We start from the raw sequence: 113,867 nt of genomic DNA, 5'->3' as shown, positions 1-113,867 counted from the left end.
TCTTTTATGAGTGCTGCCGTCAGAATGGCTTGGAAGGCTTGGAGCTGCAGCTGGACTTAAGGCATGGCCATGGGCCCACCCCAGGGGCTCATATTTTCTCAGTCTTTCCATTTTTCATTGTAAATTGGTTTTTATTGTGCAAATAATATAGTGATAAGAACGGAAACCCCAAAAATAAGAGAACGGGGAAGGAACACCTGCTCACAGGTTATCTTTTTCCATTTCTCCTTGCCCTTTCCTGCTGATGTCTGTTCGTGTGAATGTGTGGGTTTTGTTTTGGTTTGGGTTTTTCTGGCTGCTTTCATCGCTGATACAATTACATATTCTATTTTTTATTGCTCAGAACTGTATCGTACAGCTTTTTCCATTTTGCTACTTATTGCCAACTCCTGGTGTCCACACAGGCTTGGCCCAGTTTCCCCAAGACTGAAGAAAGATGCCTGGGGCATGAATAAGGGATGCCCCATACATAACATTATCATCATCGACAACTGGCATCATGGTGCAGAGGAAAAATATTGACTGCCGTGTCATCACATAGAAATTGACTGCAGTCTCAAAGCCAGGTGGCCTGAGCAGATCACGGCATCTCTCTGAGCCTCAGGTCCTTGCCTGAAAAATAAGGATTGTATTTAAAACCACCTCAAAGGACTGCTGGGAGCATGTAATGGGATACCAAAAGGGAAATGCCCAATCAATGGTAGCTCCCCTTCCTGAACGTTTGCTGGGGCTGACCTAGGGTCCACTCTGCTTTCACCCTTCCTCTCTTGACCTCATTGGACCTTCTCCCCTTCCCTGAGCCCACCAGGCCTCCTGCACTAGCCCATCTAAACTCTGACAGACATACCGTATTTCTTATGCATTGGACGAATACACCATCTTTTACTTAAGCATTCTCCTTTGATGGGAACATTGGTTGTTTTCCAATTTTTCACTGTTTCCATAATTATGCAACAAACACCTTAATGAATATTGCCCACTTGATCCTTTATAAAAAGTGATCCGTTGGGAACAATCCCCAGGAATCAGGATCACTAGGACAGAGGTTAGAGTCATTTTAATGGTTTCTTTTTTTTTTTTTTTTAATTTTTTTTTAACGTTTATTTATTTTTGAGACAGAGAGAGACAGAGCATGAATGGGGGAGGGTCAGAGAGAGGGAGACACAGAATCTGAAACAGGCTCCAGGTTCTGAGCCATCAGCCCAGAGCCCGACGCGGGGCTCGAACTCACGGACCGCGAGATCGTGACCTGAGGTGAAGTCGGACACTTAACCGACTGAGCCACCCAGGCGCCCCTCATTTTAATGGTTTCTGATACGCATTTCCAAATGATTTTTCAGAAGGTTTGTACCTATTATTTTGCCACCAACTCGAGGGAGAGGACCACTTGGACTACATTATAGGCTGTTGGGCTCTTCAAAAACTGTTGGTCTTGCTTTATTTCCCACTATTTTCTCCCCCAACATCTCTCCCATACTGCAGCTACACGGGACAACTCATTATTTTCACCCCCAAAATTATGTCCCCGTGCCTTTGTGCCTTTGTACTTTCTATTATTCTCTATCACCCTGGCCAGAGAATATTCTTCCCTTAACATGCCCTCTCACCATAGAGCTCACCCTTTATGGAACTGGGAGCTTTCATACTATCTTCAAGACCCAGCTTAAATACCCCTTTGTCCGTGAACTAATTCCAATTCTCCCACGCAGAGTTAGTCACTCCTGCTGGAGGGACCTTTGGCATCCAAGTGCTCACCAAGAAAGTCATTCTCTAACCCCAGCTACATGCCCAAATCTGTATGGTTCTCTCTCTCCCCCTCTTTCACTCTCTGCACCAGGCAGTTACCGACTTACACGAATTGATAATCTAATCATACTGCTGGATCCACTTATCTCTCTCTCATTGCCATCACCATTGGCCATAACCTCTCATCAGGATTCCTGCAATAGTCTCCTAAAATAAAATAATAATAATAAAAGAGTAATATGTACATGGTTCAAAAGTCAAAATTTCTTGGACCGTCTGGGTAGCTCAGTTGATTAAGTGTCTGACTTTGGCTCAGGTCATGATCTCACGGCTCATGAGTTTGAGCCCCACGTTGGGCTCTGTGCTGACAGCTCGGAGCCTGGAGCAGGCTTGAGATTCTGTGTCTTCCTCTCTGCCCCTCCCCCGCTCACACCCTGTCTCTCTCTCTCTCTCTCTCTCTCTCAAAAATAAACTTAAAAAAATTAAAATAATAAAGAAGTCAAAATTTCTCCAAGGCTTGTAAGTAGATTCCTGTCCCATCCGTCCCCACCCCAAGCCCTGCTCCTCACACTCAACTAGCCACTTTCACTTCTTCCAGCTTTTGGTATTTATTTTCATTCTCCAAATAATCCTCCAACAGCCTATACTGCCGTTTTGTGATTTTTTTTAAGTTTATTTATTTTAAGAGAAAGAGAGAGAGAGCGTGAGCAGGGGAGCGGCAGAGAGAGAAGAGAGAGAATCCCAAGCAGGCTCTGTGCTGTCAGTGAGGCATCCAACATGGGGCTCTATCCCACAAACCGTGAGATCATGACCTGAGTTGAAACCAAGAGTCAGACACTCAACTGACTGAGCCACCCAGGAGTCCCTGTTTTGTGATTTTTAAGTTCAGACATTACCTACTGACTTTGAGAAATGGAAGATTTCTCTAATACGACCTCCCTGCCCCATCTTCTGATATAATTGTGTCAGTTTGGGGTTAAATCATTATATGGTGCTTACATATTATGACCAGAAGTACCATTAAAAATATTTGCCCACTTCCAGGGCTGTTGTTTCTCCTGGTGAGGTCAGAGCCTGCTGGGGGAAGGCAGAACACTTGGGGAAGGGGCTGATGTGGGGGAGGTGATGCAGGCCAGCCATTGGCTGGAAGCCTGGTGTCTCTGGATGGTTCCCATATAGGGCTGGCTCCCTGGGCCCAGGGAGGTATAGCAAGCAAGGCTGAGGTCAACCTTTGGGGGAGCCAAAGGCAATGCCCAGGAGGGGCTGGAGGCTGCTGGTTGGCACAAGTACTAACTGATCCAAAGAGATGCTGGCCTTTCCAGCAGGTTTCTGGAGCCCCTGGCTATGCCATATATTGTCTCTTTAGTTGCTCGATCCTGGGAAGGTTCAGGAAGTTCTAAGCTGGGGAGCTAGGGCAATTGGAACTGTAGCAATGGGGTACTCAGGGAGCTTGGGGGTAGTTACTATTTATTAACCAGTATAGAAAAATGACAACAACCCATAAAGTCTAATATAACTAATACAGCCCTGTTGGTCCTGATTATGACTATGTAAATATCATTCACGGCCAGGTAATGTAGGGCTTGGTGATTATATTTCCATTTTTGTTAACATTTTAGTTTTTCCTAGAGTTTCCTCATTGTTTTCTTTTGCTTAGTTTCAATGTACTTATCACTAAATCATCTCCCAAACTCTTTGATAGAATAATATGATCACCAAAGCCATCAAATAATCTCTTAATTCCAGCTTTATCTCAGGCACTGTGCTAAGCACTGGGGACTCAACCGTGAACAAGATAAGACATGGTCCCTGCTTCCATTGAGTTTATAGTCTAGCAAGGGATCAGATATAAGTAATTATAGCTGCTTTAAGTGTCACAATGGGAGAAGAATGGATTCTAACTCTCATCCAGTTAGAGACAGGAAAGATCAGACCTGAAAACTTGATGGAAACTATTCACTCAGGCAGCATACATTTACTGAAGTTTTCTTACATGCCAGGACATGTTCTAAATTCTGAGAACACAGCACCAAACAATACAGACAAGGCCTCTCCCTTCCTTGAGCTTACATTCTAGTGAGGCAAGACAGATACTAAACACAGAAGATACTTTTCAACAGAAACAAGACCTATAAAACAAACAGGGTGGCTTGATGGGGAATGACTAGGGCAGGAGGTCAGGGAGATTAAGATATTTTAGGCAGATTGACAAGGTCACCAAACATCTCTCTGAGAAGGTGACATCTGATCTGATATCTATAGTCAACTATGTGAAAAGCAAGGAAAGACATGTTCCAGGCAGAGGGAACAGTATCTGCAAGATTGGAGGAGGAGAAAGAGCGTAAGGTTTCAGAGCAGAATTGAAAGGAGTTCCATACTGGGGGCGCCTGGGTGGCTCAGTTCGTTAAGCATCCAACTTTGGCTCAGGTCGTGATCTCACAATTCATGGGTTCAAGCCCCACATGGGGCTCTGTGCTGACAGCTCAGAGCCTGGAGCCTGCTTTGGACTCTGTGTCTCTGTCTCTCTCCCTTTCCCCACTCACGCTCTGTCCCTGTCTCTCAAAAATAAATAAATATTAAAAAAAAAAGAAAAAGAAAGTAGTTCCGTATGGCTGGAACATACAGGGCAAGGGACAGTTGCTAGAAATAAGAGAATGGATGTAAGCTACAGAGTGGGAGCCCTACCACCCTTAATAATATTATTGTTGATAAAAATCCCCACTCTTCAGTAATTTGTCTATCTTAAGATACATTCCCACATTCTTTGCTCTCTGTAGTATTATAGGACATACGGAAACTTGAAAATTACATTTTTAAAGACTCTTTTGCCAGATGGAAAGTGTGGCAGGAGACTGAAGGATGTGTGGTGGGAAGAAGCTGTTGTTTTGTCTTGCTTTTTGGTGGTGTGTCCAACAGCAGCACCAAGCACAGGCTCTTGGGCTCCTTCTCAGAAGTAGCACCCCTAACAGATCAGTACCTACTGTGGGCTGGCCTTTACCCAGGGTAGCAGCACCTTTGTAACCTCCTTTTTTGTCTTCTAACTCTTCTAAGCCTTTTTTTTCTTGGGCTACTCCCATCTGCCCAACATCTCTGTAAACAATTGTCTGATTTAAATCCCTTTCTTCTTGAAATGATCCAGAGTAGGGGGCACCTGGGTCACTCAGTCAGTTGAGCGTCCGACTCTTGATCTCCGCTCAGGTCATGATCTCACGGTTCCTGAGATCGAGCCCTGCATTGGGCTCTGTGCTGAGTGTGGAGCCTGCTTGGTATTCTCTCTCTCTGCCCCCTCTCCTCCCCCTCTCCTCTTTCAGAATAAATAAATAAACTTAAAAAAAAAAAAAAAGAGAAAGATCTAGAGTAGTGCTGTCCTATAGAATGTTCTGTGATGACAGAAATGTCCTAACATGCTGGCCAAAACAGTGCCTTCTAACCATATGTGGCTACTGAGCTCTCGAAATGTGGCTAGTGTGACTAAGGAACTGACTTTTTAATTATGTTTAATTTTAATAATTTAAATGTAAATAGCCACGTGTGGTTAACGGCTACTGTACCGAACAGTACATATCTAAAATTATCTGTTTTTCATATCACGGGACACTGACTGATACAGTAGTTGATATGGAAAGTAACTGTGGGAAACTGATCCTCAAAGAGAGAACCCTAGGACCGTTATATGACCTGATTGCCTGGAATTCAGCAGCGACCTCACTGCCAGTAGAAAATAGGGTACTGTGTCAGGGAAGAGCCCCAACCTCATGGAAGATGGCAAAGAGTAACAGGACTCCAGGTTGGCTTGCCACACTCTATAGGTGCTGAAAGTAGACAACAAGATTCAGCAGACTGGAGAAAGACAGATTATTTCACAGCACCACCAACAACAGGGGCAACACCATGGTACGGCTGGTCTCCTAGCCCTCAAGTCCCATGGGGGCAATGCAACGGGCCCAGATGGCAGCTATGTAATGTGGTTACAACCCATGTAATGTGGTTGCACCATAGCTGAGGAATCCTGAGCCAAGGGCTCAGAACCTTTTATAACAAGCAGTCAACAGGCCAGTCTCCTTCTCCTGGGGAGTGAATAGTTATACACTAGTCATGCTGTGATCACCTTGACCTACTTGATTGTCTTTGAGAATAGTTATAGAAATGACTCCGGGTCAGAGCATGGGTAAGTCTTATAGTTTGGCACACTCAACAAGGGCACTTGGAGTCTCTGGTGGACTGCCTCTCCCAATAACTAGTAATCCATGGAATGCAACAGCAAAAGGCAAAAGAGTTACTTAGAAAGTATCACCTGTGGATGCCTGGGATGTTATGTTTATCAAAAAGCAAGTCTTTGGGGGATCAAGTTGCTGCTGAAATGGACTGTTATGGTAGGAAGTTTGACTACAAAGATTCTGAGAGGGATTGGCTGCTTCTGACTGCACTTGGAGGACTTATTGGAAGAAAATGACAAGTTCAGAATTCGAAACTCTCAAGTTCTATGCACAGTCCAAGAATCTGAGAGTTTCTACTATAGCTCTAAAATATTTTTTAAACCTATTATAGCTTCAGGACTAATATAATTGAACATCACACCCAAGCTTTGATACTGTTGCTGCAGAATTATAATGTTAGTAGGATTCACAAGTTCCTAAATTTCTTAGATGAAAGTTAAGGCATGAATGGGGAAAAATGGGACCCTGGAACTTGGAATAGAGACACTTGGTTTGACACAAACAGGAGAATCTGAATGCCTAAATCTTTGAGATGCAGACAAATAAAAGAAGCTTATGGGTCTTTTTTCTATCTACCTAATTTCTTGGGGAAACATGGAAGTATGATCAAGGTTTTTTTAAAAAAAAAACCTCACATACAGAATTGTGTGTGTGTGTGTGTGTGTGTGTGTGTGTGTGTGTTGACAGAGAAAGAGAGGGAGAGCAGAGAGCAAGCACATATGTGTGTAAAGGCACCTGTACCCAACTAAGCCCATTCGGCACCTCCATGTTTGAAGACAGAATATAAAAATTCAAAGCTCTTTCCAAGTCAAATGAATCTAGGGTCCCTATGTCCTCCAAATCACTTTGACTCCATGTCCAGCCCTGCCTGTTAGTATACTAAAGGCAGAGAAGGTCCATGTAGAAACACAAAATTCTCAATCATAAATCTGACAGCCTTAGATGCATTCATAGTCTCTTGCCAAGTCCAATTCCAATCTTCCTCTTGGGGGCCTACATTTCCCTCTACCATTTGTCCCACACTTTTATTGTTTGTTTATTGAAATGCTCCACTTGCTGGAAGTCTCCCAAAGAAGTAAGTCATCATGCCGTTTTGTTGTGATTGGGATTTGGGGGGTACAGAGGGAGGGATGGTGAATGATTCTGTGGTGCTGTTTGGAACTCCACACAACACCCATGGCAACTTCACTGGAAACGGCAGAACTTCCCTCCATTGATAAGACTTCAGTGTAGTGATAATGTTTTAACACTCTATATATCTGAAGCTAGAGCAGTGAATACATTGGGGGACCCTGCTCTCTACTCACGGTCTTATAATCTAGTGGTAAAGATAAAGTAAAAGACAGTTATAATCCAGCAACAACAGAAATGCAATGGAAGAAATAAGTGCTTTGGAAGTGCAGTGGAAGAAATAATGGGCTTCAGGATCAATTGAGCTATGGGTAAGCGGTAGAGAAAGAGAAGATACTTTCCTGAACCCATCCTGAAGGGTGAGGAGGGGTTTCCAGGCAAGGATGGGAGTGGGCCTGGCAGAGGAAGTAGCATGTTTAAAGGCTTGGCGGGGGGAGGTGGGGGGAGAGACAGTGTGGTCTGTACAGACACAATGGGTCATTCCAAGTGACCAGTGAACAGAACTCGAAGGGAAGGTGACTAAAGATGAGGCTGCAGAGGAGAGCAGGGCCACCTGTTCTGAAAGAGTTTCAAGTGCATGAATGGCATGGTCAACTTTCTTGATGAGAAATGTCATTCTGGAGGGTGACCTGGGGACAGAGAGATCAGTTAGGAGGCTTCTGCATCATTCCAAGAGATGTTGCGGGTCTAAAACAGGGTGACAATAGTAGGAAGAGAGGAGTATGTCACAATTTCAGGGTTATTTAAAAGGTAGAACGGACAGACCTTATTAGCCCATTAGACATGAGGAGGGAGAGAGATGGAAAGGTCAAGGGTGAGCTCAGCTTTATGGCATGGCTAGCTGGATGTGCTCCTAAGTATGGACCAATGAGAGGTTCAAGCATGTGCTCTAGGAACTCAGAGGCTAGAGAGACCACGGTGGGAAAGGATGTGGGAGGTATGGTCAGTGAGAGTCTCTGATTTCAGAGAAGATGTTAAATGAGCAGATTAAGAAAGAAAGAGGGGTCAGTGGAAGAGTACGGAGTTTTGGAACCAGAGATACATGGGTTCAAATCCCTGCTCTGTCACTAACTTGTTGTGTAATTTGGACCAAGTTCTTATCCTCTGAACCTCAGTATCATCATGTGTAAAGATTAGGATAAGGCTAATTTCTATTTCTTTGGGAAAAACTTAATTTGTAAAAGTGTTAGCATTGGATCTATGTTAATTACCACTGTCTTGTTCAAGTGCCTATGTACATGAATTCATCCTCTATAATCAACCAGCAAATAGTTGCTAGGTAACTACAAGAACACAGCCACCATTTACTGAGGGTCGCTCAATTTGATAAGCATTGTGCATAGTCATCATCTAATTGAATCCTTAATATAACTCTATGAAGTAGATATTATATTATCATCCCTACTTTACAGGTGAGGAAAATGATATTCAAAGAGAGATAAAGAGCTTTGCTTAAGGTCACACTACAAGTAAGTGGCAGAGCTCGATGGGAACCTGGATCTTACAAAGCGATAGTCCCAGGTGCTGTGGAGAAGGAAAAGAGGCTATAGATGGTTCATACCCATCAATCTCCCATCCTAAGCTGAGGACTCAAAGGCCAAGAAGTGACATCTTCTTTTGGATGAGTTGTTGGTCTTAGGCCATCAAATCCCTGCAGCAGGGGAGGTGAGATTGTGTCTAATGCCCTCTAGGGGCAAGAGCACCAGGAGAGTGGGCCCTCTAGCAGGAATCCTTGTCTTACTGGGTCTCCTGAAACCAAGGAACTATTGGGTGGTGGCAACTGTGTCCTGATGGATTATTAGGGTCTGGCAAATTGATACTCACAACCACAACTATAGAGCATTAAGTATGAACTGCTTCTAGTGCTCATGCTTTTGACCTTTTCAGGCTGAGGTTAATCTTAGGAAACTTTGGTCTTTGTTGAAGACCTCAAACTGCTGCCCAGTATTTTGGCAATAATCATTACAACTATAATAAATAGTCATCATTTACTAAGCACCTAAGACTTTACCTATGTCATTTCATTTCATTGTATAACCATCCAACAAATTAGATAATCCTATTCCAATTTTACAGATGAGGAAATTGGGGCTCTAAGAGATATGTGATTTGAGGAAGTTCACATAGCTAGTAAGAGTTAATAATAACAATAGCTAACATATATTTAATGCTTACTATGTGCTAGATTCCATGTTGCAGCAGACTCTGTTGGTTACACACTCAACAACCATCCCATCTTTCTGCTCACAGAATCCTAATTTTGTTCAGATACCCATCCCTCAAGAAAAAGGACTCTATCTCCAGTATGACTGTCCAAGACGATCATTGCAGTCTATTCTATTTTGTCTGTGATTGGATTAAATCACTTGTGACCCAGCTCCTGCAGGTTTATGGAGTTGGGCTTGCGAATCAGCTCCAGCCAAAGATGTGGGAGGGTCATCAGTGAGCATATGTAAAGTGAGGGAAGAGACAGTGTGTTCTGTGATAACACCAGGGAAATATTTTCTCATTGTTAAAAAAACACAAGAGAAAGTGTCTGGATGTGATGCCTGGAACTGTGGCAGCCATCTTAGGATCACGAGGAAAGCCAGCCTAGGAGAGCTTACAAGCTAAGGTTAGAAGAGCATAAAGACAGAATGAATTTAGGCACTTAATGAATTAACCAATCTTGAAACTTCCCTACTTCTGGACTTCTTGTTATATGAGATAATACATTTTCCTTATTATTTCAGATAATACATTTCCTTATATTAACAAATCAGTTCTTATTTGTTACTAACAGCTGAAGACATTCTAGCTGATACACATGCATTTTATTATTTAATTGTTTAAAAAAAATCAATGAGGATGGTGTTACTGTCCCTATTTTACATACTAGAAAGTGAACTCATCGAGAAGTTGGGTAATTTGTCTAAAGTCACAGAGACAGGAAATGGCAGAAAAGTATTTGAACCTAGTTCTGTGTAACTCCAAAGCCAAAGTTCTTACCCACATCATACTAAGCAAGGCAATGAAAATGGAAGCTAGTATGGCTGGTTCCAAAGATCATATCTTTCCTCCACAATTTTTTTTTTTTTGAGCGAGAGAGAGAGAAAACATGAGAGCAAGTGAGCGAGTGCAAGTGGGGGAGGGGCAGAAGGAGAGAGGGAGAGAATCCTAAGCAGGCTGCACACTCAGTACAGAGCCTGACACAGGGCTCGATATGAGATCATGCCCCTGAGATCACGACTTGAGCCAAAATCAAGAGTTGGACACTTAACCAACTGAGCCACTCAGGTGCCCCTCCACATTTCTGGAATGAAATTCTCAGAAACTGGACTCCATGACGTATGGCATTTAAAAAATGATGGCCTCCATTAGGATGAGGAGGGGCAGCCACAGGATGCACAGAAGGATTGTTGCAAGTGAGAGGGGCCCAGGCACATGGGTTGGTTTGACCTGGGTCCCTATTACTAGAGACTGGGGCTTCTCTAGGGCTTGAGAAGATCTGTTGAAATGGACAGTCTGGCTCCCGGTGAGACACAAAGCTGGTGCTTTTATACATGAAATCCCTCTCTTGGCCCAGGTGTTTATTTCCAGAGGGATGGACCTAATCACTGTCCAACTGCCCCAGTGGAAAATTACTTGGTACTAGCCCCTGGCAGGGATGTCAAGAAGAAATTCCTATCATCAAATTCAGGACTGAGAAAAATGACAGCTAAGATCCATTCCTTTGCTGAAGAGTCTAGGATTCCATGAGAGGTACCAGGAGGCTCTTTTCTGAATCTACAAATTCAATTCAATCTACGCAATCAATTCAAATAAGTATTTCTGAGTATATTACATGTACCAGGCCCTGTCTAGGACATGGTGATATAGAGGAACATACATAACCCCTGCCATCTAATCTCAGGGTTTTTTTTTTTAATTTTTTTTTAACGTTTATTTATTTTTGAGACAGAGACAGAGCATGAGCAGGGGAGGGGCAGAGAGAGAGGGAGACACAGAATCTGAAACAGGCTGCAGGCTCTGAGCGGTCAGCACAGAGCCCGATGCGGGGCTTGAACTCACGGGCTGTGAGATCATGACCTGAGCCGAAGTCGGACGCTTAACCGACCAAGCCACCCAGGCACCCCTCTAATCTCAGTTTAAGCAAGAAGGCTGAGGCATGGGACCATGTAATTAAAATAAGGAGACTATGCCCAGAGTTTAACAAGAAAAACAATGTGTGATAGGAACCTCAAGCAAGAAGAAGAGGTGATATGTGACTGGAACATTGAACATTGTTAGGAACAATGGAATATTAGGAACATTGAAGGTGGCCTTGAGATGAGATCTGTAGAATGGGTAGGCTTTGGGCAGGTGGAAATGATCAGGGAGGAAGGAAGAGAAGAACAAAGGCAAGAAAACTCTGTGTCTGCAGAGAAAGGCAAGTATCATTCTGGCTGGAGTATTTGGTGTTTATAGTGGGAGACAGGCCTAGAAAAAGCATTTAGGGGCTTCCTGGGAAAGGTCCAAAATGCCAGGGCAGGTGACTTGGTTTGAATTTGGTGGGAAATGAGGAGCCAATGGAAGCTTTTCATCAGAAATATAACATACTTAGCATTATGCTTTAATGTACGTGAATTCAGCAGGTAGGTACATGCAGAATCGATGTGGGAAAAGATGGGGAATGGGGATCCAATGTGAAGACTTCGGGGATCCCTTCTCCCCGATCACCTAGTGAAGGCACTGCTTTCTGACTAGCAGAGCCCAAATGTCTAGCATACTGCAAAAAAGGCAGCTTCAATGGCTTGCAAAGAAACTTACACCTCACTCTGAGGGCTCCTGCCTGGCTCGAGACTCCCGCATGTCATGGTGTACATAGCCAAGGCGCTGACAGAGCCAGAGGACAGGGATCAGTTACACGGAGGGGGGGTGGGGGGGTGGGAGGAGGTAAGACTGCCAGAGTCGAGCTGCAGAGAATCATCAGTGAAAACAAGAGACCCCAAAGGAGCCCAAGGCAGCCTCTTCTCACTCAGCTAGCTGCAAGGAGCTCAGACCTCGAAGCAGGATTTCTAGGCTCTGGGAAGGCTGGAGGCCTTAGCTACGGTGCAGTGCTATCTATCCTATGATGTGAGAACCAAGGGGGTTTCTAAAGTAACTCTCTTACTGAGAAGCTGGGCCAGTTCTGCACCATTACTGGGAGCACCTTGGTCTTTTGGCTCTGGATCTGGAAGGGAGGGTTGCACTACATTTTCTCCATGTTGTGACTGGCTGTGGAGAACTCCTGCCATTAGCTGCTCTGGGGACACGGACAAGCCCTTTTCTGAGTCCTCTCAATTTCTTTCTACTTGATTCATCACCTATTTGAGGCTCTGAGAGTCAGCGTTGGCGTCCCTTCGACAAACCAGACATGTGCATGTCTCCTACACCTTCTTTAAGACTAACGCCCCTGGCACATTCCTTCTTGATGGTCTGTGAACACTGCAAGGCTTTATGAAAAGTAAGGCGGCCCCATGAAGTCATCACTCTTTATGGAGCAAACCTTGCAGGTAACATAAATGAGTGAAGGGGACTAAGTTTAAGTGAAAGGTGCAGTCCTACAACAGATACATTTGTTTCTTCACGTCCACAAGAAACATGCTATTCCCAATTTTTGGAATGCATGCCTCTTGTGTCTAAACGCCACTTCCCCACTTTTCACAGAGACCCAGGTACCAAGAAATATTTCTCTCCTTAAAGAAAAACAAGAGTGTAAGTATGATGACAAAATAGTGTGGCGGAGACAAGTAAGTTACAAAGCACATATAGTGGGGCCCCTGATTGGCTCAGTTGGTGGCACGTGCAACTTTTGGTCTCGGAGTTGTGAGTTTAAGCCCCACATTGGACCTAGAGCTTACTTTATAAATAAATAAATAAATAAATAAATAAATAAATAAATAATCGATCCACTCTTTAAACAACAGCAAAAAGCACATATGGCATCTAACAAGGATGAAGAACTCTCAGCTCATAAGAGAGGGAGAGCTCAGTATGGCCAGATCTTCTGAGTTTTCAACAGAAATGGGAGATCCAGAATTTCACGTGAAAGCTCCTAACTTTACAATGTTGGCTCATTTCCCTCCACTTCCCAACTGTGCTTGCATACTTTTCCACCACCAACCCACCTGCAGCCTCCCGGACCCTGTCTCCCCTGTCTTCACACCTCTGCTTGGCTCTGTCTGCAAAACATGTCCTCCCTTTCTCTGCCTGGCAATCTCCTTTATTATTATTATTATTATTATTATTATTATTATTATTTTAATGTTTATTTATTTTTGAGAGCAAAGAGAGAGGGCGAGCATGAACGGGAGAGGGGCAGAGAGAGAGAAGGAGACACAGAATCCAAAGCAGGCTCCAGGCTCTGAGCTGTCAGCACAGAGCCCGACGTGGGGCTTCAACTCTCGAACCATGAGACCACGACCTAAGGGGAAGTTGGATGAACTGACTGAGCCACCCAGGTGCCCCCTGCCTGGGAATCTCTTAAACAATTTCTCAAACTCAGATCAATGTAGATTTCCTTGCCTTTGTAAGATTAGGTGCTCTTCCTCTCTACGCTCTCACAGTACCCTGAACATACTTCAACAGACCTCTTACCACACTGTCCTGGAACTGCTGGTTTCCTTGTCTTTTGTTCACCAGGCTGAGAACTCCCTGAGGGCAGGGACTTTCATGGTCTCTGACCTAAGACCCTCAGGGAGGAGGGTGGGAAATATGCCAAGAAAGGGAAAATAGTTTAATCAAAGGGAAAATAAAAATTCAAGCAAGATAGAGAGCCAGGGGCTCGAACATTTAAAGTAATAGGTCCAAGAGGTGATAGCAGATGATAAAGAGAAGACAAGCCCAAGACCCAGGAAGAAGGATGATTACAATAGGTTGGAAAGTGGAATGGTTTAAGATAGAAGCTATAGATGAGGTAAGGGTGTCTGGAGACTGTTTTTATAGAGGGTACTGAGCGTACCTCTATACAGAGGTGGGTCTCACTCCCGTAATGTCTTAGTATTGGGCTCCACCGTTAGCTTGATAGTCTGGGGAGTTTCTCTTCTCCATCTCAAGGATTCATCAGACTCAGCCAGCATCTATTGAGCATCTTATTCTGTGTCAGGCACTGTTAGATACCATAACTAGAAAACAGAATCAGATATGATCCCTGTGCTCAAGCTTGTAGTCTGGTGGAAGAAATGGATATATAAATAGATAATGACGAGAAAAGGCGTTAAAGGATACCACCGAGAGAAGCACAGGGGCTACAGTAGCACAGAGGAAGGACTCCTAATCCATTAAGGTCCGGAAATGGTGATTTACCTGAGGTCATACAGCTAGTTTGGAGCAGACCCAGGATTAGAACCTAGGCCTGTCAGACTTAAAAGCCCACTCGTTCTCCATTGTAGGAAATTGGGAGGAGACAGAAATGACTTCATGGCGATGGAGGAAATTTATGTGTGTCAGTTTGGTTAAGTTGCCAATTGCATGGTTGTAGGTTACAGTTGGTTTAAAAAGAAAGTTGCTTGAGATTTGGAAAGCAGAAGTGAATCAGCAGCCATTGATCACTGAAGTCATGGACAGACGTGGAGGGGCCAGCGGGTTCCAGCTTGTCTTCACTCTCCTCCACTCCACACCCAGCTCCTCCTAACTGCTAACTCTGCTGGCCAGTCGAAGCTTTAAGCCCACCACCAGCCATCCGGCTGTGGACTCACAGCCTTCTCCTGTAGGCTTCTCCCGTCGATTCCTCCTTCACAGCTCCGAATCAGCTGGTACGCTTGGCTTTTGGGATCGACTGGTTGGTGACTCCATTGAACGTCCCCCCTTTTCAGAGCTGCACTGCTCCAATCCCTCCCACGATTGTATAAATTCTAATTTCTATAATAAATCTCCTATCCCACAACCCCTAGCACCTCTGCTTCTTTAGTTGAATGCTGACTGATAGAGCGCGCTTTTCCCAAAGGTGAAAATAATTGAGTGGAGCGAAGAGACTGAGTTTAGAAATCTAGCTTCACTAGTATCTCCGTAACTCCAGTGCCCCCTTGCACTTAGTAGTTCAGTAAATATTCACTGAATTGAATTTTTAGGTTGCTTCCAGTTCTTTATTAGTACGTATATCACTGCAAAGATCAGTTTCTGGGGAAGAAGATTTTTTTTTAATTTTGTTTTTTTCTTCTTTTTAACTCTTTCCCTAAGATCGGTGTAAGATATGGAGTCATTTATGGCTCAGGTTCTTAAGTTCCTTCCCAGGACAATATCTGTTGTGTTGGCTACATGTGTTCTTCATCTCCTGGGGTACAATAGATTTTCCTCTGGCTTCGATTTCCCTCCCTCTCCTTCACCTTCTGTCCCTTGCAAAAACAGAGAAAAACCTCACTCTTGTGCATTTTCTCCAAAGAAAGTATTTCACACCCTAATCAAATCAGTGAAAAAAGATATATTGGGTTACCCTTATGGGAATACTCTTCTGGCTTGGCTGCGTTGGGAGTGGGGGAAACAAAGACATCTGGAAATGGAGGCTCTGCTCACTTGGACTGGACAGACAGCAATCAACTTTGAACCACTTAATTGCAGGGGAATTTCCTCCTTGCTACTTAGACCATTCAGCACTTGTTGGGAGAAGACATGTTACATGCTCACTTTGCCTCCTGGAAAGCTGGGTTAAATGTTGTTTCAATTAGACAACCACGTATGGAATGTCCGTCCTAAACTAGTCCCTATGCTAGTTTCTGGAGATACTGCTCTTGAGGTGTTTTCAGCCAGAGTGGGAAAGAAACACAATGAGTTATAGCACAAGTCAGCCCATAATAAGTGCTAGAAAAGAGGCATTAAGCAAAGCACTATGGGACAGAGGAGGTAGCAATTATACCTGAGGATAGAATTGGTGGTGGGGTGAGAGGAAGAAGTGTAAAAGAATGTATAGGCAGAGGGAGGCAACGTCTTTTAAGCACAGAGCTGGGTTTCACAGAGGAAGGTGGATGAATGGAAAGAGCTAACACTCAGTCACCGTCTATCCAGTGCTGGTCACTGAGCTAGGCCCTGTACTTATGTTATCACATTAACCTTTCCCCAAACCCATCTAGAGGAAACAGGTAACTTGCTCAAGAACTTGAAAGAGGTAGACTTGGGATTCAAACCCAGATCTTTTTAACATCCAGGAACATTCCATGCTCCCATCTGTGTGTGGAAAATTATTTTTAAAAGACATTTAAGATGGACTATAACGAATGACAGTTTTAATAAGCTTCAAAAAGCTGGGGTGTGGAAGAAGAGATGGCATAAAAGCATTCCGGACAGAGGAAGAATGGGAGGAGAACAGCCCCAGGGCAGGACATGAAGGTGCAAGGTTTGTCTGGGGAAGATTAGGCAATCTGGAGTGACTGTGGGAAGACACTGCCACATGGCCACACCGCTGTCTTCTCAGGTTCAACATGTCATTCAGTAATTTAGTCAACAGTGCTGGGAATTCAGAAATCAACCTCTGTCCTTGCTCTCAAGAAGTCTCCAATCAGTCTGGTGAGATTAAGTGCTTTCACCACAGACTGCCTTCTACACTTCAGTTCAGGATGTGTGTGTGTGTGTGTGTGTGTGTGTACGGGCACATACTCACACAAGCATCATTTGGACCATTTCCTTCCCACAATCGTTTCTCAACAAATACATTGCCCAGGCTCTCAGTAAGCATGCGTTCGTTTATTACCTCTGCCCTTAGCAAGGCTTGGATTTGAACTGCTGGCTTTGACGTGATAAATTTAAAGCTCATAGCATCACAGCAAGTACCCTTTCAACCCAAGAGAGACCTGGTCTTCTCTAGTTCTCTTAGAAAATAATGATTAATCCTAGGGTTACAAGGAAAAAATCTTCATTGGAACTGACAAGAAAGCATACACCTTCTACCATTTCTCTGCAGACTTCACAAGTGCTCAACACTTCTTGGAAGAGAATGTGGCTCCCAAGCCTTTCGTTCAGCTGGCTGGAGCAGAGTTTTAAAAAATGCATCTCATCTCTGGTGAATCACAGCAAAACGTCATAAACAGCTGGAAACTCTCTGAGGTGAAGACAAGTTGAATATTATGTTTGGATTTATAGCCCCCTCCCCCATGATAGTTGATTTCCATTTCCGACAGGGTTATTATTTCCATCTTTATGAAATATCTTGGATCTCACCTTGGATAATTACTGATTATCATCAGCTCCTCACCTGAGGTGCCTTAGCATTTGGGTGAACCTGAAAAGACTTTTTTTCCCCAAAAATGAACTAGGGAAAACTCAGTGTGTGAGATTGTGTCTTTATTTCTATTTTCATTTGCAATTCCCTTTGGTTTTCTAATGATCAAGTCATCAATCAGTGTCAAATCATACAGAGCACAGACAGTATTTTTGCCACTTGGGTTCCAACGTGGATTAAATGGCAACAACTTGTTTCATTAGGTCTGGTGCTCTCTCATGAGGTACTGTGGCAACCACAGACCCCAAAACTTTGAGGGTATATGTAAGATCTCAGCAGACATCTAAGGTTTTTAGCCAAAGGTATACATTATAATCTTCTGAAATTTGATAGAGCTAAGTTAGTCCAACAAGCACTTCTAGTTGAGCACCACTAAGAGTCTAACATCCCTCATTTCACTCCTTGAGGCCATTCTATGTGCCCCTTTATACTTCCAAGCTTTGCTTATTGCCTCTGCTGTGATACCCTTGATACTCCTGCCCCACTTCTCTGCCTGGTAATGCCTGTTCACTCCAGAGGCCAGTCCAAATGCTAACTCTGCTATGAACCCTTCTGTGATGACAACATTTTTCTCCTTGATCCATAGCATCTTCTTAAACACCTTTATGAATATCGTGTGTTATCATGTTCCCCTATGGTATATAGAGCTATCTGCATGTGTCTAACCTCCCCACTCAACTGTAAGCTCCAGGAGGATGATGGTGGAACCTTATGCATCTTCTTATCCCAAAGCCCGGCATGGGGCCCAACACTCATTCAAAGAATAAATGAGGAGGCTGACACCCAAAAGAAGCAGACCGTACACTGGTCCATTTAATTTAGCCAGATCTGGGCGTCCTCGGTATTTATTGACTAAGTTGCTTACAAAAAAAAGATACGCAAGCATGTGCAACGCAAGGAACTAAAGGGCCATAATGTTAGTTTTTAATATCCTTTTAAAAATATCACTTTCCCAGCAAGTGACAATAGCTGCTTTAATTTGAATTAGTAATGAAAGGCTGCATATCAACTTGAACTTGAGGATGTGTTTTCAGGAAAGCGGGCAAAAGTCCAAATCTTTTTATTTTTCAATTTTTAGACACAGAGATAGAGACAGAGGGAGAGAACAGGGGAGGGGGGGGAAGGGAGGGGGAGAGAGAGAGAGAGAGAGAGAATTTTAAGAATGTTCCATGCTCAGCGCAGAGCCCAATGCAGGGCTTGATCCCACAACCCTGGGATTGTGACCTGAGCCAAAACAGTCAGACGCTCAACCAACTGAGCCACCCAGGTACCCCCAAAATCCAAATCTTAATTGATTGGTTCAATCAGTATAGGAAATGTTAGCCTGAAAATCGTGAGACCTGCCCTTGGTTCCTGTGTGACTTTGTGTAAGTTACTTTGACTCTCTGGGTCTCAGATATCTCTGCTGTAAAATGGGAGATTAAACTGAATACCTCCGAGATTTCTTCTAACTCTAATGTTTTATGACCTTTACCAGAATCATTAGTCAACTGATGTAAAAGTTTATTTAGTTCTACTCCATAGTACTTATGAGAAGGGACTATTCTTAAGATACTAAGTTTTACAAAGTGAGTTAATAAATCATAACAATAATATAAATACCAAAAAGGAAACTTGAAAAATAAAGGAAAAAAAATCATCCATAGTTCTACCACTCTAGGGGTAGAACTTACTCTAGTAAGTTACTGTTTTGGCATGTTTTCTTCCAATTTTTTTTCATATTTATATATGTCCTTTTACATAAAGGTATGTATATACACATATGTATGTGATTTTTCCACTTATCATAAACATATTCCTTAATGTTAACTACTCGGAATTTTCATTTTTTTAAAAAGTTTTATTTATTAAGTGATCTCTACACCCAACATGGGGCTCAAACTCACAACCCTGAGATTTAGAGTCACATGCTTTACCAACTGATCCAGTCAGGTGCCCCTGTAATTTTCATTTTAAATTACATTTAGTCTGTGTAGATATGTGGGGTATGTAAATACTTTTCTATTGTAAGATGATTAGGTTGTCAATTTTTTGATAGCATTGAAATTAAAATTTCTGTAAATATAACTTTTCTCATATTTTAGATTATTCCCACAAATGGGAATCCTGTATCAAAGAGTATGAACATTTTTATGACTCACACAGTGCCCTGGCTTATTTTAGTAAGCATCTGATTTTGCTGTGTAACATTCTTTCACTGACCTCTGACAACAGTACCCTAATTTTCCTAAGGGAAGCCAAGCTCACCCCCACCCTCACTCCATGTACTTTGGAATAATTGACTTTACCACTCAGCTTCCTCCTTTCCAGAGAGTGACATGTGGATAAGGCAAATCAGGGCATTACATTCTCCTGGCCACAGTTTAGGGATGGGCACATGCCCCAGATGGAGACAACAGCAACAGGGTGAGACTTTTAATGAGATCGTCGGAAGAGATAGCATGTGCCTCTTTTCTGCTGGGGCTATAAGCAGGAAGGATGATATAAGCCTGGAACTGCTGGGAGCCAACACACAGAACATGAGAACGAAGGCAACACAGTAGAAAACAGCTGAGGGATGGAGAGATATTCTAGATTCAGTAATGCCTGTAGCCAGAACTACTCTAGGACTTAAAGTGAACCCCAAATTTTCATTATTCCTTAAACCATTTCATTCATCCATCCATCCATCCATCCATCCATCCATCCATGCCCACACACCCACACATTCCTAACTGGTACAAATAGGATTTTTAAAAATCCTTTTTACTGGCACTTTTTAAGTAATAAATTTTATTTTTTAGAGCACTTTTAGGTTCAAACTGTATAAAAAGTTCCCACATACCTCCAGTCCTACCCAGCCCCATGCCTCTCATATATGATCTATCAACATCCCACACCAGAGTAGTACATTTGTTACAAGTGATGAACCTACACTGATGTGTCATTATCACCTAATGTCTAAAGGTTACGTAAGTGTTCACCCCTGGTGGTGTACATTCTATGGGTTTTGACAAATGTATAATGATGTGTATCCACCATTACAGCACCTTTGTACTTTTTATTGAGGTATAAACTACATAAAGGATACAATCTTACACGTATAGCTTGATAAGCTTTTACTTAGGCCTATCTATTCATGTAACCCCTACCCAGATCAAGATCTAGAACATTCATAGTTCCACGGTTCCTACCTGCTCCAAGTAGTTGCTCCTCTAAAGTTATTTACTATCCAGACTTCTAGCACTATAGATTACTTTTGCTGCTTTTGAACTTTCTATAAATGGAATCTCACAGTTTGACTGCAGCCTCTTAGCCTCTTGGCAGCCTGATTCTGCTATCACAATGGGAAGAGACTGGGGGTTTGGGGAGGAAGGAATGAATATGTTTTGCCATGTGAGAGAGAGATGAATTGTGACTAGGAGTGACTACGGCAGATGATGTTTTTCAAAAATGACCACAGCAGTATTTCTGGTTCCATGTGTTCTTTCAGAACTCTACCACTCTTCTGTTAGGTTCCCCTTGAACCTGGGTGGGCTTGACTGTTCCAATCAAGAGTATTGCAGAAATAATGGCATGGCTTCCATAGTTTGATGACAAAAACTTCCAGTTTTCTTTTGTCTCTTTTCTCTCTAGTCACTTGCCTTGGAATCTGGCCACATGTTGTAAGGAAGCATAGGCCACATGGAGATGCCACACACTGATGTTTCTGCTGATAATCCCAGCAAAGATTCCAGGCAACATCAATTGCTGGTCATATGAATGAATGAGACCTCAGATGATTCCAGATTTTAGCCATCAAGCTGTCCCAGTGGACTCCAGAGGAGTAGAGATGAACTGTGTTCTTAAGCCCTACCAATTTGAAGATCTGTGAGCAAAAATAAATTGTATAAGCTATAGCAATGCTTTGTTATGCAACCACAAAAAACCAGAACTCTGTAATATCTGTGTGTTCCTGGGAAGAGTCTTGTGATATTTGACATTGCACAAATTATTTTTCTCTCTAGGCCCTGGTTTCCTCAGCTATGAAATGGACAATTACTATACCATGGGAATGTTGTGAAGTTTAAACGAGATAATGCACACAGGTGTTTTTTATAATGAAATTTCAATAAATGCTACCTAATATTATTTCAACTTACTTCCGTCAAGTTGTCCTAGATTTGCTGCTTTGTATAAATTCCTAAAACCTGATTTTGTACACACACACACACACACACACACACGGATAGGCACACTGCAACTTTACAGCTTCCACACTGCTCTCTCCCATCACTTATGTTGTAAGGATGCTCAAGCAGCCTTATAGGGAGGTCCACAGAGTAAGAAACAGACCTCTTCCCTCACTAACTTGCCAACCATGTGAACAAGCTACAGTAAAACCTTGGATTGTAAGTTGTTCTGCAAGTGTTCTGCAAGATGAGCAAACATTTCTAATAAATTTTAAGTTGATAAACAAGTGATGTCTTGCAATACGAGTAGTACATGACACTGAATGTCACATGCATCACATGATCACAACTGAGGCAATGATTCTTCTCTCTCTCTCTCTCTCTCTCTGCAGGATTGTGGGTTATCGTCTCCCATGCTTGGATGCTCAGTCTCAGGTCATGCTGTTTGGCAGAAATCAGTGATTTTTCAGAACGTTGGAAGGTGCCCACAACTGGTACTGGTGTATTTTTTGTCACTTCAAAGCACCTATGGACAGTCCTTTGCCTTTCTGTACACGAGTAAGCTTAAGAATGCTTCGCTTCATTCTAGGTCAGGCTGCCTGCAGATATAGACCCTTTCCTCTGCTGCCTTATTGCCAATTACATTATATGACAAGAGTTTATTAATATTTTACTGTAATCAACATCCAGGTGAGTGTATACAATGGCCCCCAGGCAGAAAAAGATTCCATTGAGCCAAGACATAGCAGTGATTCTGCCAGTGATACTGAAAGTCGTCCTACGCAATAATCCTCCTCTCTCGTCTCCCTGACACCAGCCACAAAGGTTTTCAAAGGTAAGTGCAGGTTTTTATTTTTCTTTATTATTTCGTTTTATATAACAGTATTGTAATCATTTTTATATGGATATTTTTCGGTTATAGAACGAATCATCCGAGTTTCCATTATTTCTTATGGGGGAAATTTGCTTAGATATACAAGCGCTTTGGATTAGAAGCACATTTCTGGAATGATTTATGCTCGCAAACCACGTTTTTACTGTACCTAGGAAGCTGATCCTTTAGCCCCAGTCTTCAGATGATAGCTGTCCTAGCTGACATCATGAATGCAACCTCTTATTAGAGATTCCAAGCCAGAATCAGCTAACTTGATTCCCACAGAAACTGCAACACCTGTATGAAATTAAAACAACAACAACCACAACCACCAAAACCTTATTTTGTTTTAAAGCCAAGGTTTGGGATAATTTCTTATGTACCAATAGTTAACTAATAGCTACATCAACATGGGGAGGATTATAGGGGAGAAATTGATCCAAGGTAGAGGGCTGTTTTAGGGTCTATGTGGAATGACAGAGACAGCTGAATGAACTTGGAAGTGCCAATGAGACAGAGTTTGAATGATCACAGGGCCCTGCGTAGAAAGAGAAGAAAATAGAGCTAGAGGAGGGAACAAACCTGGAACTGATAGACTGTAAACTGTAGATTTCACTGAAGTTGAAGAACAGGTTTGGTGAGGGTAAAGGAGTAAAAAAAACTCTGGAATAAAAGAAGGTCTTGTTTAGAGGTGGAATTACCTTAGTTACTGATTTCAGAGGTGGAATAGTTCTGGAGAACAAAGCACAGGATCAAAGAAATGGGTGGTTGAATGGCAGTGCTGGGGGAAGGTTTTTAAAATCTTTCTGGTGAGGACAAGGGCAGAAGGGACAACAGGGCAACACAAGCTGATGATAGCAGACTTAAAAAGCTTCTCCCTAAAAAAAAATCCCATCATCCCTAGAGAGATGGAATGACAGTTGAATGGAGTTTGCAGGGTTTGAAAGCCTCACTGCAAGGGTAGCCGGTCTGGAAGTTGGTAGTTACGAGGTGAGGAGAATACCATCCTTTCCTTCTGGTTCAAGATATTGAAGATGGGGATAGAAGGAAGAACTCCATTTGCAAGGGCTTCAAGAGAAACAGTTAACTTTAGGACAATATCAGATTTTTGGCAAGATAAACAAGTGATGGCAGTGCTCTAGGAAAATATTAGGTATGCAAGGAAATTTCTTTGCATTGGCATGGGTTTGCTTGTAAAAAAGCTGGAACTTTACTACTCTATTGGCAACTGGGAACCACTGCAAAGTCTTATACCGGCGACTGACATGGTGAGCTTTGAATTTTTGTAAGCTCACCCTGACAGCAGTGGCAGTATGATAGACATACTAGGCAAGGTGTGGAGAGGTGCTTTTGGAAGAACAGGGCTGGGAAAAAGTCCACTCCACACAGGTGATGAGGCCTCACCATCATCCCACTAAAACAATGGGGCCAGCTATTTAGGAAGTAGAGACTACAGCGTTTAATGGACAATGAGGGACAGGAGTTGTCAGTTGACGAGGCAGTGTCCAGATCTTTCACCTCCTTTCTGAGCTGTTCAAAGCACTTCTGATCTTCTGATAGATTATTTTGATGATAATGGTGAAATCCACCTTCTCCAATATAGCACTACAAAATTTGAATGGTGGATGGATGGTAGGCCCCTTGAAGAAGTTTGTTTCGAGAAACCTGCTTGGTCAATAGTGGAATAAAGTTTGAGACAGATATTGTACTCCAATACATCTCCCCAGACTAGAGGTAGTTATGTCTAGTAGGACAATAAGTCTTGGTTTTTCTTTTGTGGACTTGGAGGATGGCTCTCATTTTATTTATCACACATTTCGTGGACTCAAAGTGCAAAGTGCCTTAACTTGAAATCATGGCTCTGCTACTAACTAGTGTGTTGTCTTGGGGAAACTACTTAATGGTCTCTGTGCCTCAGTTTCTTCATCCGTAAAATGGTAATAGTATTCTCAAAAGGGTTTTGTGGAGACTAAACAAGTTAATGTATAAAACAGTATCTGGAACAGAGAAAGCCCTGGATAAGTATTAGCTATTATTTTTATGTGCTAGGTATTAGAGTGCAAAGATCTCTCCTTGAAGAGCCCATTGTCTAGTCAGAAAGATTTTCAAACAAATGACCATAAATCAAATGTTCTGAATTTTGTAATACAATGTGTAGAAGCAGAGGCAGGAATGCCTGTCTTAGAAGGAAAAGTCAGAGGCAGGATAAGCTTCTTGAGGGTGAAGTATGACTCTGACCCTTAAGGAAGAGAATTTAATATTGAGAATATTCGGGAATATGGAGCAATCAGAGACAATACAGGGAAGGCAGATTCTGGTCACAAAATACAAATATAGTTAGAAAGAAAGGGAGGATGTGTGGGGGATTGAGAGTTTGTTAGAAATACAGAATCCTAGGGGCGCCTGGGTGGCTCAGTCGGTTAAGCGTCCAACTTCGGCTCAGGTCATGATCTCACGGTCCGTGGGTTCGAGCCCCGTGTCGGGCTCTGTGCTGACAGCTCAGAGCCTGGAGCCTGTTTCAGATTCTGTGTCTCCTTCTCTCTGTGACCCTCCCCCGTTCATGCTCTGTCTCTGTCTCAAAAATAAATAAACATTAAAAAAAAAATTTTAAGAAATATAGAATCCTAGAACCTATCCAGAAACACTCAAGGAAAATTTGCATTTTAACAAGATCCTCAGGGGTTCCTACTGAACATGAAAGTTTGAGAACCACTAGTCTAGAGCATACACTGGAGCCAAGCTGCTTATGTTTAAGTCCTGGCTTCACCATTTATTTATCATGTGTGACTCCAGGCAAGCTATTTAACCTCCTTTCTCTGCCTCAGTTTTCTCATTTGTAATTAGACATAATAGTTTCTACCTCGTAAAATTTTAAAGCCTAAATGAATTAGTATGTGAGACGCTTACAGCAATACTTAACATTAAGTAAGCATAGGAGTAAGCTAGAATTCTTGACTTATATGCTACTTATTGTGGTCAGTGCCAGTTTTATAAGCAGCTTGGCTTTCCATTTCCACTCCATTACCTGTCACCTTGACATTTATTGTATAGAAGACACTTGGAAGTCAGAGGACCTGGGGTTAAAAAGCCCAGCTCCCTTCAATTCCTAGCTCTGTGAAATTGGGTGAGTTCTCCAATTTCTGTGTTTTCCTCATTCATAGTGTGTGTGTGGGGGGGGGGGTAAGGAAGATCTAAACTATATCTACCTCAGATACTATAAGGCTCAAATCAAAGAAAGTATGTTAAACAACAAAATATTTTAAAGTTTCTTTTACCATCTTTCCAAAAGTTAAGTCATTGACCTGAAAACAGGTGGCACCTAAATTTACGGGGAAATAGATGGAAGAGAACGCATTACAAGATAAGGGAGGGAGAAGAGGGCCTGGAGGTTATCTGTCCCACTTCATGACTTTCTGGAGGGGCAGGCTTGGGTTTCAACAATAACAATTTTCTGGGACCTTACAGAGTGTTTTTAGCTAATGAGTAAACAGTAGTAAGAAACTTAAATGCTGTTATTTATTTTCTCTTCCTAATCTACTGCTCCATTCAAGGATATGACCAGTCTCACACGTTTGCACAAAGGCTGGCAATCCACAAATAACTCTTCCCCACGTTGTGTATCACAATATCCCCATAGGGTGGTATCAACCCCATTTTACAAGAAAACTTTGTCAATACCAGAAAGCATATTAAAAACCCCCTTTGACTTGGGCATTTTTACCAGCTCCGAGATTTCCAAAAGTACACAATTTAGGAGGAAGGGCAATCACAACACTTGATTGACTCTTCAACAATACCAAGCACTGGTTTCGGTTTTATGGCCGCGAGTAATTACACACTGGGCCCCCTTTCTCATACGTGTAATAGGGGCAACAATACCTTCGTCCCACAATTGTTCTGTGATTAAATAAGAACAAAGGCTGAAGGATGAACCTACCACGTCGTAGGGCCTCTAACAAATACCTTCTCCTTCTTGCCTTTGACAGCTAAAGCACGAGATATCACTATCATTCCCACTTCACACGTGGAGAGAGACCCGAAGTGAAGAACGCTCGGGTTCCACTCCTCCACTGGCAACTCGGCAACCGCCAGCCTGGGCTCTGGCAATCGCAACGTCCGCTATGTCGGTTCTCGTAGCGTGGATTCTCTCTCCTTGACTCGCGTCTGGTGGGGGCTGTGGAGGCCGCTGACAATTGCTCCCATGACTCTGAGGAATCCGATCCTAATCCTCAACAGCGCTTCAGGGACAAAGCTGCTTTCCTACCGTCCCTAACCTCGCCTAGAGTAAAGGTCGCGGCAAAGCCCCAGCTCCAGCTACCGACGCCATCTTGGCCTCTACGTGTGACGCCACACGTAGCAGAGAGCGCAGCCGATTGGTTGGGAGACGGCAGCTGGAGGAGAGGCGCGCGAAGCCGGAGAAGGAGGGTATGGAGGTGAAGCCAGGGAAACTACAATCCCGGCCTTCCTTGCGCCTGCGACAGCATACCGACAGCGAAAGAGGAGGGAGTTGGGTCGGGACCACAACTCCCAGCACCTCCCGCGATGTCTCTTCTTTCCTTTCAAAACGCGGAGGAAAAGAGGGACTGGGAGAATGGAAGCCTTCTGGAGCCTGTTCTCCGAAAGGCGGGAAAGGCGAACTACACCTCCCGACTGGCAGCGCGCGGCTGCGCCTGCGCCCTGATGCCTGTCGCCATCTTGCCCCTTCTGAGGCACCGCAAACAAACCCAATTCCTGGTGTTCCCTAGTCTTGGCGGAGGAGCCTTTTAGATGAGCCCCGAAAGGCCGGGCAGGTGGGTGACTCTCGGACAGGGTGCCGGGAAGAGCTGGCAGGTTAGCCGGGCTGGAGGAGCGCCGGGCCAAGCATTTGGTCCCCGGCTTGGGGCGCCCAGCCCCATCCTCCGTTGTCTCCTAACGGGATCGTGGGGCTCCCTGAGGTGGGCTGAGGGGGACTTTGGCAGGCCTGGTGCTGGGATCCTGGGGGTCCAGCTCTGGGCACCTCCCGGTGAGTCTCGGTCGTCTGCCTGGCTGTCCGCACGCCTAGTTTCTCTCCGTTGTCCTCTCCGCTGAGGAGGGAGCGAGGCGCTGATGCCGACCGTGGCCCCTGACACCGGCTACTGGTCCTGAAGGGCTTGGGTAGTGGGCTTGACATTGGGGTTGGCGCTGAGCGGCACCGGTGAGGAGGGTGGGCGGGCTGCTCTTGTTGTGGTGCTGTGAGAGAGTGCGTGTTTGGGGAGGGGGCGGGGCGGGCTTGCCTCCTTGACACTTGAGTGGGGGAAGGATTACACGAGATCCCGGCTGCCGGAGCAGGCTCCCGCTACTGCTGCTTAGATTTCCAGTGCGCTGCGTCCCCGCGGTGGGGTGCGCTGGCGGGGACGCGTCGGGATGCCGTGACGTGGTGCTTGTTCGGGCGGTCGCCGGCCGCCTCCAAGATCCTGTCGGGAGGCGGGGACTGGCTTGTGGAGGGAGCGGATTCCTTTGGCTCTGCCCCTTCTTCCTCCTCTCCACCCCTTTTCTTTATGTCATCCTGCCGGCTGGGGCGCGCAGTCCAGTTCTCCTAGCTCTGGGTTGGTTCGTAGCTGAGAGGACTATGGGAAGTCGGGGGGGGGGGCGGTCAACTCCGGGCGCAGAGTTGGAGTTAGCAGCCCCAGTGCCTGGAACGGGATATAACAGTTATTACGGTTCGGTGCCTGACTCCTCAACTGGGGAGTGAACTCGCTCATTCATTCATTCATTCACTCACTCACTCACTCACTCACTCACTCACTCATTCATTCTGCTCTCCTCTGTCTTCATTCACCTACTTAACCAATATTTACAGTGGATCTGCTGTGTGCTAAGCAGGTATTGTTCAAGCCCTCAGCGCTAAGTTGTCTTTTTATCCTCTGAACCAGGCAATTCCCAGTACAAAGTAAATTCCTGACATCTGAAATTTTGGTAAATGATTGTCGAAGGACTACTGGGTGTAAATTCATCGTTCATTGTTCAGACTTGAGAAGACCGTTTTTGAAGTTCCATTAGCCCTTGTAACGAGCTGGCAGCTTTATGTATTTTCTCTCTTGTAAGTCTCGAATGAGAAAGCCAGCAGAAATCAAGTGACTTGCCCAAATCAAGTAGTAGCACCTATTTATTAAACAACATGCCAGCCACTGTGGTAAGAACTTCACATACTGTCCTTTAATCCTCATGACGAATTGGATGATAATACCTTTGTTTTCCAGATGGGGAAAACTTTTGCTCAGATAGGCCCCTTCACCCAGGATCGCACAGCCAGCGAGTTGAAGGCTAGAACTAGAACCTAGAGGTGTCTGACCCTAAAGCCTGTGCTCTTTCCACTGTCTTATGCCGGAATAATAAGCTCCGGAATGGCTGTTTAGTTCTTCATTTGTCAAAAGTTGAAAACTGTGGTGGTGAAATAGGATTGTTCTTACTGGTTTTACTTCTTAGGGTGTGGATCTCCAGGCAAGTGGCCTTTTGAATGTACTTTGTTAATTTGATTTTTGTTTTGTTTTGTTTTGTCTTGTTAGGGAAGACAAGCTCTTTGGGGCTACCAAAAAGAAGCAGCAATGCCTGTTGTGTGGCCAACCCTTTTGGATCTCAGCAGGGATGAATGCAAAAGGATTCTTCGAAAATTGGGTACGGTTTTCATTTTTGATGTTTTATGACTTTCTATGATACTTTTCTCTTTCTTTCTTTTTTTTTTTTTTGTCATGGCTGTTTGCCTGGATGTCCTATCTCATGCTGCGTTAGAAATTTTTTGGAGGTGCATTCCCCATCTTACTCGTTATTTCCCCAGTGCCTAGCATAGTGCTCTGTACTTAGTAGGTGCATGAACCATAATAATAAAAATAGTAGCTAAGAGTTCTCGAGGGGTACTGGGCTGTTGTGAGGTTTTTACTCTTTCAGCATCTCATTTAATCCTCACTCAAATGGAAAAGGTAGGCTTTTTTTTTTTTTTTTTTTTTTTTTTGTCTGTTTCCATTTTACAGATGACAGAACTGAAGCTTAGAGCCCAAGGTGATGCTGGAGTCAGGATTGTAACCCAGGGAATATGACTCCAATATCACTTTAGCATACTTTTAACTTTCATGAATATATGTGTGAATTACATACTGTTTCTAAATTCTAAGTAAATGTTAGCTATGCTGACTTCTCTAAATTATATTTTACTGTCAGTAATGAGACATTCTTTGTATTTATAATTAATTATTTTGAGCTTTTTTTCCTTTAGAGCAGCCTTTCTCAACTAGCATTTTAGGGAGAGAATTAAATACTAATGCTGAACCTAATCCATTGTATGTAATGAACTAACTTACGCATTTAGAATTGTAATCGTTATGTACCGTTCTTGGGAAAATTGAGAAAAAGAGTTACTCGAATTATTTTCTGTATTCTGTGGTTCAGATGAGGATCCTTGGCTGAGAACTGCCGCCTTAGCCTGTAAGGTCCAAGAAGGACCTTGTCGTCTTCTTTACCATTATCGTTGCAGGCTAGCACATAGTAGACGTTCATCAAATGAAAAAATTATTTGAAAAAAGAACATTAAATATTTGGAAGTGGATATGAGTTATTTGGATATCTGTAATTTTGAAGGGTAAAGTGTGGGCTTTGATTTCAGAGAGACCTGGGGTCTTTGTCTTGTCACTGATGACCCGCAAGATCAATTTATTTAATCTCCATCAATCTGTCGACATTTTTGTAAAAGAAGCATAATAATATCTGCCTCATAGATTTGTTATGTGGATTAGTTGTATATAAAAGGGGCCTATCACAGTGCTTGACATCTGAGGGTATAGTGTTTTAGAGCAGTTGCTTTCAGACGTTAATGTAGTTGCAGGTGAATCTTCAAAGGAAATTTTTGTTGGGAATTCCTATATGTAAATCTGAATCATAGCTGCCCTGGCGCTGCCTCCTAGTAACATTTACCCTTTTTATTTTTCCTCAGAGCACTACGAGGATTTCTCTTATTTTAAACTACCTTTTTGCATTGTATTTTAGCATGTTTAGAGAGTTTTTTGAGGCAATCATTCTTTTATCACATTTTTCCTTTAACCTTACATCCAACTTTTAGTACTAATTTGAGGATGATTTTCTACACACTTACATGCAATTGCTATAATTTGCTAGCTACCATTTATAAAGTTGGACTTGTATTAATTTCATAGCTAAAATAATTGCGGAGGAACAGATCCCAAGTATAGTAGACTGCTTTAGAGTTTTTGGGCTTTTGGGGCCTTGAGTCAAGAGATTATGTTTAAATATAAAAATGGTAACCTTTAAGTCTAAATTTATCTTTAACTTTAGCCGAGGCTGTGTGGGTACTGTTGCTAGAGAGCTGTTTCTGTACAAAAGAAAACAGCCTTCCTGCAGAGTAATGTCGTCTTCAATGACCCTTCACTTTGGGAGGTGAGCCTTGGTAGTGATTTGCAGAAAGACTTCCTCCCCACCCGTTGGCCTATTATCATAACAATGAAACCTTTGAATTGCCTTCAAATAGTAGCTCTAGGTCCAAAGTTTAGAGAAAGTACTGTATTTAGGAATTAACTTAAAATATTTTAAGAATTAGGTTTGTCCTTCCAAAAACAGTTATAAATCATATAACATAAAATGTTAAACATTGAGATTTTACTTAAATAAAAAGAAACTGGGATAGAGAATTTTTTTATGATACGTTGAACAGACCAATAATAGATAAATGCTTCCTTCCCTCCTTCTAGCCTGCTTTTCCTCTGCCTTATTTTTTTGAAAACCATTCCTGAGCTACAACTCCAACTTGGGGCTTTACGGACTATGTTGTTTATGACTGATTTGTTTAAATGGAATGGGTTGAGGACTTTATAAAAGTGGTTTGGCGAATCTTTTTGTTTTCTGTGGTGTTTGCATATATTTATGTATCATTAGAGTTAGCACTACAGTAGAATGGCACCAAAAATAATGCCAGAAATTCAACTAAGTTTGATATTTGTCAGGATCTGAGGATACCCATCAAAATGGAAATCAAATGTGAAGGAGGTTGGGAAGCCAGTGAAGGTTCTTTACAATGAGTGAATTTCTGGAGGAGGGAGGAAGTGCCTCGAATCGCGTACCTGTGATAACTGTTGTCTGAGTCCCAGTTTTGTGTGAGGTTGCCACCTCATACTTTTGTCTATGATTTTTTAGTTAGACTTGGAATGACACTTGAAATGTCAAAAATCTTTGCCACATTTCTTTAGTTAATTTCACTCTTTTTGAAGTAGTATCTTGATCACCATAAACTGCATAGGCCAAAAGTGAACTTTTTCTTTGTCCTCATGCCACCTCCTCTCTCTGATCTCTCCATTTCTTTGTATGGTATTGCCCTTCTAAATATCTTGCAGACTGTAAAACTTGGTTCCTTTCCTTCTGCTGTTATTTCCACATTCAGTCAATTACAGAGTCCTATCAAATAAAAGCATTTTAGCCTGGAATTAGAGGCTTAGTCTGGCCCCAGACTACTTTTCCATTTTTATCTTTCTTTATTCCTGTATCTGTATCTCTTGTTGGATTTTAATTGCCTTGAAGATAGGCACTTTGTTTTATTTATATAATCATTCTCATGGTACCTTGTAATAGTAGTCATGTGCAATTAATAGTTTGGTTTGAATTAATGACTGTCTGAGTACAGACATGTTTTTACTTTCCCTAGAGTAAAACTCTGAAAATGGTCACTGACTGTTATTGGAAGTTTGATGTCTATATGAGATATTATTGGCTTTTACTCTTCCTATTCCTTTTGCACATTTGCATTTTTTCTCCTCTGCTTGCTTAGAGCACACTTCTGATTAAAGCTTATGCTTCTAGATCAGATGATGTGTTTCCCCTCTGTGCTTTTACCACTGTATTATAAACTGTATCATAATTGTCTGATGACTTGTTTCACTGTAGCTTTATTCTAAGGTTAACTCCTTGAAGGTAGAATTTAGCATACTATCTGATATCTATAATAGGACTCAGTACTGATTTGTTGAATAAAATATTCCATAAATGAGGCATAAGCTTTTAGTATAGTGATTTCTTAGTTGGTTATCCCCAGTGCCTTTCTGAACTCTACTTTGGGTCATGATAAAAGCTGAAATACACGTTTCCTGTGACTAAGTATTTTCTTCACTTCTCCAGAATGGGAAAGCTTTTTCCTTCCAGAGAGATCCCATGAAACATCTACATAGTATTCAGCATAGATTGAATATACAGGGTGTTTACACATGGGATAATTCAGTTGGACCAGACATTTCTGTTTAATATAGTCAACTCACTTACTCTACTATATAAAGGTCTTTTTTTGATTGTCAGAACTATGAATAACATGAACTGAATGAGGCTATTAGTTTATTATTGGTGTAGTACTTAGGATGCAGATACGCATGCCTTTATTATTTGGGTGTCCGGCATTAGGAAGTAGCAAATACTAACTAGTAGCAACTTGAATTGAGTAAGAAGATAAATGTAGTTTGGACACTTATTTCCCATCATTCAGTTTTGCTCAGGTATACTCGTCTCATAGTTTAAGACAACTATATTATTATTATTTTTGATGCTATGGATGCTGGGGGTTTTTCTTTTATTTTGTGTGTGTGTGTTTATTTATTTTTGAGAGACAGAGAACAAGCGTGAGCAGGGGAGGGGTGAAGGTGGGGGACAAAGGATCTGAAGCAGGCTGTGCACTGACAGTAGAGAGAGCTCAATACAGGGCTTGAACTCACAAACTGCAAGATCATGACCTGAGCCAAAGTCGACACTTAACACACTTAACCGATTGAGTGAATTCTGAATTCTGTCATGTGGTTGTATTCAGCTGGTAGCTTAGATAGTTGACTGGGCTCAGCTGAGATGGCTGGGCCTGTCTCTCCATGTGGCTTTTCATCCTGGGCTTCTTTGCATCTTGGTTATCTCAAGGTAGCAAGGCCCTGTGGGCAAATGCGTATTGAGCTTCTGTTTGCATCAGGTATGCTGATGTTCCACTGGCCAAGGCAAGGCACATGCCAAGCCCAGAGTCAGTGTGGGAGGGGACTACACAAAGTAGTACAACTTCCATGGAGTGTGCTGGGAGGCAGGCATGGCTTATTGGGAGCCAATGAGGAGTTTTTGGTTGTATATCTTATTTTGTCTTTTTAAAAAAATTTTTTTTAACATTCAGTTTTTGAGAGAGTTAGAGAGACAGAGCATGAGCAGGGAAGGGACAGAGAGAGAGGGAGACAGAATCTGAAGCAGGCTCCAGGCTCTGAGCTGTCAGTACAGAGCCCGATGTGGGGCTCGAACTCACAAACCGTGAGATCATGACCCAAGCCGAAGTCGGATGCTCAACCGAGCCACCCAGGTGCCCCATATATTTTTTTTTTTTTTCATGTTTGTTTATTTTTGAGAGAGGGAGAGAGAGATAGAGCAGGGGAGGGGCAGAGAGAGAAGGGAGACATAGAATCTGAAGCAGGCTCCAGGCTCTGAGCTGTCAGCACAGAGCCTGATGCGGGGCTTGAACCCACGAATTGTGAGATCATGACCTGAGCTGAAGTCAGATGCTTAACTGATTGAGCCACCCAGGCACCCTTGTCTTTTTTTTTTTTTTTTTAATTTGTATATTTTGAGACAGAGACAGAGGAAGAGTAGGGGAAGGGGCAGAGAGAGAAAATCCCAAGCAGGCACCATTCCCAGTTTAAGGCTTGATCTCACAACCTTGAGATCACAGCTTGAGGACCAGGAGATCATGACCTGAGATGATATCAAGAGTCTAACCAGTGTCAGAGATTGACAGTTTCATTTCATAATGGTTGTTGTTGTGGAAAAATAGTGAAATGAAACTGTCTGGCATTAGGGTTCAGTGTATTATATCCTTGTTGCTATAAGAGCAACTCATGTTTCCTAACTTGCCTTAGTCATTTTGATGGTAGGTGCAGAGGATCTTAGATCTGGAAGATAACTTCAGAGTCTCTTCTAGATAAAGAAATTGAGGTTCAGAGATGAGAAGAGACTTGTCCAAGGTCACAAAACTAGTGAGTGAGTGGTAGTGCTGGAGCCAGAATCTGGTCATTTGACTCTTGTTCTAGGAGTTTTTCTACTGGACAGTGCTCATGGTATTCTCAACCCCAGGAGGGAGGTAGAATGTAGTTTGAATTTCAGGCAGGCCTAAGGAATTGTTTTAAGGATTGGTCAGTGTAGGTACCTGTCGGTAAAGCTAAAAATTTATCTTATCAGCCTTACATCACTTGGAGCCTATTCCTAATTGTTGGTAGCATCTGAGTTAAGTGTTCTTCAGTGATAATGTGCAAGATAGTATTTACCATTGGATTTTTCTACCTAAGCATTTTATATTATGTGACTTCTGTGAGATAATAACAACAGCAAAAAAATATACAAACATTATAAAAGCCACATTTTAATCTACGTTCTTAGATAGGATTTTTGAGAGGAATTTTTAAAATTTTGCATATTGATTTTTTTTTTATTGATTTCTAGGTTTTTTGCCCTGAAGTTTCACTATATGTAGCCATAGTTTTAAAATATTGAAGGCCTATCTTGATAAAATAATTTTCTTCTTCTAGAACTGGAGGCATATGCTGGAGTTATCAGTGCACTTCGGGCACAGGGGGATCTCACCAAGGAAAAGAAAGATCTTCTTGGAGAACTCTCAAAAGTTCTTAGGTAAATTATCATAAAAATTTGTGAGACATGACTCTAGAAATTTCATTTTGAGGGGTTTTAGTACTTTTTACTCTCAAGTTGAAGACAGAGGTGTTCAAGTTTTTGGTGCTTAGGTATCCCATCCCAGTTGTGGAGGCTTTGTTACAGAGAGTTATATAATTTATCATTTATTCTATAATCAGAAAGGGTTTAAGGCAGATAGTTTTAGGTTTGGGTCACCTGGGAAGGGGAGGTAGTTTTGACCTGGGTGAAGGAAAGAAGGGTTGGTAGCAACAAGATCTGAAGACCTAGAGTGGCCCAGTGACATTTGTTGGGAGGGAAGAAGGAGACTTCTTAGTTGTTGTCTTAATTTAGAGAAATGGGTGGTTTTATATAGTCATAGCCCTAAGGATAGTTTACCCCCTAGCTTCCTGCTAGAATGGCACTTTAAATTTGTTAAAAAATTCTAGTGAATGGAATTCTTAGATACCTTGTCTTGATCCATTCTGACATCTTGAGCTTTTTCAGAAAATACTCTGTTTTAATGGAAGTTACCTTTCTACATATAAAACCATTTTGTTCTATTCTTTTTTTAAATGAAAATAGGGAAGAGGCTTTTCCTATATTTAGTTGCCATTAATTTAGGGATTTAAATTTAATTTAAGTGAAATCCTTAATCTTACTGTCTTCATGTTTAACAATTTATATATTTTCTGTTTGTTGTTTATATTTCCTCGTAAATCTGCTTTCTAGCCCTTTAAATATTTTAACCCATGTTATGGATTTAGTTTAAGCAGCAAAGATTACAATTGAAGAGTGATACTCATTTTATTGAGTATTTATGAATGGAATGGGGATAACCTTTTTTTCACTTGTTTAGTGTTAACCTTACATGTATTTAATCAGGGTCAATATAAGCGCATTTTTACCGTAATGGTAATGTGAGGTAGAAGACATACAGGTGAAGTGTTGAGTAATAAGGGAGTAATGTCCTGGTGTCAAATTTCATAGCATATAGCCACCAGAAAAAGATAGCTTATCCTGCCACTTTTGTTTCTTTATTATATTCACTGAACATAAAATTCACTGAATATATTCACTGAACATAGCATATAGCCACTGGAAAAAGATAGCTTATCCTGCCACTTTTGTTTCTTTATTATATTTACTAAACATAAAATTATAGACTCTTAAGCTTTAGAAAAGACTTCAGAAGACTTTCTTCCAAGTGCCAGAATCCTCTTAGTAACCACGATTAGGGGTCATTCAATGGCTGTTTGCGTATTTAGGTAACAGGAACCTCTGCTAATCTTGAACATGGTCTGACATTTCTGAGTTTTGGAAGTAATGACTTGATATCAAGCTGATTTGTCTTCCTATGATTCCTAATTTGCAACTAATCCTGCAGTTACACCGAATCATTATGAACCCTTCTTTGTGATTTTAATTAAAGCATCTGAAGGTGTATATTAGGCCCCTGTCTATATCTTTTCACAAATCAATCTTGCCCCCCCTCTTCCCCAAGCAGAATGTTGACTTAGAACATTAATAAAAGTATAGAAAAGAGCTGCCTGCTTGGCAGAGTTCTATAATGGCTATTTTTTTTCATAGCATCTCAACAGAGCGCCACCGTGCTGAAGTTCGGAGAGCAGTAAACGATGAACGGTTAACAACAATTGCACATAAGTAAGCCATTAGTCATACAACCCCTGATTTTTTATTACGTAGTATAACATAGTTTTGAAACAGTCTTCCGATTGTATAGCAGATTCCTGAGTCTTTTATCTTAATAGTAATTATTTCTGTACTCAGGGATCCTGACCATAGAGGTGTTACCTGTTTATTCACTTGGTTATGTTTTTGCATTTGGTCAGGCAAGCTTTAAGTACTGAGGTCAAATCCCACTACAGTGTAATCTCTGCATAACTAAAGGCCACCACAGTTCAGCAGATGATTCACTTAACTTGAAGCAAAGTTCAATAATAAAGTAGTATGCTCCCCTAATTCAGCAGCCCCTTAGAGGTTCTTTGTAATGGTATTTGGTATGTATATTGCTTTGTAAATAGGCATTATAAATTTTTTTATAACTGACTAATATTTCATGTATTTTGAGATTTAGAAAAAAGATTGTAAAAATTTATGTTCTGCATTTTTTAAGAATTATGAATGTATCTTACTTAGTTTACGTTAAAAAGCCAACAAAATAAAGTTATAAACAATTCTTATCAAAATTGTTTTCAGATCATTATAACAATTTGATAGATGGGGTGGAGGGTGGTAGAGGACGAAGGGCAGGGATCAAACATTAGGAGAGTGCCTATGGAGACAGTGCCTCCTACAGAATAGAGAGGAGCAGAAATTATCCTTTAAATGTTTATGCAGGATGACAGGAACATTTCAAAAAATAAGATACATTAGAGTATAACTCATTTGTTTTTTATTTTTATGTCTTAATGTGAAATAAAACTAAAGGAAAAAATTCAGTGCATTTCCATAATGTGATAAATGGTATGTTTAAACCAATTGGCAGTATTTGAATTGGCCCTATAGATCCATTAGCTTCATGTTGTGCTTTACCGTTCCTCATTTTATTTAACTTATAAAATGGGGTGCTACCTTTTTAACTGTGTAGTTTGAAGGATTAGGTATTTGAATTTAGAGATTTTTCAGTGGTAGGTATGTATGCACTGTAGAAGTTTGGAATTTTTCCACTATAGACGTTAAGTATTTAGTTGTCAGGCCAACATGGTTGAAACATTCAAATATTAATGTGTTCCTTCTTTAATTTGCTCTAAGCTTTTGAATTGGGATGCTCTCAAAATAATAACTGAGCCTAGATTCTAGTTTGAGAAGGTAATAGGATGCTTATGTGCTAGATAATAAAGTAGTAAACAATCGCTTACATTCAGAGGCACTTAGAGGCAAAGCTAGTACTTTAAAAGCATTGGAACAGTATTGTGGGACAATTAGTTGTAAGTTGATGCATCAGTTTCATACTTAAAGGATAACATTTATTTAGTCTCCTTTTCCTTTTTTCCCCTTTAAAGAATGAATTTATCCTTATATTTGGGTGAAAGACCAAGTTACAGGTATGCAAATAGGTTATTATTATTTCAGGCTTTTTCTTGTATTTATTTCAAAATTGAAGCTCTCAATTATTCACGGGCACATGTTCCCATTTACGAATTAACCGTGCCCTCTGCTTTCCCTTCTCTTCCCTTCCTCCCCCTCCTAATACTGCCCACCTTTTAGCCATTTTGCTGCTTGGGAGTACCTCTAGCCAGAGGGTGGGAAGGGAGAGGAGGTGAAAATTGTAATTAGTCATTTTACTACTTGTTAGTTATCCTGAAAATGGTTTGGTGGAGGAATTTACAAGTATGCCAAAGTATTTTTGGATAATATGTGGATTTCTTTAATCTGTTTGACCTCTCCCTTTCCCTCCTCTCTCTATTAGCATGGATAATTGAGAGTTGGCTTTTATCTGCCTGTTTCCTTTTTTTCTCTCCTTTCTGATTTCTTTAATACATGAATTTAATTTTCTGAAGAGTTTCCTTCAGCGTATAATTTTAAGCTTCTTAGGTCTTTCCATACTCCTGTTTTAATATTTTATGCCATGGTTTTAGTTTGACTAGGTGTCGTATTTTACTTGTTGAGCCCAAGGGTCGGGGAGTGTGGATTGGTGAGGAAGGCATAGATTCCTTATTCTCGACATCTCCTCTGCCCTCTTTCCCTCAGAAGTAGCACCAGAACCTAGATCCAAAGATTATTTATAGGAAGTCTTCATACCCTGAGCCTGAAAAAAGCAACTGGAGCCCAAGAGGGATGCATCTGAACTGACTGCATTCCCTTTCTCCTCTCCCGTCCCTCCCCCACTCCAAACAGCAGCTTAGGCCAGAAGGAATGTGGTTGAAAGGTGAAGAGAAAGCCGAGAAGACTGAGCACAAAGGAAGTGGGAACAAAAGGAGCAGGGTGTCTGGGATCAAAGAAAAGCCTTGCTTATGGCTCCAAGTATAACACGCGTTTATTATTTGGCACCATATCATTTATTAAGTTTGGTACTCTAATCCAGTTTTGAAACATGTCAGAATGTTATAATAGCAAAGCCTGGAGTGTCAAGGGGCTCCAAAATTTTTAATTGCGCCATTCTTGCCAGCATTGTCTCTAGTGTTGGAAAAAAGTGGCTGTCTGGAATTACTGTTCTCTTAAACTCCTTCCCCATAAGCCAAAAACATTCATAGGATACTTTGTGAATTTCTGTATGAGAGTAAGGAGTTTTTGTTGGTGCCCTACACACCACAGGATGTGAGGGCCAAGGTAGTTTCATTAGTATCATGTTAGATTTCTCAGGAAAGGAGCTAGAGCAAGGTTTCTACCCTCCCTTGCCATACTTAATATAAATAGAGAAGTGATCCTTACGTTGAAACTTAGGAATTCCAGGGAAATCCTGGAGTGAGAGTTTTACAAAAATCTGTAAAATTCAGTTTAAATGATTTGTGCAACTAATGCATATTCACACCCTCATTACTAAGCAAATAGGAATTTTTAATCTAATTCTAACATAATTTTTCACTCAAAAAAAAGTTTGAGCATGTTGGCATGAGTAGAAATTTGGAAGATTTCTAGATTTTTAAAAAAATTGCAGTTGTATCTTTTGCACTGCAAATTCTGTCTTTTCAATAGCAAATATTCATGTGTTTCAAATTACTAATCTTCCAAATTTCTGCCACCATTTAAACAATGCACCAGGTAAGTGTAGACATTATTTGTGTGTAAACTCACCAAGCAAATTTACTGGTGATATTCTAATAAAATGATACCAAAAGAGGAGTAAGCCAAGAAAATGCTAAATAGTTCTTAGAATTTTTCCTTTGACAGTCAGTGTCGCCCATTTCGGTTTCTCTTTTCTTGTTTATACCATTCTCTGTTTCAGAACTACTGTCAAATTGGAGATTATGCAAACAATAAGTTGCATTATATAACAAATTTGTGGAGATAATTGGGATCTTAGGAATTCCTCTTTCCCTTGTTTTATTAGGTAGGATTATGTTAAACAACTTGCAGATTTCTTGTAGTAGTAACCCAACTAGATTCATCAACTACTAGAGATTCCTTTCTGAACTGAATGTAAATCTTTCTCAAGTTGTAATTTATTTGTTCCATTTGGTGAAGGTTGGTAGTAATTAGACAACAGTGCTCAATTAGTATAAGTCAAAGCAAATGTTAGGCATAAAACCCTTTTGAAAAATTGTGTACCTTCTACTTGTTGTATGGCAAGTAATGTCAGTAGTGTGATGTATGCTTGTTGAAGGAAACGTTTAGTGGCTGTGTGACCTTAGGGAAGTTATTTAACCTCTCAGTGACTCAATTTCCCCATCCACAAAATGGAGATAATAATTGCCAATTTATTGAGAGAATTATATGAGTTAATGCATAGAAAATGTTTAAAACAATGCCTGACATAGAGTAAGTGCTTAGTTGATGTTAACTACCACCACTACCACCACCACCATCATCATCATCATCATCATCATCATCATCCCATTATGGGCTTTTGTGTATGCTGTCTAAACATGAAGAATCAGTGGACCTTCAGACTCTTAAGCCCTAGATTGGGTTATAGAATCTTTGGTTTGGAAAAGGTGCAGAAATATTTCTGACTTAGTAAAGAGATTGATTAATTGATTCTGGGTGAATTTTAAACCTTGACACTAATCACTAGGAGAAGTGACACGACTACTTTTTGTGGAGTCAAATCAAGAGAAGTGACACAACTGTCCTTTCGTATTTCAACCATATTTAAATTGGATTCCTGGGATAAAATTTGCTCAAGAAGTTTAGAGTGGAGAAACAGAATAGTGTCTGCTTAGGGGTATAGTTCAATGGCCTCAAATACTTCTTAGAGTGAAGAGTTGTATAAGTAAAATTAAAATAGTGACAGGTTTCTTCCAGTAACCTCAGATCTAGTCTGTTTTTTAACAGGAAGCATACTAATATAACACATTGTCAGTGATACATGCAGTGATATATATATATAAATATATAGATATATATCTATATATCTATATATATATGTATATATGCACATAGTCCTTTTCTATCCCTCCATACTTGGTCTCCCTCGTTTACTGCCTCAGTTTCCCTTGTTTGAAAGCCTTAGAACCTCTGGCCATGCAGGCAGTTAGATAATTTTGCAAAGGTTCAGTGAATTCTATCCTTAATTGTTAAGGAAAATCTGATTTTAAAAATAAATTAGTACGTTTTACCTTTTTAGTTGAATTACAAAATTAAGTTCTAAAAGTTAGATACACTAGTTTTCGTTAGCAATACCAGATTTAAACTAATGAAAATGATGTCAGTATTTAGAAGGCATAGGAAAATTTTTCATAGTTTCATTTGTGTTCATTCTAAGATTCAGATAGTAGAATAAAATGTGTAAAAACTTAAATGTATGTGAAATCCCTTGAATTCTGATAATTATCCATAATTTTGATTTTGCTTGCTTAAAGTTAAGCCTCTCCTATTCACTCAGGATACTTTTGATAATTTCAAAACTTATATTTGCTTGAGAAAATAGTTGATTCATTTTTAGTGATTGAGAACCCTTGTAGCAGCGTTTTCTTTTTTGTTTAGTATGTCTGGACCTAATAGCTCTTCAGAATGGTCCATTGAAGGTCGTCGATTGGTCCCACTGATGCCCCGGTTGGTTCCCCAAACCGCCTTCACTGTAACAGCTAATGCTGTTGCCAATGCAGCTATCCAGCACAATGCATCTCTTCCAGTGCCTGCAGAAACAGGAAGCAAGGAAGGTGAGTAGAAAACTATTTCTGTGTGTAGAGAAGACTTTTCTCAGATCCTTCAAGAACAATTGTCTTTATTTTCATCTGTTTTTAATCCCACTGTGTGAAGCTTGAAAAACATAGCGAGCAACTCTTATTCTGAAACTAGAAACTGCCAAGTTTTTAGTCTCAGCCAAAAAAAAATCTCGTTTGTTCAAAATGTGAATTATATTAATAACAAAATTGCAAAAAGCCTTCTTGGAATGAATTCTTGATATCCGTGTGTCTTGTTAGAAGTGGATAAAAGAGCTTGATGGGTGACATGGAAAATAAATGATAGAAGTCATTTACCTGCTGGAGAAAGATGCCTAACTGATTACTTCGAAAATAAAACTCTGTTTTTTATCTTCGGGAATCAATGCTATATGGTGCTTCTCAGTTCTAGTCAAGGGTTCTAAATCCTTTAGGGATTGCCTGGCAGATGGAGAAGGATTTCTCATTGTTACTTAATCTAGTAATTGGCACATGCTGTAAAAATTCTTGAATTCTCTTGAAGTCACCAAGAGTAATATTAAATTCAAGAGTGCATATTGATTCTAGTAGCTTAGTTGTGTGTTGCTTGAAAATAACCCTGAATATGCAGTTGTCAGATTACTTTGGGGAATTGTCTTTTCTTGACTGGCAGTGGGTTTTGGAGTGGATAAGACACTCTTCATGCATGCCAGGCTCTGTTTTAGGCTGAAGGAAGCTATATTTAGAGAGAGACAGGTATTAATATGCAACCTGGGCCTGTGTTGAGTTTGTTTCCTTTGTTGTAGGAGGGGTATCTTTCTTTTCTTCCCACTTTTACTTTTTCTATCCACCTACTTTGTGGTAGAGTGAAAAGAATATAGGATTTCCAGTAGTCAAATCTGTGTTGGAGTCCTAGTTAGCCATTTCCTAGTTGTGTGATGTCCAGCAACTCTGTGAACCTTAAGGTTGCTCCTCTTTAAAATGAGCATGTGTTGTGAGAATTAGTGATAATATATGGAAAGGATTTAGCATAGTGCATGGAACTCAGTAAATGGTGCCTATGAACTATTCTTGCTTGTTGTTATTCAAGAAATTGGCATATGATGTCATTATTGAGTTAGTGTTGCACTGCTTCAATGGCAAGGGTCTAGTAAGTTGTTTTACAATAAAGTAATCTTGCCGTGGTTCCCCCCAGTAGCCAAGTTGGAAATTGCTATGGTTAGGGAAAAATTATCCATCACTCCATCATTGGTGCTGCTATCACTATTAAAAGGGAATACAAGTATTTGCCTTTTGTCTAACTCCTTCCATGAATAAAAAATTATTTTTATTTTTCTCAGTATAGTTTTAAACTTGATTTCTTTGTAACTGTGCTCTTCTCCATTGGCAATGTCACCTGTAGACAGCTATTAAATACTTGAGGAAAACCCAGTGAAATGATGATTTTCAGGAAAGGTTATTATACCTTTTAATTTAATGGACCTAATGGCCTCTAACTTCTGATCACATGAAAATGTTAAAATTGGCCTGCAGTAAAAAAATAATTTTTCTGTATATGCGTGGACAGTTTTGGTGAAAGTTAACAGCAAACTTTTTTATCGTTCTTCAGTAGTGGTTTGCTATTCCTACACAAGTACCACGTCAACCCCAACCTCTACCCCTGTTCCAAGTGGCAGCATAGCAACGGTTAAGTCTCCAAGACCTGCCAGTCCTGCCTCCAATGTAGTTGTCTTGCCAAGTGGAAGTACTGTTTATGTCAAAAGTAAGTGATATTCTCAGTGTTATCAGGGCCATCTTGGCTAAATGCTGCAACATAGGCTCTGATTAGATCTTCCTTCCTGGATTAAATCATCGGTCCACTGGCTATTAGCAGTGGTTAGTTTTTGAAGGTTCTAAAGAATTCCTTTCTTTACACGTGACTAGTATTTATTGCTTTTTAATCAGTTCTGGGGGTTGAGAAATTACTTCTTTTTTGTTCTCTGTGGGAAATCTGCCTTGAACTGTCTTTCAAGAATTCACTTGTTTTTGATTGTCATGGAATAGAAATGGGAATGGAAACTGACAAAATGTACTTAGGTGATTTATTCAGTGTTTACTCCTATAATTGTAATCTTTGTAATGTTGTTTTAAAAATTGTTTATATAACATATCATCCAACTGTTAGATTCAGTGATACATTCTAGAGAGCCCATCTTTTATATTTCTAGTTAACTATAAGTTTTTGAAGTTTATTTGCAGTTTTTAACCTTGCGGTTCTATTCTGTGGAGCAGTTTAATGACCAGGTCATTTTTTGGTTTTAATGCCTGTTATTCCAATATTATTTTTGTTTTTGTTTTATCAACTGGAGATTATTAATATTTGATTTTCATTTTTCTCAATATAGTTATAAACTTGATTTCTTTGTAACTTTTAGATGTAGAGTTTGCTGTTTTAGGAATGGTTTTAGGTCATTGTCAACCTTGTTTAAATTAAAGTCTAAAAATTGAAGGTGTGAGTTCTATTTTATTACCAATTCCATGAGTCATGCTGTACACTTTTTTTTTTTATGTCTGCTCTCTAGAGATTTCCTATGTATGTTGCAAGGTTTTACATTTCTCACTTAATTTTTTTTAAAAAGTCTACAAAAACAGTTGAGGCTTTAGTTCATTAAAGAAAAAGCCAAAATCTGAAACTATTAAGGTTATCTCACTTAATTTTTTTAAAAAGTCTACAAAAACAGTTGAGACTTTAGTTCATAAAGAAAAAGCTAAAAATCTGAAACTATTAAGGTTATATCTGATTTCTGCAGATTTAGCCAAGGTGACTGTAAGAGATCTATTTTTTTTAATTATTCTTTTTTTTAAGTTTATTTATTTATTTTTGATAATCTCTACACCCAATGTGGGGCTCGAACTGATGACCCTGAGATCAAGAGTCACATGCTCTTCTGACTGAGCCAGCCAGGTGACCCAAGAGCTGTTTTTTGATCATTTTTTAAAACATGGAAAGTGGGGGCTCCTGGCTGGCTCAGTTGGGTAAGCCTCCGACTTCAGCTCAGGTCATGATCTTATAGATCTCTGCCCCTCTGCCCGTCCACCACTCATGTGTTCACGTGCTCTCTCTCTCTCTTAAAAATAAATAATTAAACATTAAAAAAAAAAAACAAAGTGAATCTCAAACACGAAGAAACCTTTTCACATAATATACAGTTTCAAATAATAGGAAGTTTATTGCTTTATTTTGAGAAGTCACACAAACAACATTAGTTTGAGATAGAATTATTCATTAATCTATTTTCATATGTGCAAGGCAGTGTACTAGGGAAACAAACCAATAAGTCTTAGTCATTGCCCTCTGGAAGCACCTTAATTAAGGGGAGATGTGCAGGCTGATTGGCCACATTGCCATGGGGTAAGTGAAACAGAAGGATGTGGATTAGCTTTACTTAGAGGAGTAAGGGAAAGAAAGCTTCACTGAGGAGATGGTTTGCAGGATGATAATTGTAGGATGATGAAGAGGTCATTGATGGTAGGTGGTATAATAGTAGACCAATAATGTATAGAGACTCTAAATGGATAGAACGTGGTAAGGTGGCTTTGGGGAATGATCAGCAGTTTGGTGTATGAGGATTATAGGAGGGCACAGGGTTGGGTGGAACAGGGTGTAGTTGACCCTTAGACAGTGTGGGGCTTAGGGGCACTGACTCCCTATGCAGTTGAAAGTCTGCATGTAACTTGACTTCCCAAAAACTTAACTACTAATAGTTTATTGTGGGCCAGAAGTCTTACTGACAACATAAACAGTCAACTAACATGTATTTTGTATATGTATTATAGTTTTCTTACAATATAGTAAGTTGGACAAAGAAAATGTTACTGAGAAAATGTTATGGAGGAAAAGAGAAAAATTTACACTACTGTTATTGTATTTATTGAAAAAAATTCCACATATTAGTGGACCTGCACAGTTCAAACCTGTGTTTGAAGGTCAACTGTATTGTGTTCTTAGAAAGATACAGAACCTTGAATGATGTAGTGATGATTTAAGTGCCTCATCTTGTAGGGAGATAAAAACTACTTAAGGATTTAAGGTAAGGCATTGGCACAATTAGATGTGAGATTCTATAACTGGCAGTAGGATGGAGGGTAGAAGTGGAGTGATTGGAAGCAAGGACACTATTTAGGAGCTTGCTAAAATATAGGCAGGAGATAAGAAGGCCTGATAGAGCCACAGGGTTAAAGAAAGGAGGAAAGGCATTCAGAGAAAACTTCTGAGGAAAGATTGATAGGACTTAATGTTTGGGCATGAGGCAGAGGGAGAAGTCAAGGATGACTGATGACACAGAGATTTAAAATGAAGTATAAAATGCGAGGTTAGATTGTGATCTAAAAATAAAAATTTTCATTGCCTTTCAGGTGTTAGCTGTTCAGATGAAGATGAAAAACCCAGAAAACGAAGGCGAACAAATTCTTCTAGCTCGTCCCCCGTTGTCCTAAAGGAAGTTCCAAAGGCTGTTGTTCCGGTCTCAAAGACGATCACTGTGCCTGTGAGTGGCAGTCCCAAGATGAGCAACATCATGCAGAGCATTGCCAACTCCTTACCGCCCCACATGTCTCCTGTGAAAATAACCTTCACCAAACCATCAACACAGACGACAAACACAACAACACAGAAGGTATGTGGGGGAGGGAGTGTCTGTCTGCCAATTGCTGTTTCCATCTCTTTCAGGCAGTATGATTCAGATTTAACAAACATGTTCTGAGTGCTTACTATGTGCTTGGCATTATGCTGGGAATGTTCAGGTCTCTTACTTTAATTCTGCACAGAAAACTTTGGGATAGGCATTATTATTTCACTTTTTGTAGATGAGGCTCAGCGATGTCAAATGACTTGTCTAATATGACACAGCAGCTCTCATACTTCTAAGTCTTTTGTTTTATTTTATTATTATAATGCCATATGGAGAAAATTAAAATATAAGATTTTTTAACCTGTGTTTGGATAATTTTACCGTTAGGAACTCAGTTTTTTCTTTGCCAGAGTAACAAAGTTGTCAGAATTGGGCGTTTCATAGAAGAAGGGAAGGATATGATTACGTGATTATTGTTGCTTTCTTTTTTTATTCTTTGTATGCTAAGATTAGTTCTTTCCTAAACTCTTCTCAGTATGTTCAGATCATCAGAATTCTCAGTTTTATGTTACTAGAACCCTCTCACTTTCCACACTGACCTGGATGCTGACGGCACCTTAGGCTTGTTGCACACCTGGGATTCCCCTTCACCATCATTCTGATCTTCCTCCTTCGTTTATTTATGCATTTGCTGGAACATCCTCTGGTAGCTTCTTGGTATATGGGTGGATGGAAGGTAAATTTTTTGAGACCTTGCATTGGTGGACTGAAAAGTTCTTTATTTTACTCTCCCACTTTCTTGATCACTTAAAGCATTTTTTAGGCTGGAGGTAATTTTTCCTGAGAATTTTGAAGATACTGCTCCATTGGCTGTTGGCTTCAGTACTGTTTTTGAGAAGCCCCAATGCCATTCTAATATCCTCTTTTTCTCTTTGAAAACTCTTGGTAACTTTCAGAGTTCTGAAATTTCAAGGTAATTTTCCTCAGTGTGAGTCTTTATTTTATCCATTGGGTTGCACATTCAGTGGTCGCTTTCACTCTAGATACTCATGTCCTTCAGTTCTGGGAAATTTCTTGAATTATTTCCTAGGTTTTTCTATGTTCTCTCTTTGTGGATCAACTATTCAGGATGTTGAAACTGCCTGGATTGATCCTTTAGCTTTCCTATCTTTTCTCATTCCCATTTTTCATTTTTTTTTTTCCTGCTGTAATATACTATTTAAAAAGTCCTGGATTTGGGGGCACTTGGGTGGCTCAGTTGGTTGAGCGTCCAACTTCAGCTTAGTTGATCTCACAGTTCATGAGTTCAAGCCCTGTGTTGGGCTCACTGCTGTCAATGCAGAGCCTGCTTCGGATCCTCTGTCCCCCTCTGTCTCTGCCCCTTCCCCACTTGTGCTCTCTCTCAAAAATGAATAAACATTTTTAAAAAAATAAATAAAAGCCTGGATTTTGGAACTAGACTTTCTGAGTTTGAATCCCAGTTTTTGCCACTTACTAGTTTTGTGACTGTGGAAAACTAAATTCTGGAATTAAGTTTTCTCATTTGAAAAATAGGGAAAACAATATAGGGTTTTGGGGTGTAAATAAGATAATAAATGTAAAACTTAGAATAGAGCCTAGCACATAGTAAATGCTCTGTAAGTATTATTTTCTTTATCCTTTAATGTTATCCTTCACTACTTCTCTGGATTTGTCAATTTTGTGGTCATACTTTAAATTTCTAGTAGCTTTTATTCTCTGGAAGTTCCTTTTTTTTTTTTTTTTTAAATAGCATCCTATTCTTTCATAAAATCACTATATTCTGATGATATTCATGACTTTTTTCTTGATGTTTTATTCTTTCATGTTTTCTCTCTTACCTGTAAGTTTATTTATTTGTTTTGATCTCTGTTTCATTTCAGAAATAAATGCTGGCTGTCTTCTTGTATATGATCGTGGGCGCTAAAAATTGACAGAAAGCTGTATGTGTAGGGTGGGGCATGTTGGCTGGTGATTTTCATTGTAGGTTGAGCTAGCTCGGCTGTTGTGTTGAGAAAAACCCACTACCCTTTTACCTCTATCAGTTATCACTCTCAGTAGGGCATTTTCATGGACTAGTCAGATTTCCTCAGAGAAGAATTTTCCAGTCTCCTTTCTAGAGTAGTAGTAAGCCAGTCTGCCAGGATTTGGGGAGTAAATGGAGGGACTGGGCTGGATAGTCTCACCATTCAGTATATAGACTTTACGAACCCCTCTGTTTGTAGCACAGCACTCACCCCCCACCCTCTACCCCCCAGCCCAGTATTCTAAGATCCCCTTGGATTGAATCTCTCCCTCAAGAGAGTAAATTCCTAGTCTTCCTTTAGGATGGGGGAGGATAGCTGTGGATCTAAATGCTGCCTAAATAGATTTTCAACTAATTTTCCTCTCTCTAGTGCCACTTTTATTCCCACGTAAAACGTATCTCGTGCTCTGGGGCGCTTGGGTGGCTCAATCAGTTAAGTCTCCAACTCTTGATCTCAGCTAGGGCATTGATCATCTCAGGGTCATGAGTTCAAGCCCCGCGTTGGGTTGGGCTCCACAGTGGGCGTGAAGTCTACTTTAAAAAAAAAAAAAAGACTTACCTGCTCTCTATTCCTTAATCTTTCTGGGATTCTCTAGTTTCCACCTTTGAGAGTTTATTTGATTGATTACTCCTTGTCTGTTTTCTAGTTTACAAAACTTCACAGCTGTTATTTTCTTTCTATTTTGACCTTATAGGTTTATGTGCCTCTTCCCCTTTTAAAAAATCTCTCCATAATGCCTTAGAGGCATTTTGGGGAAGGAATGGAAGTACATTCTTGTCTTCAGCAGGTGATTTTTACCACTTTTGAATCTTTAGATTCATGGTAACTTCCATTTAAAGAACCTCCTTGAATTTTCCTGGAAAGATATCATTACATAATATATGAAAAATTATTTTTTTAGTGAACTAGAAGTGATAGTGAGCTGATCTGTGGAATATAATTCTATTTTCAGTTTTAGGATGAAGCATTATGGTATAGTGTTAAAATCAAGCAAGGATTTTTGTAGTCAAAGAGGCCTGGATTGGAACCCCAGCTCTTCCAGTATGACCTGAGATAAATTGGTCTTTCTAAATCTGTTTTCCCATCTGTAAGATGAGAATAATGCCAATCTTAAAAAGTTATTGTAAGGATTAAATGAGACTGGGTATTTTATTTTATTTTATTTTATTTTATTTTATTTTATTTTTTAAAGTTTATTTATTTATTTCGAGAGAGCATGAGTCAGGGAGGGCGGAGAGAGAGAGGAAAAGAGAGAAAATCCCAAGCAGGCTCTGTACTGCCAGTGCAGAACCTGATGCAGAGCTTGAATCTACAAACCGTGAAATCATAACCTGAGTTGAAACCAAGAATCGGATGCTTAACTGACTGAGCCACCCAGGTGCCCTGAGACTGTATACTTTAAAGTGCAGTAATAGGTATATACTCAAAAAAATTAGGTTCCTTCCCTTGCCAGTATTTTATGTAAAGCAGTGTTTTATTTATTTGCACTGTTGAGAATGAGCTCTTCCAAAAAGTGAATTCATCAGTTAACTGAAGCTTATTCCTTAATATATAGAAATTGACTATTTTTGATAACTTTGTGAATGTTAACACTGAACATACTTTCTGCATTTGTATATGAGGACTCCAAGGTAATCCTTCTGAGTATCACTTTTCATACAATATTATAATATAGTTATTGCTTTCTGGGTTAGCCCTGTATTAAGTGTTACCAGCCTGCTATACTCTATGAGATTATAAGTCTACTTATTATAATTTTTTACTGCCTTTTTTTTTCTGGGACTTATTTTATCAGTAATTCTTCTATCTTCTCCCTTCTTATCTATTCTTTTGATTTGGTATTTGGGAAATAGTGTAGCAGAGTTATAGCTAAAATGGCACCCATTTCCCATCCATGTCTTTCTGTTCCCTTACTCTATTTTATTTTTGTTATACTTATAACTAGTTAACATCATATTACATATTTGTTCATTTTCTCTTTCTCGTTAACATCATATTACATATTTGTTCATTTTCTGTTTCTTCCATAGAGTAGATGTTGTTGAGGGTAGGGACTTTATCTTGTTCATCACTGTATTCCCTAGTATTTAGAATAGTTTATGAAATATAGAAGGTCTTAATTTATGTTTGTTGAATGAATGAATGAAAAAATGAATAAATAGATCTGGCTCTGCTACCTTTCTTGAGCCTCAGTTTCTTAAAAAACAAAGAATAGAACTTACTTCCTAGAGTTATCAGGATAATTACATGAGATGATTCATGGAAAGTACTTAACATAGTGTATATGATGAATGCTTAGTAAATGTCACCTAACATTACTAACTTTCCAATCTTCTTTGGTAGACATATATAAAAATACTTGTAAAAGATGGAAGGCTCACCAGTAAGTAAAGTTGGCAATTTTTTTTTTCTTTAATGACTTTCTCATTATTTTTGTTTTTGCTTCTGAATTGCCAAGTGAGAATGGATAGTTGAGGTCATCAGACATATGATGCTTGTTAGAGGGCATATTTATCTCCAAAGTCCTGTATAAACCATACCATGAGATTCCAAGCTCAGAACCTTAGATTTGTCCTACTGTACCTAAAAAATAAGCATTTAAAACAAATTAAATTAAAAATAAGACTCATTCATTCCACAAATGTTTACTGAGTATCTACTATGTTCTGGAGGCAAAACTCTACTCTTTTACTTCATGTATACTCAATGCTGTTTAGTTTTGTTGCTTTTTGGACAAGCTGCGTGTGGTAGCACTAAGAGATATTCTTTGTGATTTTGGGTTTTTTTTTTTCCTTTTCCTTCTGCTGGGTAATTGGATTTCTTTGAAATCTCTGTAAGGCTGTTTTCATTATTGCATTCACCTTGGATTTCTCATAAATCCTGTGTAAGTCAACTTAGGAATTATTTTAGGTAAAGTGACTTTTATATTAAATATAATTACTTATGAATTTGTGGACTTGATTCAAATTCAAATAGGTCATATATTTTCAGGATAGACAAATTTCCACCTATGTTAATGTGGTGCCTTCATTTTAAGTATAACATTGGTACAGCACTTATATAAACAAAGCAACAAAATATAGCTTTATGCTTTCACGTGCTTGATTGATATTTTTCATTTTATCCTTAGGGTGCAAGTCCCAGCACTCTTAAGGAGTTTTTGTGAGTGCTAGAAGGTCAGTAATTTGAATTATGGCCTGAATAAACACTGTTTGGTTCACTTGGTTTCAAAATCCCTTTATTTCCCCTGTTGTAATAAGTAACTTTAAAAGTACAAGTAAATTTTCATTAAGGTGGATCTTTAATTTTGGATAACCCCTTTTCAGATCAGAAATTAACATTCAGACTGAAATCTCAAAATATGTTTTATCATTTGTATCTATAACCTAAAACATGCTCTTAAAGACTTCTAGATTTATTTTGCTGAAATTTTGTCTTAATGTTGGAAGCCTACATGCATACTCTAATTTTAAAATGGGAAATATTTGACACAAGGGTGAATACTTCCCCTTCCCTTATCCATGACAGACATTGCTAATTGACTGTGGCATACTTTCCTGCCAAGCCTTGGTGAATCCTTATCTGTGACACAGAGTCCTTATAAACGCTGTTCCAGAAAGCTACTACTATTAGTTCAGAACTGGCAAATGTGAATCCTGATTGCCATTACCACTACAATTGGTTTGACTGTGGTAGTAGCTGTGAGTTCTTTGGATTCTTCGGGGTATCAGAATTTGAGGAAAAGCTATGTAACATTTTTTTCATGAAACAAAAATAGAGTACATTACAATATACTTCCAGATTGAATTGATCTATAATACCTTTACTAATATCTTTTTAACATTTATTAAGTAGTAATAGTAAGCTAATAACTACTGCTTGCTGACCGCCAAATATTGACCACCTGCTATGTGCCTAGCACTATGTTAGATGCTTCACATCATTATCTCGTTCAATCCTTGTAATGATTTGCAAGGTAGGTATTATTATCCCTATTTTATAGATGAAAATTGGAGCCTAGAGATTTTAACATGTCCAGGGGCCTGCCATTTGTCAGTGGCCGCAGCAGGATTAAGCTCAGGCTCATCTGATTCTTAAACTTCTGGACTTTTTACCATATTGGTCTACTTCTTCTCAGTGTATGTGGTGGTTTATGATTGTTTTCATAATAATGCTATATAGGGATTTGCTGATCAAGTCTATGGAGAAGTATCCTAGTTAACTGTGTATAGGTGTTTGCTTGTCAAGACTTAGATATATCTCTCTTGACTTGTCAAATAATTAACAAACTGCTAATGTAGTTACATCTTATAATTCTCTGTGATACTACAAATACATAATGATGATATAGTCAAAGCTTCTTTGATATGTAGGTACTGAGTACGGACATACTCAGTAAATTTTGACTGATTTAACATTGGGCCTTCTTTAGGATTAATAGTAAAATAAAAGAGAATTTCTCCCTTAATTTCTTTAGATTTTTTAAAACAATTTTCTGCCCCAGGTAGGTAGAGGTAATTTTGGTGAAAGAAGAAAAAGACACTCTGCTCTGTTTTGGGTATCACCATACCACCATTATAGTCCCCCAGAATAAAACTGTGATACTATAGATTTGTAAATGATTTTTGTGTCCTCAACTGTAAAATGGGGATAATAATAGCATCCGTGTCACAGGATTTGGGGGAGATTTAAATTAGCTAGTGCACATTAGCTCTAGGAGTTCATCTTGATTTCGTTAGTTTCCTTAGGCCTACCATTTCCCTACGTCAACAAGTCCTGTTGACTACCTCTGAAAATAATCTGAATGCGATCACTTCTCTTTATTTTTGCTACTAACACCCCAGTCCAAGCAGCCTCTATTATTCCTAGTCTACCGCAGTAGTTTCTTTACTAGTCTCACTGCTTCCATTCTTGCTGGAATAGCATAGCAGCTAGAATGATCTTTTAAAATATAAATCAAATTTTGTTGTTTCCCCACTTAAAATTCTCCTATGGCTTCCTATTGTACTTAATATAATATTTAAATCCTTTACTATGGCTTATAAATTTGATCTGGCCCCTACTTCCTTTGCCAGCCCCTCCTTGCTCTATATGCTTTTTTGTTACATTGGCTTTCTTTCTGTTTTTGAATACATCAAGCTGATTCTCCTTTGCTCCATCCTGTTCTTTCTCATCTGAAGTGCTTTGCCTCCCTATGTCTTAAACTTTTCCAGGCATACAGGCTAACCTTGAAGTCTCTTTCCTGCCTCTTTTTTCCCCTCCATTTCCTGTATCAAGCTATATGAGCAAATCCTGTTGGTTTTACCTTTAAATATATTTAGAATCTGTTTCCTTTTCACCACCTCTGCAGCCAGTGATCCTCTCTTCTTGGTTTAAACCAGGAATGTCCTTATTTGTCTTCCTGTTTCTACTCCCTCTTCCCTACTGTACTTTTCATCTAGCAGATAGAGTAATAATTCTTTTTGAAAAATATTTTTGAGAACTGTTTTAGATTTACAGAAAAATTGAGAGGATAGTACAGAGAGTTCTCATATACACTGCACTCAGTTTCTACTACTCTTAACATTTTATATTAGCATGGTACATTAGTTATCATTAATGAACTAGTATTGATGCATTAAGATTAACTAAAGTCCATGGTTCACTCAGATTTCTTTACCTATTGTCTTTTTTTTCTTCCAGGATACCACGGTACATTTACTTGTCATGTCTTCTTAGGTTCCTCTTGGCTGTGAAAGTTTCTCAGACTTCTCTTGTTTGGCAGTCTTGAAGAATATTGGTCAAATATTTTGTAGGATGCCCCACGACTGGAATTTGTCTGATGTTTTTCTCATGATTAGACTAGGGTTTTGGGTTTTCGGAAGGGAGACTATAGAGATAAAGTGCCATTTTCATCATAATCTACCAAGGGTATATAGTATCAACAGGAGCTTACATCCTCTAGTCCCCCATGACTTCCTTGATTCTATCTCCTGCTACTTTCTCTGTCATAAATTCTAATCCTGTTCATTAGGTCCTTGGAGTTTATTGACTATACCAAGCTGGCTTATGCCTCAGGGCCATTTTATTTGCTGCTTTCTGTGCCATTGGATGCACTTCCTCAAGGGGGCAACGTTGTTCACGCTCCTTCTAGTTTCTGCTCAAATATTACCTTATCAGAGAGATTTTATTGAACACTTTATAAAAAGTAACACAGTGCTCCCAATATTCTTTCTTTCCCACCCTGCTTTATTGTCTCTTCCATTTTCTACGTGACATATATTTACTTTTCTAATTTGTTTATTGTTTCCCTCCCTACTTGTTAGAATTTAGCTTCATGAAAGTATGAGCTTTGTCTGTTTTGTTCATTCCACTATCCCCAGCATCTAGAACCATGCCTGGCACATAGTAGATGCTCAACAAATATTTATAAAGGAATGATTATCCAAATTACTTTCTAGAAAGATTGTGCCCATTATACTCCCTAAGTAGTATATTGAAATGCTTATTTCACCATATCTTTACAGCATTGAACGTTGTTTTTAAAAATATTTCGTTGGTAAAATTGTTTTTTCTTTTAAATACATTTTGATGATTACTAGTAAAGAAAAGCTTTCATGTATTTTTAGTTGTAGATTTCTCTGTGATGAATTGTTTCTTCGTATTTCATAAGCTATTTTTGAATTATGTGTAACTATGGGCCTAGATACATTAGCAGTATAGTAGGTTCATGAAAATAACTTATTTTTCCTTCCTTAGGTTATCATAGTGACCACATCACCAAGTTCAACCTTCGTGCCCAACATTCTCTCCAAATCCCATAACTATGCAGCAGTCACTAAGCTTGTACCGACATCAGTCATTGCTTCCACAACCCAGAAGCCACCAGTGGTTATAACTGCTTCACAGTCCTCCCTGGTCAGTAGTAGCAGCAGTGGCAGCAGCAGTTCTACACCATCACCTATTCCTAGTACAGTTGCAGTAACAGCTGTGGTTTCTTCCACGCCATCAGTGGTCATGTCAACAGTAGCACAAGGTGAGTGGTGATCCACCATGTAATTCTGTCCCTGTGGTATATATGGGAATTGTGAAGAAAACCGTGTCAGTGTATTTTTCTGCTTTGGGTATGAAGGTCCCTGCTTTTATATCAGAAATTTACCACTCCTCTTCCCTTAGTTTGAGAATGTCAAGATAGTTGCTTACTATTTTCTTTTAGTAACATGCTTACTCCAAGATATTTTTATTCACATGCATAGTACCTAGTCACCTAGGCAATTAACATTCACAAAATGTAGGTTAACTCTGTCACAACAGATTTCAAAGGCATAATAAGCAAATATCTTGAATAGAATGAAGGTTTTATTTGTTATTTATTTTAAAAGAGTTTTGTTATTTTTTGAGTAATGTCTACAACCAACGTGGGGCTTAGACTTAGAACCCTGAGATCAAGAGTCACATGCTGTACTGACTGAGCCAGCCAGGTGCCTCTAATGAAATTTTTAAAAGAAGAACTTGAAATTGCAATATTGACCTTTGAGTACTGTAGGGGTTAGAGGCACAGTTATGTACTGTATTACAGCGGAGTAAGCTAGAGAACAGAAAATGTTACTCAGGAAATCATAAGGAAAAGAAAATACATTTATCATATTATATTGTATTTATCGAAAAAAATCTATGCGTATATGGACCCAATGCGGTTCAAACCTCTGTTGTTTAAGTCAACCATATTTTACTCAAGGTTTTTCAGAGGAACATTACGAGTAAGTTACCCAGTGATAAGAAGCAGGAGGAAGAGGATGATTTCAGGGACATGGCATTCACCTTTTCTCCAGTCTCCTAAATTTTTCTCTATTGGTGGATGCTGGGAGATATTAAGGGGAACTAAGACTGAACTGAAGGACCATTGCTGCTTAATAATAGCAGAGGAAAGGAGATGTAGAAATCTCAATTCCATGTTAGCCTAAATAAGTTTGGCTCTCTTTCATATCCTTGTATTTTTCCCTATGAAAGGCAAATAGCACACTGTCAGAAATTTTCTTCTTAGTGTTAATGAATCTTAAAGTGGGGATGGGAGAGAAGCATGTACTGTACAGAATTCATACCCATCATCGTAATCTCTCAAAGGCAGCACAGAAGCAATACAGAATGGGACTTAGTATTCGTTTTCATTAAGTTTTACTTGAACATTACGTACCTAAGATAGAGTGGGACTTGGAAATATCCTAGTTTATGAACTAGTAGTGAATATAAGCACTAGAATAGGAAAAACACAAGTATTTTTCCTAATTGTTTTAGTAATGTTTAGTGTGTTCTGTATAACTGTGTAGGCAAGGAAGAGGCTATACTGTAGATGCGATGCAGTCAGTATTCTTTACAGCCCTAATGCTAGGATATGAAATTATCTGTCATTGTTTCCTGGCTCTAACACCTATTTAATGTCTCCATCAACAATAGGAAAATAGCAGGCTTGAAGTTTTCTTTTGTTACTTTACGTAATTAAAAAAATTCCAACCTCTCTATTTGCACAGCAGTAAACTATAATATAGCATTATTAAAAATAGAAAGAATTTTTACACAGAAAATTTATTGAAAATGTTGGTTGAACACATGATCCAAATTCATTATTTTAAAATTTGAAGATGAGAGAAGGAAAGGCCACCTGTCTCTGCACCTGGGTGACACCTGTGTCAAAACTGTCATCCAATGATAAACATTTTTCTCTTCCAGTACTCATCACACAGTTTGCTGAAGTTTTATTGTACTGTTAGAAATATTACTGTTCTTCAAAGGAGCATGTTATTTTTTTAAATAAAAGGGGTATTTCTCTTGGCTACTAATAAAATGTCTTTAGGCAAAATGAATATTCCATGCTTCTGTTTTTCACTCTGTTTTTTTCAGGTATCCTCTGAAACTCTTGGGAATTTTGGACTTCCCTGTTTTCTCTTTTGCTTCTTAGCATCCTATATCTATTTGAGCTTCAAGTAGTCATAGGGGAGCTGGGCAAGGCTTCTCAGAGATTTCTTGGAAATTCACTGAAATTCAATAGATGATGAGAGCTATAAAAATAAACTATGTGAATGTAGATACTCAAGGATGTAGATAATCATATAGTTACATGATTCTTTTGAGCCTTTGAGATATTTAACTTACTTATTAGGGCTAAAAAGTTGTCGTTTTCTTTTAAAAAAGATAAATGTTAGTGGAAGTGGTAATATACAGACTGGAGTTGTCATTCAAACTATAGGGCTTCTGTAGGTCTTCTGTAGCAGCTTCTCTGTGTGTACCTGGGAACCAAGGGCATTCAGTGTCTGCTTCTGTTGGAGACTGGAGACAGGAGACAGGCTGTTTTAGAGTTGATGTATCTGTCTCTGGTTATTCTTGTAGAGGCAGCTGGTGGTGGAGTGGGTAAGAGTTTTAGTAGCAGTAACTTGGCGGGTGATTCCATGTTTATAAGTATAGAGGTGGTTCCAAAGGTAGGGAGTAGGGGGGTTGTGTATGATTGGCTTATGCTCTGGGAAGGAAAAGGAACTCCTTAATATTTATAATATGGGAATTCTGAAAATTCTTCTGATTAGAATGGTTATTTTGAGTTTGCTATCTGGAAGAAAGGAACATTTAAAACATTTTTTATTATGGAAAATTCCAATCACATTGAAGTAGAGAGACTAGTAAAATGAACCTGCATGTGCCCATTGCCCAGCTTCAGAGATGGGCAGAATATGGTCAGTCTTGTTTCACCTGAATCCACTGTTTTTCTTCATACACCCTTGACCTGGAATGTTTGGAAGCAGATCCCAGATATTACATAAATTCAGCTATAAATTCTACTGATGTATCCCTAAAAAAAGATCACAACTCACAGTGCTACTGTCACCTAGAATTTTTAACAGTTATTTCTTGATATAATAAAATATTCAATTCCTCTCCTAATTTTCTTATGTCATAAAATTTTTTTTTAAGTTCATTTATTCATTTTAAGAGAGACAGAGAAAGAAAGACAGAAGACAGACAGCATGAGCAGGGGAGGGGCAGAGAGAAAGGGAGACAGAGAATCCCAAGCAGGCTCTGTACTGTCAGCACAGAGCCCGATACAGGACTCGAACTCATGAACTGTGAGATCATGACCTCAGCTGAAATCAAGAGTTGGATGCTTAACCAACTGAGCCACCCAAGCGCTCCCCCCCCCCCCAAATTTTAATTGGGATCCAAACAGGGTCCACATATTGATTGATATGGTTATGTCTTCTTTAACTTAATAAGTCTCTCTTTTTTTTTTTTCCTTTGCAATTCATTTGTTGAAGAAATCGGTCATTTTTCCTGAGAGTTTCCCATAGTCTGGATTTTGCTGATGTTTATCCCCATGATATGGTTCAAAAAGTTTTCCTGTTCCATGTATTTCTATAAAACTAGTAGTTAATCCAGAAGCTTGATCAGATTTGTCTGATTGTTTTGGGAGATGGGGGATTAAACATTTTATAAGTGGTATTGTGTACTTCCTGTTGTATCCCTTTAGGAGGCACGTAATGTCTGATTTCTTTCTATAACGATATTAACATTGATCAGTAGGTATAAGTATTACCAACTGTTTATTAAAACAGCTATTGATAGTCTTTGCCTCAGTCATTATTTTATTGGTATTTGCAAAATGTATTTTATCTTTATTTTCTTCATTTATTAGGTGGAATTCTTAAAGAAGAACTTTGCCTTATTACCATTGGTTACTCTGAGTATAGTTCACATAGGAAAAGCAGGATAAATGCCTGAGTATTTCCTTCTGTTTTTTGTTTTCAGATGAGTAGGTTCAGTGATCAGTGAAATTTTTTTTCTCCATGTTAAGATTTTTCATGTCTATTAATCTATTACAGATACTCTTTTTTTTTAATACTTATTTATTTTTGAGAGAGAGTGAGCATGAGCAAGTGAGGGGAAGAGAGAGGGGGAGACAGAGAATCCAAAGCAAGCTTCTTACTGTCAGCACAAAGCCCAACATGGGGCTCAAACCCACGAACCACAAGATCATGACCTTACCGAAGTCAGATGCTCCACCGACTGAGCCACTCAGGCACCTCAGTTGCAGATATTAAATTTTGGTGCTCAAATTTTCCCATCATTACAGTGGGAATTTCTTCAAGTTGGTTCCTAAATTCTTTTGACACAACCACAGTAGTCCTTAATAGCCCTTATTTTGTGATATGACAAGATGTTCTGGGTTCATCTTCTACATTTTCTGCCCCAGATTTGGAATTACACATTTTTTAAGGAGCCCTCGTTTCTTAGTGAGAAATGGTGTTTAGATACCATAGTCTGGGCACCATGGGGATGATCATTGCTACTGGATTGGTCATTATTTCTAAATCTTTTCTGTGGACAGAACTAGAGTCCTTTTTTTAAGGAGGAAATACATCATCAGTTTATACTGATATTATCAATTCCAATTTAGAATTAAGGATTTTTAACTTCTTTGTTTTTGTTTGTATAATTGTATCTTTTTTCTCCTTTTACTGAAAATCCTGGTTTCTGACAGTAAAGTAATATATTTGATTTATCCTGTAATATATAATAGTTTCAGAATAACAAAATCAATATGACTAACAATACAATCATTGAACAGAATTTAAGATTATTATGGTTCTTTTGGTTCTTAGGATATCCTCACTAAGGATATATAGTCAAATTAGTGTATTTTAAAGTCACTTGAAATGACTTTTTTCCTTATACTTAACCTCTAATTTAATATACGGTTAGGTTAATTTGTTTCATTTTGTTTTGTTTTTACTGATGGCAATTTAAAATATTTTTCCGTAATTTATAATTGCATAGAAGTTTATGTTCCAGAGTCAAATCCACAAAAGAAGGTGTGTTTTTAGAAATCTGTCTGTTATTTATGGTTCTTACACCCTGTTTTGTCCTTCCCTGATTGGTAACCTTTTTTTCCTTTGGTTAGTTTTTTATATATTCTTCCATTTTTTAAATATGTAAGCAAATTTGTATATATCATATTCCCTCTTTGTTTGATAAAAGGTAACATATATATATAGACACCTGGACACTTTAGTGTTGGGAGAGAGAATTTTTATTTGGTAGTTGTAAGTCTGGTGCTGGTAATACCAAAAAAGGTGGTAGTTAAAATATGCCTTATGTGTATAGAATGAAGTAGTTTATTTTAGATGACTGTTTCATATTTGATTCCTCCCCTTTTTTCTCCTGTAGATTGCATAGCTTTTTTTTTTTGTTGTTATCTCTTAAATCTATGATTTATGTCTCTTAAATCTTGTTCCTCTTAAGGCAAAGTAGGCTATTGTTTATTACACAGGTTGATTACTGTGACCTTTCTACCTTTTATTCTACCTATTTTTCAGTTAAATCCTATTGCCATTGTCTTCTCTCATATTTTGGTGAGAGAAATTTTCTTTTGTCTCATTCTTCTCCTCATATTCTTTTGTGGACTTCATGAATTATTTACCCAATACTGTGTCTGTCTTCCACTGACCTTTTATTTTCTGTCTTTGACCCCACTTTAACCTAAATAACATATTGTTTTCAATTGTATCCACTAAATACTGCTCTTCTCTTCACTGTATTTATTTTCTTTAGACTCATCCTGAATGCAGATCCTGTTTTCCATTTCTGTTTCATGAAACCCTTTCCTTAGGAAATCCCTCAACCCCGTCAATTCAAATGTGGTCCTCGTTTATCATTTAAATTTTTTAAAACCTAAAAGTATTAATGGATTAAATGATTTTAGTGAACAAAGGTCCATCAGTAATCCTACCACTCTATCACAATAGCACTTTCCATTTTATGTATTTATTAATGCCTTTTTACCTATTTGAATAATATTTTTCATTTATTTGGAATAAAAAACCTGTATTCCATTTGGAATCATACATTTTTCCATATAACATTCTTCTGTTTTTCTAAACTATCCTAATTTTTTTCAATACTATTTAATATTTCTATTACTATTACAGTTTATTAAATTATTCTCTTAATGTTGGATATTTAGAGTATTTCCAGATTTTGATGTTAGAGATCTACCTGTAGCCTTTTTACCTATACACCTTTGTGAATTTAATTGAACCCTCTCTTTTATTAGAACCAGCTTTCAGGAGCAGGATTACCAAATCAGAAGGTTGCAGTTTGTTTGTTTTTTTTATAGAGGTTGCTAAGTGTTCTATTTTAGCTCCCTGAACTATATCTTCTGGGAATAGTTCACTAGTATGTGTCCACTATTAAGTTTTTGTTCCTCCTGTTTATAAAAAATGGGGGCGAGGGAGTATAACTTCTAAGATTAAACAAATTTTTGAATGGCATACTATCTAACTAGCCAGTTGTTTAATACCTTTTTTTCCCCTTTAATCTCTATAAGACAAAACACAGGTAATATTCCTACAGTTATGTATCTTCTTTCCCCTTCACTTATATGACTTTGATATTTTGATGTGTTTTGGGCTTCACTTTCTTTGGGGCTCATGTTAAGACTCTTAAGAATTTCATGTTTATTCAGAATTACCAGTGTGGCCTGAACTATATTTAATTCCTCCAAATGTGGACTGTTATGTCAGTGGTATTCACAGCAGTCTATATTCTTTCGCATTCAGATGTTTAATAAATTTTACAGAGCCCTGGATTATTAATATATAAATTGAATTACAAAATTTGATAAGTAATTAAATTACTTTACATAAATCTGACTGAGTGGTTTTTAAAAGAAGAAAATTTATTATCTCATAAAAGTAAAAGTCCAGAAGGAGAGAAATTCCAGTTAGGTTATATCAAGAAATTTCTTTTCACCTTTCTTCTCTTCTTTCCTTGGTGTATCAACTTTTTTCTCAGGTAGCTCATATCGTGGTTGCAGCATGAGTGCAGCAATTCCATGTACCACATGCATATACAAAAACCAGCAAAGGAATAAGAGACAGTCCCCTTTTGTGAGTCTCTCTTAGGAAAGAGAAAACCTTTCCCAGAAGATTCCCTTCATGTCTTTTTGGCCACAACTGTCATACACCTAGCCTAAAGTAATCCCTGGTGAGAGGAATGGGGCCATCATGACTGACTTATTAGATCAATTAGAAATTGCCCTTTAGAGCTGGCGTGGGGCCAGCCTTCCATAAAAATACATTCCAGTGCCCAGGAAGGTAGATCCTTTTGAGAGGAGAAATAGGTTTTTGTTAGAAAAGAGGAAGGAGGAGGAAAAAAAATTAATCAGACAACCAAGCATGTATATTGCATTAGATTATTTAATAAATGATTTTAGAACAATTAGTTTTTCACTTGGTCTTATGTTGCACACATCAATAAGATTAAATTGGTTCATAGAATTGTTCAAATAATCTTTTATCTTTTTTTTTTTTTTTTTTTTTTTTTTGGTCTGCTTATAATATCACTTACTGAGAGAGGAGTGTAAATATCTCCAGCTATAATTGTGGCCTTGTGCATTTCTCTTTTTAACACTGTCATTTTTTATTTTTTGTATTTTGAGCTGCTATTAGGTAGATGCATGCACATTTAGGATTGTTGTTCTTTTTTTTTTTTTAATGTTTATTTAAAGAAACATTTGAGAGAGAGTGAGCAGGGTAGGGGCAGAGAGAGAAGGGGACAGAGGATCTGAAGCAGGCTCTGCACTGACAGCAGCGAGCCCAAAGTGGAGCCTGAACTCACAAACTGTGAGATCATGACCTGAGCCAAAGCCAGCTGCTCAACTGACAGAGCCATCCAGGCGCCCCAGGATTGTTGTCTTTCTTAAAAAAAATTTTTATTATTGAAGTGTAGTTGACTTTGGTATCTTGATGAAATGACCTCCTTTTTATTATAAAGCATTGCTCTTTTTCTCTGGTAATACCTCTTGTTTTGATGTCTACCTTTTCTGTAGCCACTCCAGGTTTCTTATAATTAGTGTTTGCACAATATATCTTTTCTCATCCATTTACTTTTAACCCGTCTGCCCTTTGCATTTAAAATGCATCTCTTGGAGTGCCTGGGTTGGCTCAGCTGGTTAAGTGTCCTACTCTTGATTTCAGTTCAGGTTGTGATCTCACACTTGGTGGGATCCAGCCATGCATCGGGCTCTGCTGACAGTGTGGAGCTTGCTTGGAATTCTCTCCCTCTCTCTCTCTGCTCCTGTCCTGCTCACACACACTCTCTTGCGCGCTCTCTCTCTCTCTCTCTCTCTCTCTCAAAATTAAACATATAAAAAATAAAATGCATCTCATGAACATTGTATAGTTGTCTTTTTTTAAATCCAATTTGGCCATCTCTGCCTTTTAATTGAATTATTTAGTCCATTTACATTTAATGTAATTATCAATATGATTGAGTTCAAGTCTACTATCTTGGTAATTGTTTTTTATTCATCCTCTGTTCTTTGTTTCCTTTTCCCTTTTTTCTCATCTTTTAGATTTGTTGATTTTTTTTTTAAAAAGGATTTCATTTTATGTCTTCTGTTGGCTTCTTAAATAAACGTGTGTATATTTACTTTTTTTTTTTTGCTCAAAAAGTTGATATGATGAGTTATATTCCAAGTCATTAGGAAAATTAATTCATTTACAGATAAAAGTCCTGTTGAGTTGTTGAAGAATTATAAGAAAATTACTGATTACTGGTACTCCTTACCTATGCATACTGCTAATATTAGCGTTACACTAAGAAGCAATGTCTTACTACCTTATATCAATCAGAATTTTGTTGCTGTGTTAAGAAATCTACCCCTGAAATCATTGTTGTGCTATACGCAAACTTGGATGTAAATTAAAAAAAAAAAAAAATTAAATAATAAATAAATGTGGAAAAAAAAGAATTTTTTTTCTGTGGATGTATTGAGTATGCCCACTTGTAATTTTCACAGATTATTTAATGACAGATCTCAAGAAATGACTTTAATTTATAGATTATCAGAAATGAGACCTAGAAAAACTACTTTGTCATGCTGAAAAGTTCAAAAGATGAATGTTTCAGTGTGAGATATTTTCTCATGTCTTGTTTAAATTGACTTACCAGAACTTGAAAAGTAATATTTAAAAAGAATGTATTACAAGTAAAATTCAAAACTTAGTTTGATTTATTCTTTTATTATTCACATTAAGAACCTGTATTTTCTAACAGAAAATTTCCTGAGAGACATGTGTGAATATCCTTCCTGATACTGTGTTTCTTTCATTCTAACTGTCCACCAAGGGAAATCAGTTTTTTTGAGTGTGAGAGCAATCATGCCTCCCTTGCAAGGTTTGAGGACTGTACAGCGAATATATAAAATACCATATATTATATATGACATTTAATAGGTGCTTAATAAGTCATTGTTTTTATCGATATACCTAATATAAGAAGTATCTTAGTGGCGCCTGGGTGGCTCGGTCGGTTGAGGGTCCGACTTCAGCTCAGGTCATGATCTCACAGTTCGTGAGTTCGAGCCCCGCGTCGGACTCTGTGCTGACAGCTCAGAGCCTGGAGCCTGCTTCAGATTCTGTGTCTCCTCTTCTCTGTCCCTCCCCCTTGCTCATGCTCTGTCTCTCTCTCAAAAATAAATAAACATTAAAAAAAATTTTTTTTAAATGTATTAAAAAAATTAAAAAAAAGAAGTATCTTTAAGTATGTTTTACTGTTAAATAAGTTCTTTTCCCCTTACTCTTCTACAGGCGTATCTACATCAGCGATCAAAATGGCATCGACCAGACTTCCTTCCCCCAAAAGTTTAGTGGGTGCCCCAACTCAGATTCTTGCACAGTTTCCTAAACAGCATCAACAGTCTCCTAAGCAGCAGTTACATCAAGTGCAGCAACAGACCCAGCAGCAGGTGGCCCAGCCTGCTCCAGTATCTCATCAGCAACAGCCTCAGCAGTCTCCTTTGCCACCTGGTATCAAGCCTACCATTCAAATCAAACAGGAGTCAGGTAACTGGAAAATGTTTACAATACGTAATTCTTCCCCAATCGCTACTTCTCTGAAGACTGCTCGTTTACATGGATATAGTTTCCTCAAGCCCCAGAATTTTAATTCTAAAATATATTTTGAGAGCCTCCTGTTGGAAATACATATGTAGAAAGAACTGGAGCTTGGGAATAGAAATGAGAAAAAAAGCAGTTTGCTCAGCCGTAGCAGTTATTTCCCCTGGACTCTCCAGGGAGATAAAGAAGCTGAGGAAACAACCCAGTTTTTAGAATTATACTCTGGATGCATTGGGATTATAGAAAGTAGGCAGTTGAAAAATTAGTCTGGAGAGTTCTGTGTTAGAATGCCATTTTATGAATTTGGCATAAAATTGTACAAGCAGAGGTGCTGAGATTGTAGGACATTGTGTACAGAGAAGTTTGTGGTTTGTGGAATAACAGTTTAGCAGTTTACTGAAAGCATCTCCAGGGCAGTGGGAACTCAGAAGTAAGAATCAATTATTTGAAGTTATTGAATCATAAAAGTATTGAATAAAAAGGCAGGTAGGGTGGAGGCTCAAACACAGGTAAATTAAAAAGACTGTTAATAGGTACATCTTTAAGAAATGAAAGTGGATGTTTTTTTTTTCCTCCAATGAATCTGGACTTTATTTGGTGGTAGAAGAAGCATTTGGAAGATGCCAACATTTTCAGCTTTGTTTTGGTTTTTGATGGGAATATTTTATTACTAGTTTTTGAGATATAATTGACATACAACATTGTATTACTTATAGATATACAACATAATGATTTTTTTTTTTTTTTAATTTTTTTTAACGTTTATTTATTTTTGAGACAGAGAGAGACAGAGCATGAATGGGGGAGGGTCAGAGAGAGAGGGAGACACAGAATCTGAAACAGGCTCCAGGCTCTGAGCTGTCAGCACAGAGCCCGACGCGGGGCTCGAACTCATAGACCACGAGATCATGACCTGAGCCGAAGTCGGACGCTCAACCAACTGAGCCACCCAGGCACCCCCATAATGATTTATTTATATATTTCAAAGTGTTCACAATGAATTTAGTTAACATCCATTATCAAACATAGTTACGTATTTTTTTCTTGTGATGAGAACTTTTAAGATTTATTCTCTAAGCATCTTTCAAATATAGTACAGTTACTATGGTATAGTTACTGCAGTAACTATAGTATTGTTAACTGCAGTCACCATACAGTATGTTCCATCCTCAGGATTTATTTGCCTTATAACTGGAAACTTAGACCTTTTGACTACATTTTGGCCAACTTTCCACCCTCTGCCTCTGGCAATCACCAATATTCTTTATATGTATGAATCCATTTTTTTAAAAAAAAAGATTCTACATATAAGTAAGATCATGCAGTGTGTGTCTTTCTGTGTCTTATTTCACTTAGCATAATGCCCTCAAAGTCCATCCATGTTGTTGCAAGTGGCGGGATTTTCTTTTTTTTTAAGTTTTTAAAGAGGTTTTATTTTTTTTTTTTATTATTTTAAAGTGTATTTATTTATTCTGAGAGAGAGAGAAAAAGAGAGATAGCAGGGAGAGGCACAGAGAGAGGGAGAGAGAATCCCAAGCAGGTTCCTCACTGTCAGCATAGAGCCCGACAAGGGGCTCAATCTCATGAACAACGATGTCATGACCTGAGCTGAAATCAAGAGTCAGACGCTTAACTGAGCCACCCAGGTGCCCTTTTTAAGTTTTTATTTTAACTCCAGTTAGTTAGCATACAGTGTGATACTAGTTTCAGGTCTACAATATGGTGATTCTGCAGTTCCATACATCACCCAGTGCTTACCACAGCAAGTGTGCTCTTTAATCTCCAACATCTATTTAACCCATCCACCTACCCTCCCTCCGCTGTGGTAACCATCAGTTTTGTTCTCTATAATGAACAGTCTGTTTCTTAGTTTATCTTTTTCCCTTTATTGATTTGTTTCTTAAATTCCACATTTCAGTGAAATCATACAGCATTTATCTTTCTCCGACTAACTTATTTTGTTTAGCATTATATTTCCTAGCTCCATCCATGTTGTAAATGCAAGAGTTCATTCTTCTTTATGGCTGGATAATATTCCTGTGTGTGTGTGTGTGTGGGTGGGTGTGTGGGTGTGTGTGGGTGTGTTTGTACACTTCCTTCATCCATTCATGTATCAGTGGACACTTGGGCTGCTTCCACAGTTATGGAAAATAATACTGCAGGAAACATGGGAGGGAGTGCATGTATCCTTTTACCGTTAGGATTTTGTATTCTTTGGTTAAAAACCCCCAATAGTGTGATTACTAGACCCTAGGGTTCTTTTTTTTATTTTCTTCTTTTAATTTTTTAGTTCTTTTTTAAATTTTTTGAGGAACTCGCATACTGTTTTCCACAGTGGCTGCACCAGTTTGCATTCCTACCAGTAGTGCACAAAAGTTCTTTTTTCCACATCCTCACCAACAGTTGGTGTTTCTTGCGTTTTTAGTTTAGCCATTCTGACAGGCATGAGGTGATACCTCATTGTAGTGAGGAGATATTTCATTTCCCTGATGATAAGTGACGAGCATCTTTTCATGTGTCTGTTGGCTGTCTGGATATCTTTGGAGAAGTGTTCATGTCTTCTGCCCATTTTTTAATTGGATTATTTGATTTTTGGGTACTGAGTTTTAGAACTTCTTTATATATTTTGGATATTAACCCTTTATCAGATATGTCATTTGCAGATATCTTCTCTCATTCTGTAGGCTGCCTTTTAGTTTGGTTGTTTCCTTCACTGTGCAGAAGCTTTTTAATTTGATGTAGTCCCCAAGTTTATTTTTGCTTTTGTTTCCGTTGCCTCAGGAGACCTATCTAGAAAAAAGTTGCTACAGCTGATGTCAAAGAAGTTGCTGCCTATGTTCCCTTCTAGGGTTTTTATGGTTTCAGTTGTCACATTTAGGTCCTCAATTTGTTTCAATTTATTTTTGTGTATGATTTAAGAATGTGGTCCAGTTTTATTCTTTTGCATGTTCCTGTCCAGTTTTCCCAATACCATTTGAGGAAGAGACTTTTTTCTCATTGGATATTCTTTCCTTCTTTGCCAAAGATTGATTGGCCATATAATTGTGGGTTTATTTTGGAGTTTTCTATTCTGTTCCATTGATCTATGTGTCTCTATTGTGCCAGTACTATACTGTTTTCATAACTACAGTTTTGTAATATAACTTGAGTTATGAATTCATTGTGAAGCCTCTGGCTTTGCTTTTTTCCTTTTCAAGACTACTTTGGCTATTAGGAATCTTTTGTGGTTCTATACAAATTTTAGGATTGTTCTAGTTCTGTGAAAAATGCTGTTGGTATTTTGATAGGGATTGCATTAAATGTGCAGATTGCTATGAGTAATAAAGACATTTTAGCAGTATTTGTTCTTTCAATCCATGAGCATGGAATGTCTTTCCATTTCTTTGTGTCTTCAGTTTCTTTCATCAGTGTTTTATGTTTGCAGAGTATAGGTCTTTCACCTCTTTGGGTAGGTTTGTTGCTAGTTATCTTACTGTTTTTGGTGAAATTATAAATGAGATTGTTCTGTTAATTTCTTTTTCTGCAGCTTCATTATTGGTATTTAGAAATGCAACAGATTTTTATAAACTGATTTTGTATCCTGTGACTGTACTGAATTTGTTTATCAGTTCTAGCTGTTGTTTTGGTGCAGTTTTTCAGAGGGTCATGTCATCTGCACATAATGAAAGTTTGACTTCTTTCTTACCGATTTAGATACCTTTTATTTCTTTTTGTTGTCTAATTGCTGTGGCTACGACTTCCAGTATTATGTTGAATAAAAGTGGGGAGAGTGGACATCCTTGTCTTGTTCCTGACCTTACAGGGAAAGCTTTCAGTTTTTCCCCACTGAGGATGATGTTCGCTGTGGGTTTTTCACATAATGGCCTTTATTATGCTGAGGGCTTTTATCATGAATGGATGGTGTGCTTTTTCTGCGTCTTTGAGATGATTATATGGTTCTTATCCTTTCTCTTATTGATGTGATGCATCACATTGATTTGCGAATGTTGAATTACTCTGGCATCCCAGGGAATAAATCCCACTTGATGGTGGTGAATGACTTTTTTAATGTATTGTTGGATTCAGTTTGCTAGTATTTTGTTGAGGATTTTTGCATCCATGTTCATCAGAATTTTTTTTTCTGGTGTCTTTGCCTGGTTTTGGTATCAGGGTAATGCTTATCTTATTCCAAAAGTGAATTTGTAATCATCTCTTTGAATAGGAGTGGTGGGAGATACTAAAAAATTTCTGGGGAGCAAGGTATGGTTAATTATACAAAATCTAGTATGGCTAATAAAAGCTGTAAGATATTATATATTACGTTGTTTGGATTCTCTTACTTCACGTAAAAATGCTTTTAATATAAAAGCTTTTCTAGAGTGACTCAAACCTTAGTCTTTTAACCCTATTTTCCCCGTGAGTCTTCAGTTCCTCAGTTGTGGAGTCTTATGCCATGACTGCTTTAAGAAATCTAACCAACATAGTTATAGGAGGAATGTGTTATTAACAAAATCCCAATAATAGCTCTGGGTTGTTCACTCATAATAGATTTTGATTCAGTCCAGTTTGTTAATTTTTCCTTTTATGGATTATGTTTTTGGTATCAACTCAAAGAACTTTGCCTAGTTCTAGGTGTTAACATTTTTCTATTTTTTTTCTCTAAGAGTTACATAGTTTTATTTTTTATATTTAAATCATGATCTATTTTAAGTTAATTTTTGTATAAAGTGTGGGGTTTAGATAAGGTTATTTTTTTTGCCTGTGGGTATAATTGCTTTAGCACCCTTTGTTGAAAAGGCTATCAAAACTCTTGTTTTGCAAAGCGTCTTTGTTAGAAATCAGTTTGGCATGTGTGTAGGTTTATTTCTAGGTACTCCATTTGTTCCATTGATCTTTGTGTTTATCTCTCTGTTAGTACCATACTGTCTTGATTACTATAGCTATATAGTAAGCTGTAACGTGTATAGAGTGATTTCTTCCACTTTATCTTTCTATTTCAGAATTATTCTAGCTATGCTAGTTTTATTGCCTTTCTATATAAATTTAAGATTAAATGTTCCTGTGTGTACTAAAACCTTACTGGGATTTTCCTAGAAATTCCATTAAACCTGTAGATCAGTTTGGGAAGAATTGAAATCGTGTTGAGTTGTCCAGTTCATGAACAGTGTGTCTCTCCATTTCTTTAGGTGTTCTTTCACTTCTTTCATCAGTGTTTTACAGTACAGTACAAATTTTGTACGTGTTTTCTTTTATACTTAAGTATTTCATCTTCTCAGTGTTGTTTTATTTTCATTTCTCATATCGAGCATGAATTTGAACAACTGTATGTTTCAACTATTTATATGTTTTTGTGTACAGTCTGTATTCATTCATTCATACCACTACTGTGGTATTTTTCTTATCAATTTCTGGGAATTTTATTAGGGTAATTAGCAAGACTTTTGTGTGTTTCATGACTCGCAGAGATTCTCTTCCAAGTTTGTCTGTCTGTTGACTTTATTTGTGGGGACTTCTGCTGTGTAGATCTTTTTTGTTTCTATATAGTTGAATTTATCTGTGTAATCTTTACCGCTTCTAGATTTTTAGTCACAGGTCACATTTTTCATATTTAAATATTTTGGAATTTATCCTAGTATGAGGTATTAATAATACAATGTATTGGTAGTCTTGGGAAGTTGGTCTGTAGTTTTATTTTTGCGTTCAGTCTTTATTAGGCTTTAGTTTAATGTTATGTGTGCTTTCAAGAAAGAATGATAATGTTTTCCTTTTTAAAAATACTCTAGAATTTTTAAAAGCAGCTTTATTGAGATATAATTCACATACCATTGAAATAACCCATTCAGAGTAAGGTATTTTAGTATAGTCAAAGATATGTGTGACCATCACTACAGTTGATTTTAGAACAGTTTCATCACTTCGAAAAGAAACTCTGTAACCTTTAGCTATCATTCATTACTCCTAAGGCAACCTCTCCAGCTCTAAACAACCACTAATCTACTATCTCTAGATTTCTGTATTCTAGATTTTCATATAAATGGTCTCCTATAATGTGTGGCCTCTTGTGACTGGTTTCTTTCACTTAACAATGTTTTCAAGATTCACACATGTATTAGTACTTTATTCCTTTTTATGGCCAAATAATATTTCCCGTTTTGTTTATCCATTTGTCCATTGATGTACATTTGGATTTTTTCCGCCTGTTGGCTGTTAAGAATAATTCTGTGGAAAACATTCGTGTATAAGTTTTTAGGTATTCAATTCTCTTGTGTATATACCTTGGAGAGGGATTGCCCGGTTGTATGGTAACTCTATGTATAATTGTTTGAGAAGCTACAGACTGTTTCCCAAAATGACTACACCATTTTACATTTCCACCATTAGTGTATGAGGGTTTCAATTTCTCTGCATCCTTTCCAATACTTGTTATTCTCTGACTTTAAGATTCTAGCCCTCTTAGTTTGTGTGAAGTGGTATTTCATTGTGGCTTTGATTCGCATTTCTTTGATGACTAATAATGTCAAGCATCTTTTCCTGTGCATATTGACCCTTTATCCTCCTTGAAGGAAGGAAGGAAGGAAAGAAAGAAAGAAAAAAGAAAGAAAATGGAAGGGAGGGAGGAAAGAAAGAAAGAAAGAAAGATTTACATCCTTTGCCCACTTTTTTTTTTTTAATGTTTATGTATTTTGAGAGAGAGAGAAAACACGTGTGTGCGCATGTCAGGGAGGGGTAAGAGAGAGCGAGAGAGAAAATCCCAACCAGGCTCCACATTGTCAGCACAGAGCCTGACAGAGGGCTTCATCCCACAAACCTTGAGATCATGACCCGAGCTGAAATCAAGAGTCAGACACTCAACCAGCAGAGCCATCCAGGCGCCCCTCTTTGCCCACTTTTAAATTGAGTTATTTGTCTTTTTATCATTGAGTTGTAAAGAGTTTTTTTTCAGTTTATATATATTAGATATTAAACCCTTGTTATATATATGATTTGCAAATATTTCCTGCCATTGTTTTTTGTTGTCTTTTCACTTTCTTGATGATTGCCCTGTGAAGTACAAGTTCTTTAAGTATTTAAAATTTTTCTTTTTATGTTTTTATTTTTGAGAGAGAGACACACAGTGAGAGCGGGAGAGGGGCAGAGAGAGACGGACACAGAATCTGAAGCAGGCTCCAGGCTCTAAGCTGTCAGCTGGTCAGCACAGAGCCCGACGCGGGGCTCAAACTCACAGACTGCGAGATCATAACCTGAGCCGAAGTCGGACGCCCAACCCGACTGAGCCACCCAGGCACCCCTTTTTTTTAAGTATTTACAAAAATTTTTTTAAAATGTTTATTTATTTTTGAGAGAGACAGAGCATGAGCGGGAGAGGGTCAGAGAGAGAGGAAGACACAGAATCTGAAGCAGGCTCCAGGCTCAGCTGTCAGCACAGAGCGCGACACACGGTTCCAACTCAGGAGCTGTGAGATCATGACCTGAGCTGAAGTTGGACGCTTAACCAACTGAGCCACTCAGGGGTCCCTGAAGCACGAGTTTTTAATTTTGGTGAGGTCCACTTTATTTTTAATGTTGTTTGTGCTTTTGGTGTCGTATTTAACAATCTTTTACCAAACTTTGATCATAAAGATTTATCTCTATATCTTTTTCTAAGTGTTTGATAGTTTAACCTCTTAACTTTAGGTCTTTGATCCATTTTGAGTCAATTTTGTTATGATGTAAGGTAAGCCTCCCATTTTCATTCTTTAGCATATGGCTATCCATTTGTTTCAGTACCATTTGTTGAAAAGACCATCCCCCATTGAATGGTTCTGGCACCCATTTGAAAATCAGTTGACCGCTGTGTAGGTTTTTTCTGTACTTTCAATTCTGTTCCATTAATTTGTATGTCTTTGCATATGCCAATCACACTGTTTTGGTTACTATTGATTTGTAATAAGTTTTGAAACCAGGAAGTGTCATTACTATTATTTTGTTCTATTTTTTAAAGATTGATTTCACTATTTGGGTCCCTTATAATTCCACATGAATTTTGGAATTCAGCTTATCAGTTTCTATAAAGAAGTCCAATGAGATTCTGATAGGGATTGCATTGAATGTATAGGTCAGTTTAGGAGTATTACCATCTTAATGATGTGTTAAATCTTTTGATCCATGGACACGAGATGTTTTCCCATTTATTTAGACCTTCTCTATTTCAACAATGTTATGTGCTTTCTAGAGTATAAACTTGGCACTTCTTTTGTTAAAATTATTCCTAAGCATTTTTTTTAAGCTATTGTAAATGGAATTGTTAATTTCATTTTTTGGATTGTTCATTGGTAATTTATATAAATGCAACTGACTTTTCTGTTGATTTGATATCCTGCACCTTTGCTGAACTCATTATTTAGTTCTAATAGTTGTAGGTAAATTTCTTAGGATTTGCTATATAAACGATCATGCCATCTACATAGAGATGATTGCTGCTGTTATAGTCTGGATGCCTTGTATTTCTTTTTCTTCTTAATTTCTCTCATTAGAGCCTCTAGTAAAATAGCTTTCAAGAGTGGACATCATTGTTTTGTTTCTTTTTCTTCCTTTTTATAAGGAACTTTGGCAACAAATTCTCTCCATTTTTGTTTATCTGGTAAAGACTTTATTTTGACTGCATTTCTGAAAGATAGCTTTGCTGATTATTGGATTCTTGTTTGTTTTTTTGTTGTTTAATGTTTATTTTGAGGGAGAGAGAGAAAGTGCACAAGGCGGGGTGGGGGGGGCGGGCATTGAGAGAGAGAGAGAGAGAGAGAGGGACAGAGGGACAGAGGGACAGAGGGACAGAGGGAGAGGATCCCAAACAGAATCCATGCTTAGCACAGAGACCAGTGAGGGGCTTGATCTCATGAATCATGAGATCATGACCTGAGCTGAAATCAAGAGTTAGCCACTCAACGAACTGAGCCACCCAGGCACTCCTGATTGTGGCTTCTTTGAAGGAATAGTTTCGCAGGTCTACTTTTAGTATTTGTTCTGACCATAGGAGGGTTCCTCTCAGCTTATTTATGTCTCAGTTCTCTCCTGTAAGCTGTCTGGCCTATTATCTAGGTTGTATTTTTATTAAATCCAGAAATCTTCTTCCAGTTGCCTTTCATCACATCCTCTACAGTTCTCGAGAGCTTGAACTTCTCCATGCTCTATTGCAAGTGAAATCAGTTCCTTTGGGAAGAGATTACAAACTGTTAATTACCTGTTTCTACCCTCAGGTAGCTCTGGAGCTCTGGGGGTAATAAGGTCAATGGCAAGCCTCTCTCTGAATGACACCCCTGCTCTAGAAGCTGAGCACTCAATGAAGGCAAGAGTGGGAGGCTGGGCAGGAGCCTGTTATCCTCTTGGCTTGCTTCTCCTGCTGGTGGAACCACCACCTCACAAGGCAGGGCAATTGTGATCAGGACTCCAGTTTTCTCAGTGGCATTGTGTCCAAGGTATAGCCTTTGTTCCACAAATTGGGGGATTGTCAGAAGAAGGGAACACCCATCTCTTGACATCACTTGCCTGGGACTTAGCAATATGTACCTGGGGCCAGGATGAGGTAAGCTGGAGTCCTGCTGCTCCTCAGAAGAAAGCCCTCCAACAGGGAGCTTCAGTGAAAGGAAACTGTGTTCTGCAGTCAAGGCAAGTCAGGTTCTCTCCTCTGGAGAGGAGTCTTTGCCTCACTCGTAGTGGGTAACAAGGAACGGATCTGGTTTAAAAACCACAGATCTCTCCTTTCTTACTGAATTTTTCTACATGTTGAATAGATGTTTCTTCTTTTGTCCTTGAGACTGTTTCCAGAGCTTTTCATTGGTTATCATTTTACTGGTTCCATTAGGTGAGCAGATTAGCAGAGCTAATCTAGTTTTAGGTGTACAATGTAATGATTTGATATATGTATATATTATAAAATATTATCCCAACAAATTGAGTTAACATGTAATTTTTTTTTTTTTTTTTTTTTCCTGAGGATGAGAACTTTGAAGAGGAATGGTTTTAAATACATTGTAATTACCTTCTTTTTACAGGACTGTAGAATTGTCTTGTGAAATTGTCTGGGCCTCCTGCTATTTATTGGTGAAGGGGAAGGAGTTCCTAAAAATTTATTTTAAGGAAATTTGTCTGTTTAGATACTTGTCTTTTCTAAGGTCCATTTTGATAAACAGTATTTTTCTAGAAAATTATCTGTTTGATCTAAATTTTCAACTTATTTACATAGGACTAAGCCATGTAATCTCTAATGATTCCATTGTGTTTTTTCTGTTGTTTTGGGGGGCTTCTTTTTATGTGTCTTAAGCATTATTGTAATTCACTTATAGGGTAATACTATAAAAAATTTTTTCCATGCAGCTTCACTGGTTATGATTTATTATAATAAATAATAGTTTCTTTATCTCTACAATAATAATAGTTTATTGAATTCTTGCTATGTATTAGGCACTTTATAATTTTGATTTATTTACTGATATTGTCTTTATAGATGAAAATATTGAGTTATAGAGACTAAATAATTTGCCCCCAGTTATTCCTAGGTGTCATAATTTTAGCTTCTTAATTGACTACAAGAAATTTAAAATTATTTAAGGTTGTTAAATGAACAGATTTGTTTGCTTTCTAATGTCTCAATCACCATCCATAAAGTAATATAATTTTTATTTGCCAGTGCAATACACTGTTATGTAGATTATTTCAGTGAAGTTTAGCAGGGCAAAAGTGTTACCAGAATTTCCTCAAACAGTTATTTGTACTTAAATTTGTAGTTTGCATGAGAGATTCATTTTATTTTTTATTTTATTGTTTTTGAAAGATTTCTTTTCAATGGATATTTTACATTTGGAAAGTGAATGTAACAATTATAACATTTAAATAAAAATTTTGAAAAATGTAAAAAAATCCACATCACTACACTAATTGGGTTTGAAAACTCTTTATATGACATAATCATAGACAAAAAAAAAACCTTTTTTTTTAAAGAAGTTGTTAATAGCTTCTGTAATACCTTAATTATATTCTTGAATGAGAAATTAGGAAAGATGGGAATTTGAGGACTACAAATTGAGAGTTTCATCATTATGGAAAAAGCTTCTCTTTTGGCAAGACTGAGTGACTGTGTGTAACTGCTGCCCTCTTGGGTTGGTATAAGGAATATGTTTTCGAAAATAATTGTACTGAGATTTCCCTTTCTTCTTTCAAAGGTGTTAAAATCATCACACAACAAGTTCAGCCAAGTAAAATCTTACCTAAGCCAGTGACAGCAACTCTGCCCACCAGTAGCAATTCCCCTATTATGGTGGTTAGCAGTAATGGTGCAATTATGACAACTAAACTGGTAACCACTCCTACTGGTAAGTTTGCTTGAGCATTAGTCCATTCATTCATCATACGTTCATTGAGTAATTTCTTTGTAGCAACAACGTGCTACACTGGGGATATAGAGATAATGAGACCATTCTTTAAGAGCTTTTCTTGACTCCCCTTTTCCCCCCAATGAAAATTAGCTCTCTCTTATTATTGTCATGGTCCTCTGTTCTTTTCCTTTATAGCACATACTACAGTTTCTAAGTACTTCACTACTTGTTTGTTGATTTGTTTACTTAATTAGACCATGAGATCCATGATAAGGGACCATCTCTGTTTTATTCACCGTGTATAGAGAGAGCTGGTCTTGGAGTATGTGTTTAGTCAGGATTTGTTGAGGGAATGGAAACACGGTCTCCTAGCCCACAAGGATCTCACTTACTCTTAAGAAGTTGAGAGTCTATTACATTGCCATGTAGTAAACATTGCTCAGACTGAGAGAAGCACAAGATGCCGTGTTGCTCAGATATGGGAGCAACCAGGCTATGCCCAAGGAAGTGACAGTGTAGGACATTTTAGATAGTACCATCCTTTGTGTTCTTGAGCAGGTTACTAATCCCTGTAATCTTTTCCATGGTCTATTTAAATGGGACAACAATACCTGTACCATAGGTTATTATAAGAATGAGAGGAAATCAGGTATGTAAAGTCCCCAGCAGAGTGCTCAATAGTAATTACTATTAATTTACATTAGAATTGGTCATTACTGTTATTTTAAATTTGTGTAACTCTTACCAGATTTTTTTGAGAGGAGCCAATATTTAGATGATAGAATCTAAAGAGTGTAAAATGGTATCTGTCTCAAGTTTATAAAGATACCATTTATGGGCCAGGATGTAAAGGTTTGTATAGACATTACCCTTCATTTCCCTTAGACTTTAATATCTCCACTTTTAGCAGCAAAACAGACTTATGTTAAGAAACTTGCCCAAAGTCACACAGCCAATAAAAGGCAGATCTGGGGTTTGAACTCAGTCAGATCTGTTTGACTCTCAGATGTGCTTTTTTTTTTTTTTTTTTTTTTTTTTAATTGTGGTATATAGAGAACATGCATGAGATTTACCATTTTAAATGAATGGTTCATGGCATTCATTGCATTCACATTATTTTGTAACCATCCTCACCATCTGGCTCCAGAACCTTTTCATCTTCCCAAACTGAAACTACCCATTAAACAGTAACTCTCCATCTCCCCTCCACCCACTCCGCCCTCATCCCAACAACGATTCTACTTGCTGTCTCTACAAAGCCTTGGCCTAAAAAACACTATTCTTGCATTACATTTATCATACTTCCCCCAAAACTTTTTCCCATTTGGTATAAAGATAGTAGTGTTATATATGTATGATTCTTTCCATTAGCGAAAGGTAGTGAAAAATAATAATGTGTCTGTCCGTGCCTTTGTATCTACGTTAGAAAAAGTATTCCTATTTTTAGAGCAAAAGCTTAAATGGAAAATTTTTTGTTATTATAATTCAACTGATTCACCTTACATTTGTAGCATGTTTACTTTGCACTAGATTTTTTTTTGGATGCAGATGTATGTTTATAAGGAATTTAAACTAATTCTACCTAACATTCTTCCCCTCTGCCTTTTTTGGGTAGTGATTGTATTTAAAAATTTTTAAATGTCTTGCTAAAAAGCATTTTTGTGGGGTGGGGTTTGTTGAGAATGGTTATCACAATGACCATTATTATGAAACTTTTTTTTCTGTTGAAGATGTTAGTCTCAGTCATCTTCATTCTCCCCCAGACTAGTAGTTCTTTGCTTAGGAATAGTAGTTCTGAGTTACTGTATTTGTAGGAAACTACAATGGGCTCATCTGGTTAGTTTTTAATTCCTGTTTGGGAAAAGAAAAAAGTCCTTGGAATAGTGGGAAAGAGTGTAAAATCCTTTGAGAGACATGAAGAAAAATACTCTAATGGGTCAGTTAGAGTTGAGGAAATATGTAAATAGTGAACTTTTTAGACTAAAAGAAATATTCCTGGCAACTCTTGGCAGCTTGAACTTTAATCTCTAGTAAAATGATGGAATAACTCTTTAAAAGATGGAAATATATTTAGAGAGTAGCAGAGTACAAAATAGTAAAAGTTTATAAAATTTTAAGCAAACAATACTGCCTTATTTGCTGAGTGCTGACATTGGGTTTGGCACTGAGACAGTATGAAACAGATGCAGAGACCTTAAAATCTATAACAGAAATATCTAAAACGCTCTGGCAGGAAAGATGATTAAATTTAAGTTTCTTTTGGCATAAAACTAGTGGAAGAAGGGTAGTGGAAGAAAGGAATAGAGTTAGTTATATTTTTTCTTGGGGTTAGTAATTTGATGCGACACATCACAAAATTTTATGTGTAAAGTTAATTCAAATTGACTTGGCTGTAGTTCCTGCTATGTGCATTGAAAATTGGCTATAAATTGTTACTTAATGTCTTGACACCTTGAAATTCCATTTTCAAGTTAAAGCAATATAGATTACATTGAATTATAGTTAAACTGTGTAAATTGTCATTCTTCTATAAGTAATGACAAGTTTTTCTTTTGACTTTTCCCTTTTTATAGGCACACAGGCAACCTATACCCGGCCAACAGTGAGCCCATCCATAGGTCGGATGGCTGCAACCCCAGGAGCTGCAACCTATGTGAAAACTACCAGTGGTAGCATCATTACAGTAGTACCCAAATCATTAGCTACCTTGGGGGGCAAGATAATTAGCAGTAATATAGTTTCTGGTAGGTATATCTGAAATATGTTGAAGGTATAGGTAACAGTAAGAGGAAAAACCATATTTCACTGTTCAAGGATTCTGTCTGATCTCAGTTTTCTGCTTAGAAATCTGGAGCTGTGTTTTTAGTCGTGATGTTTAGTGTTTAAGTATAGTTTTTATTTCTAATATTAAATCTTCACACATTAAGCTTTTGATAGTTTTAAAACAGAAAGAACATTTAATTGTTTTCAATCAGAATAGAAATACTATGATTTGCATTTGCATAGGGATTTTTCATTTACAAAGTGTTCTCCCATTTGTCACTCCTTTCCAAACTGATAAATCCGAAAAGTTGGTTTCACCTGCACTTTACAGATACAGACAGATTTTAAGTTTAGAGAGATGAAATTGACCTCTTCAAGACCACACAAGCTACATAGTGGACGAAAGAACTAGGGTTTATTCATCTAAATATGTTTGAGGGAACCATATCTCATCATTTCAATTACTAATGTCACTTTAGCTTATTAAAAATAAAAATATTTCAATGCTTTTCTTTTCACCATTATATTGATAGTTTACTTTTAAAAAACAATTTACCCAGATAGTGAAAGCTAATATTTATTAGTATTCAGAAACCTTACCTGGTTTTTATCAGCTCATTAATTCCTGGAGTATTTGGGTTGTAGACTCTGAAGTAGAATGTTAACATAGCATCTGTTTTCATTATTATTTTTTAATTAAAATGATGTAAATAATCTCTCATCAAGTAAGCCCTTGTGGACTTTGTCTGCCATTTTTGTAGACTAGCCATATTTTGTATGCCCCAGGTGAGTTGTTCTAACAGTTTAAAGTGAAGGGATTGACGTTCCTGGCAGTATACGATATTGCTGATAATTGAGGGAGTGAAAAAAAGAAAAAAAAAGCCACAAAAACAAAGCAGGGCATGGTATTGGCATAACGCACTATATTTAAAGCTGCTAATTTTGGCTCTATTTTTTAGTGTAAGTGAGAAAATCCAACGTTTGCCAAACTGAGGAGGGTGAAACCAGTAGGGAAAGAATCATATTCTAGCTTTAAGAGGATTTTTTTAAATAATACAGTGAAAATTCAAATTATGATTTATTATGACAGTATCTTAAATGGTATAGAGCACATTCTCTAAAACATTTTTCAAAAAGTGATCATTTTTCATTGGTGTGTAACTTTTTATGACCGTAATGGTTTTTCTTTACTCATATATGAATTCATAATAACCTTACAGCTTGAAGGAATGTCTAGATATCATGAGGCTGCTGTTTTCAGACCTTCTTTAGGATTTAGCGGCTTTTGTACCAGGTTAGAGCAGCACAAGAAAGCACATTTTCCTAGAGAGGTGGTGAGATGTATACCCTGTACATGTATACATTTTATCCACATTTGCATGTAAATATTAAGCAACTCCTGGTTAGTTGGTATTTCAAGTACATTGGGTATACATGAGAAGAGTTCTTAAACTTTTCTGCACCATAGGATATACTTGGCACACAGTTCAAACAGTGTTGTTCATTGCATCGAGCTTGTTTTGTGTCTATCTCTGCTTCACTGTTTGACCCTTTTATTTTAAGGAATTTCTCATTTCTGACTGCTCTAAACTGATCCTTATGTTACATAGCAATATTCTTTATAAAGATAGTTCTCTTATTTTATAATATTTTGTTATTCCATGATTGTGGGATTACAGGTTAGTTCATAGTAGTTTTCAGTCCCTGCTTGTCTATTCTTAGTAAGCTGGTAAACCTAGTTGGATGAGTTTAGATAATTCATAATTAAAGGCTGGATTCTAGAATCTATGCCTACCCCACTCCCCTACCCCCTGAACAAAAATGAAATGGTTTTCTTAAAATATACCCAGACATCTACCTGTAAGAATAGAAGGCTTTAAAAAGAAAAAAATGATACTTTCCTCTCATTGTGGGTAATTGGAAAATACAGAAAGATACAAAGAAAATTAAAAACCCACAATTTTTACCATCCAGAGAAATATGTTAAAATATGTGTATATATTTCTGTTCATTCCTTTTTCTATTCATTTATTTTGGTTATAAATGTGTGTATATATGTCATATATATGTTTTTAAAATTATATTGAGATCTAATATAATCAGCTTTTGCCTTTTTTTCATGGGATAAGATTATTTTCCTATTCTTTTAAATGGATCTTGACACCTCCTCTGCCCCCACTTAATGGCTGCACAGGGTTTCCTTATCTGATGCACCATATTTAGCCATTTTCTCATTGTTGAATGTTTTAGATTGCTTCTAATTTTTTTGTCATTATAAATAATCCTGCGATGAGCATCATTATACATAAATTATTATGTGAAGTCCTTACTTCCTTTCCTCTGGAAAGCAAGGTCATGCTTCCAGAGTGCTTTCTAGAAAGGTCAAGTTTTTCTTTTCATCAGAATAAGCAATTAAATGGAAGATATGAACTATTTTTTCAGTTATTTAACTCCTTCATGTCAGATACTTATGTGTAAATATAGATAGGCTTTTCAGATATGTAAGTTTTTTTGTGAGTTTTGTTGAGGGTTGGTTGGTAAAGGAACCATGCCTATGTTATGTAGAAGATTGGATCCTTTGGAGATGAACTCATTAGGACATTGAGTCCTTGACTCTAAGGACATTATGAGAACCTTTGGCAATGGCAAGACTTGATTTTTATTCTTCTTTTGATCTTCAGTACAATGTTCAGGCAAGGAGCTAGTGTTTATATATCTTTTGCATTCGTTCGTTCGTTTGCTCATTCTTTGAGCAAAGCAACATAAACCATTACCCAGGAGACCAAATTGTCAGGGTGATGTAAAAAAAATCTCTGAATAGTAAAATCTGGGCCATTAAATTAGTTTCTTTAAGCGATCCTGCCATACTGCTCACATTTTTACAGGAATTGTATTTTTAAATAGAAATCCCTGGAACACATCCAGTATCATAGTCCATGATCCAAATGTGACTTAAGAGTAATTTGCACCCATTGTATCTTAAGTCTTTATAAGTGGAGACTGTATAGACAGTGGGTTCTCTGATAGTCTATGAGCCAAATTCTGGGCCGGGTGCTGTGATACATGGGGGATGCACATGAGATGCATTCTCTGCCCTATGGAATGCTAAACAAATGAATTTTTATACATTCTGTTGTGATGTGAGAACTGTAGTTGGACTACTGTGAAAGTGTAGAGGAAGACCTTTTTAAAAAAATGAATAACTATAACATAGTTATCAATTGAAATATAGAAATATGCGCACTGGAACTTTAGATTTTTATAACTTGATAATTCTAGTTATAAACTTTTCCATTTTAAAATGACACTGTATTTGCTTTTCCTTATGTTATGCCTTTTTCTTCTGTTTTCTAACATCCTCCCCCTCATTTTGTTAAAGCTGGTAAACTTGGTTTGCAACTGTCTCATAAATTGATAGATCCCTGCAATGGAAAGGATTAGATGGTGACTTAGATACAAATGTAATTCACTTGCTAAGCAAGTTTTGCCAAAAAAAGTGGTCCTTGTACTTTGGTTAAAGCTTGGCTAACATTTCCTTGAGATAGCTTTTTTTTTTTTCCAAGTTTATTTATTTTTGAGAGAGACAGAGACAGAGCATGAGTGGAGGCGGGGTGGAGAGAGAGAGGGAGACATAGAATCTGAAGCAGGCTCCAGGCTCTGAGCTGTCAGCACAGATCTTGATGTGAGGCTCAAACCTGGGAACTGAGAGATCTTGACCTAGGCTGAAGTTGGATGCTTAACCAACTGAGCCACCCAGGGGCACTTCTTGAGATAGTTTTTAATGCTTACTTTCTAAAAACCCTTTCTTTTATTAACCAAATATATATATGTATATACATATGTATCCATGTATATATATACACGTATATACATATGTATACATGTATATATGTATACATATATGTGTGTGTGTGTGTGTATATATATATATATATATATATATATATATATATATATATATTTTAATCTTTATTTAGTTTTGAGAGAGAAAGAGAGACAGAGTGCAAGCAGGGGAGGGACAGAGAGAGAGGGAGACATGGAATCCGAAGCACGCTCCAGGCTCTGAGCTGTCAGCACAGAGGGGCTCGAAACCACAAAATGTGAAATCATGGCCCGAGCCGAAGTCAGATGCTTAACTGAGTGAGCCACCCAGGCACCCCTTATTAACCAAGTATTTAATGAGGCTGTATTATTGAAGGAGTCATCACAATCAATCATGTATGAGGGATTGGAGTTAATTAAGAGTTGAAGTTGATAGATGTGAATAATGGGCAGTGTGGTTTTTGTGGCTCTTAACAGCTTACTGTTCAGAAACTACAGATACAGGGAAAAACATTCGTGAAGCTAGTGTGTGGATAAAAGTGCGTTTTTATGTAACCTGACTGTGTTGCCTTGGACTGACAAGACATCAGATGATGGCAAATATATTAAAATGATATATGAAGTAATAAAATTGCCAAAAATTGACTAGAATATTCTTATTCTTGGTGCAGTCTCATTACTACAACTCTAGTAAGGAATGCTAAATTTTTCCAGTAGAAAAGAATAAAATTTTGTTTAACTTTTCTTCTTGGGAACATATTAATCAGTCATGTTTTTAATGAGTACCTGTTATGTGCTTAGTCATTTGATAAATGATGTGCAAGCCTATAGAAGAACAATGTGACTTGCCTGTTTTCATGGGCAGAGGAAATCACAGGCACAGAGGTAGCATTGCAGCTCATACGCTCAAGTACCAATGTGGAAACCAACATACTGAAGGAGAGGTATATATTGGATAATCCTGCAAATTAAAGTCTGACAGAACCTGGAAACCTAAGAGGAATTTGGGCTCTGTGTGACAGATAATAGGAAGCCATAGTGAAGAAGTTACTTGTTAGACTAGTGTGTGGCATGTATTGTAGGGTAAGAGTTGGAACAAATAAGATCAAATTTTTATTTATTTATTTATTTATTTATTTATTTATTTATTTATTTATTTTCAATATATGAAATTTATTGTCAAATTGGTTTCCATACAACACCCAGTGCTCATCCCAAAAGGTGCCCTCCTCAATACCCATCACCCACCCTCCCCTCCCTCCCACCCCCCATCAACCCTCAGTTTGTTCTCAGTTTTTAAGAGTCTCTTATGCTTTGGCTCTCTCCCACTCTAACCTCTTTTTTTTTTTTTTTTTTTTCTTCCTTCCCCTCCTCCATGGGTTAAGATCAAATTTTTAGATTAAGGGTCAGTTCATACAGGATTTTGAAACCTAAGAGGGAAAGTTAGAACTAGATAAAATAGGGATTAGGAAGGCTTTTTGCTTTTCACTTTTTTGAGTAATCTCTATACCCAGCGTGGAGCTTGAATTTACACCCCCTGAGATCAAGAGTCACCTGCTCTGCCGGCTGAGCCAGCCAGTGGCCCTAGGAAGGTTTTTGACCAATTTGACCAATGTTCTGGGTTCTTGACATGACAAAAAATTTTTTCAGGATGTTTGATATAACAGGAGCTTCAGATCTATTTGTATGAAACTTGCAATAGGGAGAAAATACGGGAAACTAAAAGAGATGAGGGTCTATTGAGTCAACATCAATAACATTTTGAAAGAAGACATGTGTTGGTGACAGATTGAGTTCATTCACATACTCGACTGAACAACTATTACTGAATAATTGCCATACAGTATGTGCTAAGCACTGAGGAATTAGTGATACAAAAAGATAGAGTGTAGAGCGCAAGGGGCTTTTGTTTTCTTGGGTGATACAGGGAAGACAAGGCAAGATTTGTACCAGGATTTCCAGCCATGCTAGTCAGAAGAATATAGGGTACAAATTTGATAGGTATAAGAGAAGCAGATTGTGGAAGGATGTGGGGAAGAGGGCATGATAATATGTTTGGCTCAGTAGATACAGGTCTATGAAATAGATCTTAATTGTTGAAAATACAAATTTTTTTGTATAAATATACACATTGGGATATCATCCTCAGACTCCTCAGAGTGCTGCAGATAACAAGAGCACATGTTTAATCTGTGACTTGGTCTTTGAGTGTTTATTTTTTTTGATCACACAAATATAAATGGCTTATTCTCATAAATTTTCTCAAGAGTCTAATGTTATGTGAATTTTGATAAGTATTTACCTCTCTCTTTATATTCTTTTAGAAGAGTTTTCCCATCACACCAGTCAAAAATAGATATAATACTGGGTTTGGGGAAGTATTTGTCAAAGAATACAGATTTAGATTTCAGTTAACTAGTTAGCGGAGGAATATTGATGGGGAAAATGATAGTGATATTTTTAGATTCTGATTTTGGTGTGTAGGTTTTCAAATTCCAAAAAGATGACCGCTGTAAAAGTCAATTCTTAACACTCTCTCATTCTAGGACAACTTGTGCTTATTGTTCCGAGCCTTCATTTTCATCCTCATGACAGCCTTCATGTCATCTCGGGATGACACGGACTACGTGTGTTAATTGTGTACAACATAAACAGAAATAACCAAATATCACTAGTCCTTAACTCAGGCCTCCTTTTCTCCCCCCTTCTCTAAGGAACGACTACCAAAATCACTACAATCCCAATGACTTCCAAGCCCAATGTGATTGTTGTGCAAAAGACTACAGGAAAAGGAACGACCATTCAAGGCCTCCCGGGCAAAAACGTTGTCACAACATTGCTAAATGCTGGAGTAAGTAAGAGCTTGTACTGCAGACTCAGCAGTCCACTGAGGATTTTAAAAACCAGCTATACAAATATTTGCCTAAGGACTTCAGAACCCCACAATAGCCTGTATGCTTGATTTACCACTACTGTGATGTAATAACTGTTAAAGCACCACTAACTGATGCCATTTTTCACAGTAATTCCTAAAACACGTTGCTCATAACTGGGTTGCTTATGACCATGATTTAGATGCTTAGCTTGGTCCAAATGGAAGATTCCACTGCCTTAACTACAGGGAGACCTCTGTTAGAGGACAATTTTACTCCTGCCTCTGGCCAGTAGACATAAGCCTAGTATGGGCCTCGGCTGGGCCAAGTGAGATATTTAGGATTAAGAAAATTAATTGAGAGGGTTTTACTTTCATTTTACCTCTTTGAGCTAGTTAAAAAAAATAGCACATAACAGATTTAATTTATAGTTCTGAAGGCAATTGTGCAGAGGTTTGGAGTTAGACAAACCTGGGCTTTGTCTCTTATATTGTAGTTTGACTTTTGGCAAATTTATTCAACCTCTCTCATCCTTAATTTCCTCATTGGTAAATTGGTGATTATGATCTTTACCAGTGAGTTTGTTCAGTAACTGGGAGCTGTTTTGAAAGTGCTTAGGACAGTGCCTGGCACATAGGATGTCACCAATAAATAGTAATTGTTATTACTTGTGGTGCTTAACTATTTAGGCTTGGTAATGTCCCTACTTTGCTAGAAAAAAGAATGTTGTACTTCATTGCAGATCTCTGGTAGTTTCCTAGGCATCACAGTCTTTAAAATGTTGGCATTAGATAGTTCCATCATGTTGGAAAACATAGATTGTTCCTAGTGTGAGTTCACATGGTAAGCCAGTAGTAAAGCCTGGATTAGAATTCAGATTTTCAGAACCCTTTTATAGTTTGTTTGGCAACTTCCTAGAATTTGATATATAAGATGGGATGCCATGTACTCTTAAGTCCTGTGGTCACAAACATTGAAGAGTTGTGTATGAATCCTAGCTGCCACATAATATCTAAGAGCAACATTTGACACAGGAAATGATAGTAAAACAAGCAGATCAGAGCATAAGACTACACATATGTATATGCTCCTCTACTCAACAGCTTGCTCACCTGGGCATGTCCACACACATACATCAGAAGAGATTTTTTTAAAAACAGCCTGCTAGTTGGTTTTGATAGGCTTTGAATGGGTCATTATAGTTGGACCAAGCCCATCAAGCTGTTTAATATATAGGCACAGCCACTTGAAAACTAGTGGCTGTTGGCAAATGAATTAGAGCTCCTCCCAAAGAAGCTGCTGTGAAGGGTGTGTGCGTATTAAAATAAGTAATAATATGATTGACAGGCACTTTATATTTTCCTTAGATTATTATAGCAGATAGTTAAACTTGTGATTTTTATAATCATATTTAGTTCTAAATTGAGTGATTACCTTTGGCCAGCTCACCTGGGTGCTTTGTTTTTATGGCTACTAAGTTGGATGGCCACACATTTAGATGATGATGACTGAAAGTTATAAACTAAAAAGGTGAACCTTTTTCCTTTCAGTTTTATGGATTTTAACTTGTAAAATTTTAATAATTTAGTAAAATCACTGTCTTTGAATTTAATTTAAGAAAGCTCAAGTATTGATTCTATAAATGACCAGAAGATGGTACTTAAGAATAAAGCAGACAAAAGTACAAAAAATGGTGAAAAGTTAATGGGCTTAAACTACCTAGTTAATAGACTAAAGTGATATTAGTAACATGCTAATAGTAAAATGTGGGAAATGCACTGTTGCTGTTTTTTTTAATTTTCCCATATAACCTCAGAAAGATTGTTAATATGTGCTAATTCCCTCTCTTGCCCATGCTTTTACACATGGACATTCTGCTATTTAGCCTTATGATTTTGTATTTGGGGAGCTTAGTTTATTTATATGTGTACGTTTAGCTACTGGTATAATGCACAGTAATTTTTTGTTACATGAGTGTTTATTTCGGGTAAATTAGAAAATGAAGATAATGTTGGGGTGAGGGAGACCTATAATCTCTATAATTATTCTTTTATAATTTCCTGACTACTCTAATGTATGTATTCTATGAATGGAATGGTGTAGTAAGTATTCCCGTGTGAGATAATTTTTAAAATTTCACTCATCAGGAAATGATTAATGCCTTCTTTGGACAGAAAATTGGGCAGAGGACTTCTAGGACCATCTCAACTAAGTCTAGGATTTGTGATCACCTGGAAACATTGTACTTTGCTGTTTAATTTACATTCCTGTTCCTATCATCCTGGTAAAACCTCTCCGCGATTTTTCAGTAAAAGGACAGTTTTTATCATTGAAATACATAGAAATCTCATATATTCACTGACTTTAATTTAGGGAGAAAAGACTATTCAGACGGTACCAACAGGAGCAAAGCCAGCTATTATCACTGCTACGAGACCCATCACCAAAATGATTGTAACTCAGCCAAAAGGAATAGGTTCCACAGTTCAACCAGCAGCTAAAATCATCCCGACAAAAATTGTTTATGGGCAGCAAGGGAAAACACAGGTATGCTGTAAGATATGATGAATTTTCTTGGCTCTGGTATATTTCAAACTTCTAAAATTCCGTGTTAGAAATTTGAATGAAAAGATCAGTAATCTTTAAAAAAATAAGATTGTTAAAAGTTATGACCAAATGTGTGTAATTGTCTGTTTTCAAAATGTGTGTTTTTCTCTTCAGTACTTTTTGGGGGGTGGTGGGTATCTAAATATTTGTGCCATGTCATAAGCAAAGATTGGAGAAAAAAACTCCCTTAGAATAAAATTTGCTGAAGGTATTGTTATTTGAGAAGTAGGTGTTTGAGAGAGAGTGGTAGTTGTTTGGAATCTCTCAAAGCAAAGTATTTTTTATAAGTTAATATGGCCTTTGAAAGCACTTTATTTACTTATAAAATTTATTTTACTTGAAACCTAAATAATGAAGAAGCTAGAGAACTGCTCAATTGTCAAGCAATAGAAGATAAGGGAATTTTTCTGGAAATTTGCCTAGAAAATTGAGGCTCAGGATTTAATCTTACATTGCCAGGGTACTATTTATTTTGTGAGAATATCAAAGGAAGTAATGTCAGCTTTGGTTGAGAAATGGTATCCTAGAATTTTTGTAAAAGGTATTAATTTGCTTTTAGAATGCATTCCCTCAGAATCATAGTCAAATAGTTTGCATATCTAAACAAATAAGTTTTGTGATTAGAAATAAGTCCAAATTGCCTTTAAGTTTCAACTGTAACAATTTTCACTTGCTCCATCATCTAAGTCATAGTATAATCCATGTTTTCATTCTTGAATTCTTGAATGAGTGACTTAATAAGAGTCTGGAAAGGTTTAGAATCTTACATATGGAGAATAAAAATAATTGTGGTGAGTTAACATTTTCATTCCAGGCACCCAATTGAAGTCAACTCCTAGAGTTCAAATTTTGAAGTAGAATAGTTCAGTTTGAAATTTTTCTCCCATTTTATTTGTTTTAGTGTCTGTGGTTTTGACCTTTGCCAGGAGTTGATCTGTTGTACCGTATTGCTTCTAATGATAGTTGTGTAAGTCAGTGTTTCTCCTGAGATTTCTTCAAAGATGACTTATGTCCCAACCATATTTACTTTGCACAGGTGTCTCAATTAGGAATTTCATTTGGTTGCTAATGAAAAGAAACCTGAAGAATGGTGGTTTAAACAAACTAGGGTTTTGTTTTTATTATGTTAATAAATATTCAGGGGGTGCCTGGGTGGCTCACTTGGTTAAGTTCCCGACTTCTGCTCAGGTCACGATTTTATGGTTCATGGGTTCGAGCCCCACATCGGGCTGTCTGCTGTCAGTACAGAGCCCAAATGATTGGGCTTCGGATCCTCTGTCCCCCTCTCTCTCTGCCCCTGCCCTGCTCGTGCGCTGTCTGTCTGTCTGCCTCTCACTCTTTCTCTCAAAAAAATAAAATAAATGTTCAGAAGGAAGAAATTCTGGACTGTTATTGTGCCATTGGGAATCTAGGCATCTGAAATCCATGGTGGGTGGCTGGCTGTCATTCTAGTGTATAGCCAACAGACTGTAAATGACTTCTGAAGTCATTATAGACAAGAAAAAACAGGGACAGAGCCTCTTGTCAGAATTATGGCTGTTGCATTCTGGCATGTACCATTTAAAATGTTGTATGTGGCTTGACTGTAATTTGTTCATAGATGGAATTAGTCTTTGATAAACAATGCTGTGCCCAAAGCATAATTAATGTACAGAATGCTGTTTCCCATGTCGGGAAAATATTAGTTCATGACTAGAAGTTTTAAATAGTGCTCTAAAATTTAAACTGGGTATATTTCTGCTTTTCTTGTAGGTTCTTATTAAACCCAAACCAGTGACATTTCAAGCCACAGTTGTTAGTGAACAAACAAGGCAGCTGGTCACAGAAACATTACAGCAAGCATCTAGGGTAGCAGAAGCTGGTAATTCATCTATTCAAGAGGGAAAGGAAGACCCACAGAGTTATACAGATAGTAGTTCCTCTTCTACAGAGTCCTCCCAAAGTTCCCAAGGTAAGATCCATTTTACTCCTGACTTATCGTAATTATTACCGACATAGTACCCTAGTTCCGAAATAGTTGCATATAGGGATTTCAAACAAACGTGTGCTTTGACTTGTGGAGTCTTTTGATTTACTTTCTTTTGTTTGATACGTAATCAGTGAGCTGAAGTTTTGTTTTTGGTAAGGCTTACTGTTATGTTCATGATGGCATGGCATGATGTTCATCCAAAGTTACCAAATAATTGGTAAACTTTAGATGATGATTTTGACAGGTAGGTATTATCAAACTGGCTAGTGCTGTGATTCTTTTTGTTTCCTTCTGGGTAAGAAGAAGTATGCAGGAAAGTAAATGTATCTTTTGAATGGTTATTGTTGAACCTTGAGAAAGAATCAGAGTGGCCAGAGGTGGGCCATGAGTGGGCTATAAATAGAGTGACCATACATTGCCGTTTGCATAGCACAAGTCCTCGTTTATATCTGTTCTAGCCTAATTATTAATAGCATGCCTTTCCACTCTCACAGGTTTCCTAATTTAGATGATACTGTATGGTTGTCCTAATTATAAGAAAGGAGCTATGAAGCCAGACTCCAGAGTAGGGAAGCTCTTTATCCTCAGTGCTATCTTAGTTATGTTGTTCATCTAGGAAGTCTCTTGAAATAAATTTTTAATCATAAGCTTTGAGACCTGCAAATCTCATACTCATGTCTATCAGTTACCTTAACTGCCCTTATTGTCAGGTGGTGGGTGTATTTATGCCTATGCTTGCTTGTATGCTCGGATGCATCTAATAAGCAAAGCTGTTTATCTTCCCCTGGTCATCGCTCTCTCACTCCATTCCCTCTCCTCACTTCCCCATTATTCTCTCAGGAGTGCTTTCTAGGTATCTTCATTTTTCTACTGCAGATTCTTCATATTATACACTTTTATTATTTTAGTTCTTTAAAGGAGTCTTCCCAGATTAGTGGGAAATTCAGATTGCTTACATGGTTCATATTGCTGATTATTCCCTTAATCCATTACTTCAATTATTTGACAGTTACTTATTAGTTTATACTACATACTAAGCATTGTGCTAGGCCCTGTAAACATTGAGTAAAATATAGTTCTTGTTAAAATCTAGAGTAGGGGATTAAAAAATACACGTGCATAACTTCAGTAGTAGTTTAATAAGTTTATTAGTAACAAACAAAAATGCCGAAGGCTAAAAATTCACATTCCAGTGAGAAAAGGATAAGAAAGCTTCACAAAAGAGATAGCATTTGAAATGGTCTTTGAAAACTCATCAATTAAAAATAAATAAAAACGTTGATTTTAACAAACTATATGGCACTCATTTTACAAAGTAGATAGTTTTCTTCAGCATATTATCAATGATAGTAATATTTTCTGAATCAATTTACTGAGATTTAGTTTATCATTCTATACTGATTATAAATTAGTCTCTGTACTAGTCACCATGGAGTGATGCTTATTATCTATTTCATTCTATCTTTATTTCTTAATGATTTGATATTTACAGATTCCATTCTTACTTCAACACATCAGCTGCATTTCCCTCTTTTATTTTTAAGCCTCTGGTTCCTTGAATAATACTAGCCATTTTTTCCCTTGAGAAATATTTTTATAGAGAGCAGGTAAAATATTTAGCTCATGAGTTGGTGCTAAGAGGGGAACATGAACAGTAGATGTTTTTATATCCATAATCTAGGGTTCTCCTTTGTTTTTTTTGTTTTTTTTTTTTTTTTTTAATTTTTTTTTTCAACGTTTTTTATTTATTTTTGGGACAGAGAGAGACAGAGCATGAACGGGGGAGGGTCAGAGAGAGAGGGAGACACAGAATTGGAAACAGGCTCCAGGCTCCGAGCCATCAGCCCAGAGCCTGACGCGGGGCTCGAACTCACGGACCGCGAGATCGTGACCTGGCTGAAGTCGGACGCTTAACCGACTGCGCCACCCAGGCGCCCCTCTAGGGTTCTCCTTTGAATTTGCTAGTCTTTATCTGAGGGAGCTATGAGCCAATCATTACTTCCCAAACATGCCATTTCATTAGGCAGTCTTCAGTTTTCATTCTAAGAATGGGACAAAAGTTTGGCTATTTTTGGAAGTAATTCCATCTAAGGTTTTCTGCTGTTCAGTCTGTTATTATACATGGTTTCATGTATTTTTATTTGTTCTGTATCATCACATATTTTTTCTTTTAAAAATATTCTGTAATATGGAAAAATTTCAGTTCAGAATAGGTATATCTAATATAGTTGACTATAAAGCCAGTTATTATAATCTACATTCCTCCCCCCTCCCCACCCCCCTGCTACTGTCTTTAGTGCATTCTCACAAAGACCAGGAGCTGGGAATATATATGCTATGATTTAAAGTGAAAGAAAGGGATAAAGATTTTGGTCAGTCTAAGATCATGCTGGTTTTCAAACTATACGAGGATCAAACCTAATGGAAATGTAAGCACTACATAGCAGTTCATTTTTCCTTTATATTGCTTTTGTGGTTTTTGCCCCTCCCCTGCTTTGGTAACTTTTTCTTTTAATGTAATTTCAGACTTATAAAAATGTTGTAAGAAGAGTTAAAAAGAACTGTGATTTTTTTTTTTTTTTAAGATTTTTTTTTTAATGTTTATTTTTGAGAGAGAGAGCACGCAAGCAGGGGAGGGTCAGAAAGAGGACAGAGGATGCAAAATGGGCTCTGCACTGACACTAGGGAGCCTCATGTGGGGCTTGAACTCACGAACCGTGAGATCATGACCTGAGCCGAAGTCGGAGGCTCAACCGACTGAGCCACCCAGGCGCCCCAAGGTGCCCCAAGATTTTGTTTTAAAGTAATCTCTACACCTGACGTGGGGCTTGAACTCATGACCCCAAGATCATGCCCCCCCAGATTTTAAAAAAAGAAAGAAAAATTTAAAGATTATTTATATTTTGTTTATTTCCAGAAGGTTTTAAGGTGGATTGGGTAGAATACAAGATTATATGAAGTAAAATGAAAGAGAACAAGGAGAGAAAACCAAGAGTAGGGATTTAAGATGGATTTAAGGTATGAGGTAAATACGGAAATGCATCCTGTATACTATATAAAAGACATCACTTTAAAAAATGCATAAGACATCACTTTAAGGAGGTCACAAATTTGTTTCTAGGGTGATTTTTCCAGAAGCTTTATGATCTCAGTAGATTACGGTGAGGGTGGGGAATAAATCCAGGTTAGGCAAAACATACTTACTACAGAACTTTTCAGAGCCGTTATGTGCTAATACATATTGTGAAAAATGAAGAGTGGTGTATATAATGTAAAACACTCCCCAACTTTTTTGACCATAGAACCTTTTGCAGAACATCTTGAGGAACTAATGTTCTCTGAAACATTTTGAGTGATGCTGTCTAGGCAGTTACGTACTGTGAAGGCCTTGGGTTTTAGGACAGTACTTCAGAGGGAAGGTATATATTATATCATAGAAGGGACATAGACATCTTAGGTTTAGTTTAGAAGGGATGATTTAGATGCGTAAGGCATCTGGGAATCATTTTATATGAGGAATGGTCAGTGGAAACAGGACATTTCTCATGGAGAAGAGAAGATGAGGATTGGGTTGGGGACATGGGGGTTGTCAGTTTTCCTGAGAACTGTGACGTGGAAGAGGGAAAAGAATTGATCTTTGTGGATACGTGGACAGAAACTAGAACCACTGGGTAGACAGGAAGACCTGTTTTCCATTTCATATAAGAAAATTTTCTCATTGTCATAACTGCAGAAATGGAAGGAAACTATATTAGAAAGTAGTGAGTTCTCTGGTGTGGCAGTTTCTTTTTTTTAATGTTTTTATTTATTTTTGAGACAGAGAGAGACAGAGCATGAGCAGGGAAGGGGCAGAAAGAGAGGGAGACACAGAATCCGAAGCAGGCTCCAGGCTCTGAGCTGTCAGCACAGAGCCCAATGCGGGGCTCGAACTCACAGAGTGTGAGATCATGACCTGAGCTGAAGTCGGACGCTCAACAGACTGAGCCACCCAGGTGCCCCTGGTGTGGCAATTTCTTGATTGGTGGGGGATATGTGAAGATTTTAGTATAGGATTGGTGATAGCATTAAGTGAACTGTTAGATCCCTGCTAGCTGAGAGGTCTTACTATTCTATGAAAGTGTGTTATAGGCCTTTTATGGTAAAGTCACAGGAGGCATTCTTCCACAGAGATGCCTGATCTGCCTCTGCATATAACAGTACAGTGTGTATTTCTGGTACCTAACAGGCAGTAGATGTCCAGGAAATATTTGTTAAATGACCCATGGGGAAAGACATGTGAGGGTTAGCGGGCCACCATCCTCATAATCGAATGGTACTGTGAGATCAGGCCCTTGGTGTCTCGGTTATTGCACCCTGACCTCAGCATCAGACTCAATAGGCAGTAGATTTATCTAGTCTAAGAAGAAGCCAAGAGTAGAGAGGAAAATCACTCAAGGAATGGTTTTCACATCTAGGTTCACACACTCATTCTTTGTCTCAGCTGTTGAAGTTGCCGCAGTGATACTGTGTGATGATTGGCTCTTCTCTGGGTGTGGGCAGAAAGAGTGAACCATCTCCCCAGTCCCTCCCCACAGGATAATGTTATGTGCGTTGATGTCTCTGACAGGTGCTCCCATGTGGAAATTTGTTTTCCTTTCTCAGTCTATTTCTACCTTATCTCTCTACAGATGCAATCCTTGCTTTCTTTTGGATTTTCAGTGAATGTTACAGTATTGGGTTGCAGTCATTCCGTGCCTGTAGGTTCTCTCACCTAGCCAAGGAATACTTACATTGCCATGAGAATTTCTTAAATTTGAGAACGTAGGTTTTATAAAAAGAATGATTCCCTAATAAAATTAGTTCTTTTGGGTGTAAGTTCTATTGTCTACTTAGAATGAGTAAAGAAAAATTGTTATGTGCATCACATGACATTTGGCATTATAGGATAGTGTCCTTCAGTCTTCTAGAATTTGGGGGGAGGGTATACCTCCCTGGTGTGGCATATATTCTACTCAGTGTTTGAGGGGCAGAGAATACAGTTTGTTAATGGTAATTAAAAATTCCAGTGCTATCGTATATTGATTTGTTTTCTTTGGGAAGGCTTTTTTCTTTTTAAGAGTCATTTTGCCTTCCCCAATCTGTTTGGATAACTTTGTGGTTTTCAAAAATATAAGGTTCAAAGAAGGTTGAACTTCTGTTGAATTTATTCTCGTTTATATGAATTTTTTTCATTCTTCTATGATGCTTTCACTGACTAATCCAATTCAAAGCAGTCTTTTTCTTTCTATATATTTGTCTTGTTTGCCCTAGTCATTTGATTTTTCCCAAGAATACAAAGCTATATGTATGTTTGTTTTAGGTCTCCTCCATTGTAATCTAAACTTGGCGGTGGGGATTGTGCCTCTATATCCTCCATAATTTTTGTCCTGTATGGTGTCCTGGACAAAGGAGTTTAGGAGCTTAATAATAGTCTAGTCCAACCTGATTATTCTGCAGATGGAAAACTCAATAATTTGTTGCTTCGTTTGATGCACATTTAGTATTTACTTGCCTACCTTTAGCATAAATATAATAAGCCTTGAATTAGGGCCTTAATTTATTTTCAAACTAACACAACATCTCAGAATCGAGAACTTTTAGGACACAGCAACAATAACATTTCTGTTGTCCTTCATAGTTTATGAAGCTCTTTTACATATATTATTTCATTATATCCTCAGAAGTCCTGTGAGGTAGATAGGTAATTTTATCATTGCCAACTTAGAAATAATGACACTAAAACCCAAGGACTCAACTTGCGAATAATAGATAGAGCTGGGGCTGTAACCTAAGACTTTGAACTCTGATGTTATACGTGTGCTATTATATCATCCTGATTCTAGATCATCTATCCATTCTTGTTATTGGCGGACAGGATTTCTTTTCTGTAGTTCAGCCATCCAAAAATAAGTAATGTTGACTGGATGCTCAGGTTGTAATACAAAACACATTTTCAGATGCATTGGGGAAAATAAAGACTCCTACAGCATTTTGTTCTTACTATACACAAACATACATCTACTTAGACAAATGCACACCTATTTATTATAGCAGTTATCACATTGAATTGTAATTTGTCTTTTTACATGTCTGTCTCCCCAACCAGATTGTGTGCTTCTTGAGCATCCTCTGAGTACTCTGTAAGCTCCTTTATATCCTCAATGCCAAATATAGACTCCTGCATATAGGTGCCCAGTTTGTTGAATCAGTGAATGAATGAATGAGTAAGTGAATACAGACATGAAAGATATGCCCTGTGGGGGCTTACAGTCTTCTTGGGGAGATAAAGCATGAAGTTTACAATAAATACAAAGATTTAAAAAAAAAAAAAAAACAAATTGTTTTTTTTAAGAGAAACTTTGTTTATAGGGTTTTTTTTTTTTAACTAATATAAAACAGATTCCCAGCCTGTAGTTCATGTAATTGCTTCCCGGCGTCAGGATTGGTCAGAACATGAGATTGCAATGGAGACTAGCCCCACCATAATTTATCAGGATGTATCCAGTGAATCACAATCAGCTACTTCAACAATCAAAGCTCTATTAGAACTCCAACAGACAACAGGTATGAATTCACATGCTCAATTGAATGAAGCATGTTTTCTCTAGAGATGGGTTGTGCTAAAATACTACCACTGTTATATTTTCTTTGTTATTATTTGAGCACATTTCCCCCCTCTGGACTGGTCTATAATCATTGCTGCAGTCTGTTTACTTGTCAGTTCAATAAGATGTGCACAGGAGTACTAAAGGATAGACTAGTTAGGGAAGAAAAAAAATGGCAGAGCCCTTTCTTTTCTGTCTCCTGCTTGAAATGGGCAATCCTGTTGCCTCTTTCACCAGAAGGGAGTAGTTTCTATCATTTCTAAGCACAAGGATAGATGTGGCATAGATGTCAGTTCCATTTGAGAAGAGTAGGAGGCAGATTGAAGGGCCCCTGCCATCCTCCTTGATATTGGTGGGGCAATTTTGTGGTCATAAAACACCATTGATGGCCCTTGCTAGCATTCTAATTGGTTTTATCTTTATATTTTCATTGTATCATTTAACCACTTGAGCTTCCATGCAAAGCTGCCCTCATTTAACAAGATCCCACTAGTATTTCTAGTTACTAAATATCTTCAATAAACTAGGCAAAACCCATGTTAGTTATTACTGACTTTTCTATTACAATCAGTCAAAGATTGTTAGAGTATTTAAGGGACCTTAGCAATGATCTCATCCAAGCCTTTCATTTTATGCATAAGTAAACTGAGATCCAGAGAAGTTACCCAATTGGTTAGTGGCAGAGTTAGACTCCATGCCTTTTGATTCCTAATTCAGTGTCCTCTCTACTTGTGGGGTGACTGTGGTATTATTTTGGTTTGGTTTTGCTTTCTTTGTTTAAATGATTATCTTGATTTTGTCACTTTATATGCTTCGTGGGAATAATCTGAATGATCACTCAGTGGACTTAATTACTGGTAACTAACTATTTGTTGTAACATCCACCTTACACTAGCCAAAGAATATGAGCACTTAGTATCTTTGGTTAATCTTTCTATTGGTGTTACTTTTGGCCTTAGGCCTTTCCTTAGTTTCTTGTTTTTGACATACTCAGCCATTTCCATTAATGTCTCACAGAGGGTGAAAACCGAGTAAGTAGATTTTATAGAAAAAATGACAAGATAGAAAGTAAATTTATCCATGGAACCCATTCTTGATCCCAGACCACTCCATAAAACATTTTTGTAGGAACAGAGAGGTCATTTTTTCCTAACACTGAAGATTTTTGTTCTTTAAGAGCCATTGAATACTTGGTAACATTTCTTTGGGGATTATCTTAAATTTTTAATAGATCAAATTAAACTAGTCATTGTATTGTCTGTTCTGGGTAGGTATGATCTAGAGCAAATCATGCTGTATACTGCCTATTCACCCTTTGTTTTCAGGTTGGTAAACTCCAGAATACCAGGAACTACCTTGAAGAAGGGTAAAGGAAATGTTCTAAAAGGAGTGTGTACAAGGGAAACCGATTTTTTAGCCTAGTCATAATGGGGGATTTTAGTCTGATTGCATATGTCCTTCTTGCTAGGCTGCTGGTTATGGTTGCATAAGTTGTGCCCATACAACCATATAGAGCAGTCTGCTTTTTTCATTTCAATTCACTGTCTCCTTAGTCACCGCCAGTCGTGGCACCCCAGAGGTCTGGCTCATTATTCCCATGGACAACTCTGGTTTTGATACTTGTTTGTAACAAAAGTTAACTTTTCCCCTGCCTTTTCTATGCAGTAAAGGAAAAATTGGAATCTAAACCAAGACAACCCACTATTGACTTGAGTCAGATGGCAGTGCCTATTCAGATGACCCAGGAAAAGAGACATTCTCCTGAGAGTCCATCCATTGCTGTGGTAGAGTCAGAACTAGTTGCTGAATACATCACTACTGGTAGGTGTCCTCTTAAAAAGTAGTATTATGGTAGGAGAGCTACCTTTCTGGATTTGATGGGATGGTTGTTTGGGGGAGAATATAGTTTTTATATTTATAGATCTTTTTCCAGTTTGCTCTGAAAGCAAATTTTCATTGTCCTTGGGACTTAACCCTGTCTTTAATGACTAGGGAAGAAAACCAATCAGTTGTTACAAACTGGCAGCTAATAAAAAATTGCAAGTTGGCCATAAATAACGTCTGTGAATATAGGGTGACAGTTGTAGAGAGAGGATAAAATACCTTTTACGAAGAATAAATATTTTGATGCATCTAAATTTTTTAGTTTTGGTGGAGGGGAGAGGGGAGGGGAGATGGGTCAAGGGAGAAAGGAGGTATAAAATCCAATACCTTTTTTGATGTAAAGAAAAAAAATGTGGGAAACTTTAAGTCCCTGTAAATACTTAGGAGTTCTGGTGGAAGGCAAATTAGGCATTTGTTTCAAATGTGGTCTGGCAGCAAAACACTAATGAGAGTTTTGGATGGCATAGATAGAAAAGTGGAACAGGAAGGATAATAGATTCTTTCTCTTGTGTTCTGGCGAGACCACACCTGGAATACTGCCTTCTGTTTTGGACGCTTCGTTACCTTGAGATTTGAAATAGTTCAGAGAATAGTAATGTGAATAATTAGGGGTTAGGAGAAATGACTTACAAGGCAATATATAAAGAATGCCTGTCTTGAGTTTTCTTAAGCAGTAATTAAAAGAGAACGTAAAGTTACAGATACTTAAAGGATGTAAATACCAAAGCAGAAGAGGGACTGTATGGTATCATATTTGGAGATATTTTTAAGACTAACGGGTTAAAATTGCCAAAAGGGAAAATCCAGTTAAAGACTATGGAAAGCCATCTAGCATCTTTCTTCAGAGATATTTAGCAAAAAGTTAAATAAAGCAGAGGGCAGTATGTTGGGGAAATCAGTATTAACTTCTGGGGATAGACTAGATTATCAGTTGGTAAATAGAAGAAAAGACCTATGATTTCTTCCCTTACTTATCCTTTTCAGAACGCACTGATGAGGGGACAGAGGTTGCTTTTCCCCTTCTAGGTAAGTGGTGTGCATCCATTTGTAGCATAACTGAAGGTAAAATATTGTTGTTTTGGGGGGAACCAGTTAAATGGATGCGCTCTACTCTGATCTGGTAGAGGAAAGGTAAGCTCCGCTCAGTGAAAAGGAGACTTTCCTTTTGCAGGAGAGTGGGATCCTTTCTCAGAAGTGAGCAGTTTGACATTGGAAAAAATAAAAGTTGTTTACAGAAATAAATGACTGTTTTATCCTGTTCTTATGGCCCAGTTAAGGTCAATTCAGCTGTTTTCTGAATGTTCACTCTGTGACCTCCTTCCATGATCTTCTCCCCATCATATCCTCAGCCACATTAAGCATTTTCTTTGACTTCGAACCCAGCTCCCTAGCCCTGACCTCTTGTATTATCCGGGAGTGGGTATTAGTCTTCTCTGACGTTTCTGCATGCTGGGGAATTACTGTGAAGAGATTTGTAGTATCTTGAGTGAGGATTATTTTTAAATGATTTTAGTTGATCGTCTGTTAAATCCATTTCATTTCTTAATAAGATTCTAATGTCATAATTATGAAGATGGGTATGGACAGCAGAAATGTTCCATATAATCTGATAATTTCATGAGAAATTATCTTTATTATTCTTTCAAGTGTCATTCATTTCTGATGATGCTTCCATCAGTAAAAAACTTTATGAATTTGCTTGTTCAATTTTAATATTATGTGATTTGTTTTTCTCCTATTCAGTCACATGATAAATGATTTCAGCAGTAGTTGTTTTAATGTCAACATTGACACCCTTTTTTTCCGTTTGGTTGAGCACATACGGAAGATTTGGTTAACTCATATAATTTTAAATGTACATATAAAGCATACTGTGAAACGCAGTAAGATACTGCATTACATTTTTACCGGTGATGCTGCCTGGAATCTCTTATATCACATGTAGGCGTGTGTATAAGCAACAGTAGAAAAACTGTGTTTGAGAATATAGATAGAATGAGTTAAAAAATAAATAAAGCTTATTTATATTTCACTGGGTAGTTTTAGTTCTGTACTCATAAGACCTAAGTAGCACTTTGACATTGATTTCTGTAGTGATCATCTTACCCTTGGACATTCCACTATGATTTTTCTAAACCTGGAACCACTTGAATATGGAGCTACTTGAAATTGCAGATCAAGATATATGAGCACTGGAATCATGGGTTATTGAGAGGATTTTTATATTCTCAAAAACCTTAGCTAATTTTACAGATTTATTGTACTCTGTTCTTGTTTCAGAAAGTTTGTTTCCCAGTAACCATAAGCATTTCTAAAGCTCTGTAGACTAAGAGGTGGTGAATGTTTTACTGTTTAAAAAGTTGAAGTTGAGGCTGGTAAAAGATGATGGATTGGCACCAATGTCGATGTATCATTTTACATCTATCTATCAATATAAACATAAGTATATAGTTTACCCCACTTGCCCTATGTACCAGAGAAGGACCTTTGTACCTTTGTAAGAGAATAAGAAATGGGGTTGTTTTCCTTACTGAATTCTCACCCGTTTATGTCACATGAGCTAAATTGCAGAAGATGAAAGAAGAGCGATTTTTCTGTTCTTTTGTTAACTTTATATTGTGATAGTTAACAATTTAATACTTAATAATTTAATTAAATTTATATTTTAATACTTAACATTTTCAGCTTGTTACTTCATTTGATCCTCTTCTAGGTAGAAAAAATTTATTATCCCATTAAACAAACAAAAGCAAAACCTCTGAGTTTTAGAGGTTAATGGAATTTTGTTTTGTTTTTTTAGAGGTTCATAGAATTTGAGTGACCTCTTCAAGTTCGCATAGCTGTTTGGTGGCAGAGTGGGACAGAATCCAGGTGTGACTCTTGGTCCGGTTCTTTCTGCAGTATCATTTTGACCTCTCATATCTTTAGGAACTGTAAGGCTGCAAGACAGTGTCTACTTCATGTAAAAGAACGAATGTTTCTGGGTTTTGTATTGCATTTGGAACTGGGACCAAGAAATTAAAATACCATCTTAGTAACTTAAGTATTATCTTAGTATCCTTAAAGATACTAGTCTGGGATTTGATTCCAGAAATTCATCATTGTTTTTGTTACCTTAATGGGGTGAAGGTTCTTGGAGAAAGTAAGTGCGGTTCACAGGAGGATGTAACTTTAAGGGGTTTGTTCCTCCTTTGTGATGACAGTTTTCAAAGTGCTTCCACATTTCTCATCTCATCCTTATAATAGCTCTGTTATTCCCATTTTACAGATGAGAACACAGAGTCTCAGGGAAGATAAGTGACTTTCTCAGAGTCACACAGCTCATAGATGGGCAGACTCTGGTCTTCTGCCTCCTAGTTCACAGTACCACACTTTCTCTCTGTGACACAATCTCACAGACATTTGTTTAAAATGACTACTGGTTACAGATGCTGTGGTGATTTCTGGAGAAATATCATCACCTCCTCTATTTTCAGTCAGCCATCGCTCCCAGCCCCAACAGCCCTCCCAGCCCCAGCGGACCCTGCTCCAGCATGTGGCTCAGTCACAGACCGCAACACAGACTTCGGTGGTGGTGAAGTCCATCCCGGCATCTTCCCCTGGAGCGATCACCCACATTATGCAGCAGGTTGTATCTCTTCTTTCTCTCCCTACCTTCTGTAACTGCTCCTTTTTGAAATAAGGTTTAGTTTCATCTATTGTAAGAAAGGAAATAACTGAATTGAAGAAGAGTATTTGTGTCGTTCTTTCATCTGTGAGGACTGAGGAGAGGGAATGAATTGAGAGTCTCAACACTGGAAAGTAATTAAGAAACAATATTCTTGGATCTTCTGCAAACTTGGAACATTTCAAAAGGGTGGCACTTTCTAGATGAATCTGTGACTTCAAAAGTGGCCACTGTTTCTATATATTTATTGTTACAGAAGAATTTATCATGTAGGTGAGATTTTTGTAAATGAAAAAGAAGTTGGCTTCTTTAGCTATTTGTTGCTTGGGTTTTTGCTTTTATGATGAATTCTCATGGGGAAACATTACAAATAAGTAGGTATAAATATCTGACTTTTATTATATGTGACCAATTAAATAGGAGGAAGAGACCCAATGGGAAGGAGAAAGAGTTAATATAAAACAGAAAGTCTGGTACCAAGGGTAATGGGGATAAGCTAATTTTATGTCAGCTACTGTGCTTTGAGCTTTAAATACATTCATTTGTTTAAATCTCACTGTGATCCAGTAAGGTGGGTATATTATCCCTCTTACAAATGAGGAAACTCTGTTCACAGAAGTTAAGTAAAAATAAGTAACTTACTCTGGGTGGCAGAGCTAGGATTTAAACCCAAAGCATCCTGCCTCTATACAAAGTGATTATCATAGATACCAGATTTAAGCGTGACGTATCATTAGTTGTCACATAAATCACCATCAGTTTGACTGGTAGCAGTTGATCCTAATTGTAAGCAAATTAACCTGAAAGGCAATAAAGAAATTGTTGAATTAAAAACCTGTATGTGCAAGGTCGTTCTGAGATAAGGGAGGGTTTCAGTGGAACCTCAAAAAGTTTTAAAGTTTAGAATGAAGGAATAACGTGATGAGGAAGTGGGAAGGATGAGGTTGGGGTGGATTTTGTGTCACTGAGGGAAGCCAGGTGGCCAGAGGTTTAAGTGGGTACCAGATCTCAGCCTGGAGTCTAGCCCTCACCTGGCCAGTCCTGACATTGACCTTTTTCAAGGCACCCAGAGAGGTCAAACAGACTGGCCCTCACCATGTCGCTCAAGATCAATACCTCCTCCCCTCGCTGTTAAAACTGACACGGGAGAGTCTCCTTTTCCGCTGACAGGAGTGCTCTTGTCCCTCCCCGGTCTCCTTCCCTCCTGGCAGCCGAGCCTCTGGGAAACTGTTGCCTGCTGGGCCCGGAATATGACCAAAGGGGCGAGGAGGACTAGTACAGAGGGTGGTTCACACAGGTTTGGTGAAGCCCGATGAACCGTTTTCACTCTGACCGGAGAGGCCCTCTGTGGGGACCCGGACGGGCATGTCCCTCAGACAGCGACTCTGACTTACTGGACAGCATGGCCAAAGTGGGCTTCTCTGAACTTTGACTTTTCTCTGGACACCTCATACCTGGGTGGCTGTGTTCTTTCTTTGGGTGGCTCAGTATCGCTGATGACCAGGCTAGACAGCTGTGTCCTGAGTGAGGGAGCCTGTTCTTTTTCTGTGTTGGGCTGTGCTTGCAGGGTAACCTTATTCCTCTTACCTATAAATTCTGGGTCCACTTTTCTTATAGAAAAGAGTAGACCAGTTGTTGCAGTACTTAATTTCTAAGAGTTGAAATTACGAGATTCTCAATTTAAAGCCCCCTTTAGATTTAGAAAACTTGAGGTCTCATGGTCTTTTTAAGCTCTTTCTTCTGAAAATTTTTGAATGAATCTCATAACCAAGTCTTTTCCAGTTTGAGGAAAATGTAGCAATGTAGGTGCCTTTACTTTATTCTTACTTTGTGCCTTTTTTACTCAGGCATTAAGCAGTCACACTGCTTTTACCAAACACAGCGAGGAACTTGGAACTGAGGAGGGCGAGGTTGAAGAGATGGACACTTTAGACCCTCAGACAGGTCTGTTTTACCGATCTGCCCTGACTCAGTCACAGTCAGCTAAGCAGCAGAAACTTAGCCAGCCCCAGCTGGAACAGACTCAGCTGCAAGTGAAAACTCTGCAGTGCTTCCAGACTAAACAGAAGCAGACCATCCACCTGCAGGCAGACCAGCTCCAGCACAAACTCCCGCAAATGCCCCAGCTTTCCATCAGGCATCAGAAACTCACCCCTCTCCAGCAAGAACAAGCACAGCCCAAGCCAGATGTACAGCACACACAGCATCCCATGGTGGCCAAAGACAGGCAGCTTCCTACCTTAATGGCACAGCCCCCGCAAACTGTAGTACAGGTGCTTGCAGTGAAAACCACGCAGCAGCTCCCTAAACTGCAGCAGGCTCCGAACCAACCAAAAATCTACGTGCAACCCCAAACCCCCCAGAGCCAAATGCCGCTCCCAGCCTCATCAGAGAAACAGCCGGCAAGCCAGGTAACGGAATATTGGTAGCATGCAAAGTTAAGCTTCTCTGTTGATGGAAAAAAATGAGAACATTACGATCCTATCGTGATTAGCAGTGCTTTCTCCTGGCAAGAGGAAACTCAAAAGCCTCATTTATGCTGGTATTACTTTACCCCATCAGAAGGTTGACATTAGGGAAGAAATGCACGCATTAATATAGGAAGGACAAATAAAGCGTAGCACTCAGAACTTGATTTTCTAGGCGGTTTTTAAATGAAATCACTTCAGCATTGATCAGCAGCACGTAGAAGCGAGATCCCTAAATTATTTGTATTTTTTAGGTACAAAATTTTTTTTCCTATGCTCGTAAACTCTTTTATCTGTGGTAGTAATACTAAGTAAACTACACAGTCTTTTAAGGAGCTTCATTGAACATCTTCCTTTGCAGTTTACATCATCACTCTCTAGTTAATAAATTTATCTTCTAGATTTATCTTCTAGATTGCAGAGGAATTATCTGGATATTCGAAAGAAAAATTATATTAGGGAAAACCAGTGGCTTTAGAGTAATGTATATATGTGTGTATATATTATAAATACATGTATAGAGAATATATTTGTAAGATGTCTTTGAAGCAAAAAAAGTCGAAAAACCCTGCTTTTTATTTTTAAAAGCTGAAGATGATACAAATAATTTGAGAATGGGTTGAAGGTATACTGTATGGGGATATAAATCCCAAAGGGAAGCAAGGCTGCTGCGACTTTTTTTTCCTTTATGTTATGAACCTTGGCTGGCTTGACAGAGGTTCTTTCAACCCCTTCTCTTTCCCTAGGTTTCTTAAAAATAACCAGATACTTTCCCATCCAGCCCTTGTATTAAAACACCAAGCTTCAAAACGTCCTCCTAGTATACCGCACAAATGTTTCTTTTGCCATATTATCTGGGGTGTTTGATAGGTTTTCTCAAAGAGATGTAGCTGTAACACACACAACCCCAATTTGTTTTCAGGTGGAGCAGCCAATTATAACCCAAGGATCCTCTGTTACAAAGATAACTTTTGAGGGGCGCCAGCCTCCCACAGTTACAAAGATAACTGGTGGCAGTTCTGTGCCTAAGCTGACATCACCAGTTACAAGCATATCTCCCATTCAGGCTTCTGAGAAGACAGCTGTGTCAGACATTTTGAAAATGTCTTTGATGGAAGCTCAGATTGATACAAATGTAGAGCATATGGTAGTGGATCCCCCAAAGAAGGCTCTTGCCACTAGTATGCTCACTGGTGAAGCAGGATCATTACCCTCCACCCACGTGGTGGTGGCAGGGATGGCGAATTCCACTCCCCAGCAACAGAAATGTAGAGAGTCCTGTTCAAGTCCATCTGCTGTTGGCCCTCCCTTAACGACAAGGAAAATCGATGCACCAGGAGTGCCTACAACAGGCCAGTTCATGCGTATTCAGAATGTAGGCCAAAAGAAAGCTGAAGAGAGCCCAGCAGAAATTATCATCCAGGTAAGAATTGGAAGGAACATGAGAAACATTGGGCATCTTGGGGGTTGTGGGTTTGGCATGTTTGGGAATGTCACAGGAAGAGTCAAGCCAAGGTGGCAAAAGACAAAGTGATTATTTTTGAGATGGCATTTGACAAATTTGGTTTAATACCTATTACAAATGTAAAAATTTATATTTTCTGGTAGAGAATCCTAGAAAATCGGTGGATGTTATCACGGCACACCTTAGAGACAATCAAGAGCCCTAAGCCCATATGTCAGCTTGGTTATTATAGATTCAAAACATACTTGCCAGTGTTAACTCAGTAAAGTCAGCCCAGAAAATCAGCAACTTGATGGGGTCAAACTTTGGGCTCCCCGGTCTTTGCTCAAAAACTCCTGAGATATAACTGGATTGTATTTTATCTCAAGTTAATTTTAGGGATCCTTTTCTTTGAAAAACACACTTCTTTATCTTGATACAGATTTATGGTTTTCAGGACAATAAAACTTTAATTGCAGTATCTGGAGAAACATGTTGTAAGAAAATGTTTCTGTATGATTTAATTTTATATTTAAGTTGGGATTAGCCATAAAGTTTTGCTTTTTTATTTCAATCATTGTTACTGAGAAATCTTGTTATGGTTACTGTCCTGCCTTGGTAAGTGAATGTAATGAATTATGCATTGGCAATAGGTCTTCCTATGCCTCACATTCCCTTCATTCTAAAACTCATCTGTCATCATGCATAATAGATCAAGACTGAAGAATTATTGAGTCCAGACTAGCCCTTAGAAGTTGTGTTTTACTTCCTTTTCTCTTTGTTAGGGTATCAGGTTGTTTTCTTGCCATAAATTCACTGTTGTGTGACTTGGAAGTTTCTGTGGCAAACTTTCCCTTTGCCGTGATGCCAGGCTATGAGAGAATGCAAACCGACCAATATTCATCCAAATATGATATAAATATAGGGGGGAAATGCTTAAAGGCAAAAAGAACTGGCCGTTGAATTATTAAATGATTTGTTCCTCCTGTAAAAATCGTTGTTAGTGAATTAAGTAATTCTTTTTTTTTTTTTTTTTTTTAAGTTTATTTATTTATTTTGAGGGGGTGGGGAGGGGCAGAAAGAAAGGGAGAGACAGAATCCCAAGCAGGCTCTATGCTGTCAGCGTGGAGCCTGACTCGGGGCTGCATCTCAAGAACCATGAGATCATGACCTGGGCTGAAATCAAGAGTCAGACACTTCGCTCGCTGAGCCACCCAGGCACACCTTAAGGAATTCTTGACAAAGGATTTGTTGGGTTTTTTTCCCCTGAAGAAGTTAGAGTGTGGTGGAAAAGGAGGGAGTTCCTAGCTTCCCCACTCACTGTTTAACTTTGGGCAGGGCTGCTTAACCCTCCTGTGCCTCAGTTTCCTCATCAGTAAAACGGAAATAAGGAATGCCTATTCTACATCACTGATGGAAGGATTACACCAAAGTGAGATGAAGCGCCTAGCACAGTACCTGGCTCTTAGTGATTGCCCCATACATGGTAGTTATTTATTACTATTTCTGCTAAAATTTTCTGTGGCTCCTGAGGGTTTAAATTAGAATACTCACTAAGTCGGAAATTATTTGGGATTGCTTATTTGGAAATGATTTTCTGCACTTTATGAACACGGCTAAAAATATACTTCATGTATCAAGGATGGTACCTAATGAGTAGGCTCTCTGCAGAATATGCCAACTAACTTTTAGCATATACCATGTGCTAGGTAGCTATGTGAGAGAGAAGGGGACAGTGGTATAGTGGTTAAGAATCAAGCTTTTGGAGTCAAAAATACCTGGATTTGAATCTCACCTTTGCTCCCCCTTACCAGCATTGTGGTTTGGAGTCAACCTCTGTATTTCAATTTCATTGCCTATGAAATGGAAACAATATCAGTTACCTCACAAGGTTGTTTTGAGGATCAAGTGGGAAAATGTATATAATGCAGCTTGTTAAGTGTCTGCTATAGAGGAATACTCCGTAAAGATAGCTCCTGTTACTATAATCATCATTAATATATTGTTAGACTATTTTCAGATCTTACTAATTATACTTAGCTTTGACCTGAAGTATTGATTTTACTGTTTCGGTAAAATAGTACGGGGATGAATGAAAGAAGTCTGCAGAAGTGCTTTGATCCCTTGAAAAATGTTTTATAAAAATTCAACATGTTTAATAATAAGTGCTTTGAGTGAAAAGCATTGTTCTTTGTAGACATGTAATCTGTATTTCATTCATTTGTTCATTCATTCATTCATTCATGCCACATATATTATTTAACCTCTGTGTTCTAGGCACTGTGCTAGTTGCAGAGACTAGAGGAATAAATAAGATGAATGTATCTTCTGTTCTGAAGGAGTCTGAATGTGTGGAATTAATAGAATTTTAGAATCTTGAGGATCTTTAGAGTGTATCTTCTCTATCTCCTTTTTACACGAGGTTAAACTAAAACTCAGTGAGGTGAAGTGACTTATTCAGAGGTCCACAGCAAGTCTGAACCAAAGCTGAACTAAAATCCAGGTTTCCTGACCCCCCTGGGACTTGAACACAAGGGTCAGCTATATGGGACAGAGTGAGGAAAAACAAATAACACAAAACTCCACTATCCTAGATTCAGTGCCTTGACATCTTGCAATATTTTCTTGACAATGTTAAAATTAAATTTACATCCCCCCTCAAAAGAAGATTGTTTTGGTCAGGTATATTTTTCAAATGATGATATTCAATTTTGCTCTGGGACTTTTAATGTTAAAGATAGGTTATTCATTTGGCAAATGTTTATTGAGCATCTAATGCATGACAGCTCTGTTCAGAGCTCTGGGCATCTAACAATGTAAAAAGATAATCAAGATATGTGCTCTGATACATATTCTCATGGAGTTTACGTTCTAAAAGCGAGAAGAAAGATTAACAAACACAGTAAATGCAATGAAGAAAAATTAACAATGTAATAGAGGGGGGGGTGGGACCTACCCAGTGATCTGGTTGCATGGTCATGGAAGGAAGGCTTCTCAAAGCCTTTTACCCTAAGCATTGGAGCTAAGATGCAGATGAGAAGATGGAACCAGCCATGGAGAGACTTGGAAGAAAAGTACTCCAGGAAGAGGGGAAGAGCTAGTGGGAAGGCCCAGGGTACAAGTGAGTTTGGCATATGCCTGGAGCCACGATCAGAAGTTTGATATTATATAGCAAGTACGACAGGAAACGATTGTAGAACTTTAAGCAGGGGTATGATATAAACAGGTAGACCTTTTAAAAAGGTAATAAAGTTGAGAAAGAAGAACCTAACAAGGCAATATGGCCATAATATGTGTTTGTCTACTGGTGTTTTTATTGTTTAAAAGACAGTATTGTCCTCTCTCATTTTCAAGAAAGTATTACTATGTGACCCAGATAAATAACTTCCTTTTGAACTAGTAGAGGGTTACCGAAGGTTTTAAAATTTTTTGTGGTGTCAGCAAATTAATTCTTCATCTTGCAGATAATAATGAGTGAAATCTGACTACATTTACATTTAAAATTTGCTTAATGGTCGAGTGAAAATGTCCTTTAATGTCTGTCTCTTGAATTAGGCACAGACTTCAGCCTCCTTTACTAGAAGTGGTGCCATCAAGAAGTGGAAAGATCACTTTAAATTGTACAAAACTTGGATTTGAATCCTGGCACTTTAACCTTGACCAACTGTGTGACCTCAATTAAGTCACTTACCCTCTTAGTTTCCTCATTTGTAAATGGGAATACTATTTTCCTTATAGTGTTCTTGAAGGGATTTAGTAGAATATTGTATGTGAGAGCACCCAGCACAGTGCCTGATGTGAAGTAGTTGTCCAGTAAATGTCAGTTTCCTCTTATCCTTCCTTAGTGATGTTGGGGACATCCTTCTGGTTCTTTTTCTTACCGTAAAGCCTCTCTCCTGTCTTCTCTTCCAGGCCATTCCCCAGTATGCTATTCCTTGTCACTCTAGTTCCAACGTGGTTGTAGAGCCCAGTGGGCTTCTTGAGCTCAACAACTTCACTAGCCAGCAGTTGGATGACGATGAGACGGCAATGGAGCAAGACATAGACAGTAGCACAGAAGATGGAACCGAGCCCAGCCCCTCTCAGAGTTCTGCTGAACGGTCCTAAGTGTTTTGGACACAGGAGTGCACTTTAAAACCTACTTGGTTACCAAGTGTCCAGGGAAGCCCTTGATTTTTGATGTCTAAAGAGAGCACTTTGCCCATGCTTAGGCTGTGGACCCCAAAATAGCAGTGTTTCAACGAAACTGCTGCAGGAGCAGCGTTTTAAAACAAGATAAAACTCACAGGGGAATGTACTTTTAAAAAAAAAAAGGAAAGAAAAAAAAAAAAAAGGAAAGATGCACATCTACAGTGACGTGTAAGACCTGATATTTCTCTGTTGGACCACGGCTGATGGAAAAGTTTGTCGTGCAGTGGAAAGAGACTTTTCCTGTGAATGTTCCTCAACTGGTTTCTACTGAGCAAAACACCATCAGAAAAGGAGAATGTGAATAGTTCATATTTTGAAACGGTGTGTCAGGAACAGGTTTTTTAAAAAATCTTGTATGTTTTTGCAAATCCCTGGAAGTGTTGAATTGATTAACATTTTACATTTGCTCAGTTTATAGTTTATAAAATAACTAGAAAAATACTGGCATTAAAGAATCCTTGTTTAGATGGTGGAAATCAGATCCCTAACCAGTGGGAAAGTGCTTTTTGAATGGCTTGTACATTCTCACCAATTGTATGCTAATTTATTGTGTCGTTGTTCCTTTGTGCTCAAGGCAGCACACTTGCCTTCTATTTATTTAAATGTAAACATTTCAAAGCAGGCCGTATTCTTTCTGACAGATTTCCTGTAAACCAGGATTGCCTGCCCTTTCCACCTCCCACTCTGCCCAGCACCTTTAAGAAAACTTAAAGAGAAATTAAGAGAAAATGTTTCATTGTGAAGGAGAGGAAAAGAAACATTTTCTGGCCCAAAGGAAGCTTTTGTTCAGTTATGTTCAGGAGAAATTATTCATACGATGCTATCTTAACACTGAAATTGCACATCCATGTTGGACTGGGACTTTGAAAATAACTTTTACATAGTTTCGTTTAACCCCCCCTTGAAATGTATAAAAATTCATTTACAGTTTTAAATGTAATGTTTTTAAGCATTCTGCCTTTTAGGACACAGTTTGTTTAAGCAATATGTTTGGGTCTTGTGATCACTGTCTGTCACAAGTAGAGCAAGGGGTAAGAGGGTGGGGAGGGTAACAGTTTTGACAAGTTGTGGCAAAGGAAGCAATTCTTTTTGTTTTTAAAAAAATGTAAATAGAGAAGTTTTTAACGGTTTTATATAGATTTCACTATAAATAAGCATTTTAAGACTGACAAATGTTGAACTGTACATACATATATCAGCATAACTGCCCAATTTTTTGGTGCTGAAGTACTGTAAGTAGAATTCATCAACAGACTCCTAATTTTTGCATCTATATCTAGGAAAAAAAACTGTGATACTGTAGTTAATAAATTCCCACTAGAGTGACACTGAAGATTTAAACACAAGCATTCATAAGATGCACTGATCTCTGGTAGTTGTCATTATTTCTCCTAAGCGGTAACGACTTACCCATAGATGGAGCTGTTGGATTTTATTTTCTTGTACAAATTCATGTTTAAAAGACTTGTGATTGTTTCTAGTTAAGTAATTTTTTTAACCTCTCCAGTCATAGGCTTCTTTGAAAATATGATTACACTATGAACTCTCACCAAAAAGATACACATGCCAACATACCTGTTAGATTTTGCATACCATTTTAGGGGTTCATGGGCCCCTAAGCCTATCCATGTATTCAAGGTTAAGCCCTCTGTTATGGTCAGTCCATTACTTACAGATGTAAGTTTTTATAAAATAAAATATCTTTTAAATATTCATGGATCAGGTAACAGGAGCAAACTTGAATAAAGTTATTATGTTCTACTTCTACATATTCTGGCAGCATAGCATACCTGTGTCCCTTTGAGAATTTAGCCTTAATATGTTTCAGCAACTGGCATAGCAGATAAAACGTCCACAGTCTATACTTAAAAACAAACAAACAAACAAACAAACAAAAAAAACAAAACCCACAAATTATCAAGTGAGGGATTTAACTTTTTTTTCTTTAAAAGGGATTAGTTTAAAGGAGAGCATGAATTCTTCTGTTTATTCAGCAAATATTAATTAAGCATCTACTGTGTGTCAGGTGCTGTTCTAAGCACCAGGGATCCCATAGTAAATAAACAGAAAATCCTACCCTTACGGAGTTTACAAACAGAGCTTCTTGCTGATGGAATGGGTGCAAGGGCCAAAGGCAGGAGGAAACACGAGCCACTCTTGGGTTTCTTGATTAAGTGGATGCGTGGTGATGCCATATTTGGATCTCCAGGTATCCTTTTCCTGAAAGTCTCAGCATTCTATCTATTGGTATTACCTATGTTTAAGCCCACAAATTAAATGTAATTTTAAGTCAATCCTTGTGAAGGATATCAGAGATTATGCTGCAAATGCTACAAAATTATTAGGATCCTAACAACTATTACAGGCAGTGATAAGAAAAATCCATTTGGTTTAAAGCAAACTTTGATAGATGCTTTGTATTGCAGATGCAGTTTGTGGTGAACTTAGAGAACTTAAAAACCCACTTTACTGAAGTCAATTCACACGCCATACAATTCACCCATTTAAAGTGTACAGTTCGGTGGTTTTCACTGTAGTTGGGCAGCCATCACTACAGCCAAGTTTAGAACATTTGCATAACCCTGAAGAACCCTGTACTCTTAGCTATTACCCCGGAAATCCGCCCCACCGCCTTAGCCCTAGGCAACCACTAAACTCCATTCTTTATGGATTCATTCTGTCTTTATGGATTCATTCGCCTCTTCTGGACATTTCATATAAATAGAATCCTATAATATGTGGTCTTCTGTTACTGGCTTCTTTCACTTAGCATAGTATTTTCAAGGTTGTAACATGTTTCAGTCCTTCATTCCTTTTTATGGCTCAGTAATATTTCATTGCATGGAGAGGCTACATTTTATTTATCCATTCATTAGTTGATGGACGTTTGGGTTGTTCCTACTTTTTG

At 38.2% G+C, this 113,867-nt stretch overlaps 1 protein-coding gene and 1 long non-coding RNA gene across 12 annotated transcripts; one reads left to right on the top strand and one right to left on the bottom strand.

Annotated features, from left to right (window-relative positions):
• Positions 1 to 20,331: 20,331 nt before the first annotated feature.
• Positions 20,332 to 26,655, bottom strand: LOC102959472. Its single transcript, XR_006208629.1, has 3 exons — positions 26,267 to 26,655; positions 22,499 to 22,626; positions 20,332 to 21,151 (listed from the first exon to the last, which is right to left on the bottom strand). It is a non-coding gene; the product is annotated as an uncharacterized LOC102959472 (long non-coding RNA).
• Positions 26,656 to 26,825: 170 nt separating this feature from the next.
• On the top strand, positions 26,826 to 112,738 carry EMSY (EMSY transcriptional repressor, BRCA2 interacting). 11 transcript variants are annotated; one of them, XM_042957383.1, is made up of 22 exons: positions 26,828 to 27,119; positions 28,854 to 28,962; positions 34,878 to 34,977; positions 36,568 to 36,642; positions 38,004 to 38,045; positions 41,587 to 41,762; positions 43,357 to 43,506; positions 46,140 to 46,399; positions 55,138 to 55,414; positions 65,013 to 65,267; positions 76,496 to 76,645; positions 79,222 to 79,392; positions 85,948 to 86,084; positions 88,480 to 88,653; positions 90,466 to 90,664; positions 97,100 to 97,264; positions 98,971 to 99,126; positions 100,174 to 100,215; positions 102,618 to 102,817; positions 104,704 to 105,267; positions 106,247 to 106,747; positions 110,681 to 112,738. In XM_042957383.1, the coding sequence occupies exons 2-22, from the start codon at positions 28,893 to 28,895 to the stop codon at positions 110,873 to 110,875; spliced, it is 4,059 nt and encodes a 1,352-aa protein (XP_042813317.1). In that variant the 5' UTR covers positions 26,828 to 27,119; positions 28,854 to 28,892; the 3' UTR covers positions 110,876 to 112,738. The 11 variants fall into 11 exon arrangements, with proteins under 11 accessions (XP_042813321.1, XP_042813320.1, XP_042813317.1 ...); XM_042957382.1 differs by having other exon boundaries at positions 26,830 to 27,119; positions 43,354 to 43,506; XM_007078933.3 differs by having other exon boundaries at positions 26,837 to 27,119; positions 43,354 to 43,506; positions 102,666 to 102,817.
• Positions 112,739 to 113,867: the final 1,129 nt, after the last annotated feature.

This window comes from Panthera tigris, chromosome D1 (assembly GCF_018350195.1).
Source record: "Panthera tigris isolate Pti1 chromosome D1, P.tigris_Pti1_mat1.1, whole genome shotgun sequence".
Classification (NCBI taxonomy): Eukaryota; Metazoa; Chordata; class Mammalia; order Carnivora; family Felidae; genus Panthera; species Panthera tigris.
The sequence above is the reverse complement of the archived record's forward strand: the minus strand, read 5'-3'. Positions and strand labels throughout refer to the sequence as shown.

Excerpts from the sequence above, each read along its gene's own strand:
- EMSY (XM_042957382.1), top strand. The coding sequence starts at position 28,893 with ATGCCTGTTGTGTGGCCAACCCTTTTGGATCTCAGCAGGGATGAATGC. Across the intron at positions 99,127-100,173 it reads TGCTGAATACATCACTACTG|AACGCACTGATGAGGGGACA; the intron begins GTAGGTGTCCTC and ends TATCCTTTTCAG. Across the intron at positions 106,748-110,680 it reads CAGCAGAAATTATCATCCAG|GCCATTCCCCAGTATGCTAT; the intron begins GTAAGAATTGGA and ends CTTCTCTTCCAG.